This window comes from Microtus oregoni, unplaced genomic scaffold, assembly GCF_018167655.1.
Source record: "Microtus oregoni isolate MIOR12 unplaced genomic scaffold, Mior012 000052F_ref0000163, whole genome shotgun sequence".
Lineage (NCBI taxonomy): Eukaryota > Metazoa > Chordata > Mammalia > Rodentia > Cricetidae > Microtus > Microtus oregoni.
Window position 1 is genome coordinate 7,452,823 of NW_024543828.1, and position 144,179 is coordinate 7,597,001.

General features: G+C 38.7%; 2 protein-coding genes across 3 annotated transcripts; one reads left to right on the forward strand and one right to left on the reverse strand.

Annotated features, from left to right (window-relative positions):
• The first annotated feature begins 12,989 nt into the window (after positions 1–12,989).
• Positions 12,990–86,030, forward strand: LOC121437470 (proto-oncogene DBL-like). Its single transcript, XM_041637342.1, is given in 26 exon segments — positions 12,990–13,210; positions 26,332–26,451; positions 27,254–27,370; positions 28,722–28,871; positions 31,270–31,403; positions 32,027–32,141; positions 34,594–34,713; positions 37,146–37,337; positions 39,057–39,248; positions 41,092–41,263; positions 42,827–42,874; positions 46,162–46,214; positions 47,245–47,327; positions 50,377–50,443; positions 51,144–51,259; positions 51,533–51,602; positions 53,261–53,353; positions 66,495–66,587; positions 67,518–67,643; positions 69,653–69,874; positions 73,887–73,979; positions 75,986–76,064; positions 77,479–77,542; positions 79,498–79,628; positions 83,096–83,205; positions 85,998–86,030. Coding segments are annotated over 26 exon segments (2,844 nt in total). The 5' UTR covers positions 12,990–13,159.
• Positions 86,031–110,990: 24,960 nt separating this feature from the next.
• Positions 110,991–138,931, reverse strand: LOC121437531 (coagulation factor IX-like). Of its 2 annotated transcripts, XM_041637397.1 has the most exons (8): positions 138,844–138,931; positions 134,030–134,193; positions 133,575–133,599; positions 127,662–127,775; positions 123,173–123,301; positions 120,354–120,583; positions 113,656–113,770; positions 110,991–113,308 (listed from the first exon to the last, which is right to left on the reverse strand). In XM_041637397.1, exons 1-8 carry the CDS (start codon positions 138,929–138,931, stop codon positions 112,761–112,763), a joined length of 1,413 nt encoding a protein of 470 aa, XP_041493331.1. In that variant the 3' UTR covers positions 110,991–112,760. The 2 variants fall into 2 exon arrangements, with proteins under 2 accessions (XP_041493331.1, XP_041493332.1); XM_041637398.1 differs by lacking the exon at positions 123,173–123,301.
• Positions 138,932–144,179: the final 5,248 nt, after the last annotated feature.

Genomic DNA, 144,179 nt, shown 5'->3' on the forward strand with positions numbered 1-144,179 from the left:
GAGTAATAAATTTTATAGTTCTTCAAGATTCTGAATGGTATAGGAATAATCAGGCAGCATATGTATTATTTCCAGTTTGCCATCTGAGATGAAATTCATCAATTTATTTTAATAAATATTCTTGCTATTCAACTCAGAAGAGAAATCTGGGTTTCTTTTGTAGGGATGCTTCTATGTTCTAATGCTGTTTGTTGTGAGAGAAGGTCAGTCTCCTTATGTAGCATTGGCTGGCCTAGAACTCACTGTGTAGACCAGGTTGGCTTTGAACTCAGAGACTAGTCACCTGCCTATACCTCCCAGTGCAGGGATTATTGGCATGTGTCACCACACTTCTAGTGTTCTTTTATGCACGCCATTACTGCTTCAGAAGCATGTGAGGACAGAGGAAAATCTAGGCTATTCCAGAAGATATAGTTCTTCTACCATATCTCCATGTCTAAAGATGTCAATGTGTCACTGTTATAAACATTATTTTATTGGGGCCACCACAGTGTTGAAAGAATTATTTCATATGCTAATGTGTATGCTTTGGCTTGGGATATACCAGGAATCTAAAGCTATATAAATCTATAAGTATACACATAATATATTAATTACAAGACAATTTTAAGAATTAATTTTTATGTTCTGAAAAATCACATTTTTAAAGAAAGGTTAGCACATATTTATTTACTTCGCACAATGCATGTGTAGAGGTCAGAAGACAACTTGCAACTTACAGGAGCAGCTTCTCTCCTGCTACCATATGGGTCCCAGGGACCAAACTCAGGTTGTCAGGCTAGCTGTGTGGCCATTTTGTGGACCCTCAATCATATGTTTTTAATGAGTTGTATTTTATGAAAATAAATATACCAACTAATTGCTCTATGTTTCCAATTAGGTAGGTCATTCTGTAAGATAGGATGTTCTGCAGCTTTGTCAATTCTTTTGAGGAGTCTTGTTCTTGATAAAGTACATCTATATGCAATGATTTCAGGAGCACTAGGAAGGCTGTATCATCAGCCTGACACCACCAAGTGTGAGCACTTTGAAGGTCCTTTATATCAGAAAGTGAGTGGAAAATATGGCTTCAGTAAGAGATGTGAAACCACAGGCATTAAATCAGCAGTCCAAAATACCCTAGTTCAATGACCTATTTTCTTTTAAAAAGTTATCCTTGTTCATGGACTGTAGGCAGATAATGGACTTTTAGTTTTGATCCCTGTAGTGTTTGGTAGATTTGGACATTGTGAGCTAGCATTTAAGATCTAGGGCAACTAAAATGACTATATGAAATAATGCAGGGAAAAATGGAATGAAACAATGCCACTGTTAATTAGGAGCCTACTGTTATGTGAGCTGTCTCAAGTTACAGTTCACTACCCCTTGTTAGGTAGGTATTATGATGCCCAGGTTACAGTGGAGGAAACTGCGCCTCAATGACCTGCCTGTCTAAGTTTTATATAGCTACTACGTGCAGTAAATGGGATTTGAATCCAGGTCTTTCTCATTCAGGAACACTGTACTATTAATCTTCCTAAATTAGGGTTAATAATACCTACCTTGGGATATATTAAGGATCCAAATGATTTTTATTTTTTTGAAGATTTTTTTTATTATGTATACAACATTCTGCCTCCATGTATGCCTGCAAGCCAGAGGAAGGTGCCAGATCTCATTACAGATGGTTGTGAGCCACCATGTGGTTGCTGGGAATTGAACTCCGGGCCTCTGGAAGAGCAGCCAGTGCTCTTAACCACTGAGTCATCTCTCAAGCCACCTTCCAAATGATTTATATAAGAACCCCAAGTATGTGTTGTAATTACAAAGTTCTATGGAATGGAACCTCACCATATGGAAGGCAGTCTGCTGCAGCGTGTGCATGGCTCCTCTTTAAAGAAGCCGGGCTGTTTTTACCTTGTTCTTAGTTTGCTGATGAGTGAGAGTAGTTTTTGTTCCATGCTTAGATCCTGAAAAGTGGGCCGTTGGTTCTATATACTCTGTGATGGCATAAAGAGCATGATTCTCTTTCCCTGTAGCTGAGCGAGGAAAGAGGAGACAACTGCTGATCCGTCTGGACACACACATCTCTAAGGGCCTCAGTGTTCTTTTGGGCACAATGAGGATTTCTGTTATGCTTCTAGCTACATTTTAACAGTGGTGTTGTTTGATCTCTTGTTTGTCATAGAAACTGGGCTCCTCCTCCAGTTAAAGGACATCAATCATTTCTTAATGCAAGACATTGCCTTCCTGTCTGGTAAGCAAGCTATCATTTATTTAAGGGCAGATAAATGTATGAACTGGTCAACAGAGTTCATTTGAGACTTATATAAATAACTTGTTATCCATATCTATATATACATATATACAAATGTACATACGCAATTGAAAGTGTTTTAATAATCATATGTTGGGCATCTAGTTACTAAACAAGTGGACACTCAGATTAATTAAGGACTTTTCAACAGTTTTAAATATGTCATTAAGATCAATCTTCCTTGGGGGCTGGAGAGATGGCTCAGAGGTTAAGAGCATTGCCTGCTCTTCCAAAGGTCCTGAGTTCAATTCCCAGCAACCACATGGTGGCTCACAATCATCTGTAATGGGGTCTGGTGCCCTCTTCTGGCCATACACACAGACAGAATGTTGTATACATAATAAATAAATACATATTTAAAAAATAGATCAATCTTACCAGTCTTGTACTTTTAACTTTTAAACTAAGTCTTTAGATACCCATAATGGGAGAATGCATGTGTCTTAGAAGGGTGTGATCTAGATCTAGCTAGCTAGCTACCTACCTACCTAGAGGCGGAGTCTCATTATCTAGTGTTGGCTGGCCTGGAACTCGCTCTGTAAATGAGGCTGGCCTTAAGCTCATAGAGAATAATCTGCCTCTGCTTCTTAGTTTCTGGGATTAAAAGTTCATGCCAGCACACTTATCCCTTTATCATTTTCTACTTACTATTTTTGTGTGTTTGGGTGTTTTTTCTATATGGATGTCTGTGTACCACATACATGAGGTGCCTGCAGAAGAAGGCATCAGATCTTCTGGAACTGGACCTACAGATAGTTTTGAGCTGCCACATGGGTTCTGAGTAGCAGCCCAGGGTCCTCTGGAAGAGCTGCCAGTGCTCCTAACTACTGAACCATAATCTTTCTAGACCCTAATTCTTTTTCTTAGTAATGGTGCCCAAACCTAAAACATAAGGCATTGGGTGATGCAGAGAATGAGACTGGATTCAGTCCTTACAAATGTAAGAGTAATGCAATTTAGGTTTCAAAACATAAAACAGGGGAAGACAAAGTAACTTGGTTACTGTGTGCAGTCCTGGAGTGCCCTGGGAGGGACACACACAGACACACACAGACACACACACAGACACACAGACACACACACACACACACACACGCACACACACAAACACACACACACACATATTTGATTTAGCAGTTTAGTAGTTTCTGGCTGGATATAGGAAACTGCTACTCTATCATAGTAAATTTAGCTGTGTGTTAGGTTTGCTATTATGATTGTCAGTGTTTCCCAGACAGTGGCAGAATTCTCACGCCTCAGGTACTTTTGCTTTACTCAAGTGTTCTACCATTGAGCCACACTTCCAGTCCTCTGTGTTGCCTAAATTATGTTCTACATGGAACCATCCTTGGTGCTTGCTGCCCCCATCCACACCCATCTCACTTTTCCTGCATGCTCAGCATTTTTGTGATTGTTTAAAGAAATGCTTCTGCTTACACTTTCTTTTGAAGGAAATGCTTCCAATGGACAAACATGATTAATACCCTCCAATTTAGAATCTAAAATTCTTTTTTTAATTACAGATGTACTCTCGTATAGTACATGAAGTTGCTCAATGGTAATAAGTTTAATAGATTAAAATTTAGTAGATTAGTAAGTTAGTGATAATTGATCCTTAGAGGACCCATGTATTATTTCCATTGATAAGTGATGTTTGCTTAAATCGTACGAGTGCCCCACCCCCTCAAGCTTGTTGAGAAAGAGAGAAGGGAAGAGAGGTGAGGGAAGGGAATATAGGGGATGTCCTAGTTTGCTTTCCTTTTTTTGTGGTTTATTCGAGACAAGGTTTCTCTGTGGCTTTGGAGTCTATCCTGGAACTAGCTCTTGTAGACCAGGCTGGCCTCGAACTCACAGAGATCTGTCTCCCTCTGCCTCCCAAGTGCTGGGATTAAAGGTGTGTACCACCACTGCATGGCTCCTAGTTTGCTTTCTATTGCTGTGATAAACACCATGACTAAAAGCAACTGGGGAGATGTGATGACTATTCTTGGTTCAGTTCTTTTCCTATAGAGAACCCTGACTGGTACATGAGATTTATTTGGTTTATAAGACTTAATCTCAGGTTCATCATTAAGAGAAGTCACGGCAGTCATTCAAGCAGGAGAAGAGCCAGTAACCATAGGGGAAACTGCTTACTAGCTTGCTCTCCAAGACTTGCTCATATTGCTTTCTTTAACAACCTGAACCACCTGGCTAGGGTGGCACTGCCCACATTAGGGCTGGAATCTCCTACATCAATCAATCACTAATCAAAAAATGTCCCACATATGTGCCCACAGGCCAATCTCATGGAGGCAGTTTCTTAACTAAGAGTCCCTCTTTCCAGGTATCTCTTGTTTGTGTCAAGTGGAAAAAGAGTAACTGGCACAGAGGGAGAGGGAGAGAGGGAAGGAGGGAGAGAGAGAGAGATGCTTTTAACTGCTGAGCCATTTCTCCAGCCCATAAGCCCCTGTAGTCAAGCCAAGCCAATCTTCCTTCCTTCCTTCCTTCCTTCCTTCCTTCCTTTTTCTTCTTTCTTTCTTTCTTTTTTTTTTTTGGTCTTTTTCAAGGCAGGGTCTCACTGTATAGCTCTGGCTGTCCTGGAATTCACTTTGTAGAACAGGCTGGCCTCGAATTCACAGTGGTTCGCTTGGCTCTGCCTCCAGAGTGCTGTGATTAAAGGCGTGTGCCACTATGCCCAGCTCTCCTGAACGTTTTATGTCTAGTGATATTCCTGGTTCTGGAATCTAGTTTGCCTAATATTAGATGGTATAACAGGATAGATTTCTGCCTCTTTCCACTTTACCAGCTATAGTAAGAAGCACGTGTTACCATATTTATTTTGATTCTGGATGATCTACCACCACACCTCAAGCTTGGATGGACAGCACTTGGCCAACCAGGCTATCAATTCCACTCCTGATTTTTGAACTTCAACTATAACACTTAAATCATTTTCCTTCCTGCTTGCCATGACTCATTTTGCTCAGTTTTATGAAGTTTTCCATTGTCAATTTCTCATTTGGAATTTCGGATCACAAATCTAGTGTACACTGTGGTTTCATAAATTTTGGTTGTTCAACTTAGCAGATCATCTGTTTCTTCAGCCATATTTATTATGCATACCACATGAAATTTTCTTCTTACTTGTTTATTCATTTTGTCCTCTTTGTTTTTCTTTCTTGTTTTGCTTTTATTTTAGGAACCACTTTGCTAGCTTTTTCTTATTGTTGTTTTGGTTTATATGGAAATTGTGATTCTCATAAAACTCTTGATTACTCCAGTCTCCTAATCATCCTTTTTATTTACTATGAACATGATTGTTATTTGATTTTTTTCAAGACAGGTTTCTGATGGGGGAAGAGTCTTCTGTTTTGTGTTAATTTCATTGGTTAAATAAAGAGACTGCCTTGGCCCTTTAATAGGACATAAAATTAGGTAGACGGAGTAAACAGAATAGAATGCTGGGAGAAAGAAGCTGAGTCAAGGAGTCGCCATGATTCTCCTACCGGACACAGACACAGGTTAAGATCTTCCTTGGTGAGAGACCTCGTGGTGTTACAGGGATATTAGAAATGGGTTAGATCGATATGTAAGAGCTAGCCAGTAAGAGGCTGAAACTAATGGGCCAGGCAGTTTCTTTATTTAACCAATGAAACAACAGATAGAAAGATGACCCTCCTCCAATAGGTTTCTTCTTGTAGCCCTGACTGTCCTGGAACTTGCTCTGTAGACCAGGCTAGCCTCAAACTCATAGAGATCCACTGGCCACTACCTCTAAGTGCTGAGACTAAAGGTGTGCACCACATTCACCCAGCCTAATCATCCTCTTTAAATCTGAAAATCCTTATTTTTGTTTTGTCATATAAATTGATAATTTGTTTAATTTGTTTTATGTTAGGTGGCCGGGGAAGGGACAATGCTTGGATCATTACATTTCCAGAAAACTGTAACTTCAGATGCATTCCAGAGGATGTAATCTCAAAAGTGCTCAACTACTTGACATCTATCGCAAGGTATGGTATTTCATTACATTCAAAAACTCTTGTTTTATATCAAATACATACTTGAAGGGTATAAGAGGAAGGTTGCTTGTTAGTATAGTTCTTATTGTTATTGTGAATAGTAAATAAACGTCACCTAATGTATATAAATATAACAAAAGAGGAGGCTGACAGCTACTTAAATTCTTCAATTCTCTTTTGTTTGTTCATTTGTTTTATTTTTTGAGACACGGTTTCTTCCTTTTTTGGTTTTTCAAGATATGGTTCCTCTGTAGCTTTGGAGCCTGTCCTGTAACTAGCTCTGTAGACCAGGATGGCCTTAAACTCACAGAGATTCGCCTGTCTCTGCATCCTGAGTGCCAGGATTAAAAGTGTGCACCACCAATGCCCAGCCAAGACAGGGCTTGTCTGTGTAGCTCTGGCTGTCCTGGATCTCACTCTGTAGACCAGTCTTGCCTCAAACTCACAGGTATCTGCCCGCCTCTGCCTCCAGAGTGCTGGGATTGAAAACCTGTGCCACCACCACCTGCCTAAATTCTAAATATATTTAAAAATATACTGTAAAATATAGGCTGAAGATGCAAAATACATCCTGAGGAGAAAATATATAAATATGCCGAGGAACTATGTAAGTAGATTAATACTCTAGAAGTTTTGGCACTCACAAAGTATGGCAGTCATCTATAAAAGAATACTTTACTGGCCAAGAGTGAAGAAAGCCATTTTTCTCTTTGTCCAAGGATTACATACAGCAGTGGTGTTGGGGGAACTACTAGGCAGGATAATATGATAATAAAATCAGTTGGCACTAGTGTATGTTAAAATGAAAAAAGCAAAAGCTTCCTTAGGGGGTATGGAGAGATTTCTCATCAGTAAGAGCACTTGTTGCACAATCGTTAGGGCCATTTATCAGATCCCAGCCTCCACATAACAATCCAGGTGTCTCACACAGCAGCTATGAGCAGGTAGAACAGGAGAATCACTGGGGCTTTTTGGGTCTCCAGCTTAGTCAAGAAAATGTGAGCCCCACATTTAGGGAAAGGACCTCACCTCAAAAGAATAGGTGGAGAGGGAAAGAGGAAGATACCTAATTCTCTCTCTCTCTCTCTCTCTCTTTCTCTCTCTCTCTCTCTTTCTTTCTCTCTCCACACACATACACACTCCCTTTGAGATTATATTTATGTTGAATATTATCTATCTATCTATCTATCTATCTATCTATCTATCTATCTATCTATATTCTATGATCTATCTATCTGACAGGACCATACTTTGTAGACCCGGATGGCTGGCTGGCCCGTCTAGACTTCCCTATGTACTTCCTTTTGTAGACCAGACTGGCCTCACATTGACAGAGATCTGCCTACTTCTTTTTCCAGAGTGCTGGCATTAAAGGCCTGTGCCACCATACCCAGCCAAGATAAAATTTTAAAGGAGGCAGTTTTCATTTAGAATAAATGAAATATATTCATTTCTCTAAAGAATAGAAACATAATTTACTGGAAGAGTCTTATGAACAAAAATTGAGCTCTAAAAGAGTAAAATTTTTATTGTATCCATTGAGGATTAAAAGTATTGTTAGGGCAAATCAAAGTTATATTATCCATTAAACTGCCTTCCCTCAAACTCAAACAGCAGGCTGTAGTGGAAAACAATATATTTAACCATATATATTTTCAAGTGAACAAAAAGATCATTGATAGATTACTGTGTGAAGTTAAGCTTGATGTAATGAAAGGCAGAGGGTGTTCAGTTTTCTTCCCACCAATATTTCAAGATTCTAAATTAATTTTCCTAATCCATTTTTATGATATAACCTTTTCCTATTTCATTTTCATATGTATGCATGTGTTTTTGTGTGAGTGAACGCCATGTCTGTGTGTGTGCCTGTGGAAGCCAGGAAAGGACAATGGGTTCCTTGGACTCAGAGTTACAGGGTATTGGGAGTCACCATGTAGGTACTGGAAGTCAAACTCAGGACCTCTGTAAGAGGAGCAAGTACTCTTAACCTCTGAGCCACCTCTCCAGCCACCTCATTTTCCTATTTAAAAGACTGAAGTTAGTACTGAAAAAGAAAGTTTAAATATAGGGGAATATAGATTTAAATTAATTTTTAAAGAGTGCTTTTTGGGGTTTAATTTGAAATCTAGCTCTCCTGGAATTCACTCTGTAGACCAAGCTGACCTCAAATTCACAGATTCACCTGACTCAGCCTCCCTGAGTGCTGGGATTAAAGGCATATAACACTACTTCTTGGCTAAGATAGCACTTCCAAAGCTAAACTTTTCTTCAAGTAAACATTAACTGAAAAATAGTCATAAATAAAGACACATATAATAAATAAGAGTTCTTACTGACAAAAATTATTATTTCTTATCTTGTAGACAAAATGGATCTGACTCCCGATTTACTATTATTCTGGATCGCAGACTGGATACATGGTCTTCCCTCAAAATTTCCCTCCAGAAAATCTCAGTAAGTACTCTACAAAAATTTCTTCTTTAGTTATACATTGCCTTTTGAAAATATGGATTATTTTGATATTGATGGAGACAATAAATGTTGATATTGATATAGTGAGAAGGGAAAGTAGGAAGGCTTTGTGGTCTGAAGTAAAGAACTTGACAGGTCTCAGTGAAGAACTTGAGACCCCACTATAAGTCCTAGTGGGAAGAATGAGGAATTGATGGTTCAAATTATAAGTGAGCAAAGACTTGTGGTTCTGTATGACTTCCAGAGGAAGGCATATATTTTATGGGACCTTTTGGAAAATGGAGGTATCTATGTTGTATACCTATGACACATAGAAAATTGTGAAGAAAAAATTTCAAGCAGTAGTTCAGTTGGTATTCTAAGCACCCAGAGATAAGCCCTTCCATTTTTTTTTCTTCTCAAATATTTATTGTTTATTTCTGGCAAAAATCTAGTATATTAGTATATTATTAGTAGTATATTTGTTATCTCTTGTCAGCTCCTGTGGCCTGAAGTTCTCTGTCTCCTGACTGACTCAGAGGCTACTTCCACCAGAAGAAGTCTATTTACTTACAAAGGCATGACAAATATTGAGGTTGTTGAAGTTCTGAGTCATTACTGTTTTGCTATGTTGTTTGTTGACAAACATAAAAGCATACTAACACTTAGAGCCAGATATAGTAGCAAAGTGAATAAGATCATCCATTTCATATCCATCATGAGTTATTCCTTATTTGGGGGCCATTTAGTAGGGGTTTTCTTTTATTTGTTTATAACAGGTATTTAATCATAAATAGTACATCCTAATTTCTTTTACTTTTACTTTTGCTAATATAAAACTTTCTGAAAGCAGAAGGGCTCATGACTCTGGGCGGTAGTCTACCAGAGCAGAGAAGTAATAGTGGCAGGAACATGAAGCAGCTGATCACAATATATTCTTAGCCAGAAGAACAGAGAAATGAGTGTGTACATGCTAGTGCACAGCTCACTTTCTCCACTGTCACATAATCCAGGATGTCGTGCCTTGCGAATGGTGCCACCCATAGTGGGCAGGTCTTCCTGCCTCAGTGAACACAATTAAGATAATCCCCCACAGACATCTTCCAGAGGCCCATCTCCCAGGTGATTTTAGAATTTTGTCAAGTTAACACTTAGCACTAACCATCACACAGTGAAGAGAGCCTAAAAGTCAAACAAAGTACTAAAATAAAATAACAATACTGACTGTAGCTCTGTCGGTAGAGTGTTTGCCTACAAAGCACTGGGTTCCATCCCCAGCACTACATGAATCGGGTATGGTGGTACATGCTTGTAATCCTTCTACTCAGGAGGCAGAGGCAGGAGGATAGACAGTTCAAGGTCATATTCAGTTACATAGTGAATTTAAAACCAGTCTGGGCTATATGAGACCATGTCTCAAACAGTAACTACAGAAAGGCCTTCATGAGTGCATTTTTCTGCTCTAAAGCATTCATAGTTCTAAGTATGATTGATACTCCTTTTTCTTGATTAAGAGACCCATGTAAAAAGTTGTGGAAACAGGACAATCAGTGAGACTTGCTGGCGGGTAGCCTAGTTCCAGGCCCTGTGACAGAATCTGTCTTGATGGAGAAAGGCAAGAGTGACAGAACAGGAGACTGAACAGCTTTTGGTTTCTGTGCATGCACATGGGTATACGAACACACACACACACACACACACACACACACACACACACACTTATACTCACTGTATTAGTTATTTTTGTTGTTGTTGCTGTAATAAGACACTTCAACCATAGCAACTTGTAAAACAAAGTTTATTTGGGTTTATGGTTTCAGAAGGATAAGAGTATGACAGGGAATCCTGACAGCACGTGGCAGGCATGGTGGCAGGAAGCAGATGCTGAGAACTCGCATCCTGAGCTGCAAGCATGGAGAGGAGAGAGCAGTTGGAAATGAGTCTTTAAACTCTTGCTGGGTGGTGGTGGTGCACACCTTTAATAACCAGCACTTGGGAGGCAAGAGGCAGAGGCTGACGGATCTCTGTGAGTTCGAGGCCAGCCTGGTCTACAGAGCTAGTTCCAGGACAGCTAGGGATGTTATACAGAGAAATCCTGTCTCAACCTCCCCCACCCAAAAAAAGCAAAAAGAAAAGGAGAAAGCAGTTGGAAATGATGAGTCTTTAAACTCTCAAAGTCCACCTCCAGTGACATTCTTCCTCCAAGAAGGCCATACCTATTAAATATCCCTATACAATGCCACCAACGGAGGATCAAGTGTCCAAATAAAGAGCCTATGAGTCTATGGGGGGGCATTCTCATTCAAATCACCACACACAAAACAAAATTGCTCTGGAGATGCAGTTTGGTAGATGTTTATTTTTAATATTTTATCTTCTTTCTTTCTAAAGATATATTTCATTTTTAATTATGTATGTATGTATGTGAATATGTGAGTATTGGTGCCCAAGTAGTCCAAAAGATGTTGGATCCCTTGGAACTGGAGTTATAAGTAGTTGTGGATCACCGGACATGGGTGCTGGTAATCATATACATGGGTCCTCAGGAGAGAAGTTAGTGTTTTTTGTGGTCTATTACGCTAACATTTGCCATTTTTCTTCTGGTCCTGGGGAGAGAACCTAGGGCCGCATGTGTATTACCACTGCCTTATATCCCCATGTGGTCTATTACTTTCAGTGAGATAACTGTCTGTGTACATGTATGCCTGCAGGCCAGAGGAGGGCGCCAGACCCCATTACAGATGGTTGTGAGCCACCATGTGGTTGCTGGGAATTGAACTCAGGACCTTTGGAAGAGCAGGCAATGCTCTTAACTGCTGAGCCATCTCTCCAGCCCCCTCAGTGAGATAACTGTAAAGTTCAGTGTGAAGACCTTAACTTACAGCTTCCAATGCCTGAAATATAATCTCATTTTTCTCATATCACTAATCATAATTGTCTATGTGTTAACATATTGTCTACCCATGATAGTGTGCTAAGTATATAGGAGAAATGTAAGATTTTCTGTTTGGGAATGGTGTATTTTAGATGAGACAATGTTCAATACTAAGCCAGATCGCTTAGTTCATTGATTTTTTTTACTCCTTTTATTACTAAAAATAAAATAGTAGATATAGAAAATAAAATAGAAAAACATACAGCTTCCAAAATAAATGAAAGAAGGTGGGTTAGGCTTCATAATTAATGAGAGAAGAATTTGAAATTATTGCTGGTTGACCTATGATAATTGTACATATGGGACTGGAGAGATGGCTCAACAATTACGAGCACTTGCTGCTCTTGCAGAGAGGACCCAGGTTCACTTCTCAGCATCTGCATGGTGGTTCACAACCATCAGAAACTCCAGTTCCAGGGGATTTGACCTCTCTCCTAACCTCTGTGGGCTCTTGCCTGCATTGGCACATAGACATATACTCAGGCTCACACATATATGCCTAGGATAAAAGAAATATTAGAATAATTGTGGCCAGACCTGGTGGTTCAAGCCTTTACACCCAGAATTTGGGAGACAGAGGCAGGCAGATCTCTGAGTTCGTGGCCAGTCTAGTTTATAGAATGAGTTCCAGGACAGACAGGGCTACACACATAAACCTTGTCTTAAAAAACAAAAGGAAAACTTGTATATATTAATGGGGTAAAACGTGATGCTTTCACACACACACACACACACACACACACACATAGTGTAGTGACATGTCTATCACATCAAACATTTATCATTTCTTTGTGGTAAAAACATTCAAAATGCTCTCTTTAGTTATTTGTGGGAAGGTTAATTTTCAGGGAGAATCTTCTCCATCTTAAAAAGTTTGCGTGCATATTCTCTTCTTTCAAGATTATCAGGATACAGCTTCATAAACTGTAACACTTCTCAACCCTTAAGCCCAGAATAGAATGTAGTAATACAATATAGAATTGAAGTTTAAGTCTCAGAGCAGTGCAGGACAAGAGGACAAGGTATCAGTGAGTACTACCTTCACAAAGAATCTTAGCATTCCACCTTAAAAAATCTAACTACGCAGAGGCAAGCCAGTCCCATCCGGACTGTTCCTGAGGAGGAGAGTGTTTTTTTTTTTCTCTCTCTCCCTCCACTATTAGGACCTGTCTGATCTTCTTGAATAGTCCAGCACAAGCTAATCCACAAGGCTCAATCAGGCTAAGTAGTTGGGGGGACTGTGTCAACTCTGAATCACAATGAGCAGCAGGGAAGGACCTGTCAGCTGACTAATCAGGGCTAGTGGATTTTTTTTTTTTTGCAGCTCTGCCGCGGTGGTAATGGAAGCAGCCGTAGCTTTGTTTGATAGAGATTTTTGGCTGCTGCTTTTAAATACCACCCAAGAAGCAGCTCGTATTTCATCAATGTTGCATTGACAATCGGAAAAGAAGAGTGTAATTGTGTATAGGCGAGATGGCAGAAGCAAATCCCCCGAGAGGCAAGATGAGGTTCAGAAGGAATGCGGTAAGGGCTCTGCCTGCAGTCCTGGAAAGCCTATTCCCAAGTTCAAGTGCAGGGATGCTGCAGCATGGTGCTACAGCACAAACTGCTGAGTGGGGCTTTTAAGGACAGATGGGGAGAATGGACTCTTGTATTTTCGTGAATTGCATTGATGTGATTACTGTGAGACCGGCCTAGGGTAATTTAAGGAAAAGAGGTAGAATATCGCTTCAAAATCTCAGTGTCATCAAGTTTATCAGAGAGCATTGCTGGTCATGTTATTTGTTTAAGAGTGGATTAGCAATTTAGAATGGTTTGCCTGCTTAGCTTTAAATAACCAGTTAAAAGAATACCTAACAAAAGGGTTTATGGTGTTTTTTTTTTTTTGTTTGTTTTTTTGTTTTTGTTTTTTTTTTTTTTTTTTTTGTTTTTGGACACTGGTAAATAGAGTGTGATATCCTGGATGGGTCTGGAGGCAATTTCACCACGACTTAAAAAGGCAGCCGCTTAGCTGTGACTTTAAAAGTGGAAGCATTTAAGCATCTGTAATGATAGGAAATTTTTGTAGTTTCAGGTCTTTTATAAATGTGCACTTTCAAGGGGCAAAATTCTACCCATTACCAACTGTTAGAAGGGACAGGAAAGTGGCTTGTTTTCCAGCATACGCTACAATTTTCAAGTTCCTCCTTTGCTTACTTTCCATAAACTTTCCTATCTACTCATTCATTCATTCATTCATTCATATATTCATATTCTAAATTACTCAGAAAATTTCTTCCATAATCTTCAGATTTGTTTTAGAGGAATGTTGAAATAACTCAGGCTAATTTATTATCAAATCACTCATCCACAGGTCATTAAGTGTCACCTTAAAAAAAAAACACCCAACAGATTGTTATTCTTATTGTTGACTTAAGATAGAAACTTGCCTGTTCAAGTATTGAGGTAACATACACAAAAGTAAACAGCTAAATATTACCTATAAAAAATAAATTAAAATCCAATCGAGGACAAGGAAAGAAAAGAATTGCATTGTTGCTGAGTGACAGCAAATGCTAATAGTTGAGAGAAAGATTTTTCTAATAAGCATTTTAGCTTAGAATGTTCTTTAACAATTACGTTTATTTTGATAAAGTTATGTATTCAGTCCTACACCTGATTTTACATTATGAGAATACATACTTGTGTCAAACTTTAACAACCAATTTATAATACATGTAAAATGTGTGTGTGTATTTGCAATATTGTATGGAACTGACATTCACGGTTTTAGTAGCAAAGGTGCCTTGACTTCACCTTTTGGAACGTTCCTAATTCCTTTCTGTGCATACATATTTTCTCAACACTAAACTTTTATGTACACACACTTTAATACACACACAGATACAGCACCCAGGTAGTAACTGAATAGATGTATCTTCACTGTGCTCCCTGTGACTCCAGTCTCAATGGTAAATATATAATAGCTCTTGACTAAAGACACTCTCAGTCCAGGAGAGAGGAAAAGTGTATCTGTAAATATTTGTTTCAAAAGAACTTCAGGGTAGACATGGGGAAGGCCTGCCATGGCAGATGTCATTTGTTTGCACCTTAAGTCACGACATGTGTTTCTCTTACCTTTCTCTGAATTTTTCCCATGATTTTTATTTCCCTCAAATGAATTACTTTAAGTGGCCCACTAGGAGCAGGTATCTAAAAATGCAATTGATTGGATTGATTCTGAAGCCTAGAGCTCGAGTGGTAGGAAAATTTGTTTTGTTTGACTAGAGTGAAGGATTTGGGCCCTTAGTTAGTGACAAAATGGCTTAATTGGGAAGGACTTTTGGATTTGGACTGATCTGGAGGCTGTGGTAGGCCTAACAAGAAGGCCTGGTAGAATGCAAAGTCTCAAGAGAGGATTAAACTGATTACCTGGTGGAAATTGAAAGATTCACTGAGCAGTAAGGAGGGGATTAGAAGAGATACATGTGATAAAAGGGAAAAACCACAAGGAATTGGTATTGCTTAGGACTATCCTCTTCCCCAGGGCTCTTGGCAAGTTGCCGGGCAACACTCGAGGGCACTCATACGATCTGTACAATTGAGAGTGCGGATAGGGTTAGGATAGGGGAGATAATTAAAGCAGCTCTTGCCATAGGAAACTCCTCCCTATAGCTCCGGGTCATGGGGTTTTCCCATGCCATCATATACTGTCATGATATTAGCTTTCTCTTACCTTTGCTCCAAGCCTTCTCTCTGTGCCTCCTGTTCCCCCACCCAACTCCTGCTAGCTATGAAGTCAGAACAGGGTGAATCTATTCCCTTTGATCCTGCTAATGAGCCTCCCTGCTATTGAAAAAAGCCCACAGCTCACTCTCATTTGGTCCTTTCAGCTTCCCTTTCTCCCTCCTCAGTGACAGGTCATGCAGGTCAACTCTTCCTGGCATCCACATTTCTCATTTCATGGGCTACAGGATGCTCAATTGTTTTCCATAACTTCAAAAATTGTTAACTGGTCCCATTTTGTAGAGTCAAATGAATTCATTTCTAAATTGCAAAGAGTACATCTGCATGTATATGAAAGGTTAAGTGTAGATAAAAAGCTATTTATGACCCAGAAAGGCCTAGTACCGCTGTTTCCCCACTGCGCTTCATTTCTCACGCTGTAAGAAGGGATAATACCTACTGTGATACCATAGTAGGAAAGCTGAATCGAGCAGTGTGTGTAACAAGTCGGTCATGTAGGTAATCCCTTTCCGTCAAAGGTCCTTAATAATATTGTCTTTCTTTGGCTGAAAGGTTAAGAGAGAAATGCTGTAGGAATAGAAACAGCACAGTTTGAACATTTCTAACGAAATACCTAGAGAGCTAGAGCGATGGCTCAGTGGTGACGAGCACCTGCTGCTCTTCCTTAGTACGCCTGGCTTTGCTTTCCAGCACCTACAGAGCGCCTCGCAACCATTTGTACTTTCAGTCCTGAGGAATCTTTTTTTTTTTTTTTTGGTTTTTTTGAGACAGGGTTTCTCTGTGGCTTTGGAGCCTGTCCTGGAACTAGCTCTGTAGACCAGGCTGGTCTCGAACTCACAGAGATCAGCCTGCCTCTGCCTCCCAAGTGCTGGGATTAAAGGCGTGCGCCACCATCGCCTGGCTAGTCCTGAGGAATCTTATGCCTTCTTCTAGCCTTTGGAGACAATAGGCATGCACACGGTACATAGACATACATGAAGGCAAAATGCCCGCATGACTTTTTTTTTTTAAGAAGAAGAAATAGCTAGCCATCCCAAAGGATGAGTGAATTGCCTCCCTGAAAGTATCACACAAAAGAATATTAAATAACTTTACTTTCAGGGCATATAACTTAATAGTTAAGTGGCATATCAGGTTTTTGTCTTGGTGAAGACCATGTACCTGGGCAGTCCTGGGACTGGTATATGAGTCGAGGACAAGACCATCTGTTCTTTAGGAGGGGAAGATAATAGAGAATACGTTTTGGGTCTGTTCTCTTTAACAACCAGGAAGAGCTGCTGCAGAAGGCAGGTTTGGGGCTGTGAGCAGTGAGTGGTTGGGCACACGAGTCGAAGTTCCGTGACAGTGGGCAGCTTGTTCTAGTTACAGGTATGTGCCTTTAGGTAGCTGCTTGTTGGAATATCAAAGGATAGAGAAAAAATGTCTGCAAGATACTCAAAAGTAGTGCTGAGTCTTCTCAAGCAGTCTTTCTTTGGTTTTTATTTTTTTAAAAGAAGAAACAAAAAGACTGACCTATGTTATGACTACTTCTCTTTGCTGTTCTGACAAGTTCTTGAAAATGATTCATGGATTTAGAATGTAGAGCTTAATTTTGGAGAAAATAGAAATTGTGCCTTTTCATGTTTATAATAACCATAGAGATTAGATATTCTTAAAGCATTTAGAAATGCTGTATTACTAAACTTAAACATCACAGCTCAGTGGTCATGTTCTGTGATTGCTGTGCTCTGCATATCTGTTATGATATGCTGTTTGATTTTTTATTAAATTGCTCATTTAACATGTATTATCTGGAAATTCTTAGATATAAACTTTTTTTGTATAGAGAATAAAATACTTTGGCTACCTTCATACATACATACATACACACACACATATCCACATAAACATGGACAAATTAATCTTTTTTGGACAACATACTCTTAATCTGCATGGTTTGTCAATTTAAATTTTCTACAGATGTCCCTATTCCATATAGATTCTCATGTGAAGCAAAGAAAGGAGAGTGAATATATATTATTCATATTGACCCATGTTCAGATATATGAATGTTTTCTTTTAGTGATTGTAGCCCACAGATGTGTTTTGTTTATACTCTACAATGTTTTCACAAAATTATAGTCTGTTCCCCCCTCTTTAAAAATAGGGATTTTGCCAGGCATGGTGGTGCACACCTTGAATTCCAGCACTAAGAAGGCAGAGACAGCCAGATCTCTGAATTTGAGGCCATCTTGATCTAGTTAGGTTAGCTAGAAGTGACCTTGTCTCAAAAAAAAAAAAAAACAACAAAACAAAACAACCCCCTCCCCAAAAAAAACCCAAAAAAGCAACAACTAATCAACCAACCTACTAACCAACCAATCAACAGAAACCATAGCAAAACCTAGAGTCTTGGAGCAATGATAATCACAACTAGTTGTTTTTGACACAGTATTCTAGTAAGCAGCTCAAGCTGACCTAGAATGTTAGCCCAGGATGGACTCCTGAGTGCTCGCATTATAGGCATGAACCACTGTACCTAGCACAACTGGGGAGCTTTAACTTTCCATCTGAGATACTTGTGAAAGTCCACAAATATTTAAGTGATAATGAATATTACACTGAACTGAATTTGATAGTCATGGGTAGGTAAATGAAGAATACAATATTAAATTAATGCATTAAATAATGATTGTAAATAGTCATAAATTTGGGGCTGGAGAAATGGCTCAGTACTTAAGGGCACTTGCTGTTCTTCTAAAGGGTCTGAGTTCAGTTCATAGCAAGCATGTCAGATGGTTCACAGCCTGCTGGAAACTCCAGTTCCAGAGGATCTGATAACCTCTTTCGGTCTCTTTGGGCTCCTACACATGTATTAACACACACACACACACACACACACACTCACTCACTCAAACACATACTTAAATACAATATAAAATAAATAGACTTAAATTGGATGGCTATCCAACTCTCAATTCTCCCAAGGGGCCATTTTTCAGTTAACCCTCCCATCATTTGAGAAGCCATTCTCTCTGCTATTATTCTACATGCTGGTTCCAAATGCATTTCTAGTATCCACTAATTCCTGAGGATTAGAAAAGTGAAGTTCTGCTTAGGATTTTTTCAGTATAGTGCTGATGTAGAGGAACTTCCTAAACATCATTTTAAAGGGAAATGTACATTCAAAATATGAGTAGTTCCTTTACTGCTTATAGAGTTACACTTGTGGTGTTTTTCACTACAGAATGATTCTGAAATGATGCTAAGCAATAGCTAATCTCATTTATGCAGCTACTCAACAAATGAGTTGCATTAAGTAGTTCATCTGATTTACCAGTTATTTGTTTTATGAAATGGAAGCATAACAGTTCAGACGAGGCATTTTAGTTATATCTTCCATGTTCACAGGCAAGTCAAATGCAGTGAGTTTTTAATCCTAGATTGTCCTAATCAGCCATGAACAGGTGCTTGCAAATTGTCCCGTACAAAGTGAATTTACAACCTTATGCAAATACTTTTCACAGCCCCTCTATTTTCAGCTTATGTTTCTGTTGTTACATGCTGGTCAATGAACCCGTGACCTCATGCCTGCTAGCAGAGCACCATACATTCCCAGCACATACACTCTTTAAGAAACAAGCAACCAAGCAAAAATTACATATAAAGCAGGTATATTTTAATAGACTTTTCTTTCAGGACTTCTCTAAGCTTCAAGGGTGCAAGGGTAGGACTATTAATATTTATTAAAGGCTTATCCTGAGACTCATACTCACAGTGAACATTATTAAAACACTCTGCTAAGTTCTTAATGTGAAGAGGTGCTATTTCCATCTTCATTTAACAGCTGGAGAAACTGAGTACAATGAACAGAATAATCAATTTCTATATGTCTATGACCCAATTCCCCAAACCTATGAATAGGCTATGGTAAAAGGATGGACGTGATGTGATGAAGAATCTTGAGGAGGCTAGGATTGTAGCCCAGTTGGTAGACTGCCTGTTTTGCATGCACAACATCCTGGTTACACTCAGACCTGCAACTTGAAATAGATGTGGTAGCACATGCCTTTATTAGGGAGTTAGAGGCAGGAGGATCAGAAGTTTGAGGCACAAAATTCAAAGCGAATTTGAGATACACGAGACTCTGTCATTGATAATAAAAGTAGTGTTGAGATTAGGAGATTATCCCAAATTTTCAAGGTAGGACTTGTATAATCACAAGGATCTTTATTATCAAAAGAGAGAGGAATTGTGGTTTAACTCAGTAGTAGAGATCTTATCTTGCATGTGTGAGGCCTTGGGTTCTATCCTGAGTATCATAAAAAAAAAAAAAGAAAGGAGGTGAAGAAAGCTTCAGAGAAGAGGGAATGACAGAAGCTGAGGTCAAAACAATTGCAAGGCCATAAACCAAAGAGGTGATGGGCAGTCCCTAGAAACTGAAAATGTCAAGGTAATAGATTCTTATCTAGAGCATGGAGAAGGAAAGCAGCCTGGAATGAATGCCTTGCTTTTAGTCCAGTGATGCTAATCTTGGTCTTCTGACCCCCAGAAGCACAGCAGTGAAGTGTTGCCTTATAGCAGCAGTGAGAAACTTGTACTCAGAGATTTTATCAAGTATCCAACAGAATTAAAACCCTAGTTGACCTGGAAAACTAGACTCTATCAACAAGAAAAATTTGGAGAATCATAAAGGGGATGGTACAAGAATCAGTTTACATACAGTTCAGTCCATAAACCGTGCATGAGGAAGAAGTGAGGATTTGGTAACAACTAGCCTAAATGGTAGCAAATGCCTACCAGCATACTTCCTTTATGTTGAGGAGGAACAGGAAGTGGAAGTGGTGAGCACTGTAGTGAACAAAAGAATGTCCAAAAATGGGGTACTAAGCAGTCAGCCTCAGGCAAGTGTTGTCAGGTTGGGAAAATGGTCCCAAGTACTGTCCAGTCTTTGATTTTTCAAGAGAAACAAGAAATCAAGTCTCTACCCAATACATGTGTTTTTATTTTATTTCATTTTTAAATATTTTATATATTTTAATTGTGTGTGTGCGTGCATGCATATATGTGTGTGTATGTGTGCATGCATACACAGACCAGAGTCCCTGGAACTTGAGTTATAGACACCTGTAAGATGTTTGATATGGATGGTGAGGACTGAATTTAGGTCCTTTGGGAGAACAGCCAGTGCTCTTAATCACTGAGCCATTTTTTTTTCTCTCCTCTTCTCTTCCCTCTCCTCTCCTCTCCCCTCCCTCTCTTCCCTCTCCTCTCCTCTCCTCTCCCCTCCCTTTCTTCCCTCTCCTTTCCTCTCCTCCCCTCTCCTCTCCCCCCCTTTCTCCCCCTTTGTTCCATCCTCCTCTCATCTCTCTCTCCCTTCCCCCTCTCTTTTTAGACAGGGTCTCACTATATAGCTCTGAGTGGTCTGGAGCTTCCTAAGTAGATCAAGCTGGCCTTAAAGTTTTTTGAAGATTTTGTTTTTATGTTTATGAGTGTCAGAAACTACTTCTGTGCACCACGTGCATGCAGTACTGCAGGACCTTAGGAGGACAGAAGAAGATGACAGATCCCTTGGGACTGGACTTACAGATGGTTGTGAGCCATCTGACTTAAGTGCTGGAAACCAGATTTTGGTCCTCTGGAAATGTAACCAGTGCTTTTTCCCACTGACTTATTTGCCAGTCCTGAGATCTAGGTTTTGTATCAATAATGTTATTATTTTCTTTTTTTTATAGACTTTATAGTTTAGAGTACCTTTAACTGCAGAACTAAATTGAACAGGGGTACAAGAAGTTCTCATAAACTCATTGTTCATTTTGTTTTTGTAGCTTTGTTCAATCGCAGGTACTGTATTATTCTTAAAATGAGTATACTTGAAACATTTCTGTATAGTTTGCTTTGTTTTACTTTAATGTTCCCTCTTGATGTTGATGACTGCACTCCCAAATGAGACCTTTTCTCTCTCCTTCCCTACGGAGAGCTATCTTTTTTTTATTAATTTTTTTTATTCATTTTACATACCAACCACATTTCCCTCTTCCTCCCCTCCTCCCTCTCTCCCTTCCACTCCTCCTCCTACTCCACCCCCATCCACTCCTCAGAAAAGGTAAGGCCTCCCACAGGGAGTCAACAAAGCCTGGCAAGTTGTTAAGTTGAGCAGGACCAATCCCCTCCCCCCTGCATCAAGGCTGAGAAAGGCCTTCTAAAATGCCTAGCAATAATGGAGAGAGTATCTGACTGGCCTTCTCCTGAGATCAGATTGGTGACTACCCTAGTTGTCACCCTAGAACCTTCATTTAGTAACTGATGGAAGCAGATGCAGAGAACTGTCTTATAGAAATCATGAGAATGTCTTGCTGGCTCTTCCAAACACAGCATCTATAGAAAAAAAAAAACAGAATTTTGCTTTCCTTCATAAAGCATGCTTATTTTTTTGTTCCCATCTGGGTTACTCAAATCTCAAACCTTGGAACGGATTTCACTGAGTCCCTCTATCTCATCAAGTACGCTTAATCATTATGATTTAATGATGCTACTTCCTGGATTTTGCCATGACTCTTGCTACTTTTGCTCTGGTTGAGGATCTGACTGTTGGATTACTGTATCTTTCTACAAGGTCGCCGCAAATCTGGTTCTCCTTGTGTCTGAATTCAGTTCTTTATCAAGGCTCATGAGACATAAGAGGACGTGGCTAGGATTGTAGTGCCATGGTAGGGCACTTGTATTTAGCGTTGGGTTTAATTCCTAGAACCACATCAAATTTTAAAATAAAATAAAATAAAATATGTGTCTGACCATGGTGCTCTAGTACTCAAAAGATTGATTTTCTTAACTTCTAAGGGGGAAATCATCAGACTAGCTCCTGTTATGGTTCTTGTCTGCCTCTCCAACATCTTGTCCCTTCGTAGTCCTTTTCCTCTACCTTTCTTGATAGGGCATCTTCAAGAGGTGGGGTAGTTCAATGACTAAGGCCAGTATAAGACAAGGCTTAGTATAAGACTAGGCTTCATAGGTTATGCTTAAGCACACTCTGAGCTTCACCTTATTTGTAAAAAGGGCAACTTAACTCATTCACTGAACTATGGTAAAGTAGACCTATAAGGACTGGCTAAATATTTGACATAGAGTACACATTTACTATGTGGTGATATAATATTGGGCCATGCTGTTTCTTTTTATAGCCAATCTTGCATTGTAGTCCCTGTTCTTTTGTTTTGGAATTTCTTTCCGTAGCAAGTATTTTTCACTGCTGTGATGGTTGGTGTTATTATTTATGAAGAGATGATGGGGTACCGGTCCCACAAGGGGCAGCAGGGGTCACCCAAGTCCTTGGTGGGTCTCATGGCTGGTGGCCTGAGGCCTTGGTGGAAGAGAAACAGATAGATATGCCATGAAGAGAGCTGAACTATAAAGTTTATTTTATATGGAGGGAAAAAGGGAGAGAAGGGGAGAAGGAGAAGGAGAAGAGAGAGAGTCTGAAGCTACCTCTCTAGAAGGAGAGAGAGAAAGAGGGGGGGGGGAGGTATTTGCTTTGGTGGAAGTGGGCGGGGCTTGTCTTTTAAAGGGACAGGGTACCCAGGTGACAGACCAGACCAAGAGATTACAGTTGGCCTTGTCAATTTGACACAATCTGTAATCCTCTGGGAAGAGGGTCTCAATGAGGAATTATAAAGATCCTGTTGACGTATGGAAGACTGTTTTGATCATCAATGAGGGAAAACCATGCTCACTTTAGACACCACTATCCCCTTGGCAGCTGATTCTGAACTGTTTAAGAGAGGAGAAGGTGAGCTGAGTACCAAGCCCTTAGGTGCATCCATTTCCTCTCTGTCCTTGACTGTGAATGTGAGCAGTTCCCGCATATTCTTTTGGCTTTGAGTTCTCCACATGATGGACTGTATAACCTGGCGTTATAAACTGAACTCTAACCCCACATCACTTTTAGTCCGAATACTTATCACAGCTACAGAACTAAAAGCTAGAACTGCCCTACTATGTGCCAGACTTTTTTTTTCTAGAAGCTGGGGAAATACTGAAAAAATTTGGATGGCATTTTCATTCAATTAATTTCTCTTTTTTCTTTTTTTCTTTTTTTTCCCAATTTTTTATTGAGAAAAGGAGAAAAAAAAACAAGTTTCCACCTCCTCCCAGCCTCCCATTTCCCTCCCCCTCCTCCCACCCTTCTCCCCCTCCTCCCACCCTTCTCCCCCTCCCCCCACTCCTCTCCCCATTGGCTTTGTGGGAGCCTAGCCAGTTTGGATGTTCACCTTCCTAGAAATGGATGGAGAGGGGAGGACCTAGGACTTATCACAGGGCAGGGAACCCTGACTGCTCTTTGGAATTTCTCTTTTTTCTTAAAGGCTATTTGGTCCTCTCATGTTTCATAACTTTCGTGATATTGTTTCCTGTGTATATTATTCTAATTCTTTTATTTTTTGGCTTACCATGCTGTGTTGATTACTAATAAGCTCAGTTATTAAACTGTCATTTTCTTGGAAGGGACAGCATTTAATTAATTTGTGTATTCTCAATGCCTGTATGTGCTTGATAATCTTTCATTTAAATGCATGGAGTGTTCACATAGCAATGAAAATAGGACTTCCTTGGATAAAAACAAGAACGTGATTTTATGATACAGTTTTCATGAGTTGTTTAGTATAGATAGATAATATTTTAGCTCCCTTTGGTTTTTTTTCGGTTATCCCAAGGACTTGCCTCCTTATTCTGTTTTTAAATTTTCTTATAAAATTTATTATTATTATGGTGTGTATGTGCATAATATGTGTTTGTATGTGAGGCACTGGCAACTCTGTGGAGTCAGTTCTCTCCTTCCAACTTCGTGTGGGTTCTGGGGATGGAACTCAGGTCACCAGGCTTGCATAGCAAATGCCTTTACCTACTGAGCCATTTGGCTGCTCCATTATCTGTTTTCATTTTTACAGGAAATAAATACAATTTGACTTCAAATTCAGCAATTTTGTGACATAAAGGCAGGAACATAAACCAATGGAGTGGAACAGAACCCAGAAATTTATTTTCAACCAGTTTTCATCAAAAAGAACCAAGGGCATATATAATAAATGGTAGTGGAGATGTACATATATGAACAAAACTAGCTTCCTATCTTTCAACATTAAAAAATAAATCAAATTGGATCAAACACCTAAATACAAAATCTCAAAACTATGAAACTATTAACACTCGCAAAAAATATAGGAAGCATTCTTAAATGGTATCACTGAAATATATATGTATATATATAGTTTTAGGGGGTTCGAGTCCTTCCTTTCTTATTTTACTTTAACGAAAGTGGGTTCTTCAGATGTGTGCTGTATTTATAAATATGGGCCCCAAAGCATAAGATAAATAGGCAAACAGGATTAAATTAATGAAAAGAACTTCTGTATAAAAAAGAAACAATAAACACAATGCAGGGATAGTCTACAGAACAGAAATAATATTTTTAAACTGTTTGTTCATTAAAGGGTTAATACCTAGAGTATTTAAAAAAAAAACCTCAATAGCCAAACAAAACAAAAAACTCCTCAAAAACCCTGTCTAATTAAAAATTGGTAAATGGTATGAGTAACATTTCTTAAAAGAAGTTCTACAAATATCAAACAGGTGTATACACATGATGAGCATCACAAATCACAATAAGGCTAGAATGGCTAACATGCAAAAGACCAAAAGTAGCATGCTGACAAAGATGAAGACAGGAGAGCTGCCTTGCACATGATAGGAATGAGAATCAGTATCATTATTGGAGAACAGTTTCTTCACAAAAATTGGGAATGCAATTAGCATATAATCCAACAATCTCACTGATGTCCAAAGAAATTAAAATGAGTATCGTAAAGGAATACCTGCATATCCATGTTGATTGCAACATTATCAATAATAGGCAGTGTGTGGAACCATGCAACATATCCATGCATGGATTAAAAGATAAACTGTTGGGGGCTGGAGAGATGGCTGAGAGGTTGAGAGCACTGGCTGCTCTTCCAGAGGTCCTGAGTTCAATTCCCAGCACCCACATGGTGGCTTACAATCACCTATATTGAGATCTGGTGTCTTCTTCTGGCATGCAGGCATACATGTAGGCAGACTACTGTATGCATAATAAATAAATCTTTAAAAATGTATACATGCTGTAAAACTATGACATAGCATCCATTGTTTTTGATAACATGGATGGAACTGGAGATGGAAATGTTATTGAGTAAAATGAGCCAGGCACAGAAAAACAGCCAGTTTCATATTTTCCCTCATTGGTAGAAGCTACAAAAGCTGATCACTTGGAAATGGAACATAGACTAGGAGTCTCTTTGTATAGGGAGGGGAAGGGAGAGACAAAGAGACATATAATGAGGCTGGATATTAGGTGCACAGTTAAAGAGGAGGAAGTAGTTCTGGTGTCCTATGAGGCAGGGTTAATTTCACTCTGTAATTATGAGATAACTATAAGAGTTTGAAAGTTCCTGATACAGAAATGCTAATGTTTGGCGTGAACGATATGCTAATTAATGATGTGATCATCACATATTATATGTATGTATCAAATTATAGTCGTTTCTGACAAGAATAAGCCTAATATTAATATATCAATTAAAAAGAAAGAAAACATCAGAAACAGTAAACTAATTTCAAGATACAGCTTTAGAGCCTAATTCTTTGCAGGTTAGGATCTGCTTGTGTCCTGTTAGAAAATTCCACACTGGCAACATTATAAGGATAGCCCAATAGCCCTATGTAATTCTTATGTCTATTTCCATGTTTTCAGATATTATCATCAGTCACTTAAACAGGTTGGCCTTTTATTGACTTCTGTAACTTTGAAGTTTGCTTCCTCCAATGACATGTCTTCTGATTTGTGCTCAGTTGGGAGTTTGTTGTGTCAATTGTGTCCCAGCTCACTCTTTTGTTCTTTCTTGCTATAGGCCTCTTTCCCCGGGAGCTTACACTTAGTCCTGGTTTTACGCCCTACCAGTTTTCTTCAGAGGACTTTCACGGACATTGGATTTCGATTTAGCCAGGAGGATTTTATGGTGAAACTACCAGTAAGATTATTGCTTGACTCTCTGGTCCTCCTAATGCTTATGTGTTCTGTATCTTATACTGTTTGTTTTGCATGTGTCCATGTAACACTTAAAATAAAATTTGTCTCTCAAAAATTCAATTCTGAAATGTCTTTCAGCCATCTGCTTCTACTGTTAAAAAGGACTAGTTCAGGCAACTTATAACAAGGCAATGCCTTTTGAAAAATATGTGTTATATGTTATAGATGTATGTATATATCTGTGTGTACACTTAGGAATTTTTATTTTCTGTGAACATTATATGGTTTATATATCTGAAATACCATGATCATTAGCTAGCCCAGAGTACCATGGTTTTTATTTTGAAAATAAGTCTTTGCTAGTTTTTATTGTTTTAAATAGAGTGCTCATAAAATTTGATACCTGAATCGTAACTTACTACGTAAAGTCCTTTTGCTGTGTTCTGAGCACAGAAATTCTGTGTGTGTGTGTGTGTGTGTGCATGTGCGCATGTGCACACATTTGCATGTATATGTGTGTTCAAGATTGCTCATTAATAATGAAACCTTTTAGACAAAGAAGAATTAGGGTGTTTGGGTTTCTGTAGAAGCTAATATTGGTTGATAGAAATGTTCTGTAAATAAAAACTGTTGTTATCTGAAGATGGTTAATGCATCCAGGGGAGGGGCATGCACAGGAAAGAACTGTTTGAAGTTTTTAAACTGGATGATTCTCTGCTAAGTTTACTGAAATTCCTTTTGCAGTCTGATGGAGGGCTGTCATGAAGGGCAGTTAACAGTGTCTTTCTTGCTTATTTACATAGGTTGTTATGCTGAGCTCAGTTAGTGATTTGCTGACATACATTGATGACAAGCAATTAACCCCTGAGTTAGGCGGCACCTTGCAGTACTGCCACAGTGAATGGATCATCTTCAGAAATGTATGTTGCTTCTGCCCTTACTGTAGAGCCTATCCTTCATTCTATCTAGAAATTTTCCTACTTGGGAAAAGCAATATTGGGTCTCCTACTTTTCAAATACATATATCATTCAACATTTTTGGTTTTCTTCTCAAAGATATTTCTAGAAATGATGAAGAGTCACTAAGGATGGCAACTGAAGGAGAGACCTAGGGAAAAAGCAGAGGAATCTCTGCCTACCCCTTCCTGTGATCATGTAGAAAAAAAGAAACAAAGGCTTTGGGTTCAAATCCTAGCACTTAGATCTTGGACAATATATATCACCTCTCCAAGTCTTTTTTCTATCTACAAAATGAGATTGATAATATGTTACCTAATAGGGATCTTGGGAGATAATGAATACAAAATGACTCGCTGCTTGGTATATGGAGATCCTCAGAAAGTGCAAGTATATTCATTGCAGCCTAGTGGCACTCCCAAAGTTATTAGATTTGTCAGAGGTAAGGGCTGTGGCCTCCCACATAGAATAAAGCCTGTGATTTAAGTGTCTTGACTTACAATCTCACGATATGAGAACTCTTCTGAAGAAAATAATGATAACCACTAAACCAGGGTCACATTTCCTAGTCTTCATTCAAACCGTGTGTTTGGTAGGTTCATTCAGCAATTCAGGTGTTCACGTGAAGTTGAACCATTAAGAGTGAGCAGTGCCTTGCCTTAAATGAAAGAGCAAATCTCTTGGAGATACCTGCCAAACAGGTGGTTTATATTGTGTCTGCATTGCCTCTGTGTTCCCGTGAGGCACTGATTTTGGAAACAAAATAGTGTAGCCTTCTTTGCCATTTTAGGGCAACAGCACCTTTGGAATAACAACTTCAGATCTTTGGCAGTACCTGCAATGAACTATTGTGACCACTTGCTCTCCGGCTCCTTAGATCATCATGTTTTGTGGCATGCTGATCACAAACACTAATAAATGTCGATTGACATTGCTGGTCTTATGTCTCTTTAGAAGTGAACTTATTAGAAAGCAGTTTTGTTAAGTGCTGAGTTTGCTAAGGGAAGAAAGACACTGATGTTCAAGGCCATACAGCAAAGTACTCAGCACATGGCATCTTTTAGAAAGAGTTTCTGTGACTGAGTCCAGATATGTAGAAATACACATTCAAGGATTTCAAGTCTGCTTTTTAGTCTCTTGGGGGTTTAGATGCAGAGTTAGCAGCATTAATTGTCAGGGGTAGTGCCAATGTTTCCTAGAAAAGTTTGTAGCATACATGTCTGTTGTCTATTCCCATATATAGAGCAATACACATTACTGATCAAATTTTGATATGTTAAGAGTTTCCATCAAAGATCCTCTGGCTTTTTACAGGCTATAGAAAATTTCGCTCTTACAGTGAAGGAAGTGGCTCAGATGTTGCAATCCTTTGGAACAGAGCTTGCTGAGACAGAGCTACCAGATGATATTCCTGCAATACAGGAGATTCTGGCAGTTCGTGCTGAGAGGTATCAGATGTTGAAGGTATGTCTGTTTAGAACACACAGATTTTACCCTATCATCCTGCTCCTTGAAGTCTTTTTGTGTTGAATTAAGAATGGAATCCAGGGCCTCCTGAGTGTTAGGCAAAAGCTGTCACTAAATTGCAATCCTATGTCCTTGGTGGTTTGTGAGCTAGGTTCTCACTATGTAGCCCAGGGTGACCTGGAAATCACTATTTAGCGCAAGGTGACCTCAATCTTGGAATCCTTTTCTCTCAACCTCCTGAGTTCTGGGGTTACAGGTATGCACCATCACATCCTGCCACGTGGTATTTATTGTTCCAGGAAGGAGTTTAATGTGTTCATTTTACATAGGGAAGAGGGAAGGTACATTCAAAATATTTTTTCTTTTCTTTTGACTTTATATGTTTCGGTATGTTGCTTCTATGTATGTGAGTACCCCACATGTGTGCCTAGTGCCTATAGAAGGCATCGGATCCTCTGAAACTGGAGTTTAGGTGATTGCCTGCTACCATGTGGGTGCTAAGAGCTGAACCTGGGTCCTCCACAAGAGACGCTTGTGCATCTCTTGAGACATCTTTCCAATCCCCCCCCTCCCCAGGGGGGAATTGACTTTGTTTTACTCAGTTCTGCCTGGAGTAGAAGAGGAGCAGTTCTGGCAGTTTGACTTTTAGAGGCACTTTCCTCAAAATGCAGGAAAATTTGGTCAAGGGAAATCAGACAGCTGAGTGTAGTATTTGTCTCCCTCTCCCGTAAAATGCATGTTGGGTTCCTTGTCAGTTTTAAGTTCTATATCAGATGCAATGTTTAAATGAAGATGTGAGAAACCAAATGTTTGCATCACAATCTAGAAGCAAAACCCGGTATGCAATAAGGTGACGACGGTGATGATGATGATGATGATGCTAACGATGATTCATGATTATTTTGTAGTTGTTCTTTGAGACAGACTTTCTTGTAGCCTAGACTAATTTTAAGCACACTGCTGTAGGTGTCCTTGAACTACTGATTCTCATGCTTTCACCAGGTATAAGCATGTGATACCACTCATGGCTTGGCTTGCACGACTAATTTTTGTGCAGCTGTAGGGATGATGTAATGAGATAATTATGTAGTATACATGCAATAGATTTTTAACACATAGTTTGTGGTTTATTAATATTAGTGTGATTTTTATTTATTTATTATTTCTTTTGGTGCTGGGAATTAAACTTAGAGCCTCATATCTTTTCCTTTCTACCACACTACCTATTCTTTATGCCAAATATCTGCTCATAACTTTGTAAGTTGTTTGGACCTTTCGAAGGAAATCTTGGCTCATTCAGATATCTGATGAACATCTGTGTTTATAGATGTCCCAAGCATGTGCTTACTTAAACTCACATGTGAACTAAAATAAGATTTAAGGCACAAAGTGATTGGTAATAATGATTATTAAGAAACGTATGTGATTTTTTCTGAATATGCATTAAATATGCTTTGTAACTTTACGATTTCTGATATTGTAGTTGTTATTGTGTTAATATGGTTTGATCTGAGCACATTAAAAATATTATCAGAATAGAACAAGATTGGTTAGAACTTTCTAACCAATACTGTCTGTAGCAAGAAGCTCAAAACAGCATGATTGGTGCTTCTGTCTGTAATGTCTAATTCGCCAGCTGGGGACTCCAGTCTGTTTGTAAGATAGTAGCTTCTTTGAAGCTGACATTTGCATGAGTGTTTATGCCCTGTGTTTGCCAGTGCATGTGTGTGGAGGCCGGAAGATGTTATTCTTTCTCATTTGACATCCACTTTGCCTTTGTTTGTTATTTTGTTTCATAATGTATATGGATGGTTTGCTTGCCTGTTGTCTGTGCACCATACTTATGCAATGCCCATGGAGGCGAGAAGAGTGTGTCAGATCCCCTGGAACTAGAGTTGTAGACAGTTGTGAACCCCCATATGGGTGCTAGGAGTTGAACCCAGGTCCTTTGGAAGAGTAGTCAGTGCTCTTAACCACTGAACCATCTTCCCAGCTTCCTACCTTGTTTCTGGGACAGGGTCTCTTAGTAGCCTGGAACTATGTAGGCTCTGTTGGCTGACCAGTGAGCCTCAGGGATCTACTTAGATCTACCTCCCTGGCACACATATTCTAAATGAACACCATCACACCTGTTTTTTTTAAATATGTGTTTTGGATATTGAACTCAGGCCTTCGTGCTTCAGAGGTAAGCATTTTAAGCAACTGAGTCATCTCCCTGGCCACAGAGCCTCACACTTGCAGATTCTGTGGTCCTGAAATACTGTGAAAGCAAAGGCTGTGCTAGAATTGCTTGTATCTCCTGTGCTATATACATCCTCTCTATCTGTATATTCCCTTCAAATCCGTCATCTTGGGTTACTAACTGGTTGACATATCCTGTTGTTCCTTTATATAGAATGACTTAACAGCTGTAACCAAAGAAGGAAAAATTCTGCTCATGAACCTGAAAGTGCCTAACACTGGAGAAACTGTCAGTTCAAGTCTTGAAAGTCCTCAGCACATCAGCGGTGACTGGCAAACTATTAATAAGTACACGCTCCCTTCTTTGAAAATGTGCTTATATTTTCAAACTAGGAATTTTACATTGTTTGTTGCTGTTAGGTATGAAAGTATTTCTGGATCTCTGGAAGTCTGGGAACTTCTTCTCGGGTTGGTCTGCAGACATTAGTTTGCTTGCAGAGTACGTTCCCCAGACATTGATTTTTCTCTGCCTGAGCCAAGTGTCATAATGTCATAGACTATTTTTGCCTATAATTATTTTTTTTTGAGAAAAGATCTCACTATGTAGCTCTGGCTGGCCTGAAATTCCATATAAACTGGACTGGACTTAAACTTCCAGAGCTCTGCATTCCGTTGCTTCCTAAGTATTAGATTAAAGGTGTGTGCCACTAGGCTTGGCCTTTGCCTATAATTCATTCATTCATTCATTCACTAACTCTTTATTGTTTTTATGGAGAAAGTATTTATTTTGGCTTACAGTTTCAGAGATTTCAATCTCTGCTCACTTGACCCTGTTACTTTGGGCCCATGGCAGAACAGTGTATCATGTTGGTGGGAAGTGTTTAAAATCTTAAGGAGCTGACCAGGTTTAGCTGCATACCTGGCCCACAAATGGTTATTTTTAAATAATTCTTTGCCTTTTGTTTGTTAAGGTTACTGACTCAAGTGCACGATATGGAAACTGCTTTTGATGGATTTTGGGAGAAACATCAGCTAAAAATGGAGCAGTATCTGCAACTGTGGAATTTTGAGCAAGACTTTCAAGAGGTCAGTTGAAACAGTTCTTTCCTTGTGATGGAGGACCTTATTCATGAGTGTTAGAAGGCCAGGCTTTCAGCATGCCAGTTTCCATCCTGGGGAGAATAAAGGAGACGAGTTCCTTGGCTTGGAACAAAGGAAAGCTCTGCTAGCATCCAAGCCTTCATTTCTTCCACTGGGACAAAGCACTGATGTGTCGAGTGTGACAGGGTCAGAGTCTTTCTCTACTTTCATGTTCATCCTTCAAACATTTTCAATACAAAGTGCTTTCAGGCTATAAGATATTTTTCCAAGGAAACAATGCCCATTGATCTTTAGATACCACATGCCATAGGGATGGTTATTTTCTACTAAATGCTTTATTCTTTTCTTATAGTAAGAATACTGTTTTACAGAATTGTAGTTATCAGAATCACTACATTCAATGACAGTACAAGGCCTTTATATTATCTAATTCCGTCAGTACGACTGAGCATCCTTTGGGTATATACCCAAAAGTGGTATTACTGGGTCTTGAGGAAGGTTGTTTCCTAATTTTATGAGAAATCGCCACACTGACATCCAAAGGAGCTGTACCAGCTTGCATTCCCACCAGCAATGCAGAAGTGTTCCCTTTTTCCACAATGTCTCCAGCATAAGTTGTCATCAGTGTTTTTGATCCTGGCCATCCTGACAGGTGTAAGATGGAATCTCAGTGTTGTTTTGATTTGCATTTCTCTAAAGACTAAAGATGTTGAGCATTTCCTTAAGTGTCTTTCATCTATTTTAGATTCCTCTGTTGAGAGTTCTCTGTTTAGGTCTGTACTCCATTTTTATTGATTATTTTTTCTTTTGATGACCAATATCTTGAGGTCTTTGTATATTTTGGAGATCAGACCTCTGTCTGATGTGGGGTTGGTGAAGATCTTTTCCCATTCTGTAGGCTTCCGTTTGGTCTGGTTGCTTTACAGAAGCTTCTAAGTTTTAGGAGGTCACAAGTATTAATTGTTTCCCAGTGTCTGTGCTACTGGGGTTATATTAAGAAGTAGTCGTTTGTGCCAATACTTCCCACTATCTCTTCTATAAGGTTCATTGTGGATGGCTTTATGTTGAGGTCTTTGATCCATTTGGACTTGAGTTTTGTGCATGGTGATAGATATGGGTCTATTTTCATTTTTCTACATGTTGAAATCCAGTTATGCCAGCACCACTTGTTAAATATGCTTTCTTTTTCCCATTTGATATTTTTTACTTAATTTTCAAAAATCAGGTGTTCATAGGTGTGTGGATTAATATCCGATTCTTCTATTCGATACCATTGGTCATCTTGTTTGTTTTTATGCCAATACCAGGCTGTTTTCAGTACTGTAGCTCTGATATAGAACATTTTTAGATTTTAAAAAATTTTTACATTGCTAATATTTTGAAAAATATAGTCCAATTTAGAAGTAGAATTTGTTCATCTTGAGTTTGTTTAATGTGTTTTCGCAATGAGATTGTCTACCTGTAGACAACTAGAATAGTGCAGAAGTGCTCTTTTCAAGATGGCACATCTAGAGGTCAGAAATATCCACTTATCCCGCTTTGTTGGTGCGGATTTGGATTAGCCAGTGCGAGCACTGTTGGGTTTCTTCACTGCTTCACAGCTCTTTCTCTCCTTGTAGCCAGTAGTAAGTATGTGGGGAGAAGATGGAAAGTCTCTGCTTTCCTTTTCGGATTTGTCCATAGAGTGCACAGCGTTGTCCGTAGAGCATCTGGTGATTCTTTTCTGACTCAGTCTTTGCTCTGGCAGCCTTCAGTGATAATCTTTCCATATTTATTTATCTACCATAGGAACTTCGATAAAGCAAGCTTTCCCTTCTCATTCATTTATTTGACGCATATATTTCTAGAATTTTCATGGCTTATGATTTTTGCTATTGTCTCTGTGTTGTATTCTCTCTCTCTCTCTCTCTCTCTCTCTCTCTCTCTCTTTCTTTCTTGTGCATAGTTTTGAGGCCAGAGGTCACAAAGAAGTATGTCTGCTATATATGTCTGCACATGTACACAGTGATCTTATATATAATTAAGTATGCATGGATATCTAAGAGGCTATAACTTAACAGATTACATTTATTTCTGTGAGCAAAATAGCTGAACATATTTCCTATATGTATAATTTTCTCCTATTGGCATTCTTGTTTAATAGCATTTCTTATGTAACTGATCATTGCTAAAGGTGAATTCTTTTTTCTCCTTTTTAAATTTATCTATTAATTTTATATCCCACCTGCAGCCTCTCTCCCCATCCTCCCCTTCCAGTCCCTCTCTCCCAGTGCCCCGTTTTGCCCCCAAACCACTCCTCTTCCATCTTCATACAGCAAAGGGAAGGCTTCTAATGAGTATCAATAAAACATGGCATATCAAGTTGCAGTAAGATTAATCATAAAGGTGAATTCTTAATAATTCACATGCTTTTAAAACCTTTATATCTTCCTTGTAGGTTATGACTAAAATTGAATTTGTATTAAATCAACAAAGAGAACTCAGTGATGCAACAGGGAACTTAACTCAGATAAAACAAAGACTTAAAAAAATAGAGAACTTGGATGAAAAATCTCAGGTAAGATTACATTTTAGTATTTTCTCTGTTTATGTTTTATTGGGGCATAATATACATGCTTATTATACTTAACCTGTCATAAGTATATAGTTGACACAGTGATACTAGCCTAAATCCATTTTTATTTTATTATTTTTTAAAAATATTTATTTATTTATTGTTTATACAATATTCTGTCTGTGTGTATGGCCAGAAGAGGGCACCAGACCCCATTACAGATGGTTGTGAGCCACCATGTGGTTGCTGGGAATTGAACTCAGGGCCTTTGGAAGAGCAGGCAATGCTCTTAACCTCTGAGCCATCTCTCCAGCCTAAATCCATTTTTAAGTGTGGCCCTAGGATAACATTGCAGATGCATCATGTAGTTGTATACAACTATGTAAGTTGTAGGCTCTACAATGAGATTAAATTGTCTTGGAGACGTTAGGAAAAGATGTCTGTCAAGAATGATACATAATGGGGCCGCAGATACATAGCGAGTTTTAGGCCAGCCTATTCTACATGAGACCCTGCCTCAAAAAAGAGTTATTTTGTATATGGAACTTATGGAATGATATAAGACTACGGATTGTCTAATGTTCATTATACATAGTTGAATCAATCCCAGATCCACACAGACAGCTCTTCTCAGTCTGAGTAGCTGTTGGACCTTGGGTGAATTGATCTATAGGCTTCAATGCCCTTTTCTAGAACTTGGAAGTAAAATGACCTTCTTTGGAGAGTGATGGGTGAGTATTTCTCTAGATGTATCCATAGTGCATAGTATATCCCCTGAATATTATTATGTACTCAACGGAAAAGCAGTTGCCAGCATTCTTGTTAATTCTAGAGCTTAGATTCGTGACTTTAATACTTAGTAAACTACCTTTGCTCTTCTGCCTTGTATGTGACAGCAAAGCAATGCTTAGAAAACGAACTCATGATTGAACCACAAGCGTGTGCAAGTGGTAGCCGAGGTCGGGAAGTTGCAGTAACCAGTAAAGGAGTTAGGCATGTGGCCCTCTGTGCTGTGTTGCCCTTGACACCTCCCCACGACAGACAGAGTGGACAGAGAGGGCAACCTGACTTTGAAGCCAGGGGCTTTATTTGTTTTGAATACTTTTTTCCAATGTGATTTAAACGGATGGCCCAGAACCTGCCATTTTTAAGCCCCCAGTTCAGTAGTGGTTCTGGTTTCCTTCCCATTACGGTGATAAAACACGCTGAGCAAAAGCATATTTGAGGAAGAAAAGGTTTGTTCGGCTTAAAGTTCCAGGTCATAGTCTGTCTTTAAGGGAGGCCAGGACAGAAACCGGAAGAAAACCCCACGGAGGAATGTTGCTTGCTCCCTTCCTCCCCAGCTCACCCTCAGCTAGTTTAGATAGCTCAGGCCCACCTGCCTAGGGAGGATACTGACCACAGTGGGCGGGGCCTCCTCCATCAATTGGTAATCAAGACAGTCTTTCACAAGCATGCCCAGACAATCTGATATGGGAAAGTCCTCAGCTGAGGCTTTCAGCTCATTCTAGTTCGGTGGTTCTCAATCTTCCTAATGCTGCGACCTTTAATACAGTTCTTCACGTTCTGGTGACCCCCAACCATAAAATTATTTTTATTGCTACTTCATAATGGTTATGAATAACAATGTAAATACCCATGTTTTCTGTTTGTCTTCAGTGAATCCCGCGAAAGGCTTCTTTGGCACCCCTAGGGGTTGTGATACACAGGTTGAGAACCACTGCTCTAGGCTGTGTCAAGTTGGCAATTAAACCTAACTAGGACGGTGGTATTTTCATATGTAAGATTGAATGTCTGGCGCATTTTAAAAAAGCAACTCTGTTTTAATTGTGGGTTTCCCAATAGCTAGGAAGGCCAGTCACTGCCTCATCTGGGCTTCAGTTTGCCTTATTTTGCTTCGGGAAACATTATGTCGCTACCATGTTTCAGTCACTGTGCTATGGGAGTCAGTAGTTGACAGAATGGAAGTGAAGTCATGAGAGTCCCTTCTGCTATTCACTTTAGGTACAGCCAGAGCGCTTAGGTGAGGAACAACTTGAATTAAGATCGAAATGGATTAGCTTTCATTCGGCTGGTGTTTACTTTATGCTGGGTGCTGTATGTGCTTCTGTTTTATGTCTATGCACTCTAGAAGGCGATCTATATCCTGAGTGGAATGGTGTAGTTGACTTTCATTTTATATCCAGAAATGCTTGCACTTCTGATGCTTAATGCCAGTTGAAGTTAATCGTTATCAGTGTGAGGTTTTTATTTTGTTTGTTTGTGTGTGTGTCCTATTTTACTGAATGCAGAAAAATGACATGACATCATGTTTTATGGCGATTTATTTTCCCTGCCAAATGTAATCTTTAATGATGTTTTTCTTTGCCCCCCCCCCCAATGCTCTAAGAGCAGAGATCATCCAGTCCTGACTTTTCTCCCCTCTTTCCAATCAGGAGCTGTTAGCCAAGGCCCGGCTTGTGATAATACATGGCCACAAGCTTGCCTCAAATCACCACTATGCACTTGATTTAATCTGCCAGAGATGCAATGAGCTTCGCTACCTTTCTGATATTTTGGTTAATGAGATCAGAGCAAAGTGGGTACAGCTGAGCAGGACTTTCAAAATGCACAAGCTCCTGCAGCAGGTAATAGCATGGAAAATGACTCATTTCCGAAAAAGATCATTTTTTTTCTTCTTGGGTTCTCTAATTTTCACATTCTTGCCCTTATGCCTTACTCTACACCTTTCCTATTCCCATATACTTGGCCATACATTTTATTGTATATTTTCTTCAAAGGTTAAGGGGTCAGGGGCCATAGCTTTGGATTTAGATTTGCCAGAGGTCTTAAGGACGGAGCCTGCTTATAGATTTCAGTCTATCTCCCTATGTACTATTTGTGGCAGATTCCATGGAGTACTAATTTTGTCTTGTTCTCAATGTGGAGACCATGGCAGTGATGGCTTCCTTTCTATTTTAAGTCTATCTCCGAAACTTGGTGCTATTCTGCAGTTAGAGTACTTAAAAGCCTAGGGGACGTTTTGCAGAAGCCTGAAATTCCTTCCACATTTCATAGTTCGGCACTAAAAATTAACTGGTGACTGAAAAGTTCTTCTGCCATGCCTGTGTGTCAGAACTCTTTTGTGATTAAGCAGTGAATGAAAAGACCTGGTCATGGCAATGCAGAATGTAAACAGCAGTCCCATTTGTCAGCATCGCATCTGCACTAAGCGTGCTAATCTGCACATCTCTTCTGGTTCAGAAAAACCCCACCCTTTATTCTTGTTCTTGGCAATCATTAAGCATTGCTATTACACTTCATATTTTACTAGGAGTTTCATATTTCAGTTATTGATTTGTAGAAAATAACATGCAACTGAGAAAATGGTCAGACACCTGCTGCAGAAGAAATTACTAGTTACGAAATAAATGCAGTGCTTCTCAACCTTGGCTGTGCATCAGTAATCAGTGGAGTGCTTTAATAATATGAATGGCTGCCTAGCAGCCCAGCGCTACTGAATCAGAGCTTCTGGGGGCAACCCTAGATACCATTTATTAACAGCTCTGAAAGCCTTCCTTCCTTCCTTCCTTTCTTCCTTCCTTCCTTTCTTTCTTTCTCTTCCTCCTCCCCCTCCTTCTCTCTCTTTTCCCCTTCCTCCCCCTCTGTCTGTCTTTCTTTTCTTTCTAATGGCAACAGAGTGTCACTATGTAGCTCTGGCTGGCTAGGAACTCACTCTATAGACCAAGCTGGCTTCAAGCTCATAGAGATCCACCTGCGTCTGCCTTCTGAGCGTTGGGATTCAAATTGTGTGCCATCAAGGCTGGCTTCTGAAAGCAATTCTTATTGACAGATAAGCTCCAGCACACAGGTGGTTCAGTGAGTAAAGGCACTTGCTGACGGGCATTATAACCAGAGTCGAATCCAAGAATGCATCTGCTGGAAGGAGAGATCTGTCTCCCACCAAATTGTCCTCCAACTTCTACATGTGTGTTGTGGCCTGCGTGTGCTTTGCACAGCCATTTACATTCCCCTCCCCTCCACTAAGTTGTGATAATAAAAAAGATAGACAGCTTCTTTTTTTCAACATTTTAAATGATTTAATTATCTTTATTTTATGTGCATTGGAGTTTTCCCTGCATGTATATATGTGTAAGGGTGTTGGGTCCCTGGAACTGGTATTACAGACAGTTGTGAGGCACCATATGGGTGCTGGGAATTGAACTTGGGTCCTCTGGAAGAGCAGCCAGTGCTCTTAACCACTGAGCTGTCTCTCCAGCCCAAGACAGCTCTTTTACTGGCAAACCCACATCCCCTTTATCCATTCTTACATTTGCTGCTCTGATTTTCATGATTTTCCTCATCAGGCATGTCAGTGCTGTGATCAAGGAGAATGCCTCCTGGCTAATCAGGGAATGGATCAGTTTCAGACTAAAGAAGATGCTCAGAAAGCCCTTCAGGATGTGCAAAATTTCCTTCAAATGGCTGTGCCCTTCATCAATTATGATATTGAGAATTTGCAATATGAATTTGATGTGCACCTTTCTTCTGAATTAAAGGTGAGAAACATTTTATTCAAAGACACACAAACTAATTACCATGGGGTAAGGGTTTACTACCCCACAGCTGACTTTATATCAGTATCCTGATATAAAGTCAGCTGTGGGGATATATCCACAGTCCTCTCTCAAGAGGATTGAGGGATGATAGTAGTGCCACTGTCAAGTATCAAAAATCCAAAGGCATGCATGGGCTGTATATGTAAGACTAACTTTCACCACGAGCTCTGAGTCTATTATTGTATATCATTTGTTTGTTTGCTTGAGACAGGGTTTCATGTATAGCCTTGGTTGGCCTGGAACTTTGACCTCCTGAGTGCTGACTCTTATAGTCTGACTCTATTATTTTTAAGTTTTTCAAATGTGCTATGAGTTTTCAAGTACATTTTGTTCTATATCCTCAGAGGCCCTTAAGTGGAGTAGAGTGTTATGTCCAGTTTTATGATTGATACATTTTTCCCTCAGTTTGTTTATATTGGGACTTTGGTTTTATATTTACATAGAGAATACAGTAATTTGTTCTGTTTCTTTCCTAATTTTGTCCTAGTTATATTTTAAGTTCAAAATAAGTTGTTTCTGTGTTTGTGTTATATGTTTGCATTTGTATGTGTGCATGTACGTGTGAGCACATGACATACAGAGACCAGAGATTCACATGCTATGCCCCACTTTGTGTATGTGTTCTTTGGATTCTTGTGTAGAAATCTTTTTGCCCAATGAACCATCTCCCTAGTCCTTAAACAGCAATTAAAACAATTATTCTTCTAGACTATAATCTAAAGATATATCGCTTCGATACCTACATATTAATTTATTTGGTATGCAGTACCTCTACATGTTTGTGTGGTTGTGTACATGTGTGCATGTTCATGCTTGGGTGGTTGTGTACATGTGTGCATGTTCATGCTTGTGTGGTTGTGTACATGTGTGCATGTTCATGCTTGTGTGGTTGTGTACATGTGTGCATGTTCATGCTTGTGTGGATATGTACATGTATTCATCTAAATGCTTGTGGGTATGTATACCCATGTGCATCTACATGCTTGTGTGAGCATGCACACATGTGCACACTGGTGGGAGCCCAAAGTTGACCCTCAAGATGGTTTTTAGTCGCTCTCCTTATGCTGAGACATTCTCCAGTGAACTTGGAGCTCTTGCTGATTCAGTTAGCGTGGCTGGCCAGTGAGCTCCAGGGACACTCCTGTCTCTGCTATCCCAGCCTTGAGGTGATAGAAGTTCCTGCCTTGCCTGGATTTTATATGACTGCTCGGGTTCTGAACTCAGGTTTCCATGATTACGTAGCAGGCGCTTTACCGACTAAGCCATCTCCCCAGTCCTGGAATTCAAATTTGAAATTGTATCTGAAGAATTTAATAGTAGTCTTTATGACTTATTTCATTTTAGTTCATTTCATGTTTTTTGAGACAAGCCTGGCTATGCAGCCTTGGCTGACTTGGAACTAGCTATGTAAACTAGGCCAGCCTTGAGCTCACAGAGATTCACCTACCTCTGTCTCCTTAGTGCCTTAATTAAAAATGTGCTTTACTATGCCTAGCAGTTCATATAATTTTACATTTTATTATATATATATATATGTGTGTGTGTGTGTGTGTGTGTGTGTTTAACTGCATGTGTGTATAGATGTATACAATGTACAATGCTTGGTGTATACAGAAGCTAGAAGAAGATGCTGGATAATTCAAAAACTAGAATTGCACATGGCTCTGAGTGGTCACGTGGGTGCTGGGACTTGAACCCAGATCCTCTTCAAGAGCAGCCAGTGTTCTTGACTGCTGACCCATGTTTCCAGCCCCAGCTTATAGAATTCTTATGTAATCCATAGGCTCAAATGCAGACTGTACAACTCAAGCTTGAAAGTATTCGAAGTATATTTGAGAACCAACAGGCTGATTCCAAGAATTCAAAAGGTAGATCTGAAAGTCCAGTTCAGTTTGTCATACCTGCACCTGAAAATTTGATGAGGTCCAGAGCAATGTTTTTTTCACCTAAACATGGTAAAGTAGCTTGTTTTCACATTTTATTTCTTTTTTGGTCTTGCTATTGTTTCTTTTGATATAGTTCATATATCTACTAAATTCTTTTTCAATACTGATAAATTTAAAATCTTTTAGCCTCTTTGTGCATGTTTAAATGCTGTTGTACAAGACAGAGGTCAGAATGAGATTCCTTTATGTTCATAAGACATAGTAGTAACACTGAATTGCGTCAGATGATGAACACCTCAGCATGGAATATTGTAGCTTGAGAAATGAGTATGACAAGTTTTCAGCATCAGACTTCAATTTTTGTTTTCCTCGGCAGTTAGAGAAAAGGACATGAAACTTATATTTGCATACATGTAGTTATAAGCATAATACTTATTGGTACTCCAGTAAGCTATTATTATGTAATCTGTAGGCTCAAATGCAGACTGTACAACTCAAGCTTGAAAGTATTCCAAGTATAGTTGAGAACCAACAGGCTGATTCCAAGGACGCAAAAGATAGACCCGAAAGTCCAGTTCAGTTTGTGATACCTGCACCTTATGTGATCCTTGCATACGAGTGTTTTATATAATAGGTTGGTGCCGGTAAATGCCACTTGTGTTAGTAATTTCTTGTTACAGATTCCATTTTTATGTTTTACTCCTTGAAGTCTATTTTATTGTGTACTCTCCCATTCCTTTCCAAGTTCTATAGGAAAAATAATAATTCTTATAAAGGTGTTGAATTAGTGCGAAAATAAGAATTAATTCCCCAAGGGTTTCTTGGAGCTATCTCTGCAGCTTTTGGGGAGAAGCAGTTTTGATCTTTTGCACAAGTTAGGTTAGTAGGAGAGGTGAACATATGGCTAAATTCACTCTCTTTGACCTAAATTGAATCAGTCATTTTACTAGTGTATGAAACTACGTTGAAATGCAGAGAAGCTTGAACCAGAGGTAATGAATAAATACAACTCATCTCCAGCATGGGTCAAATTACAAATGCAATGGAAGTTATATGGTTAGTAATTCCAAAATGCATACATATACTCAAAATAAGACTGTGTGAGCAATGGTGTAAATGAATAATGTTGACTATAGTAAAAAACATACCAAGATACTGGAAATATCAAAGGTAATGAAAAAAGTAAAAGAATAACAGTAGCACAATGAGCTGATGAAACACAATAGTTGATATTTCTAAGCACAAAGTAGATATCAGTTCAATTTCAGGATACTTTAGCTGTGTGACCTTGGGCGGCTACCCACTGTTAACTCAGTGTCTTTGTCTGTAAAGTAGGGACAAATACCTTCTGATTTCAGAGGTGATTATAATGAGAAAGTGAAACAGAATACAGAAAATGACAATTACTCAATAAATTGGATTCTCTCTTCCTCCTGATTAAATCTCCTTTCTTAGCAGACCCCCCCCCCCCAAAGCTTAAGTCTTCCTGAAGCAGAGAACTTTGGTTCGTGACCAGGCTGTCCAAGACCCATTCATGTCATTAGTCATTCAAAGAAAATTTTGTTTTGTATTATTTCATTTTTCTTTCTTTCTCATATTCTTATTTAATGGCATTACACTTTCTTTCTGCAGTGGGAGTTGGATATTCTTTCTTTCAAGCATGTAAACTTTTTTCAAAAGGTACCCATCTTTATTATATTACTTATCATCAATAGAGTTTATGAGTTTGTACACATGAAAAACCAGTTTGGCACATAAAAACAGCAGCAGTTCATTCATGAATTCTACCTTCAAATAACTTTATTTATTTTTTCATACCAACTATCCATTATTCTCTTTTGACATTGAATTTTCCTTAAAAAATGACTATGTAAAGAATAAAATATGCTTCTAAAGTCAATTTTCTTTCATAAAACTACCACTTAACCAAAAGAGAGAGGAGGCAGGAGAGATGGCTCAGTGGTTAAGAGTACTCCCTGCTCCTCCAGAGAACCCCGGTTCACTTCCCAGCATCCACATGGCAGCTCACAACAACCTGTAATTCCAGGGGATCTAATGCCCTCTTTTGGCCTCTGTGGGTACCAATAGACTCACTCACATAGATATAATTCAAAGTAAATAAAAATACATCTTAAAAAGAGTTTAGTGAAATTAATGTGAATCAGGGTTTTCTTCACTTTAAAGACTCACACCACTCATATCTAGATATTTGTTGGGAATAGCTTGGATTTGCTTCAGCTTAAGACTACTTGGTGTATTTATGAGGGAGAAGACACCTTAATGAATAAATGGCTGGGAGAGGCGATTTTTCCCATCATCCTTCATGGTTTGTAAATGAAACCAAATCACCATTTATGCTGTGAATCTTCTGAACATTTACCCTATTGATTATCTGTGGGTAATGCAGGATATAATAACATATTTCAGACAAGTTTTCAAAACTTGGAATTGGTAAACCAAGTAATTGACCAAATCAAAGTGTGTGCTAATTTTTTCATGAAAATGAGTCAAACTGGTTTTTTATTCTGTTTTTGCTTCCCCCCCTTTTCATCAAACTGAATCTTCCACCTGGCATCGTGCCTGGAAACGAGCAGGATGGCATAAGATGTTTGATGAATTCGCATTGAGAACGGAGGGAAGTTGTGGAAGGGCAGTGCCATTGAGGAATAAAGTGGAAGCTATGCTTGGGCTCCAAAAGCTCTGTTTATAGTCTAGGTTTGTCACCTATGCTTCAGACTGGTATTTGTCATATGGAATTTCCCATAGGAAACAGTCTCACCATTCCTACAAGAACATATCTCTTCTGTAAATCTTTTCTTCCTCATCTTGTTGATAGGTACTATGATGGCCCCATTTGTCCTAATTTAGTTCTTCCTGCTCACTCCTATACCATTGTTTTTGTCACTAAATATGCCCTTTATGCGTCTATTTATTCCCACCATTACTTCCTTTATTGACACTTTCTGAGTCTAAGGTAGCATCACCCGTGGCCTTGGCAATAGTCTTTTTGGCTCCCATTGCCACACTTTCCTTGTTACCTTTTCTTTTACCTTGTGGAATTTGCATAGATTGCTGATTCTCTGGACTGCTTTTGCCTGATTGCTCCATTGCCTCGTTGCTAGTTCCTATCTCTAGGCTGCCTCCTCTAGACATGCTTTTCTCTATTCTGTGCTGGTCCCCTGTAGCTTGGCTCAAGCAGGCGTCCATCTCATGTAACAACAAGCTTCCTTATTTCTTCTCAGCTGCAGCCAACTTCTCTGTTTCCTGTTGCACTTGCTAGACAGGACACTCTCTGCAAGGACAGGATCTGTGTGCAAGTCACCTTTGCATATCCCCAAACACAGAAAGTAGCTTGTCACATCACACAGGTGCTTAGCCATTTCGTATGTCTCTACATTGTTAAAAGAATGAGTATAGTTACCTCGCTTTTGAGAAAAAGGTGTGTTATGGAGGTATACACACATACCCTTTTCTACCTCTGTGTGTTTGCAAACAACCCATAATTTACCTTTAGGAATAAATTTGGATCTTTGTATGTTAGATATCTTTAAAGTGAGGCACATCAGTACTTATCAAGAAATGATTTTATATGGTAACTCACACTAAGTCTAATATGTAGTTATATATAGCTTGCATATGTCAATACTTTTTAATGAATGGCAGTGAAGTACACATTTTATAGACTATGAAAGACTATCCACTTCCTCAATGTGTCTGCCATTAGCTTTTGCCAAGGAGAGGAGGATAAAGGGTATATATCTTCCATGCTGAGGCCAGTACTCAGGTAACAGCTTTCAGGATTTGGAACTTTATATATTCTTTGATTTGTCCATGCCCTTTACTTGCTTGTTTCTGTGAAAACATCTTTTGTCAGTGCTGGGAACTGAACACATGCTAGGCAAGTGCTCTTTCATTGAGCTATATTCCCAGTTCACCCTACACCCTGTTTTTTTCCCAGTGCTGGAAATTTACTGTTTAAAAATAAAGAGTAAAACTTTGCATTTTGGTGAAGGGGTTTTTATGAGCATTTTATCAATTATTTTGGAAATCCTTTATGTAGTATTTAGAAACATGTATGGGTTTAAATACCACCTTTACTTCCTGAACAAGGTATTAGTCTTAGTGCTACCTGTAAGATGAGATAGATACTGTTCTCCATCGCTTAGTGTAGACTTGAGAATGAAAAAAGAAAACAAACCATTGGGCTTAGTTCGGGGCCTGCTTGGGGTAAGTGCCAAATAAATGCTGAATGCTATATTTACTAGGTTCAACTTGGATTTTTTGTTATTAATTTTTAAGTTAATATATAAAGCAATGAATTTCATTATGGCTTTTCATACATAATTTATTTGCATTTGTGTGTGTGTGTGTGTGTGTGTGTGTGTGTGTAACGGTAAACATATGGAGGTCAGAGGACAGTTTACTGGGGTTGCTGCTCACCTGCTATCATATGGGTCTTGGGGAGCAAACTTAGCTCATTAGGGTTAGCAGTAACACTTTTACTTGATCAACTATCTTGCCAGCCCCATAATTTGTTCTTTTCACTACCCTCCCCAAGTACCCTTCCCTGGTCTTCCCTGGTCTCATACATGTAGGGCTATGTATGATTCAAAGAAGTCTTTGATCCAGTTAGCAAGTGAAGTACAATCTGATGGAATGTTTGTGTGGCAGATTGCATACTAAGTATAAACATAATTGCATAATTGGGACTACTTAACACCCCTTTCTTTTGGCAAGTAGGTGATTGTGTGGTTAATGAGGAAATGGGTAGTATATAGAAAAATGATATTCCATAAAAAGTTGGATTTATATAGACATCTAACCAATTGCTGTCTTCTGTAGAGTGATTTAAAATACTAACAAATATATTGAAGCATTCGCTTTCTTTTCAATGAACACACACCATGTTGTCACTAAAACGGTTGACTTTAATTCTGGTCTAACGTTATTTTACATTTCCCTACTAGTAAAGAAGTCTTGGAGACAGACTCAAGCTCAGAGCAACATGCAATTAAGTAAAGTAAGTACAATTAATTAATGAATTCAAAGTTGGCTGTGCTGCTATAATTGCGGAATTAGTATGGGGATTTTAGGCATGTTTTCCATTCATTACACAGACCTTGTACATTTGAAAACCTACACGTACAAGAAAAATCTGCTGCCTTGTGTTTAATTGAAGTATTGGCATAGTCCCAGTGTGTGAGCAGTATTTCTTAAAGTCCTGGTTTAAGTTCAGAATCATCTCTGCAGAGCTCTGTGTATCAGTTCCAGTTCTTGTTCATACTGCCCACCTCCACCCTCCTAAGCAATGCTTTATCTTTCTACAGATAGTGGTTTCTTTCATGAATGAGTGTGGCACTGTAAGTATGAAGGATAGAGTCCAGTTTATCATGGACAGTGCAGAGACTGACTCAGGATGCAGGAAACACATCTATTTGTTTCCTTTTAATTTTTCTCTTTCTCTTCTCCCTCCCTCCCTCCCTCCCTCCCTCCCTCTTTTCCTCCCTCCCTCCCTTATTTTGAACTGTCCTGGAGCTCAACTTGTAGACTAGGCTGGCTTCAAACTCATAGAGATCTACCTGCTCTGCTTTCAGAGTGCTGAGGTTAAAGACATGCACCGCTATGCCCAGCTTCTATTGGTTTCTTGATGTTTTCACACGCTTAGCTACCTGTGGTCAATGGTGGTTCAAAATATTAACTGGAAAATTCTAGAGAAAAAAAGATATAGAATTATATAATTTTTATTATAAGATATTTTATTATGCATTATTATTTTTAATCTTACTGTGCTTAATTTAAAAATTATATTTCTTTATCATGCATATGTATCTATGGAAAAGTGCAGTACATAGAGGATTCAGTACCGTCCACAGTTTCAGGCATCCTCGAGGGTCTTGGCATGTATCCTTGGGGAATAAGTTTTAAAAAAATACAGTGTTTTCTATCAGTTTACCTTCAAGGTTAGGATTGAAGTTAATTTGGTATTAGATATATTTGAGAAAGTACTGTACCTACATAGACATGATTGAACTTTTTTTTCATTATTTCAGATTGAAGTCGTTAAGGATAGCCAAGAGAAGAGGAATTCTGATCACTCTCCCAGATTGGACAATAACTTGGATATTTTAAAGAAGTATTATTTCTTTTTTTACCTACATTCATATGTACACCTCTTTACAGGAGACTCTGGTTCGGTGTCCAAGGCTCATGTGTTTAGAATTATGTTTTCAAAATAGGGTCCTAATGAGGACATTAATAGAGTACTAGCAAGGTGTCACACATCTTGGATTTAGGTTTGAGGAGCTGATGATTTTTATTTGGTAGTACTAGGGATTGTAAGGCAAGTGCTCTGCCCTAAACTACATCCTAGTCCGCTTTTAGGACTTTTGTATCTTTCATCTCCAGATTGAAAAGGAAAATGAAAGTGTTTGATTTGTTTTTGTTTTTATCAGTTCAGATCATGTGTTTATTTATTTTTCATTAATTCATCCATCCATCTATCTATCTATCTATCTATCTATCTATCTATCTAATTTGTATTTTATGTGTATGAATGTTTGGTCTACATATTTGTGTACCATGTGTGTGCTTGGTGACCAGGGAGGCAGAAGAGGGAGTCAGAGCTCCTGGACCTGCAGTTACAAATGGTTATAAGCCTCTATGTGGATCCTGGGAACCATACCTGTGTCCTCTGCTAGAGCAGCATGCATTCTTTCCAAAGCCTGTGTTTCCTAGTATTATTGAAATATAATTGGAAAAAAGTGTATACATTTAGGATATACAATATGAGATATCTATATCTATATAACGTATGTCTGTATGTGTGTATGTGGGGGATAAGATGATTACTATAGCAAGTTAGTTAACACTGATTGTTGCTTTTTAGGGTAAAACATAGTGTGTAAATTCTACTTTTTAAGTGTATTTCTTCTGTATAAGATACCTCATTGATGATAGTAGCCATGGTGTACATTAGATTCCCAGAATGATTGCACTAATAAATGAAATGTTGTACCCTTGGGATTGGGATGTACCATCTGTTCTAGTTTGGTTTCTGTTGCAGTGATAAAGATCAAAAGCAATTTGGGGAGGAAATGGTTTATTTGGTTTATATTTCTAGATCACTGTTCACTATGAGACGAAGTCAGGGCAGGCTTCTTGACATAGGAACTAAAGCAGAGGCCATGGAGGGATGCTGCTTACTGGCTTGTTCCCCATAGCTTGCTAAGTTTTTGTATGTATGTATGTATGTATGTATGTATGTATGTATGTATGTATTTATTAGACAGTCCAGGACTACCTGCCCAGGGGTAGCACCACCCAGCCTGGGCTGAGTCCTCATACATCAATTGAAAGAATGCCCCCACTGACTTATGTACACAAGTCAGACTGCGCAATTATTCAGTTTTTGTTTGCTTTTCTTAGGCTATTGTCGTTTTGTGACAAGTTGACAGTTAAAGCCATGACAGTTTCTTTCAGTTTAAAATAAATGAAAATCAATGAAGTGGTTTGTGAAAAGCCATACAGGATTCTAGATACTACCTCATAGATATTAGCAACGCCCCTTTACATGCTTTTATATTCTTATGTTAATATTCTAAACTTGAAAATATTTACCTCTAAGTTTCATATAATGATCTGGGCCTAGAGGTGCATTCCTTTAATCCCAGACCTTGGGGGTGGAGGAAGAGGCAGGTGAATCTTTCAAGTTTGAAGCTAGCCTGGTCTACATAATTCAAGGACAGCCAGAGGTACATGGTGGAACCTGCCTCAGAAAACCAAAGGGAATAAAGTTTCATATCTTGGTGTTGGAAATAGCCAGCAGGTTGCAGCAAATTGCATGGAGATATATATGTATCCCAAGATTATTAAAGATAATTGAAAGAGACTCATTATAAAACTACAGGGTCTAAATTCTTTAAAGTATAAGAAAGAAAAGAAGAAATATACAAAGGTAGAGGTTAAGTAGGTGGCTTATATTACAGAGGGGAGTAAAATTTAAATATGCCAGTTGAAAATAAAATGTATTTTATTTGATAGAGATGGCAGGCAGTAGTGCTGTAGAGTCTTAAGTTTTCCTCCTATCCAATGTGAGGAAAAGGGTAATGATTTTACCATGTGTCTAGGAATTGGGGATAGCGTGGAACGTACTCGGCATGTATTGGTTTTTAAAAAGGAAATTAAGCTGTCTAGAAAGATCAAAACTTGCCTTTCATTCCCAAATAGGTTTTGTGAGATTTTAGTGTTGTTGGTTGTTTTTATTATTTGTTTTTTTGAGGGGCCCGCTAACCAGTTCCCAAATAAATCACATATAGAGGCTTATTTTTACTTACAAAAGCCGGCCTTAGCTTGGCTTGTTTCTTGCCATCTATTCTTAACTTTAAATTAGCTCATCTTTTCTCTTTCTCTATTTCTGCCTATCTTTCTTTTTATTCCACGTCTGGCTGTGTGGCTGGCCCATGATGTTGTCTTGTTCCTTGATCTCCTTTCTTCCCAGATTTTTCCTCCTATTTATTCTTTCGGCCTGGCAGCCCTGTCTATCCTTTCTCCTGCCTTGCTATTGGCCATTCAGCTCTTCATTAGACCAATCAGGTGTTTTAGACAGGCAAAGTAACATAACTTCGCAGAGTTAAACAAATGCAATATAAAAGAATGCAACATACCTTTGCATCATTAAACAAATGTTCCACAGCAAAAATGAATGTAATACATCTTAAAATAAAATAATACTCCACAACATTTTAATAAATTTATTCTTAATCTAAGTGAATTAGAAATCACTTTTGTGTTAGCACATAGCCTTAAACATGTTTCTTCCTTGAACCCCCCCCCCCCATGAGACAGAGTCTTGGTATGTAGCCCTGGCAAGCCTAGAATAAATGTTAACTTTGAACTCAGAGATTCTTCTGCCTCTGCCTCTGCTTCTTGAGTGCTGGCATTAAAAGTGTGTGCCACCACACCCAGACTTCTTTCTTTTAAATCTGTTTAAGAGCCTTCTGGGTGGTACTGATTCCAAAACCCATAAAATAAGCTTCATATTTTGATGCTGGAACAAAATCCTCAGGTAGTTCCACAAGATTAGCTTATTTTCCCTTAGATTATGTCTAAAGATAATAGCTGAACCATTGTACCGTGATTTGTGAGTAGGACATTAACTGGTAATTATGTTCTGTTCGTTGTAGCCATGTCCTGAATGAGCTGATACAGACAGAAAAGGCATATGTTGGAGAACTGTTTACTGTTTTGTTGGTAAGTGTAGCAAATTGTCGTCCCCCCCGCCGCATTTTCTTGACTTGTCCCTGGCTACTTCCATTAGAAAGTATTCTAAGCAGTCTTGTGTTTCTCTCTCCGTCATTGGTAGCAGTGTATGTTTGCTGTTATTTGAGAATACATGTTGTTTTAATGACGGCATTTATATTCCTTCTCAGTAGTGGGGATACGTGATTTAGAATTTCTTATAGAAAAGAGAAGCTGTTCTCTTAGGGACATGGGGCATTGTTATAATTATTCCCAGGCTGCTACTTAGAGGTTGAGATGGAAAAAACTGAGGGTGGGATAAAAATACTCATTTGACACAAATGCCATGATACTAATTTGGTCTGAACAGAAATCTAAGCACTTACTTTCAATTTACGGAGACCTTTATATTCTGTACTATAATTTTTCATAGTTGGTTTCTGTTTGGTTTCCAACACTACAATAAAAGCCTTGAAGGCCAAAGTACTACCTTTTTATTCTAACCATGTAGTCGAAGCTTTGATTTTCTTATCCTGCATACTAAAAGAAAAAAAATGCCACAGATAATTCTGGTAACTAAGGGATTTAAATGTTAAAATTCAAAAGCTGTACCCACAAGTCTTTTATTCACTTTGATGTACTGATATCATCAGTGACTCAACAAAACTTTAATATAAATACTTAAAATGCAAAAATTATTTATTTTTAATAGGGCTACAGATCTGAGATGGACAATCCACAGATGTTTGATCTTATTCCACCTCTACTGAGAAATAAAAAGGATGTTCTCTTTGGAAATATGGCAGAAATATATGAATTCCATAACAAGTACGTAATTGCTAAACTGAAGTTTTTGGTGATTTTGTTTTTTCAAAAAGAGTTACTGCTAGGTGTCATTGGTACACATCTTTAATCCCAGCATTAGTGAGGCAGAAATAGATGGGTCTCTCTGTGAATTCGAGGCCAACCTGATCTATGTAGTGAGTTCCAGGACATCCAGGGCTACATAAGGAGACCCAGTTTCAAAAGATGGAAAAAAAAAGAGCTACTTACTGTTTTATTATATGTCAAAAATAACTTTTTTCTCTGCAAATTTCACAGCATTTTTATGAGCAGCCTGGAAGATTGCTCTAATGCTCCAGAAAGAGTTGGACCTTGTTTCCTGGAAAGGGTTAGTCTGATTATTTGTTTTGAAATTATGTAAATTTTGGAAACCCAAAAGTACCTCTTGTATAAATCAGGCTTAAAGATAAGATATCCCCTTTCCTTTAATGTCTTTATGTTTTTGGAGAAGACACAACAATTTTAGCAAGTTCTTAATGTAAAACTATTTTATTTGAAGAAAATGATGTGTAGGGCGATCAAGGTACACTTTTATTCTTTGGTATTAAATGTTTCAATTACTCAGGTAGTAGCAATGGTAATCTCAGGAATCCAGTGACCACCCTAGCTAGGAAGATGTGAAAGATGGGAGCATATTAATTGAATAACTATGAACTTGGTTAAAGTTAGAATAAAAGATGCAATTTTAAAAAATAAAACTTAAATGATAGAGAGTCTCATTATGTAACCATAGAATTTAAAAAATCTTTATCTAGTTATCTAGTTTTTCTTCTTCCTGAAAAATCAAACCTCTTCTGATTGGGAATCACTTAGATTAAAGAGATTGTTGAAAATTTAGAATAACTGTCTTACCTTGGAAATTGTTGAAGAGAATAAGCCTGAGAAAAAATGAGAAATGAGAACAGGACTAAGAAAGAAGGTATGATACTACCTTTTCTCAACGTGTTCTAAACATAAAAATGTCTGAACTACGGATAAATTCATCATCGTTTTTAAACAGCCATTGGTCCAACATCCTTAGTTCTTAACACTGCTACTTTGAAAGACGTGACGGTGCTTGCACTTAGGAGGTAGAGTCAAGAGAATTTTGAGTCTCAGGCCATCCTGGAGTACTTAGTGAGAGCCCATCCTTAAAAATACCGAACACTATGCTACTTACAGGACATTTTATATTTACTGTGTACCTTTACATATATATGTAAATTATTTCCCAGCCTGATGAGGTCTCATATCCTATATGTCTTTGTCCCTGTCAAAGTTGGCAGAGTTCTTGTCTAGTAGTAGTAGTGGTGGTTTAATAAATGTTTCTTGATGATATGTCAATTCAATAGCCATCTATTTAATATTTACTGTCTACCAAGCACTATGCTGGGCGACATGGATACCAAGCTAAAGAGCATTTCGGTAGAGAAATAGAAACCCTAATGCATGTACAGAATGAGTTATCCTCCATTAGAGATATACAAAGGGTCCTATGGCACACCAAAGAAGGACATTGTTCATAGCCTGAGGATATAAACAGAGGCTGTATAGAAGAAACTCATGAGATGAAAGTGTGAGTAGGAGACGGATGAAGATTAGGGAAAATGATTCAAGGGAGAACAAACTGTGCAACCATGTGCTTAGATGTGATAATGTCCCAGTGATGAATTATGAACTACTTGTAACTTGGAAGTTAGCTGCAAGCTCTTTATTTAGACAGCCAGCAGACTAGTAGCACAGAAAACTCATTTTGGGGCCCTTATTAGATCATGGTAATAAATAGTTCAAAAAGATAAGACTTTTCTTACTCTGGCAAATCTGGTAGGCAGGAGTTCTGAAATTGCTTGTAGAATTATATATCCTGTTGTCCGTGGAACACAAAGCAGGCCATTTTATGTCACATTCACTACAATGGTTGGCTACCCACTCTGTTGTTCAGCTTTTTTGAAATAAAAATTCATATTTATAAATTAGTAATATATTTGCTTTTGTTTTTTATTACAGAAAGATGATTTTCAGATGTATGCCAAGTACTGTCAGAATAAACCCAGGTCAGAGTTAATTTGGAGAAAGTATTCAGAATGTGCCTTTTTCCAGGTATTAATCATTTAAGTATTGAACATATTCTTTTTGAAATATATTGGAATATTTCTCATTAACAGTTTCATTTTCTGCTTTGACTAAATTATATATGTATATATATATATATGTTATATATAAAACAGCAACTCTTCTCTCAAGCAAAGTACATACGTACATTTATACATATAAATATATTTTGGTGTTCCCCAGAGGCAACCACTTTTAGCTTCTTCTGGTATTTGCCTCCCTATCTCTAAATAACATGCTTGTCTTTCTCCTTTCTGCTTTAGAAAATGAAGATTTAGGTCTCTTTCACTGTTTTTTGTCCCACGACCATATCCGCATGAAATTCTTTTTCTCCAAAGCTTCCAGTATATTTTTGTTAGATCAATTGGCTATATTTAACTCAATTATTAAGACTGGAATTTCTTTGGGCAGATGACTCATATAGTAAAATATGGTTGCTTTTCCTTCTCTCTCTTGTGTGTATGAGTGTGTGTGTGTGTGTGTGTTTTACCATTTTCTTTTCTCATTTAATTTTCTATATGCTTTGCTTTCTTCCTACTCCAACCTCTTTCAATTTTAGGAATCATAGAGATTTGTCCTCCTCATATTTTCATACACTATCTTTAATTTTTTTTTAAATATTTATTTTTTGATTTGTTATGTATACAATAGTCTATCTGTGTATATGCCTGCAGGCCAGAAGAGGGCACCAGACCTTATTACAGATGGTTGTGAGCCACCATGTGGTTGCAAGGAATTGAACTCAGGACCTTTGGAAGAGCAGGCAATGCTCTTAACCACTGAGCCATCTCTCTAGCCCCACTATCTTTAAATTTTATCTTAAAGAAATACCTTCTAGAGATTTCTGACCTGCTTTCATCTCAGAATCTTGGTGCATATCAGTTGGAGGTACTTCTTACTGGTCTCTTGAGTAGCCTGACCTACTGTCTACATGCCAATTCTTTTTATAAAAAGATTTATTTAATTTTATGTGTATGCATGTGTTGCCTGTATTTTTGCATGGGCGCCATTTATAGGTGGAAGTTTTTGTTTCTCAGCTGTTCAGTCCCAAAGAAACACAGAGAGACTTGTATTAATTATAAGCTATTTGGCCTTTTAGCTCAAGCTCATTACTAACTAGATTTCACAACTTAAATTGACCATTAATTTTTTTGTATGTTTAGCCACGTGGCTTGGTACCCTTTCTCAGTAAGGCATTCTCATCTTGCTTGCTCTGTGTCTGGTGACTGACTCTCTGATTTTCCTCTTCCCAGAATTTTCCTAGTCTGGTTGCCCTGCCTAGATGTCATGCCTGGCTACTGGCATTTTATTAAACCAATATGAGTGACAAATCTTTACGGTGTACAAAAGAATTATCCCTCAGTAGTACCTGATACCTATGGGAGTCAGAATAAGCTAAGGGATCCCTTGGAACTGGTGTTTGGATGGTTGGAGGCACTTCACGGATTCTGGGAATAGAACCTGTGTCCTATGCAAAATCAACAAGTGATATAAACTGCTGAGTCATCTCTCTAGCCTCATGTAATTTTCATTGTTTTACCCCCTATTTGGTAGAATAAATCTAATAGTTTATTTAGAAAGTATACGTGTTAGGTAATATATTTGCATGTTTTTGAGAACTTGTACGAACAAGTGTATTTATTGTTCCTTAATGCTTTATAGGATTCTAAGAAAGGATTATTCTCAGAAATTTGAAGATGGTTTTCTGACTTCTAGAAAAATAATGACTCCACTTTGTTACTTTTCAAGAGACACAGTTCTCTTTCTCAGAATGATATGGAACTAATACTTAGAATTTCTTTATTGGCATTATTTTCTTAATTATCTTTGTATTTGGGGCATAATTTCTTTTTATTTTTGTGGTAAACGTGTGGAATCTAGGGCCTTTTATGTACTAGGCAAGATTCAAAAACTGAGCTGTCCCCTGTCCCTTGCTGATCTCTCTGAAACTGGAATCTCCAGTCTAAATTAACTCATTTTTTCCTTCCACATAATTTTCCTTATTTTCTTTCCTTGAACTATTGTACTGATATTGGAGTCCTGGCCTATTTCTATAATTATCCTTTCTCTGTTTCCCAAGATTTTTGTCTTTCTGCTTTGTATTCTGGAAATTATCTGCTACTCTTTCTGAGAGGTTTATTTCTGTTATCATATTTTTAAATTTTACTGGCACATACTCTTTGTACAAGGTCATGGATTTTATCACATTGATTTAAGTATATCATGTGTATTGACGATAGTTACCTCCATTCCTTTTTTCCTACAAATGACATAATTTCATTCTTCATTATTACTCAACAAGACTGTACTCAACACCACCATATTGTCCATTCCCCTGTTGAAGACAATGCAGGTTGGTTGCCTATCTTGCCTGCTGCAAATAGTGTTGCAGACATAGATGTGCAAGCATCTCTCTAGTATGTATCCAGTCTTTCTCTGTCCCAACTGCAAGCTCCAAAATAACCACATGGAAACTTCTTATTAATTATGAAAGCTCATTCAATAGCTTAGACTTGTTTCTAACTAGCTCTTATAACTTACATTAGGCCATTTTTATTAATTTACTTTCTGCCCCATGACTTTATTACCTCATCTCTGTAGTGCCCATCCTGCTTGACCTGTGTCTGTCAGGCAACTTCACTCTTCTTACCACCATGCTCTCTGCCCTGAAAATTCTGCCTAACTATTGGCCATTTAATATATTATTAAACTAATTAGAGTAACACATCTTTATAGTTTACAAAAAGATTATTTCACAACATTCCCCCTTTTGTCTAAATATGAGTGGAAGGTTTTAACTTTAACATAGTAAAGTTATATGCAATAAGAAGAGTTATCAGGTATTATCAAAATAGAAGGAAAAGGTATTAACTTTAACTAATAAAACTATATGTAATAAGACTAATTAAGTAAGAATTATATTTACAATGTCCAGTCCATTTGTATTTGGAATATTTGGAGAAAATTCTCTATTATCTCTTATTTTAATGTATTTAAAGTTTTATACTTAAACAATTTTCTCTTATAACTTGTATTACCATCTTAAAACTATCTTTTCCGACCTCAAAAACATTTTTAGATAAACAAATTAAGCTTTTATGTTTCTCAACCTTATAAACTTATATCTCTTATATAAGTTTTTTTTCTATAATTTTATTACAAGGAAAACTGTAAAACTATAACTATCTAGTCTTCAATCTCCATCAGAAACCCAAGAAAGATTAAAATATTACTTGAATAAACAGGAAGTACAGAGCAAACAACTTCCAATCCTATAGAAATTATACAAGCAGCTAGCTGGCTGGACAGTCACCCAAGATTTCTCTCCAACTTTGGAACATCCATCTTTGGCCTATAGACCCAGGAGATGTGACAGGCTTTTTTGTGAAGTAGGAATTTTGAAGGGCTGTCCTACCTTGTCTTGACAAAATTTGGCAGATATTTTCTTTTGTGTCCTGCTTGTTCAATCTGGATATTATACTGTCAGCAATTGAGGAAAGGGCAGCCCTGCCGCCCCTATTTACTGGATATTATACTGTCAGCAATTGAGGAAAGGGCCGTTTATTTGCCTAGTAGCTAAATTTTACCATATAGAAAGCTAACTACATATGAAGGTTCTTTGATTGGTGCTGCCAGGAGCAGATGTATCATATTGTAGTAATAAGGGCGGCGGGGCTGCGTCCCCAGCACCAGGCTGCCCCCACGGCTAGCTTTACACAAAATAATTACACGGAAACTGTATTCTTTTAATCACTGCTTGGCCCATTTCGATCTAGCCTCTTCTAGGCTAATTCTCACATATTAATTTAGCCCATTTCTAATCATCTGTGTTGCGCCCCTAGGTGCGCTTACCGGGAAGATTCTGTGCGTCTGCCCAGGAGCCAGGAGCATGGCGTCTCTCTGAGGCGTCTGCTCCCGAGAGGAGAGCTGTCGAGTCTGAGCTTACTTCCTCTTCCTCCCAACGTTCTGTTCTGTTTACTCCTCCCACCTATCTTCTAACCAATAAAATGGGCCAAGGCAGTTCCTTTATTAGCCAATGACCTTCCTCCTTCATTTCCCCTTTTTCAGTTTAAACAAACAAACAAACAAAAAAAAGGCTTTAACTTTAACATAGCAAAATTACATATAACGAAACAGTTATCAAGTAAAAGTTACAATAATCTTTATCATAACTAAGGAAAACTATAACTAACTATTCTTAACTCCATCAAAGACTCCAGAAAGATACAATACTACCTAAGCAAACAAGAAAAAAGCAACTTTTAAAACTCTAGAAATGACAGAGACATCTCGCTGCCCGGACAGTCACCCAAAATTCCTCTGTACCGTTGGGGTTAGTGAAGATCATTTCCCATTCTCTAGGCTGTCATTTTGTCTTCTTGACCATGTCCTTTATTTTACAGAAGCGTTTCAGTTTCAGGAAGTCCCATGTATTAATTGTTTCTCTCAGTGTCTGTGCTACTGGGGTTATTTTTAGGAAGAGGTCTCCTGTGCCAATGGGTTCAAGTGTACTTCCCACTTTTTCTTATCCTATCATTTCTGCATCCCATTTTTCTTTTCAGAATGAAATTCCTGAATCTAATTTTCTTTGCTTAGTATCCTCCCTGACCATAACCAATAATGACTTGTGCCTAACCCCCCTAGGTGATAACAAAGATTTATTGAACAACCAAAAACCTCCCACCCCACTTCTTGGGAAAGAGGGCATTATGCTTTTAAATTGCTTCCTGTTTCTTGGGGCACTGACATCTTTTGGGGACCCTGAGAAAATTAGGATAATGATAAATTCCTGGCTAGAATAGTTTGTGAGGCTGGGCCATCTCAGCCTGCAGCCTTGAAGCTATTCTGAATGTAGAACTCTGAGGAAATTGCAACAGAGGCACTCTGAGAGGCTGGATCACCAGGGCCACCTGTTTTCATTGGTGTCTGGTCCTGTGCTCTGAAAACACATAAACTTTCAAAGGTAACATACATATCTGCACATAGCTATGCATAATACAACTATGGACTGTGCACTGTATACAAGCTAGCCAGAGATGATGTTTTGTTTCCTGTTTGAGCAGGCAAAATATACAGCACCTGTCTTGTATTTTTCTAGGTTTATTTCTTTATGTCTGATGCCAGGATTTTCAGGGGACTACCCCAATCAAACCTGATCTCTATCAGCCTTGAATGAATCCACAGCCTTTCCTTTTCTGTGGAAACAAAAGCACAATCTCTTCTCCAATGTAACTTATTTTTTTACTTCCATTTTGATGTTAAGACATTTTGAAATAGATAGGTTGGTTTAAATTAGTAGTTTGTATGTTCCAATGTCTCTCCTCAGCCATCATTTGATTATCAGCAATCACAAGATTTAAAGTCAATACAACACCATACAGGACCCAGATTCCCCATGTAGTTCCTATCTCTATGTGACTTATCCTTTTTATATTACTATGTTTCCTCTTTAAAGACTTTATCTTATTAGTTTTTTCATTTATTTTTATTTTTTTAAATTTTGTGTGCATTGGTGTTTTGCCTGCATGTGTGTCTGTTTGAGGATGTTGGATCCTGGAGTTACTGTTGTGAGCTGCCATGTGGGTGCTCTGTATTGAACCCGGGTCCTCTGGAAGAACAATCAGTGCTCTTAACTGCAGAGCCACCTCTCCAGCCCCAATCTTATTACTTACAAACTATTTTTTCTATGACTGCCTATACTCATTTTTTAAAAAGCCTACACACATTTCTTTTAAACACTCTGTAACCTGTTTAGGTCCCCCCCCCATCTGGACCTGTTTTACTGTGTATCTGTAACCATTTCTGTCTGCATGACAAAACGGAAACCTCTTCCCAGCTTAGCTCAAGGTGTGCTGGTGGCTGAAGCCCACAGCCAGCGGCTCAGAGATGTGTCTCTGTACCATAGATGACATGAGAGACTATGGGACTAGGAAGCCTCATTCGCCTCCATTTTTTTGTGTTTGGAACCTTCTTGAAATCTTTCTCGGGTTTTATGTGGAAATATGTGTTCTCACATTTGATACCATTTTTAGTTGGAGTTTTTGGTCAGGACTGTTGACACCCCAAAAATGACACAGAGATTCTATCAATTATGAAAGCTTGGCTGACAACTTAGGCTTGTTTCTTACTATCTCTTATAACTTAACACATATCTTTTAGTTTATTTTCTGCCTTGTGGCTTTATTACGTCATCTCCATCGTGACCATCCTCCTTGCTCTGTGTTGTGCTTTCCTGTCGCTTTAAGGGACAAGCCACGCCCACTTTCATTACCTCTGACTTGGCCACCGCCATCTTGGGCCCTTCCTTTTCTGCTTCCTTGATGTGCCTGCTTTTTATTATAAGGAAAAACCGAGGCACTGAAAGCCCGCGGTTGGAGGTCCCCCCATCCCTAAAAACCATGAAGGGTTGCCGGGAGCTCAAAGGTCAATCCCTTGGGTTAAAAGAGATGGTTAAGCTAGCCGAGATGGGTACACTCACGATTAGTCGATTTGTTGTTTGGAGGAGCTGCGTCCAGGCAGATGGAACACGTGGTCGTTGTAGAGAAGGTCCTCGAGTCCTGATTCTGCCCCAGGAGGGAGCTCAGAGTCCCGGATGGCGCCTACAGCTGGAACTCTGGCCCCAGGTGAAAGTCTGGGGCGGGCGAATCATCCGAGTCACGGCACCAAAATGTTGTTCTTTTTTAAAAAATGCTGCAAGATCCCCGCAGCAGTAGGCAGCAGAAATGCTGTAAGTCCCAAATGGTGGCAGCGGGCCATGTGGTGGCAGGCAGCGGGCCCTGGGAGCAGCCAGTCCCAGGCAGAAATGGCTGCCAGTCCCAGAGCCTGTGGCCTGAGCAGTGGTGGCAGGCCATGAGGCAGCAGGCAGTGGGCCCCAGGCAGAGTAGGCTGCTGGTCCCCAAGCAATGGCAGGTTCCAGGCAGGGAGACACATGGTGGGCGGGCAGAAGACAGAAACATGGATAGACATGCAGGGTGAGGTTGAATGTTTATTCAGGGGGTTATGGAGGAGGAAGGGTGAAGGGGGGGACAGAGAGAGAGGGAGAGAGAGAGAGAGAGAGAGAGAGAGAGAAAGAGAGAGAGAGAAGAGAAGAGAAGAAAGAGACAGAGAAGGGGGAAGAGAGAAGTGGGGAGAGAGGCAGAAGCAAAGCTGCCTCTCTGAGAGGAAGATGGAAAAGAGAGCGAGCTCAGGCCGGAAGCTGAAGATCAGCCTGCCTCAGCGGATGGGGAGGGGAATGGGTGTGGCATGTCTCTTAAAGGGACCAAAACCATAACATTCCCAGGTCTTCCTTTTTTTTTTTTAGTTGGGTGCTGTCCAATTTTTTTTATTATTATTTTCACTTTATGTTGTCCAAGAAAAGAGGGGGGTTGGGAGGTGGGGACAGAACCAGTGTGAAGAACTTCATCCCAGTATTTTCTGTCACAAGCTTTGTGATTCAAAAGTTTAACTAATAATCTTTAATCCATTTCAAACTAATTTTTATGATTTATTTTATTTTATGTGGATGAGCATTTTTCCTGAATGTATATATGTGTCTGGTGCCCTGAGAGATCAGAAAAAGGTATCAGATTCCCTGGAACTGGAGTTACAGACAGTTGTTAGGTACCATGTGCATAGTGGGAACTGAACCTGTTCCTCTGCAAAAGCAGCAAGTGGTATTCTTGACCAGAGAGTTAATTTTTATGATGGTGTACAAGTCTACATTTACTTTCTTGCACATGTATGTCTAGTTTTCCTAGCACTTATGGGAAGGGACTGTCCTTCCCTATTGTGTATTGAAGATATGGTAGTTCCTGTGCTACGTTATGGAGCTATAGTTGTGTCTTCATTTACAGTAGTATTCATTTTATATGTGGGTTTTTTTGTATGTATTTTCTTTTTTTAATTCATTTATTTATTAAAGATTTCTGTCTCTTCCCTGCCACCGCCTCCCATTTCCCTCCCCCTCCCCCAATCAAGCCCCCCCCCAGCCCGAAAAGTAATCAGGGTTCCCTGTCCTGTGGGAAGTCCAAGGAACCCCCACCTCCATCCAGGTCTAGTAAGTTGAGCATCCAAACTGCCTAGGCTCCCACAAAGCCAGTGTGTGCAGTAGGGTCAGAAACCCATTGCCATTGTTCTTGAGTTCTCAGTAGTCCTCATTGTCTGCTATGTTCAGAGAGTCCGGTTTTATCCCAGCAAGCGATGAAAGGAGATAGAGACAGAGACCCACATTGGAGCACAGGACTGAAATCTCAAGGTCCAAATCAGGAGCAGAAGGAGAGAGAGCACGAGCAAGGAACTCAGGACCGTGAGGGGTGCACCCACACACTTAGACAATGGGGATGTTCTATTGGGAACTCACCAAGACCAGCTGGCCTGGGTCTGGAAAAGCCAGGTCTTCCTTATAATAAAAAGCACGCACGTAAGTCAAGGAAGCAGAAAAGGAAGGGCCCAAGATGGCGGCAGGCAGGTCAGAGGTAATGAAAGTGGGCGTGGCTTGTCCCTTAAAGCGACAGGAAAGCACAACACTGCATCTGGCTGGTGACTCTGTCCTTCTTCTTCCCAGCATTCTCTCTGCCCTGAAAATCCTGTCTAGCTATTGATCATTTAGCTTTTTTTATTAAACCAATCTGAGTGACACATCTTCACAGTGTACAAAAGATTATTCCATAGAACTAGTATGCTGAGTTGGAGTCCTAGGGGTGACATAGCTGGGTCATATAGTAGTTTTGGTTTCAATTTTTAAAAATATGTGTATGTGTGTATGTTCATGTGTTTGCAGATGCACGTATGCCTGTGTGTGCACATGCATGCGTACATACACATACGCATATGTGCCTTGGGTGAGATTTATCCTTGGTTTTTTGAGACAGAGTCTCTGATTGGTTTGGAACAAGCTAAGTACGGTGGGCTAACTGGCCACCAAACATCAGAGATGTGCCTATCTCCTCTTTAGTGTTGTGATTATAAGTACATAAATGCTGCAAGTCACTAAGCACATCTTTGTTTTTAAATTTTTTAAATGCAGGTGGTGGGGCATCTAATTCAGTTCTTCATGCTTGCAGGTATATTAGCAACTGAGCTATCATCCTGGCCATCGTTTTAGTTATTTCAGGAACTTCCATATCAGTTTTCACACTGGTATGTCTGTCAGTTAACAGTTTTCTGTACTCTCTGAGTTACTTTTAATGGAATCCTGATTTTTGTTCCAGAACTTCTTTTCAATTATCTTTAGGAACATAATAATAGATTTTCCTTTTAAAGTAGTTTTAGTCTCTCTGCATGGTTCCAACTGCATTTAAATCGCTTTTCTGTTCTTTTTCTTTATTAGCACTTGCTACTCACCTTGGATGCTTTCCTGAAATGTCTGTTAATTGTTTATTTACATTAGGGACAAGTACATGAAATCTGATTCAGAGTTTCTTGTGTGTTTCTGAGTTTACTGAGAATGGTTCTCAGTCTTGGATTGCTTGTCTCTGGTTGTTTCCTTTGGTGTGCTCGTGAGAGATGGGGGATTTTGCTAATACATCTATCTTTAGGTACTTTCTCTTCTGCTGCTTAGATCTTCGAGACTGCTGCTCAATAGAAACATAATTGGCTGCAATTGTGCTTGAGGAAAAGGACGTGAGTTTCAAAGTTGTTAGATGTTTAAGATATCCGGCCCTTTTCCTTGTTTTCAATATAGTATTCTCAAATTAGTTTAACCTTATATACCTTGGTCCAGAGGCCCTCTGGTTTACTTTTATAGAGAATCATTCTTCTGCTGTGTGTGTGTGTGTGTGTGTACACGTGAGTGTGTGTGACTCAGTTGTGCTTAGTGCAGCGTTTACATTTTTTGTTTTAGATTTTAATGTGCATTCAATATTGGTTTTGGTAACAGATTTATTATTATGCAAATAAGATACTATAAAATCTATTCCTTTAAAGCAGTGGTTCTTAACCTTTCTAATGCTGAGACCCATTAATACAATTCCTCATGTTGTGGTGATTCCCAACCAAATTTTTGTTGCTATTTCCTAAGTATAATTTTGCTACTATTATGAAATATAATGTAAATGTTTGTGTTTTCCAATGGTCATGAGAACCACTGCTCTAAAGTATATAATTCAGTAGTTTAACTATATTCATTAGATTGTAAAATGGTTATCAACCCAATCAATTTCAGAACATTTTTACTATTAAAAGTTCCCTCCCTAAAGTCAGTTGTGGTAGCATACACTTGTTATTCTAGCACTGACAGGTCTGAGGAAGAAGGATCTTGAGTTAGAGTCATGCCTGGGCTACATAGTGATCCTACCTTTGAAAACAAACAAATATTAGCAACCAACTAATGGACAAAGACTCCCCCCAACAAAAAAGAAAAGAAAAAAAGGATTTATGCAACCTTTTACCTTTTTATCATTTCCTCTTATTCACTGACTTACTGAATTCTCCTAATCCATTCAACTAACATTTAGCTATTAATCAGATTTCTGTTTTAGTGGGTTAACCTATTCTGAGAATTTTATATAAGCAAAAGCATCCACTTTATGGTGTTTTTAATGTGGCTTCTTAACACAGTGGTTCTCATGCTTCCCAGTATTGTGATCCTTTATACAGTTCCTCTTGTTGTGATGACCTCCAACCATAAAATTATTTTTGTTGCTACTTTATAACTGTAATTTTGCTACTATTATGAGTTGTAATGTAAAATATCTGATATTCAAGTTACAACAGGGTCGTGACCCACAGGTTGGGAATCACTTATTTTACGTAATATTTTTGAGCTTAATACTATTGTTTATAGTAATACTTTATTCTTTTTCTGCTTGAATATTTTGCTGAATAGATAGATCACAGTTGATTCATATGGTCATTAGTTGATGGGCATTTGACTTATTTCTATCTTTTGTTTAACATAGCTATTATGTAATATTTTACAAATTTTATTATTTTATAATGTATGTGTTTTTTCTGGATGCATGTTTGTATACCAGGTGTATGTAGTTCCCTCAAAGGCCAGAAGAGGGTTTCATATTCTTTAGGACTGGAATTAGAAGTGGTTGTGATCCACCATATCTATATATCTAACAACTTTGAAACGCATGTCCTTTTCCTCAAGCATAGTATCAGCCAGTTATGTTGCTATTGAACAGCAGTCTGGAAGATCTAAGCTGCGGAAGAGAGAGTATAATGATAGATGTATTAGCAAACTTCCCCCATCTCTCACGAGCACACCAAAGGAAAACAACCAGAGACAAGCAATCTAAGACTGAGGACCATTCTCAATAAATCCAGAAACACACAAGAAACTTTGAATCAGAATTTCACATACTTGTCTCTAATGTAACCAAACAGACAACACAAAAAAATTTAAACAATTTCTTTTTCTTTTGGCTATACACCTAGGAATAAAATGGGTCATATTTTATATATTTAATGTAGAACAGGATCTTACCATATATCCTTAACTAGCCTGGAATGCATTATATAGACCAGCTCAGCCTTGAACTCACAAAGATCCATCTGCTCCATCATGCTTGCTTATGTTTAATGGCTAGCTGTTGGACTGTTTTCTATAGTGACTGCAGTTTTCCATTACTACTAGAGTGAATGAGTTCTAATTGGCCCATATCCTCATCAACAGTTGTTGGTATTGATTTCATAAATATTTTGAACTTTTCTCTTTCTGAGTTACGGGTATTTCTTTGAGAAAGGCGTGGGGCATTCTCTAACATAAAATCTGAACTGTTTTTAGCAAACAGTTCTCTCAACTTGTAATCATATACCATGTGTGAATTGACTTTTAGTTTTTAAGTTTTGCAAATATTTTCTTCCTCCTCAATTATATTTTTGTCTTGAGAAAAATGTATTTTATTTTTCTAATTGGGTTTTATGAAGGAGAACAAAATGGCTTGTATCAGACTATCAAATTTAATTGTTGATTGTTTATTTTTATTTGAATTAAATTATGTGCAGAATTTTTTTCACATTTAGTGGAAGGCCCTGTATCTTATTCAGGTATATCCTCTTTCCAGTCATTTTGTGTTATGCATTTTCCATATGCACATTCATCCTAACTACCCCCATCTTCTATTAACTATGGTCCCTACACTGTTCCCAGGACCCAATGTCATAGCCCCTATATTTATAGTGGCAGCAAGCCAGTTACTGAATGAAATACAGCACCAGTTGATGAAGTCTGTATTTTTCTTGTGATCTTAAAAAATATTCTGTTCTCATACTCAGTCAGATTTATATTTAGCACAACCTATTTCTTTTCTGGGCCTTTGCCTGTAGAGTGGTCTTTTGTTAATTTTCCTGGACAGATTGAAGAATGTTTTAATCACTCTAACCTATTGTCATTTCCTGCTTTCTCAAATTTGATGCAGTTTATACCAATGTGAATTTATACGTGGCAATCTTTTAGACTTTGAAATGCTGTAAATTTCTACCTTCCAAATCCATCCATTCATCCATCCATCCATCCATCCATCCTTCCTTCCTTCCATTCCTCTTCCCCTTACCCCCCTCCCTCCTTTGTGATTTTCCTGATACATGTTCCTTAAGAGGTAAGAAAGATTCAGGTCTGGGGTCTAATCAATGAGCACTTGACATTTGACATTTTTCAGGAACATGTATTTTTATTCATTAAAATTATTTAAAGATTTTATGTATGAGTATTTTGCCAGCACACACACACACACACACACACACACACACACAAACACACACACCATGTATTGGATTCCTTAGAACTAGTGTTATGAATGATTGTGAATCACTGTGTGGGCACAGGTGCAGGGAACTGAACCTTGGTCTTCCGGAAGAGCAGCAAGTGCTTTTACTTCTGACCCATCTCTCCAGCCTTGGTATATGTCTTTTAAAAATAAATTACTTTAAAAATAAGCTTACAAAGTAAGCATTCTATATGGAATTTTCATACATATTTTGCTTGTCACTTGTACCCCTGTACATTTCTTAATTTAACATTTATTGATTATCTTTTTTTGAGACAGGGTCTCTCTATTGTGCAGTTTTGGCTGACTTGGAGCTTGCTATGTAGACCAGGCTAGCGTCAAACTCACAGAAATCTGCCTGCCTTTGGCTCTGGAGTGCTGGGATTAAAGGTGTCTAATACTGTACCCAGCTGATCATTATCTTTTAATGACAGGAATGTCAAAGAAAATTAAAACATCGACTTGGTCTGGATTCCTATTTGCTCAAACCAGTGCAACGAATCACTAAGTATCAGCTGCTTTTAAAGGTAATTACACGAAGCATTTTCTTGTTTCTTTACTTTAAAAATTATTTTATGTGTATGAGTACTTTGCATGTCTATATGTGTAGCATGTGTCTGCCTGGTACCCATGGAGGTCAGAAGATGGCATCAGAGTTATAGAACCCAGGTCTTCTGCAAGAGCAACCAGTGCTTTTAATCAGTGAGCTATCTTTTTAGACCCTCCTTAACGTTATTTTTGGAATCAAATCTAGTAGTCATCTGTGAGGAAGTGATTGACTAGGAAGCATTAGCAATAGGTTGAAGAAGATGAACTTTAGGTTTAAGTTTTTTTGCATTGTGCTTTTTCATGGTGATATACAAATGACAATCACAAGGTGATTAAGTTATGAGTATAAGGAGATCTTCATCCTCCATATAAGTTCTATTCATTTTTAAGCATAATATTTTTTAAAGAATTTTTATATTAAGGTCGAAATATATACTTATTAATTTTAAGATTATGTTTCCTATTGGCCCTTTCAATGAAAAATGCAAATGACACTCCCCTAGTTTAATGGAAAAGGATTAGTAGAATCTACGTTATGTACAAATCCAACATAGATTCTTTTAAAATGTGTTTCATGATGCTATATGCATTATGAGTGACAAATCATTGTATGTAGAAGAAGAATCTTCTGTGTAATCTCTGATGTGTTTTTATAACTATTGTTTTTTAGCTATAAAAGCATTGAATGGATGCTCTTTGTTTTATACTCTAGAATTATTATTCTACTTCTCCAATTTTGACATTGTTATTAAATATGTTAATGTGACAGACAATATGAAAGAAATTACTCTAAAAATGACATTATCTTTGGATTACTGCTCAAACGCATATTAGCTTCAAATAATTAATTTTTCCAGAAGTTTTTAATATGTGACTAATATTGTTTAATTCTTGACTTCTACTCATAGGAGCTCTTAAAGTACAGCAAAGAAGGAGAAGGAACAACTCAGTTAAAGGAGGCACTTGATACAATGCTGGACTTATTGAAGTCAGTAAATGACTCCATGCATCAGATTGCAATCAATGGCTATATTGTAAGTAAACTTTAATGATTGTTGGAGTTTTAGAGGGTAGACTTACCAGAATCCCTTTTCATCTTTTGGATTCAATTGGAAAATAACATAGGAGGCAGACAAATGAAAATAAAAGTATAAGCATTATTATTGGTAAGCTAAGTAGAGGATTGGGTGCAGATGAGCAGCCAAATGGAATCCGATGACATTTTCCTGGTCTGTAGCAGCCTGCCTTCAAGTCTGAACCTTGAGTCAGTTAAGCAGACTCTCTGTCCCAGAACTGATACTTTCCCTAGTCTGGAGTAGATATGAATAAAAAGGCTCAACTCTTCAGGGCTTGCCACCTTTCCCCAGAACTGCTCCATCCAGAAGGTGGTAATTTATCATGAGTGAGGTAATTAATCAAGAGTGAGGAAGAGATATGAGCATTGCTCCAGCTGAAATAAGTCCACATGGCAAATGCCAAGAAGCCAACAAAAAGGAAGGTTCTTTTATGTGGCACCTTCATAGCAATTTTAAATGTATGCGAGACATTGTGTGTTTCAAAGTAAAAAGTTATGGTTACAGTGAACAGTTTCAAAACTTTAAAAAGATTTTACTTCTCTTGATTCTTTGTGGATTTCACATCATTCTGATCCAACTTCTCTCCCTGTCCCCTTGAGTCCTCCCTCTGCCCTTGTAGTCTCCCCCCCAAACAAAACCAAATTTAAAAGAAAAACCAAACAAATAAAAAAACAAAAATAAAAATAGCAACAACAAGAGAAGCTGAGTGTGGCCCGTTGAGTCACACAGTGTGCCCTTTAGTCTGTTCATCTTTACTTGCAAGTGTTCATTGCTGTGAGCATTGGTCTGGCTAGAGGCCTCTGGCTTCTGCTACACCACTGATAATGGCTTTCACGAGGGCTCTTCTTGGGTATCTTCTTGTTGTCCTGTGTGTAGGGATCCTGCTGTTTTGGATCTGTAGGTTCATCCCTTTCACATGCTCCAACAGTTCATAGATTTGGTGGTTGCTGGGATGGGCCAACTCATAGACCTGGTTCTGGGCCTGCCTGGGTGATGGCTGGAGTGGTCAGTCTGCTAGCTTTCCCTCATCATCGCTACCAGAGCAAGCCCTCCAGCTCTGCCTTGGTTAGCTTACCTAATACAGCTTACAATAAGGAACCAGGTCAGTTCTTGCTATGAGGCCTTCAGATCCAGGTCCTCACACTCACAGCATCAGGCCAGCTCTAATGTTTTGCCCTGGGGAGGTACAGAGTTCTCTTTCCTGATTGCCATAGGGGGCAGATGGAGGTTCTTTGTCCCGTAATGTTTTGTCAAGACATTTTAAAAAAATTTTACAAGTTCTTTGTGTATGTATTATGGCTCCTGGTTTTGTATTTTTATGGGATTCCTGTGTGTACAAACATGTATGTCTCTGCATCTCCATGTGTTTCTTGTGTTTTTTCTTTGGTTCTTTTTCTCCTGTTTGGTTCATCCTATTCCAGTTTGTTTATTGTAATTTAGTTCATTTTATTTTATTATTGGTTTGTTTTCTAAGGAGTAACAGCGAGGGTGTGAATCTGGCTGAGAGGGAAGGTGGGGGAGGACCTAAGAGGAATTTGGGGAGTGGTAACTGTAATCAGAATATATTGTATGAAAAATTCTATTTTCAATAAAAGAAAATAAAGGACAAAAAAGAAATTCATTCCACTATTCTGCCATCTTGGCCATTATTGTGTCTCACCTGGTTCACTGCTGGTGAATGATAACTGACTACCCACCTAGCAGCCTGCATAGTACCTTTTAGTACTATGAAAGTTAGCCTGTAAGGGGTAAACCATGCAGGGCAGTATGAGATTGATTTATTCATTTCCTGTGACCAAATGTGACAAGTCCTCAGCAATAAAGTCTTATGTAATGATCTGAAAGAAATAAAGTAGGCAAAACATGCTTCAGAGTAGTAGGAGGTCAAACTAAAAACTACGATGTCAATGTCTGACACATGGATATAGCTCTGTTTTCTCTGAATTGGTTTTGATTTTTCATTCTAGGGGAATCTGAATGAGCTGGGCAAGATGATTCTGCAAGGTGCATTCAGTGTTTGGCTAGGACACCGGAAAGGTGCTACAAAAATGAAGGATTTTGCAAGATTCAAGCCCATGCAGCGACACCTTTTCTTGTATGAAAAAGCTGTTATGTTTTGTAAGAGGCGTGTTGAATCTGGAGAAGGCGCTGATAGATATCCATCATACAGTTTTAAGCACTGCCTAAAAGTAAGAAAGCTCACATTGTGTGATACAATATTATCTTATATGTATTCTACCTTGAATACTTTTTTTTAACTTAAGTAGGTTTTATACTTTAGTTACTCATCCCTCTGGTTAAAAGAATCAACAAAACAAAACAATGCATGTGTGTTCATGTGTGAGCTCAGACACGTATATACTACAGGTCAACTTTGGAGGTCATAGGACATTTCAGGTGTTGGTCCTCCCCTTCTACCTTGTTTGAAGCAAGGTGTCCTGTTGATCATTGCTATGCACACCAGTCTTGTTATCCCAAGAGCTTCCAGGGGGTCTCCTGTCTCCACCTCCTTTCTTGCCATGGGAACACTAGGATCACAAGCATGTACTACCACATCTAGCTGAACATGGGTTTTGGGAGTCTGAAATCAGGACAAGCGGTTGGGTCCAGGTTTACAGCTTTGATTCAACTCCCCATCACTGTCGTCTCAGATGTTCTCCAAGGTGCCCTTTCTGCCCCAGCTCACCTGTGAGCACTCTTCCAATCGTCCCGGATAAAATTCTTGGTCTCATTACCAAGAAGCTTTTGTTATAAGAGAAACAAGAAGCAAAGGGTTTCCTCCTCCTCCTCACTGCGGTTTAAAAAATGGAGAACTCTTGTGCTTAGCGTACTCCTACCCTCCTGTCTTTGTTCCTCCTCCATTCCTTAGCCCCATGCTTTCTGATTACCCTACCTATAGTTGGACCTTCCTAATATATGTATTCTGTGCTATTCTTTGAAACTATTTTATTCTGTCTAGAACCCAAGCTACTACTGTATATTAGTCTTGTGTTAAAATTAAGAGACGGTTGTTTGTGAAAGTCATTAGCGGCCCAGGAGTACTTCTAATCAACCTGAGGCACTAGCTGGCAAATTTGGTTATTTCAAACCTAATGAATTTTATCTTTCAAGTTTAAATTCTAAAAGCAACACATTTTTTTATGGAATGATTGGAAGATGGAACATTCTTACCTTCAATTCTCTAGTCACGGTCCTTTGAATCATTTTTTCTGAGTTTTCTTTCTCAGCTAGCTTTCCCAGTATAGTTGAGGGCTGATGGAAATTTAGCAATGATTATGTGGCTGGACCTGTCACGGGCTTGAGGACATAGTTTAAGGAGGCCACCTGATAAGCAGGCCCTACCTACTTTTGTTTTTCCTCAGACTGGCCAGCTGCCTCTAGCTGTATCTCGCAAAATTCCTACCTAGAATCACCTCCCTGAATGGTTCCCATTGTCCGTTTTGTATTCAATTTTGAATCCATAGTAGCTCCACAGATTCTTCAAAACTCCAGTCATTTTTATCACAAGTACTCAATTACTCTTTTAATATAGTCCACCTCTAAGTCTACATATCTGATGTACTTATGACTTTAATAAACATCAATTGAGAACCAAGACATTGTGATATCTTTGTGACAGGTTTTAGATCTTGCCATCTGTATGTGTACTCCTTGAAAAGGTACTTCTCCTTTGTAGGCATGTTTTACATAAACCAATTTGATTCACATTCTGTTTGTGAGGTCATCTAGTAACTACTTACTGTAGAATTTCTTATTTGCATTGATTTCCTATTTTATTTGAAATTTGATACAATGATAGACATGTCAACAACAGAGTGTTTCTGAAGATAATTAAAGTAGAGAAGGACTAATGAGGTAATGAAGCCAGAAGGGTTACAATAGTTGCCATGGAAACAGAAGGAGGAATTGATGCAAGAACCATTTCAATGGAAGGCAGACATAAGGGCTTAGTGACTTACCAGATATAGAAAATAAATAGTACTTGACATTTAAAAGAAGAAAATCTGTCCGGTTTTTCTTTTGTTTTTTGATATAATTGTATCTTTAATTGAAAAGAACTAGACAGTGGTGCTTGCAAAATTTTAGATAAAGATTCCTGGGAAAAGGGTGATGCTGTAGACTAAGAAAGACAGAAGTTAGACTGTTTCTTAGGTCTCATTATGCTTGCTTCTTCCAGCTGTTTCTCATGAGAGTCCATCATTACTGGTCAGTGTGCTGCTAAGCATAGCTGAACAACTTCTCTCCCCTGAAATGTATTTTTTGACTGCATAACAGCAAGCTGGAACCACACAGCCTGCTCATGTCTTTCTAATGACTATGTACTCTAATGCAAGCACTTAACATCCACAGAAAAGCCATATGTCAGGTCACAGGTAACCAGCTAGAGACATCGCTTCCTCAGATCCATCAGATTGTGTACTTGCTTATTATCATCAACTGTTGTTTACACTGACCACACAACAGTGCTAACTTTGTGTCAGATAAAAATGGTTTGATTTCCTAGGAAATACCCACATGTATTAAATAATGATGTGTTATATATTTTAGCAATGGGAAATAGTAAAACAGTTGCCATTCAAATACAGAAAAGGACGGGAGGCAAAGCCATACATTCAAAGCTCATTATGAACTGGAGGGAAGGGTAAAGAGCTTGTCATTCAAGTATAAGGACTGGAGTTCAGATCACTAGTGGGTGTGGCTGCCCCTTGTAATCTCAGCTCTAGGGGATCTTCAAAGCAAGCTGGCTAGTTAGATTAGCTGGATCAGATGAACTCTGGGTTCAACAGGAGACCCTGCATCAATAAATAAGGTGAAGACCTATTGTGGAAGATGCCTGACATGAACCTCTGACCTTCACATATGTATATATGTACCCATGTATATGTGAACATGCATACCCACATGCACATACCTCCACAAAAACTTATATGATCTGAACATACCGTTTACTACTTATATCTCTGTATCAACTCTATGAAATACACGATTTACCAAATTTATGGTTGAAATAAGGGAATTTGGGGAAAATTCATCACCTTACATTAAGACACATAGCTGATGAATGTTAGTGATGGATGGAGGTCCAGTCTGTTTTCTTTGACTTGGAAGTCTGTTTGTCTGCTACCTATCATCCCATTGAGACAGTTATGTGATGAAACATAATTACTTTTGGAAAACAGTAGGATCCAAGTAGTCTTATATTGAAATATTCAAGCAGAGATAGAGTGGCGCAGGAAGGCTATATTTGGGAGCATTTGAAAGTCACTTCAGACTGTATTCAAGGTGGATGTCAGAGGCTCTTAAACTAACATAGCTAAGTTTCATTTCTAAGTATAATTATTTTTCTTTACCTTAATGCAGGAATCTTATGAGCACTACCCTTAATGTTTATTAGTTTTAATTTGGGTCATTTCGGGGGTTCGTAAGTGTAATGGAGTGTGATATTCCTGTAGACAATTAGGAAGGAGTTGAAAGAAAAGAGGAAAGGCAGAGAACAGCTTAAAGAAAAGTTACACAAGGGACTGAAGTTGTCCCCCATGGAATTAGGCAAGGTTAGCAGCAAATGGTGAAAGACAATTTTGCAAAGCAGAAACCACGGTGAGAAGAGAGTGGTGGGAAGAAATACTTCATACAACACAAGTTTTACTGCCCTGAGAAGGTTCTCATTAAAGTTAGGTATTTTCTTTGCTCTAGAGGCTGAGGGATTGGGGGGAATTGAAAAACTTCTGGGAACTCTTCCCTAACCCATAAATTTACTACTTATAAGTCATAGGGGATAAACTTGTCAGATCAAATTGATCTGGTCAATAATTACTTCAAAAAACATTGAAATTAATCAAGTTCAAGTGGCTTTTCCCATTGATGTTTAAGAACTTATACATTTGACAAAATTCTGTTTTACTACCGTATAGTTAATTTCCAGCAGAATTCAACCTTTGATAGGCAACCTGGATATTCAGATGTATGCCATTTATATCATCCACTGGAATGGAACGTGGTATCTGAACTCTGAGTGCATATTTCCACAAAAACTCTTAAGTCATCATGCCTATGGCTATACTTCCCTTTTTCTGCTCATTGAAAATAAAATGTGTATTTTGCTTACGTGAGACATTCTGTTCCCAGAGATTATGACAGAGCATGATGAATGTAATTTCATATTTGTAATCCAATGATCAAGAACAATTTGGTTTGTTGTAGATGGAAGAAGTTGGAATCACAGAACACGTGAAAGGCGATAACCGCAAATTTGAAATATGGTATGGTGAGAAGGAAGAAATTTACATTGTTCAGGTTGGTTATTCTTCTGAAAACCATAATCATCATTAAAATGACAAATTTTTATTTAATTTATTAACCCATCATCTTCAATTTGTATTATCTATATATTTCTGGGTGTAGAAGAATCCACTGGAGAATGTTAAACCTACCAGGAGTCTCACTATTAAAGAAAACTGATTCTCTTTACCCCAGAAGCCAGGAATCATCTATTACTCTTTACTTAGTAGTGGGAACTCTGAATCCCTTCCTTCCCAGCACTTTGCATTGGAATGTTGATTGACTTGGTCTTTTGAGGTCCTGGGCATCCATAGCTGCCATCATTTCCTGAATGCAGTGGTCCCATCACATCCAGAAGATACTGGTTTGCTTTCATCCTCCCAAACCTCGGGATCTTAAATTTTTTTTCTGTCCCTTCTCCTGTGGTGGTTTCTGAGCCTCGTGTGTGTGGGGTGTGATATAGAAGAGGCCATTTATGAATGAACACGCCATACTCAGTCTCTACACTTTAAACAGTTCTAAGCTTCTTTGTTAACCTTCAAACACTGCACAAATCAACTTGTCTGATGAGCTCGGAGAGTTTTGCTCAGGTAGATGTTAATTTAGAGGGCAGTTTGATATTATACCTATTTAACAAAATAATATTAGTAGGTTCACATGTGGAGCTTATGAGCTCACCAACCAAGGTTCTTAACCAACTTTGCAATACTAGGCCTGTGTTTTCTCTAGTGGAGCAGACCTTAAATCTAACTGGAAGCAGTTGGTTACCTTCATAACATTCATGCTAAGGATTTTAGGTGTGTGTGTATGTCTCTCTGTCTGTCTGTGTCTCTGGGAATTTGTGCAGTGCTTTATGAAGCCAGTAGAGAGCAATGGATCCGCTGGAGCTGGAGTTCATTGTTTGCTCTCCCGAATGGGTGCTGGGTATCAAGGTCTGGTCCTCTGCAATAACAGTGCATGTTATTAACCACAGAGCCATCATCTCTCCAGCACCAACATTAAGAAAAAAAAAGACTCTGTTTGATTTCCAACACTCATGATAGGTGGCTTACAACAATCTATGGGAATTTGACTCCTTCTGGTTTCCATGCGCGTTGAAAGCATGTGGTGTGCTTAACATACATGTAGGCAAGCCATCCATACATACTGAATAAAAGTAAATAAATAGATAGTTTAAAAATGATTTAAAAATCTGAGTTGGTAAAAAAATGTTGGTTACCTTTTATAAAATCTCATTCCTTTCAAGTTTGGCTGCTACTTTTTTTGCATCTATGAAGTTTCTACAGTTAGCCTTGAGTTTCCTTTGTCTTCAGCATTTAAAGACTTAAAGATATGACTGTTTGGATGTATTCCTTCTTTTGACAGAACATAGTCAAGATCCTGGGCAGGTGTGCTCTGAGGCCCACCCTGTTTCAGGGAGGGGAGTAGATTCAAGACGTTTCAAGATAGTGCTGTGTTATTTTCACTAAGTCTCTGTGTCACGACTTGTGGCTGACCCATATGTTATTAGCTGTTACAGATGTTCAGTTTTTTTTTATTTTGTATTGATAGCAGTACATAAACCCTTCTTGGTTTACTTTAAGTTATGAGTTGGTACCATATAACAGACTTACCTTATAAGCAATGGAAAGCATTTAGGAAATCCATCATGTAAGTATAAGTTTTTAAGATGATTATGTAATTAATTTTAACTGTGGAAATACTAGAGCTTGCTTTGTTTTTACTAAAATTGAAACAAAGTGGTGTGTGTGTGTGTGATCCTCCAGTGAAGCAACAGTAGCTAAAAGGATCTCTGTATTTCTTCCAGTTGTTATACTCTTTACGGCAATTTTAAAATGATTTTGATTATAATATCTAATCAGATTGCTAGTGATTAGCCTCTTAAATGCTTTAAGAATTAAAAGGCTAGAATTTGAACCTGGTATTTCATAGAGTGACTCATGTTTGATTACATTTTTCATTATTATAAAAACATTCTTTTCAAAAGGAAACATACTTTTTCCTTCTGCTTTAATTTTTAGGCTCCAAATATTGATGTGAAGATGCTATGGTTAAAAGAAATAAGGAACATTTTGTTGAAGCAGCAAGAATGTTTGACTGGTAATTTCATTTTTTTAATTGAAAATAGAATTTTTTTCTCAAATAATATATCTTGATTATAATTTTGCCTCCCTCTACTCCTCCCAGTTCCTCTCTACCTCCTTTTCCATCTGTATCATTCCCTTTGACTGGTAATTTCAGGCATCCATGCTTTATATGGAGAAGCACAATGACAACCCACTAGTTGGGTTTTATGAAAAGGCTTCCTGGGAATGGGGCTGATTATTTGATAATAATGAAGGGATTTATTAAACTACAATAAAAATGTGACATTGAGATTCAGAAAGCTTTTTTAAAAAAAAACCAACTGCTAATTTAAATTCTAAGGTGAGCCTCGGTGCTTCAGAACCAGTTGAGATCAACAAAGTATCAAATTCTAGTCCTTCCTGGGGGGCGAACCTCACAGAACCAGTATTCAGAAAGTTTGGGATGAAGAATTGTTTACACTTTTGAACTTGTACTTACAAAAAAGAGTCTCTGCTTGTGTGTATGATGTAGATGTACATACTTGTGTATGTGACTATAGATGTGTGTGTGTGTGTGTGTGCATGCATGCTCATATGTGCTTGTGCCACAGCGAGCATGTGGAGATCAGAAGACCAGTTGCATTATACCTTCTTTGAGGCAGGCCCTTTTTTCATTCTTCACTGCTGCATAAGACAGGCTAACTAGCCCTGGAGCTTCTGGGAATTCTGACTTTACCTCCTGTGAGTGCTGGGAGTAAAGATTGTAAGTAGAGGTTTCTCGTCTGTCTGCCAGTTCCCAAATTACCACTGAGACTTAATATTAATTACAAACTGTTTGGCCTATTATCTCAGGCTTATTATTAACTAGCTCTTACAACTTAAATTAACCCCATTTCTATTATTCTATATTTTACAACAAAGCTTGTGGCTTGTTACCTCACATCTTGCTTCCCGGGTGTCAGCTGGCTACTCCCTGACTCTGCCCTTCATCTCTCTTTATGTTTGCTTGGATTTCCTGCCTGGCTCTATTTTGCCTGGCTGTTGGCCAAATGAACTTCTTTATTAACCAATAGTAATAAAATATATTCACAGCATACAAAAAGGCATCCCACATCAACAGACATGTGCTATTGAGCCCTGGTTTTTTTTGTCAGTTTTAGATTCAAATGCAGGCCCTCATTCTTGTGTAGAAACTGCGTGTCACCCCAACCCTTAGTTTGTATCCAAATACACAGTTTGGACTCTACAGATAACTTTAGATGGGTCTTCTTGTTTGTTGGTCATTTCAAATACCTGAAAATGGGGTGTGTGTGTGTGTGTGTGTGTGTGTTTCCATCTCTCTCTCTATCTCACTCTCTCTTTTCTCCACCCTCTGCGGTGTATGTGAAAGTCATCCTTCAAAGAAGTAAGAAACATGACTTATAAATGACAGATGTTTTATTGTTCAGCTATGAAACAGCTGGATCAGCCAAGAGAACCGGATGAACTTTCTCTTCAGCAGCAGAAAGCTGAGTAAGTGATCATTTCACTCAGAAACATAATTCTTTAAATTTATTTAGATTTATTTATTTCTCTTTATGTGTATGAATATTTTGCCTACATGTACAAACGTGTACTACATGTTTGCCTGGTTCAGGGAGGTTCAAAGAGGTGTTGGACACTGAAGTTACAGACAGTTCCTAACCACTGTGTAGATGCTGGGAACTGAACCTGGGTCCTCTGCAAAGGTCTCAGTTGTTCCCAATCACTGAGCAATCTCTTCAGCTCCCAGACATACCAAACAATGTAATTATAACAACCAGCCTTCTGTGTTAGCAATAACTCATCAGATAATGAAACCACACTGTTTTCTCATATCTAAGCCATGTATTGGGGTCACACAGTGACCAACAGTCCCTATAAATTGCAAAGCTGTTTTTAAAATACTTAAGTACTTTGCAATTGATCTTGCAAAGAATTGCATTCAGACTGACGGTCAATGTAGTGGTTCTCATTCATGACTTTCTCTTTGGGGTACTTTTACTTACTTTCAGTCTTTGGGGGAAACAGTATGAGAACAACAATAAAGGACGGGTTCACATTGTGTAGACCCTTAATGAAGAACCCTTGGTGGTGATTTAGATATGTTTTGTACATAGTTAAGGCATAGATCTAGGTAATGAAGTTAGCCTGAAGTTCTTCAGGATGGTAGCAGTCGTACATGGCAGCTCAGCACTGCTGCTTTAAAACTCTATCTTGACATTCTGCCTTTAACAATCTTAAAAGATGCACTCTTTGCATCTGAGTGTACACAGAGATTTTTCCATGCCATTTTCAAAGCCCCAATAGAGTTCACTGAGCTACACTAGTTGCATGGTACTGGAAACACTGAATGACTTATGACATATACTGTTTTTTTTTTCCTTTGTCACACTTATCTCCCAGAGGTCTCTAAAATCTAAGACAGCACATGATTTTCATCGGGATCAACTCTGAAGGTCTTTTTCTGGCAGGGTTTGTAACATTCAAACAAAGAAGTGAAGACTTTGTTGTATGAAGTAGTTGCTGTAACAGTAGCTGGTGAAAACTTAACAGTGTGAATCAGGATAAAATTTCTTCTACACATTTATATGTACCTTCCCTGACACATTCTAACTGGAAGTTTCTCACCCATCCACCACTTCCTGAATAACCACTCAGAGGCTTAATGTTAATTACAAACTGTTTGGCCTTTTAGCTTACACTTATTATTAACTAGCTTTTACAATTTAAATGAACCCATTTCTATTATTCTATATTTTAACACAAGGCTTGTGGTTTATTGCATCACATCTTGCTTTCCTGGCAGCTGATGGCATCTCCCTGACTCCACCTTCTGTCTTCCCATATCTGTTTGCATTTACCGCTTAGCTATATTCTGCTCTGCCATAGGTCAAAGTGGTTTCTTTATTAACCAATGGTAATAAAACATATTTATAGCATGCAGAAGGGCATTCTACATCAACACATTAAGGTGAAAAGTCTTCAGAGCAATACAGGTTGTACACATACATGTCTTGGGTCTAGAAGGGAGCAATATTAAGTTTGCATAAAAGGGGTGTGCTGGCTTGAATCCTCGGACTTAAGCTCTTGAAACTGTTTCATATTAACTATTTTTTTAAATAATTATTTATTATTTATTATGTATACAATATTCTGTCTGTGTGTATGCCTGCAGGCCAGAAGAGGGCACCAGACCTCATAACAGATGATTGTGAGCCACCATGTGGTTGCTGGGAATTGAACTCAGGACCTTTGGAAGAGCAGGCAATGCTCTTAACCTCTGAGTCATCTCTCCAGTCCCTTTATATTAACTATTATACATATTTAAATAAGGGCACATCAGCTATTGGAATGGATTTTCAGCTTATTGTTAGCACAATATCAAAGATAGAACATTTTAAGTTTTGCTATTCTTAGACTATGCAAAAGCTCACCTATTTTTATAGTGGCTGTTTCAGAAAGCAAGAGGAAGCTCTTCTAAATGCTGTGGAAGTGGAAAAATAGGTAGAACAAGCCAGTGGCATGGTGGAGGTCAGGAAGGCAGTTGTGCCAGTTCAAGCACAAGTAAATTGCACAGGTATGTGTCTTGGTTATCTGAAGAAAAGATTCAATAACTATGTGAGTTTTAACTTCTGCTGCTAATGTGCAAAGAATCTAGTCATGTGTTATTTTTGTATAAAGAAAAGAGAGTTAGCCTGTTTTTTTAAATATTTTTTAAATATTTTTTTATTGATTATGTGTACAGCATTCCTTCCATGTGTGCCCCACAAGCCAGAAGGGGGCTCCAGGTCTCATTATAGATGACTGTGAGCCACCATGTGCTTGCTGGGAATTGAACTCAGGACCTCTGGAAGAGCAGTCAGTGCTCTTAACCACTGAGCCATCTCTCCAGCCCCGAGTTAGTCTGTTTTAGAAGACTTTCATTTCTTACACACAAAAAAACACTCTTATGGAAACTGCAGAGCACTGTTTGTCAAATTGTGATCCTTGGCCCAGTAACATTAATATCACCTGGGAAACTTGTTTTATAGAGGAAGGTTTTATTGGCTCTTTCTACTTCAGATCTTCTGAAGCAGAAACTTTGGGTGTGAAGCCCAGCTACCTGAATTTTGACCAACTTTCTATATAATGCTCATCTGTGTTCAAGTTTTAGAACTCTTGCAATAGAGGACAGGAATGAATGCAACACAGATATTGCCTTCAGTGGATATACTGTTTATTTACCATTGGCTTTGTGACTAGAGCTGGAAAATTTGTTTTCTTATGAGAATTATGATATTTGAAATGATGGTACATAATGCATTTGATTCATCTAATCAGTGCATCAGGAATTTTGTAGAGTTGCATTTGAAGTCTAATTAAAACACACATATCTGCCATCTTTACAATGTTAGGAAGGGAGATTATTCAGTAAGCGATTAAAATGGAATGTGGTAAGTATCATAATAGGGAGGTATAAGGTACTATACAAGCATACGAGATTCCCTAAATAGCTTTGGAAACAGTAGCATGGACTCCCTGAGAAATGCCAAATACTCAGGACTTAATATAGTAGTCTTTAATCCCACTAGTTGAGGAGGAAAAAGTAATGATGACCATGTTCAGTTTTTAGTTATCCATTTAGAGGTTGTTTCCCTCAGATCATTATGTTGTGACTCCCAGCCCCAGAAACAAAGAGAGAACCTAGTATCCAATACCTTCATTTGACAGATATGGAAACCACATCAGAGAAGGTCACATAATATTTCCAAGGTGACATGAATAGTTGACTGTGGCTGAGATGGGAGTCTGTAAATGTGTGACTTAGATTTTGTCTTAGTTTTTTTTTCTGGTGCTGTAGGAGCATACCCTGACAAAACCAGTTGAGGGAGCTTGTCTATTACAGGTTACAGTCTATCAGAGCAGGGAAGTCACAGCTGTAGGAGCCTGAAGCAGCTTCACGTTCACAGTCATGAAGCAAAGAGAAATAAATGTATTCATGCTGTTTGCTTGCATTAATAGTTTCCTTAGATAGTTTTCTTTATGCTTATAAAGAAATGATGCTGTCCACTTTCAGGCTAGGTCTTACTATATCAATTAAAGTCACCCCCACAGGCTTGTCTGTGGACAGAGACTTCTCTCCCACCAAGTCCCACACCTGTTTAATCCAAAATAAACACATAGAGGCCTACATTAATCTTAAACTGATTGGTCTATTAGCTCAGGCTCCTTATAACTCTTATAACTTATATTAGCCCATAATTCTTGTCTGTATTAGCCATGTGGATTGGTACTTTTCATCAGTGAGACATTTTCATCTTGCTTCCTCTGTGTCTGGGTGACAACTGCAGACTGACTATTTCCTCTTCCCAGAATTCTCTTTTTCTCATTGTCCTAGCTCTACTTCCTGCCTGGCTACTGGCCAATCAGTGTTTATTTAAAATACAAGTGCCAGGGTACAGACAATTGTCCCACAGCACTTCTCACAGTCTCACAGAATTTTCCAGTCAGGACTTGGCCATAATCTTAAATTTTCTTTAGGTCCCCATAAGATTATCAGTGCTTCCAATCAGCAGGAAGTATCCCCAAAAATTACACCCACATTCCCACAAAATGGATTATAGATATTTATCTTTGTTTAGAGTGTTGGTTACAAGATATGATGAATAATGGTCTGGACAAAAAGATAAAAAAATGATATTTGATTCAGAGTTCTTGTTTAAAAAAAAGTGGGGGGACATGCTGTGGGACAATGGTCTGTACCCTGTCACTTGTATTTTAAGTAAATGCTGATTGGTCAGTAGCCAGGCAGGAAGTAGAGGCAGGGGAATGAGAACAGGAGAATTCTGGGAAGAGGAAAGATTCAGTCTACAGTCATCACTCAGACAGAGAGGAAACAAGATGAGAATCCCTCGCTGACAAAAGTACCAAGCCATGTGGCTAACACAGACAAAAATAATGGGTTAATAATATAAGATGTAAGAATTAGTTAATAAGAGCCTGAGATACGAGGCCAATTAGTTTATGATTAATGTAGACCTCTGTATGTTTTCTTTGGGACTGAATGGCTGGAAGATTGGGTAGGACAGAAACCTCAGTCAACACTTGTTCACAGGCCAACATCATCTAGCCAATCCCTCACTGAGATTGTCTTCTCATGTGATTCCAGGTTGTGTCAAATTGACAGTTTAAACTATCACAAATTACTTCATCTCAAGCAGTTCAAGTCTAAAGAAAAAAAAAGGAAGGAAGAAAGAAATAAAGGTAGGAAGAAATAAACCTCATATCTCCTGCCTGTCATCTCATTGTTTTGGCAAGGGGATACATGGTCTTAGTATGTAGTACAGGCTGGCCTGGAACCTACCATGCTAGCCTTGGACTTGTAGAGATCTACCTGCCTCTGCTTTCTGCATGCTGGGATCAAAGGTGTGCACACCTGGCTACATGCAGGCTCTTATAAGGCATAGAATATGTAATGTATGATCTCTGCTTACTAAGAGAGGATCCAAGACAAAATAATAGCAACACCAGGTGGAACCTAACAAGTACTATTTGAATGGGATAAATATAAATATTATAGAAAGAACATTTAGAATCATTTTTTTCGTGTGTGTGGAGGTAAGAAAAACAATATATTTTGAAAATGTTTAGCATTACTTTTTTTTTCACAGGGTATCTCTGTGTGTAGCTCTGACTATCCTGGAACTCACTTCTAGACCAGGCTGGTCTTGAACTAACAAAGATCCACTTACCTCTGCCTCCCAAGTTGGGATTAAAGGCATGTGTTACCACCACCTGGCTTAACATTACTTTTAATAATGTCCATCATCCTCAACTTCCTACCATTCTGAAATTTTGAAGAAGTATAATGTAGTCCAAATCTTTTCTGAAATGTCAAATTAAAAACTAGTACAACCTATGTGCAGTTTTGTTTTGTAGAGCAAGACTGTGTGTACTATTGGCCTGTTGAAGACCACAGCTTTAACTATAACAGTGAGCTTGCTTCTCCTGTGGTGGAGAACCAGATCTTTTAAGTAACTGATATACCTGTCATTTTTCTTGTAGCTTGGACTCAGGTGTCACCATCTGCAGAAGGTCTTGGAGCATCTGCGGAATGTTCAGCCAACTATTTCTACCCTAGTTACAATGACAATGAAGAAGATCGGCCACAAATGGTTAGTATAACATACTACATCAAAATTACAGAGGCAGTTTTACTGATGAAACAGATAGGACACATAAAGAACAACTTTTGTCAGAATCCTTGAGGATTATTGAGTATATTCTATATCTAAATGAAATGATTTGAGGTGAGTCCTATAAAGATTCACTAGTCACTTCTCTTTATGTAGAATACATCGCAATTACACACAGGACATTACTGATGTTAAATAATCAGTTTTCCAATTGTTATTTTTAATTTTTTTTCCACTCTGGAGCTCTCTGTGGTAGCCCAGGCTGGCCTCCTGCCTTAGGCTGTCAAGTATGTGATTTCATGATCCTCTCAATTTTAGATTTTTTAAAAAGTAAGATGTTTATTTCATTACACCTTTCTGTGCATATGGAATTTTCTTTTAAGCTTAATATTTGAAATTATAAATTCAGAAGAAGCTAACAAAAAACTACTGAAATGTCTGTGTTCCCTCCACCTAGTTATCTTCTATAATTAGAGGATGATACCAAATCTTAGGAATTGACATTAGTGCTAACTTTACTCAGATGTCACCAGTTTTCCATGTACTTTTGTATGTTTGTATATGTATTTCCGTGTAATTTTGTTCAGAGCTGTGTTTTCTACTTAAGTATGAGGTATAAACACAGATGTAATGAAGTTTTAAATATACTTTAGAAATTACTTTACACAATAATTTCTCAATATTAACAGTATTAGTGTGAGAAAGACTAAACTTTTTAAGTTATAATTTACAGAGGAAGAAATTAAGGGCTAGAAGGAAATTTGTCAAAATTGTATTTGCAGTGCTCATATTTTGAATGATCGAATGCTTTATGTTCTTAAAATATTGAGATTGAGAACTTCAATCTTTAAGTGACTGGAGAGATGGCTTAGCAGCTGAGAACAGTGGCTTCTCTTATGGAGGACGTGGGTTTAATGTCCAACACTCATGTGGCAGCTCACAACCATCTGTAACTCCAATTCTAGAGGATTGTATGCCCTCTTCTGGCTTTCAAGGGCCATAGGTATATATAATACACATGCATCTTTTAAAGAAGGACTTTTATTTTCTTATGCAAGCTTTATCTGTTGAAAATATATTTTATTATATATTAAAATGAGAAATAACAAAGATTTAAATTAAGAAATCTATTAGAATTTTGAGTAAATATCATTTTTATTATAAAGTGACTTTCTCTTTTTTCTTTTTGAAATGGTTTCTGTGTGACACCCCATGGCTGTCCTAGAACTCATTCTGTAGACCACACTGAGCTGGAATTCACAGAGATCCACCTGCCTTTGACCCCTGAGTTCTGGGATTAAAGGCATGCACCACCACCACTTGGCCTACTTTTTTGTTTTTTCTAGACAGGGTTTCTCTGTAGCTTTGGTGGCTGTCCTGGAACTAGCTCTTGTAGACCAGGCTGGTCTCGAACTCCCAGAGATCCGCCTGCCTCTGCCTCCTGAGTGCTGGGATTAAAGGCGTGTGCCACCACCGCCTGGCTGGCTGATTTTTTTTTAAGTTAGAAAATAGTGAGAAATAAAGCACTCTTTTAAATATCTTTAACATCTGGTTTATTTAAAGTTATCCTGAGCTGGGCCTGGTGGCACATACTTTTAATCCCAGAACTCTTTGAGTTCAGAACCTGCCTGCTCTACAAAGTTGAGTTCCAGGATAGCTAGGGCTACACAGAGAGACCCTGTGTCAACAAAACAAAACACTAAAAAAGATGTCCTGATTCTCATGTAATTTTGAATCCAATTTTTTTCTACTATCATAGATCAGATAAACTGTACAAAACTCCTGCATACATTTGAGAATGAGAGTACAAGAGGCAAGTAATATCCGTATGTAAACCTGACTTTCCAGACCTATTGAATGGCTCTCAGAAACAAACCCTAAATGGTTTACTTCCTGTAATTTGAAACCTACAGGTTTATATCAGTTATAGTAATAAGTGAAACTTCCTTAGTTTATATCATTGCTAGATGAATTCGATTGGATTAGTTGGTCAGATATGAGCAATCAGAGGAAACCGTTTGGTATTTGAACACTGCCTGTGTGTGTCTAGAAGGCTTGTCAGAACCAGGCCTTCTAGCATTATTTATCTAGTTTTGGAGTCAGAAAATAAAGTGAGTCTGCAAAATTGACTAATGCTTTCATCACAGGTGTTGGGAATTCAGGAAAACCTATTAGAGTTCCTCTTTGAATACCTTCCTGAGTCATGCTACCCAGGAAACCCTACACAAGAGCAATGCAGTGCAGTCCACAACACCTGCACCTTAAAGTTTAAAAGAAGTTATGAGAGACTGTGTCTCATAGAGGGTGGATGATGTTCTTTTTTATTTTTATTTTATTTTTTTTTGTGGATGATGTTCTTAAGGATGATACCCGATGTCCTCTAGCCTCTGCATGCATGGGCACACATATACATGCTGGCCTATATCCATACACTTGCAATCCACCCACACGGACATGCACACAATATGAACACACATACAGAAACTGAAAGGAGCTGTTCATTTGACTTCACTTTACAAACACGGGAATCGAGATGCAAGCCCCTTTTACTGGTGTGTGCCCATAATCCCAGCACTGAGAAGGCTAAAGCGAGAGGTTTGGGAGCTTGAGGCTAATCTGGGCTATATAGTTAGTTCCAAGCCAGCCTGAGCTACATAGTAGGACCCTGCTTCAGAAAGACACACGCACGCACGCATGCATGCACACACATGCACATACACACACAGAGAAACAAACACCCTGAGAAATAATGGGTTCCACTTCTATTACAGAGAGCCGTGTCGGAGGTGACTCTGCTGATGTAAAGAAGCTACTATGTCAACTGGCAAGTAGATCTTGCAGCCTGCTTCTCAGCCCATGTGGAAACACCACCCAAAAGACTTTCAGCCCAAATGATGGGGATTTTTTTTTTCAGGTTTATTTGTTTGAACATGCAAAGAAGCAACAGCATATACTTCTTTCTTTTCTTTTACTTTAAAAACATTTTCCTTGTAGTATTCTTTATTCCTCAAATTCTGCAGTCAGTGGATAACACATTGTGCTGGATAAAATGTCATCTCAGAATACTTTTGACTTGAAAATTGTTTCTTCTCTGTCTACTTTGTAACCAAATGCAATCAGCGTGCCTTCGATTATTTAGCTTATTATGAATTAAGTTAAATGTAGGGCTGTAGAGTAGTTAAGGCCAAGGGAAGCACAACTTATGATTTAATTCGCTTTTTAGACCTAGCGCTCCTTTTAACCGCACAAGATAATGCAGAGTCAGAAGTCCTGGGGCGGATGAGGGGCATTAGTAAATTCTCTTCAGGGCTATTGCCTTTTCTATGTGCCAAGATGAACTTTTCCTGATAGTAGTTTACAAAGAATTGCATTTAAAATGTAATATTTTCATGCTTGTTTCTTTTTCTCAATTTATGCTTATAATTCATGTAGCAAATTAGTTGTGCTCTATTCTGTACATTTCATGCTGTAATTTTTCTTTTTCAAATAAAAATGAAACCTTTGGGTTCCACAAATTCATCCTTTGGTTTTCGTTTGCTTGTTTTTCCCGTCACAGATTGATCCCCTTTATTGGTCTTTCAGAGAAGACTTGCTGAAGCTTTCACATTTGTCACTGAAGCAGGGAGTGAATTCTTTTCGTGGCCATCAACAGGCAGTTAGGAAAGTTGTCAAGCTTGTAACATGTGGGTTTTCTTTACAACTTCACAGTCTGAGTGAAATAAGGCCCTAGCCGACTGAAAGCAGAGTGCTTCAGAAGACTTCTGAGGGAGAAACTTTCCCGTGAGGATTCTTAGGGTCAATGGTAGGAGTGTTTGCAATCAATGGCTACCGTGTCCTCAGGCTGGTGCACGTGGGTAGCGAGTCCACGTGTCTGTTACGTCTGTGTCTTCCTTACAGTCTTCAGCAGCCAAGATCACAGGAATGCCTTTCATCTTCTTTGCTTCAGCCATGCTTACAGAGCCTGCCGAAAAGCTGGCTAACTGTTGTTGAGTGGAACAGGCTGTGAGACACTCGGAGGCTATGCAGATGTGTTATTTGCTTAGGGCTCAGGTGATTTAGTTGGTCACTGGGCTTTCGTAATGTGTCAGACCACATTCCATTTGGTTGTTTAAGTCATTTATTAATCACATATCTAATGCACACCAAGTGTCAGGGTCTTTGCTTTGACATTTTACAAGAGAACCATAATTCTCTTTATCAGTTTAAATATTGACATTTGAGCTTATCACCCAGTTCTTATACATTTGACCTTATGTAGCAACAAGGGCAGCCATGGTTCTTCCCACATGTTGTTTAATTGGGAGAGTACCAACCAACAGTGGGAAGACATTGCTTGAAAGACCGAACTAGGCCCCCATACTTATTCCAAAATATATTAAATGAAACAATTGTGTTTTCATAATGTCACTAACTTGAACTAAAAGCCACCCTGAAGGAAGGTGAGCGTGTGTGTCAAGCTTGGAGCTGGAGATGTGGTTCAGTAAGTGAGAGTCATTATTGTTCTTGCAGAAGATCCAGGTTCACTCTTAGGACCAACATGGTGGCTCACAGTTATCTCTAACTCCAGTTCCGGGATTCAATGCCCTCTTTGGACTTCTCTGGACACCAGTAACACATGTGAAACATGCACTTACATACTTGCAGACAAAACGCTCATGCACATTAAATAAAATGAATAAGTCTAAAAAAAAGTGAATCTTTAAAGTAATAACCTGTTTGTCCCCAAAGTCCTTTGTAGGTTATTTGAAGGGCTCAAGCATATGCCATGCGAGTGTCTGAACACATGCAAGGGCGCAGTGAAAACTCGCTGCAGTGTAACCCGTGTGCCCTTGATGCTAATCCAATGTTTATTTAGGTGGTGAAAAATCTAAAGAGAAGAAAAGAAGGTCTGATTTGAGGAGATAGTTTACAGATTTTAATTGGGTACCCATAGGTTTCAGAATGCCCAAATTTACAGATATAATTATGATTAAACTGTCCAATATTTGAAAGCCAAAATTCCCTGATATTTGTCTAGTATTACACTGGTGTGTGAAAAATCTTTCTGCAATTAGAAATAAAGCTGCAAATAAATTATGCTTGCTAGCGTTTAATGTTCTCTTCAATAAAATGGTGTTTGCGAATCAAAAATTTTAGACGTGTTAACCTTCTTACAAGGTTGCTAGCTTGGAGAGATTTCATATACTGTGGTATCTAGTTAACCAGTCCTTCTAAATGTAATACTGGGGATGTGCTTTTATGATGTTAGTCCAACTGTCCAAGATTGCTTCACCAATGTATGTTTTTATTCCATTTGAGGAACATGTTATTTCTGTGTGGATGGCTTCCCCTCCATGCACATATACATATATTCACACACACACTCATGTACACTAGTGTCTGCACCCAGATGTCAGTGTGAATACTTCATGAAGCAATGAGATGTAACTTAGTGTTTCTGTTAATCCTGTCCTTAGAAGGGAAAGAAAAAATTTCTTTATATATCAATATTCTCACAGATTTTTTATCCTTAGTGACATTTACCTAACTATAAAAACATAGGACACAGATAACAAGATTGATATGCATGTAATTCATATGCAATGCTGGATTTTGCCTTGTATTGAATTCCATGTGATGGTACACAGTTCTTTCCACACATATAACAGACTAGGAATAATTTACTTGGTACCAAGTTTCATGTATCAAGCGAAACCAAGACTGATGACGGTAGTGCTCAGTGGAAATACTGGGTCACATTAAATGCTAGCAAGCATAATTTATTTGCAGCTTTATTTCTAATTGCAGAAAGATTTTTCACACACCAGTGTAATACTAGGCAAATATCGGGAAATTTGGCTTTCAAATATTGGACAGTTTAATCATAATTATATCTGTAAATTTGGGCATTCTGAAACCTATGGAAAGCCAAAGTTCTCCAAGCTCTGCCCCTCTGAAAGGCTTGCTGCACTAATAGTTGAATTATTTAGATCATTATTGAATTCTTTAGATGACTAGTAATCAAAACAATTTGTTAAATCAACAGTCGGAACTGATAATTAGGTATTTAAAATCTACTCTCAACAATTGTACCACACACAATTATTTTTAAGACTTTAAAGAACATTCACTAGGTAGAACATGTGCTATTTTATGAAACAAATATTTTTTAATTAATTTTTTTAAAAAACTATCTTTTCTCATTTTACATATAAATTCCAGTTCCTACTCCCTCCCCTTCTCCTGCTCCCTTCACCTCCCCCCATCCCACTCGCCATCCACTCCTCAGAGAGGGTAAGGCTTCCCATGGGGAGTCAACAAAGTCTAACACATTGCTTTGGGGCAGGACCAAGGCCCTTCCCACTATGTCTAGACTGAGTAAGGTATCCCTCCTAAGAGAATGGGTTCCAAAAAGCCAGTTCAAGCAGCAGGAATAAGTCCTAGTCTCACTGCCAGTGGTCCCACATACTGCCCCAGTGCTGTGCCCCAGCCACACAACTGTCACCGATATTCAGAGGGCCTAGATTGGTTCTATGCTAGTTCCCTCGCTGTCAGGCCAGAGTTGGTGAGCTCCCATTAGCTCAGGTAAGCTATGAAATAAATCTTGATTAAAGGTATTGGAATCATTTAGTGTGTCTTAGGGTTTCCATTGCTGCGATAAAACACCATGACCCAAAGCAGCTCAGGGAGGAAAGAGTTTATTTCATCTTACACTTTGTAGTCCATCATTCATGGAAGTCAGGGCAGGAGCTGATGCAGAGGCCAGGAGGAATGCTGTTTCCTGGCTTAGTCCTCCTCACTTGCTCAGCCTTCTTTCATATAGTACCCAAAACCACCAGCTCAAAGAAGGTACCACCCACAGTGATCTGGGCCCTCCCACATCAATCACTAATTAAGAAACTGCCCTACAGGCCAGTCTGATGAGGACATTTTCTCAACTGAGGTTCCCTATAACACATGATACAAGTTTGTGTCAAGTTGATATCAAAACTAGCCAGCATATAGTTTCAAGGTATTATGTTAGCATCTAATATCTCCAAATATTTAAATTTTAAACAGTATATGTGTAAACAACATATAGGCTCAAGATGAAAACACAGAAGAAATTAAGTTGATTTCAAGTTGTATGAATAAGAAAATGTAGCACCAAAATTCACTGATTTGCTAACGAAGGAGGGAAATGTGCAGTTTTTAAGAGCTTGCCTTATGTGCTTAAAATCAGTGTGACTCATCATATTAACACAATGAAGGAGAAAATTATATGTAATCAGTTGAATAGACACAGAAAAGCTAGTGACAAAAAACTCTATAGTCATTTGCAATAAAACACTGGAAAGAAAAGGACCTTTTTCTTTTCTTTATAAAAATAATTTAGTTGGATGGAGATAGAGACAGAGACACACATCGGATCACTGGACTGAGCTCCCAAGGTTCAGTTGAAGAGCAGAAGGAGGGAGAAGATGAGCAAGGAAGTCAGGACCGCGAGGGGTGCACCCATCCACTGAGTCAGTGTGCCTGTTCTAATGGGAGCTCACCAAGGACTGGGACTGAATGAACATGTGATCAAACCATACTCTCTGAAAGTGACTGACAATGGGGCCCGACTGAGAAGCTAATGATAATGGCACTGGGATTTGTCTCTACTGCATGTACTGGCTTTTTGAGACCCTAGTCTATTTGGATGCACACTTTCGTAGGCCTGGATGAAGGGGGAAGGGCCTTGGACTTCCCACAGGGCCTCTCTTAAGACTAGGGGGGAGGGAGGAGGGTGAGTGGGGGAGTGGGAGGGAAATGGGAGGAGGGGAGGAAGTGGAAATTTTGAATGGTATTATTTATAAGGCAATAAAAATTGAAAAAAATTGGTTTTATTTGCTGTGCATTGGTGTCAATGTATGTCTATGTGAAGGTATCAGATCTTGGAGTTACAAACAGTTGTGAGCTGCCATGTGGGTGCTGGGAATTGAACCTGGGTCCTCTTGGAGAACAGCCAGTTCTCCCAGCCGCTGAGCCATCTCTCCAGGCCCCCAAGAGAATCTTTTTCAATCTGGTAAAACTCACTGATGAAAAGCCACCAGCTAACATACATAATGGGGAAATACTAGTCGCTTTCCCTCCAAGACTAGAAACAAATCACAGATATCTCGTCTGACAATTTCCGTTAAGCATCTTACCAGAATTCTTAGCCAGCACTGTAACTTCAGGAAGAGATTAAGGAGCAGTATCGTGATTAGTAGATTATACATGGGCACAAAACTCTGAGAATTCATGAATTAGAACTACTGGCTATAGTGCACAAAATTATTGTACAAGAATAAATTAATTGTAATTCTGTCTTTTAGCAACAAAGATTTTTTTAAAAACCCTAAAATTAGAAACAGCAATATTTCTAAGACCCTAAAGTGTTAAATAGGAAAGCATATAATGAGACGTGCAAAGCTTACACACTGGTAAAATATACACAACTTTGCTCACATACATTTAAGATGGCATAAAAAGTGATATACCATGTTTGTAGATAGGAATTATCAATGTCAAAAAATCTGTAATTTACCTTATTATACATGAACCTGAACAAACTTACATGTCGGTTCAAACCTTATTAGGCATTTTTTGAAAAAAGAAATTGTATTCTAAAATGTCCATGAAAAGATAAAACTTTAAAATAGAAGAATTGTACAAAATTTGGAAGACCTGACTCAAATACAGGGTATAAATTACAGTAGTCACCAAACTATAGCATAAATATAGAGATGTACCTATATCTCTGCACATACAGAGATTTCAGACATCCTCCACAAAGAAATTTAAAACATCTTTTTATTTATTTATTTATTTTTTATTTTTTATTTTTTTGAGACAGGGTTTTTCCATAGCTTTTTGGTTCCTGTCCTGGAACTAGCTCTTGTAGACCAGGCTGGCCTCGAACTTACAGAAATCCGCCTGCCTCTGCCTCCCGAGTGCTGGGATTAAAGGCGTGCGCCACCACCTCCCGGCATATCATTTGATTTTTAAATGGACATAAAAGTACATTAAATAGAACAAAATTTGCAGTTTGTAGAACGACTACCTAATTAGCAAAAGCATTATAGTATTGTCTTTTTTTTGATGAGAGCATTTAGCATACACTTGCTTTTTGTGTTTAGTTTAATTTTATTGAAAATTGTTTCATACAATATATTCTGATCTCTAAGATCCTTCTCACCTCTCTATCCACTCAACTTCATTTCTTCTTTCTCTCTCTTTAATGGGCAAATAAAAACAAACAAAATAAAACAATACAAACAGAAAAAACCAAAAATGTATGAGAAACATATTCAGACATACACATACACAGAATCCATAAGAACACAAAATTAGAAACCATAGCATATAAGCAAAACGACTTGTAAGATAGGAAATGCCCAAAGCACTATGAGACCAACAACAATAACAACAAAACAAACAAACAAAACCAAAAAAACTCCCAAACCAGCATTGAGTTCATTTTCTGTTGGCCATCTACTGTCAAACCTACAGTTAAGAGTAGTTTGTTTTTGCAGTGAGACTCCTTTACAAGCAGTTGTCAAATGGAGATAGCTTCTTGGTTAGGTATAGTGGCTTGTGTCAACTTCCCACTTTCAGCATTAGGATCCTATCTGTCTTGAACCTGTGCAGGTCCTGTGCATACTGCCATAGTGTATATATATATATATATATATATATATATATATATATATATATATCACTCCTGTTGTGTCTGGAAGGCACTAACATATACTTTCTCAACATTTTACTGAATATACTCAGTTTCTATTAAAAATAGTTTCATATGGTCCAGTAGCCTCTTGAACTTATTCCAACATCATCTCAACCCAAAGTGCTCCAGATATTGGTGCTTAAGGCACAGAAACACGTGCCATATTATATCACTCATACGTGGAATCTGCAAAAAAAAAATTTAGTCATGGTGTTATGTTAATGGATTGGTGAAAGGGAGCTTGTTTTGACGAATGGCTTTGAGCAACTATGTATTTACATGGAAAAAAATGAGCCTCCGTCTTTTGCCTAATTTCATACAGGTTTAATTGGAATTGAACCATAGATCTAAACATAAAAGCCAGAATTCTGAAGCTTCTTAAAAGCAAACACAGGGCACTGTGTTCTTGGCATTATGTATTTAATAATTTTGTATATAAGGTAAGAAGTACCGTGAAAAAATATCAGACAACAATATTACACACGTAAAACTGAGTACTATAGAATAGACTTCAATTGTTTTTAAATTTCTTTTATATTTTTAAAAAGAAAAACTATCTTTTTTCATTATGCATACCAATCCCAGGTCCCACTCCCTCCTCTCCTCCCACTCCCTCCACCTTTTTCCCACCCCACCCCCATCCACTCCTCAGAGAGGGTAAGGCACAATGCTTTGGGAAAGGTCCAAGGCCCTTCCTACTATATATAGGCTGAGCAAGGTATCGTCCAAAGAGAATAGGTTTCAAAAAGCCAGTACAAGCAGTAGGTATGAATCCTGGTGCCACTGTCAGTGGTCCTGCATAGACTTCAATTTTAAACACTCCAATAGGATAAATTCAAGGCAATGTTATTCTAAACACTATCAAAAGTTAATTGGTTCTATTCAATCATATTTCCTCCAACATAGCTGATTTCATGTTAGCCTAACTGAAGACTTATTTTGAAAATGCAAGTCAGACATGACAGGGCACTGCGGTAATCCTAGTGGTCAGAATGAGACAGGGGCTAGTTGGGGCTACATAATGGCACACTGTCTCAAAAGAGGAAAAAAAGAAGCAACAAGATATTTGATTAACAAGTTGTGATCTACTTTTGTTTGTTTATATAGTTAATGATAAAAAATTGAGTCCCTTAAAAAGTTGTTTAACACATCTTTTAAAATATATAAATCAGGTTTTTCAGTCTTAAACACATATAGACATGAGCAATATTAAATGGACTCAGTGGGTTGTATTTATGGCTCAGAGAGAGAGAGAAAGAGAGACAGAGATGCAGACAGGTCGACCATAGTTAAGAAGAGTCATGAATTTGGGAGGAAGTGTAGGGGCATGGGAGGAGTTGAGGGGAAGAAGTTGAGATTTCAGAAATGTAAGTACAGTGTTTGTGAATGAAATTCTCCAAAAATGTAAGAAAAAATCAGATTTTTTAAAAATATTTATTTATTATGTATACAATATTCTGTCTGTATGTCTGCAGGCCAGAAGAGGACACCAGACCTCATTACAGATGGTTGTGAGCCACCATGTGGTTGCCGGGAATTGAACTCAGGACCTTTGGAAGAACAGGGAGTGCTCTTAACCACTGAGCCATCTCTCCAGCCCAAAAAATCAGATTTTTAGAAGCAATTTAGAAAAGCCAGTGCAGTCAAGAAATAGCAATGCAATGTTTTTGCTAGAAAAGAGCAACATTTCCATGCTCCTGCCATCAAAACTCAGAAGTAAAATCTCAAAGTTTTTCTGCTTGACTTCTATTTATTGTTGACATTTGCATTCAGCATTAAGAAGACTTATTAAAGTTTTTATATAACTTATAGCCATCATTTTAAATATAGATGTCCTCTTACTTAATTCAGGACAAAATTAATTACTTTAATTTTTAGCTAACTAATGAAGGACATATAAAATTACATATTTGATTAGCTTTAATTGGAAATGACTCCATTACTGTAACCCCAGTGGACTCGGGACTTATTAAAACACTTTGACAAGTAGATGGTAAAACAACAACTTGAATTGCTCTGACTCTGTGTCTATTTTTGAAGCATGTAGAGTTAACTATCTATGTTCATATGAAAATTCTAGGAAGAAATAATGTTGTTTTCTAGTTACTTTTCTTTTTCTTTTTCCAAGAAAAATGGCGAGTTTTTTCATCACATAGGGCTTTGCATTGCTCTTGAAAGAGTCATAGAATAATTGATTTACATGTCATCAACGATCAAAGCATTTATTTTACCCTGGTGCTGCGTGCTTAGATAAGGTGATAAGGTCTCATCAGTTTTCATTCCTCGGAAAATTTCAACTTCAGTCATAACTTAAATATCCATGACTTGGGACTAGAGAGAGAGCTCAGTGGTTGAGAGACCCAGATGTTCTTGCCTGGACCCCAGGTTTGGTTTCCAGCACCCACAGGAAGCTCACGACTTTCTGCAACTCCAGTCCCAAGAGATGGAAGCTCTCTAGTGTTCTCCATGGGCACCAGGCACACATATGGTGCACATACATACATCTAGGTAAAACTCTCATATGTATAAAATAAAAAAACCAAGTCTTCAAAATATTGAAATAATGTGCCCCTATGTACAAAATGTCATACAGTGGTATTAGAGTCAAGATTTTAATAATTTAAGACACTATCAAGTTCTTTAGATTCAAATGTAGTTATGATTTTGAATGTTGTAATCACTGTAAAAAATGCTGTATTTGAGTTTGCTCGTAAACTTAACAGCAGTATATTAATTTTATTAGGCCATGAATGTGTGTTACTATAAAACATAGCAGCAATTTCCCTTGAAGTCTTCAAAATTTAATTACATTGTAAATGTACTTACAATGCAAATGTAGTTGCATTAACTACACTACAATATCTAGCCTTAATTCCTTAGTGAATTTTTTCAGGTTAGTATGATATCATTTATAGTTGAAAATCCCTTTTTTTTTCTCTCTGAGGGAAACTGTCCTGTCTATTTTATGTCGACTTGGAAGAAGCTATAGTTGTTTGGAAAGGGGGACTCTCAACTGAGACAATGCCTCCATAAGCTCGGCTTGTAGGCAAGTCTGTGGTGCATTTTCTTAATTAGTGATTGATATGGGAGGCGGAGCCCATTGTGGATGCTGCTACTTGGGAACAGGTGGTCCTCAGGACTATAAGAAAGCATTCTGAGCAATACGGAAGGGAACAAACCAGTAAGCAGCAGTCTTCCATGGCCTCTGCATCAGTTCCTGCCTACATGTTCCTGCCTTGAGTTCCTTCCCTGACTTTCTTTAGTGGTGGAATGTGATCTGGAAGTGTTAAAATGCAAGAAACTCTTTTCTCTCCAAGTTATTTTATGGTTTTGGTGGTCTATCACAGCAGTAGAAACCCCAAGACAGTACTGTAAGTACTTTCACTTAATTTGTTTATCTTCAGTTTTATTGTTTTATTTTGTTTTGTTTTCTGAGACAAGATTTATCTGTGTCCTGACTGTTCTGGAACTCACCAGGTTGGTCTTGAACTCAGAGATCTGCCTGCCTCTGCCTCCTGAGTGCTGGGACTAAAGGTGTGTGCCTCCACCACCTAGCTTTATCTTAAGTTTTGCTTCATGGTTGTATGTGTGTGACAGACAAGATGGGGATCAGTCTGACCAGAACCAAATTTTGGAAAATGTTGGTAAAGTAATGCTTTGTTCAAAAGTTTCTTTGCTTCACCATTAAAGCAGTTTCAGGCCTTAGATAGCCAGGAAAATGTCCACTTCCATAATCCCTCCTGGAAAGTACCTAGCTATGTACATTTGTCTGAATTGTCACTTGCTTTTGCAAAAGTCTCTTAGTTGGGAGTGCTTGACCCAGCAATCTCTTTATATTCTACGTCGAAGCTAGAATTTGCATCTTAAGGTGGGGGGCCTGGCAATCTATAACATTGTCTTGATTGAATTTTCCACTTTTGGAACATTGAGTTTGTTTTGGATAACTTAATGTGCATCCTTCACATGGTAAGTAGTACCTTTTTGTGCGTTTATTTTGAGTTCTTGAGGAATTACCATCAGTGAATTATTAGTTAATCAATATTTAATTCATATCAAGATAATTACCTGAGAAATAAAATGTGTATTCAAGTTATTTCTGTGTTGGCTGAGGAGTAAATATTATTGTTGAGATTTCCAAAATGATGTATTGTTCTTGCAGTATGGAATACATAGATGTTAAAAAAGGCCTTATGTGGGTGATAATATTCTGTTAAGAGAAGACATTAAGAGTGTATTTTGGAAAAGGGGAGGCAGAAGAAATACTCCACTTGAAGCAAAATTAGGTCTGTGATTTTGGTCAGGGTTTAGGAAGAAATCAATCTCGTATCAGTCACGGACCTCTGAGAAAGTGCCTATTACTATTAAGTACAAAAATACAGAAACCTCCTTTCTGCAGGCAGTGGACTCTACAGTCAAGTGAGCAATCACACAGCAAACAAGTCACTTTTATTATATGCCAGTTACTTCTCCCTTCTGCACAATGTTTTGGGATAGTCATCTTGGAAGGGTCTTATGGGATAAAATATGTAGAAAACAAAGAGTATTAAGGATAAAGCTTAACTTATTTGTATTGCTCAAAAGGAAATTGCTAGAACAGACAGATAATCAGATGTTTTATTTTTCATTTAAAATGTGAATATATTTTAGGTCTCAGAATGTAGCTCAGTAGTACAACATACAGTTTGCATGTACAACAACCTACATTTAATCTCTAGTACCAAAAGGGGAAAATAAAAACAATTTATTCCTTTGTAATTGAAACTTCATTTTGTCTATCAAATTTCATGGACTACTCAAAGCTACTGTTCCCTTGGTATTTTGTGAGGGTTTACCTGCTGCTATTTGAGCACTTGATTTTCCACAGTATAAATAAACTCATTTAATTCTGAGGAGATATTTTTAGCTTGTTTACCACTGAATAAGACTAGGATGCATATTAAGAACAGTCAGTGGGTGGATTTTGTAAAGATAAGCTCCTTAAGTTAAATGAAATATGCCTGAAACCCAGAACAAAGCAAAATTGAAAGCATTTCATTGAAAAATTTTATCTAAATATTTGAGAGGAACATACTAATTTGATTATTGCCCCAATAAGCCAATGTAGTCAATCTGCAGAGCAGGCAGCAGCATCCAAGTGGGGTGGAATCCCAATGAAGAGAACGATTTTGAGCATGAGAAGAACATGGTGGGGTCCCTTGGCTAATAGCTTGAGGAAACTTTAAATACACCTTTTCGGATGGCAAGTTATGATCTATCACATGATAAACGGGCAAGAAACTTAGTGGGCTGTGCTTTTACAAACATAATAAATGGAAAAAAAAGGAAAAGTCCTAATGCTATTTTAGAATTTAATGTTAGAAGCTAAAATAATTTTCTTCCTGAACATAGAAAAGATACGAATACATCTGTACATTTTAAGCTACAGTGCTTTTAAGATAATACCAGCGTCTGATACAAAATAGGCATTCTATGAGATTTACTAGCTTAAAAGTCTTTAAAACAATACCAAGTGTTGGGAAAGACTCAATAAAACAGCTGTGTCAGACATTTGATGGTCTCATAGCAGCAAATTCCAAAGAAGGGAAAAACGCACAAATTAACATCACCAACAACGAAAACTAAATTAACAGGACATAACAATCCCTTAATATAAATGGACTCAATTTACCTATAAAAAGGCACAGGCTAACAGATTGGATATGAAAACAGAATCTATCCTTCTTCTGCATACAAGAAACACACCTCAACCTCAAATACAGACATCGCCTCAGAATAAAGAGTTGGGAAAAATTTCCAATCAAATGGACCTAAAATACAAGCTGGTGGCCGGACGGCGGTGGTGGTGCACCTCTTTAATCCCAGCACTTGGGAGGCAGAGGCAGGCGAATCTCTGTGAGTTTGAGGCCAGCCTGGTCTACAAGAGCTAGTTCCAGTATAGGCTCCAAAGCTACAGAGAAATCCTGTCTCGAAAAAAAAAACCAACCCAAAACAAACAAACAAACAAACAAAAACAAGCTGGTGTAGTTATCCTAATATCTAACAAAATAGACTTCAAGATAAAGTCAGTCAAAAGAGACAAAGAAGGACATTTCATATTACTCGCAGGAAAAATCCATCAAGAGGAAATCTCAATACTGAACATGTATGCCCCAAATACAAGGGCACCTTCATATGTAAAAGAAATACTTCTAAAGCTTAAATCATACATTAAACCCCACACACTAATAGTGGGAGACTATATTAGTCTCACCACTGGACAGGTCACTCAGACAAAAAAATGAACAGAGAATTAAGAGAACTAACAGATGTTATGACTCAAATGGACTTAACAGACATCTATAGAATATTCCACCCAAACAGAAAAGAATATACCTTCTTCTCAGCACCTCATGGAACCTTCTCAAAAATTGACCACATACTCAGTAACAAAACAAACCTCAACAAATACAAAAATATTGGAATAACCCAATGTACCTTATCAGATCACTATGGTTTAAAACTAGAAGTCAACAGCAATACTAGTTCCAGAAAGCCCACAAACACATGAAACAATGCTCACCTGAATCATCAATGGGTCAAGGAAGAAATAAAGGGAAAAATTAAAGACTTCCTAAAATTCAATGAAAATGAACATACAACATACCCAAATTTATGGGACACAACGAAAGCAGTATTAAGAGGAAAGTTCACAGCACTAACTGCCTACATAAAGAGCTGGAAAAACTCCACACTAGTGAATTAACAGAACATTTGAAAGCTTTAGAACAAAAAAAAGCAAACTCACCCAAGAGAACCAGATAAAAGAAAATAATCAAATTGACAGCTGAAATCAACAAAATAAAAACAAAGAAAACAATACAAAGAATCAATGAGACAAAGAATTGGTTCTTCGAGAAAATCAACAAATTGGACAAACCTTTATACAAATTAAGCAAAAGACAGAGAAAGAGAGTATCCAAATTAACAAAATCAGAAATGAAAAGAAGGACATAACAACAGACACGAAGGAAATCCAGAGAATCATCAGGTCATATTTCAAAAATCTGTATTCCACAAAAATGGAAAACTTAAAAAAAATGGACAACTTTCTGAATAAATATCACTTAACAAAATTAAATCAAGACCAGATAAGCAAATTAAACAGATCTATAACTGCTAAAGAAATAGAAACAGTCATCAAAAGTCTTCCAACCAAAAAAAGTCCAGGACCAGATGGTTTCAGTTCAGAATTCTATGAGACTTTCAAAGAAGAACCAATACCAATACTCCTCAAATTATTCCACACAATAGAAACAGAAGGAACATTGCCAAACTCTTTTTATGAGACTACAATCATCTTGATACTCAAACCACAGAAAGACATTACTAAGAAAGAGAATTACAGACCAATCCCACTCATGAATATTGATGTAAAAATACTAAATAAAATACTGGCAAATCAAATCCAAGAACACATCAACCACCATGATCAAGTCGGCTTCATTCCAGAGATGCAGGGATGATTCAACATACCAAAATCTGTCAACATAATACACCATATAAACAAACTGAAAAATAAAAACCACATGATTATCTCATTAGATGCCAAAAAAGCTTTCCACAAAATACAACATTCCTTCATGATAAAGGTCTTGGAGAGAGCAGGGATACAAGGAACATACATAAACATAAAAAAGGAAATATACAGCAAGCCAACAGCCAACATCAAACTAAACGGAGAGAAACTCCCAGCGATCCCACTGAAATCAGGAACAAGACAAAGTTGTCTACTCTCTCCATATTTATTCAATTTAGTTATTGAGTTCCTAGATAGAGCAATAAGACAACAAAAGAAAATCAAGGGGATACAAATTGGAAAAGAAGTCATACTCTCACTATTGGCTGATGATATGATAGTTTACATAAGCAACCCCAAAAATTCCACCAAGAAACTTCTACAATTCATAAATACTTTCAATAATGTATCAGGATACAAGATTAACTAAAAAAAATCAGTAGCCCTCCTGTACACAGATGATAAGTGGGCTGAGAAAAAAATCAGAGAAACATCACCCTTCACAATAGCCACAAATAGCATAAAATATCCTGGAGTAACTCTAACCAAACAAGTGACAGACTTGTATGACAAGAACTTTAATCTTTGAAGAAAGAAATTGAAGAAGACACCAGAAAGTGGAAAGATCGCCCATGCTCTTGGGTAGGTAGAATTAACATAGTAAAAATGGCAGTTTTACCAAAAACAATCTACAGATTCAATGCAATGAATCAAAATCCCAGCAAAATTCTTCACAGACTTCGAAAGAACAGTACTCAACTTCATATGGAAAGGCAAAAAATCCAGGATAGCCAAAACAATAAAAGAACTTCAGGAGGCATTGAAGACAATCTCTGACTTCAAACTCTATTACAGAGCTACAGTACTGAAAACAGCATAAAAACAAACAGGAGGACCAATGAAACCGAATTGAAACCCGGATATTAATCCACACACCCTTGAACAACTGATTTTTGAAAAAGAAGCAAAATAAAAACCAAATAAAAAAGGAAGCATATTTAAGAAATGGTGCTGGCATAACTGGATATCAACATGTAGAAAAATAAAAATAGATCCATGTCTAACACCATGCACAAAATTCAAGTTCAAATGGATCAAAGACCTCAACATAAAGCCTGAACCTTATAGAAGAGAAAGTGGGAAGTATACTTGAAGACATTGGCACGGGAGACCACTTCCTAAATATAACGCCAGCAGCACAGACACTGAGAGAAACAATTAATAAATGGGATCTCCTGAAACTGAAAAGCTTCTGTAAAGCAAAGGACATGGTCAACAAGACAAAACAACAGCCTACAGAATGGGAAAGATCTTCACTAACCCCACATCAGACAGAGGTCTGATCTCCAAAATATACAAAGAACTCAAGAAATTGGTCATCAAAACAAGAAATAATCCAATAAAAAATGGAGTATAGGCCCAAACAGAGAACTCTCAACAGAGGAATCTAAAATGACTGAAAGTCACTTAAGGAAATGTTCAGCATCCTTAGTCATCAGAGACATGCAAATCAAAACAACTCTGAGATTCCATCTTACACCTGTAAGAATGACCAAGATCAAAAACACTGATGACAACTTATGCTGGAGAGGTTGTGTGGTAAAGGGAACACTCCTGCATGTTGTAAGGAGAGGCTGCTTATTTGTCCCGGCTGTCTGAATAGCTTACACCTGAAATAATCACACAGAAACTATATTCATTAAAACACTGCTTGGCCCATTAGCTTTAGTTTCTTATTCTCTAATTCTCATATCTTAATTTAACCCATTTTTATTAATCTCTGTATCACCATGTGGCAGTGGCCTACCAGAAAAGATTTGGCATGTCTGTCTCTGGTGGCTGCATGGTGGCTCTCCCTCTGCTCTTCTTTCCAGCATTCAGTTCTGTCTTCTCTCCCTACCTAAGTTTTCCCTGTCAGGCCCAAAGCAGTTTCTTTATTCATTAACCAATGAAAGTAACACACGAACAGAAAAACCTCCTACATCAAAACCAGCCCACAAATTACAATCCCAGAGAACCTAGACAACAATGAGGACCCTAAGAGAGGTATACATAAATCTAATCTACATGGGAAGTAGAAAAAGCTGAGGTCTCCTGAGTAAACTGGGAGCATGTGTACCTTGGGAGAGGGTTGAAGGGGAGAGGAGAGGCAGGGAATGGAGCAGAGAAAAATGTAGAGCTCAATAAAAATCAATAAAAAAAGACAAAAAAGTAAGGACAAAAGAGCTGTGTCATACCCTGCTACTGAGAGCATAAGTTGGTATGAGTTTTTAATGAGTTGTTTGCTAATATCAAGTGTAGTTAAAGTATGTGCATGAAGGCTTACTAATTTCTCTAGTGGACATCTACCCACATAACTGCCAAGATACTTTTACTAGCATTTCTTGGCAGAAGGAAAAAATTGGAGAGAACATAAACAACAAGCTGATAATCAGATAACTATATTCTGGAAGGTGATACAATACAATCTGTACAGAAATAAAAACAGATGTCCTAGAACCAAATATAGTATCACCAATAAGTATAATCTCATCTGAAAATATAGCATAAAAACAACAGGATAGCATTTACATGAAATTATGAAATATAAGCTGTGCAAATGATGTTTTAATGTATGACTTGGAGTAAACAAATGTGATTCAGGATAATGAAAGTAAATCAATGTTGATAGGGAGAGGGGGGGCAGTACCCAAGAGTTCATGTTATTCTCCATACAATTTTATGGCAGTAATATCTTCATATGAAAATATTTGGCCTTCTTTTAGTACTAGGATAGTAGAATTAAATGTCCTCTCTAGTGATGATTGAAATTTTTCAATCTTACCTTCCATGTGTCCCTGTGGGTTTTATTTTGTTGTTGTTGTTGTTGTCTTACATATGACTGAGAATCAGGCGACACCTCTTTCTCACCATTTTTACAAAGAGCTACAAATTCCTATGAACATATATGTTTGCACAATGGAAAGTCACCATACGATAAATCTTCGTGGATTTATAAAGACTGTTATGTTGAAGAAATACTTTCACTTAGGAATATGTGAGCAGTTGTCATCGGAGAACCTCTTTAAGGTCAAGTTAACTCAATATTTTTACCTCACGAACAGTCTCCTTTTTTAAAAATTTTGAGGCATGATTTCACTGAACAGGCTCGGCTGACCTGGAACTCACTCCATAGACCAGGCTGGCTTCAGACTCTCAGAAACCTCCCTGCCTCTGCTTCCTGAGTACTGGGATTAAAGGGATGTTCTACTGTGCCTGATTCATTCCACTTCTTTTTAAATATTTTTATTTATGTGGATGTGTGTGCAGCCCCTGCTGAGGCCAGAAAAGGGAAGAAAATCCCCCGAAAACTGGACTTAGAGTTGGTCGTGAACTGCCTTTTGCGTGCTGGGTACCAAAGCTGCTCCTCAAGAACAGCAAACGGCCCCACATTTTCCTTCTTAAAGTTTTTTTTAAATTATAATTTGCAGCATGCATTTGGTACTCATTCACAGCGATAACTGAGTTTCTTGGCCCAGTAGTACTTCTGAAGATGGTGGCTGTTTGGCTCAGGGCCTGGTCCTGTACACAATTAAAACAGCTCTAAAGGTAAGAGTCCGAACTCCAAGAAACTCAGCGCACACTTGCTCGATAAATAAGTCATTGTTAGATATAAAATGGAAGGGAGAACAGAGATTGCTAACCATACTCTTGTGCAAAATTCCCAAGTATCTAAAGTAGGTGTGAAATATTTATCTTGAACACAAAAGACAATAAATATGCCAGGGACTGGAGGGATGGTTAAGAATGCTGGCTGCCGATGGGGCCCCAGTGCTGGGAGGGAGAAGTGGACACTGGCTTCCAGCCATAACCCAGAAGCTAGCTCCAGCTGCCAAGCACTCGCAAAGGCAAAGTTAGTTCTCTCCGATGGAGTCAGTCTTACTGGGTGTATAAACCACACTTGAGGATAGGCCTCATGCCTAGCAGTAGACAGCCAGCACAAAGTGAACCAAATGGTATTTCTGTAGACTTTTTGCCTCCTATTGCTTTGTTTGGACTTTTTAAAAAACCTTACCAGTCTTTTGTTTGTATATCATGGCTTCTGATGTTATGTTTTCATGGTTTTTTGCTGTTTATGTGTGTGTGTATGAGTGTGTGTGTTGTATTTGCCTGTTTGTTTTCTAAAGAAGGCAGGGAGGCATGGAGTTTGGTGGGTGTGGAGGATTTGGGAAGAGATGAGGGAGAAACAGTTGTGATCAGACTATACTGTATCAAAGTATTTATTTTCACTTAAAAAAAAATGAACACCGGTTGCTATTTCAGAGGACCTGGGCTTGGTTCCCAGTGCCCACATGGCAGTTTACAATGGGGCGTAACTCCAATTATAGGGGGTCTGTGTCCACTTCTCGCTTCCATGGCACAGATTAAACATACCATACACATACATGAAGGCAGAACACTCATATGCCTAAAATAAAATAAGCAAATCTTTAAAAGACAATACACCTATATGCAGATGTCTTCAGAAAATAAATGTAAAAAAATAAAAGTAACCATTGTGCTGTCAGAAGGGAGACTGATACAGAACCCTACTTTCTTCGTCCCTCCCGTTACAGCTCCGAAGGCTTTCTCCTGATGCTTAGGAAATGGGAAACAAATCAGCACAGAGGACTGACTGCCTAGAGCGAGGGCCTCTTTCTTGGTCCTTACCTTACATTGCTTTCCTGATCTGCAAGCTACAGGGACCTCTCTCAGCAACACTTTCTCTCTTCGCTGAGCAGCTTTGTTGTTGTTATACCTTATGCTTATGGGTTCAGAGCTTAATTTTCTTTGCAACCTTGTTCATCCTAGAATTCGTACCTAAATGAGCTAATATTGAAATTTAAAATCTCAGACAAGCTTTTGTTCTGGACACAAGGATTTCATTTCAGCCAGTGGTTCTCCTAGATGTTTTCACGTCTATGCTCTCTTCTGCATGCGCTCTTCTCAGTCCTAGATGATAAAGATTAGGAGTAGAACCCTTGGTGCTGGAAATGATGGCCCAGTGGTTAAGAACACATGGTGCCTCACCTTTCAGCCACATGTAACTCTAGATCCAGAGGATTTGATGCCTCCTTCTGGCCTTCAAAGGAATCTATTATGTACTGTATACACATGTTACATAAACATACATGCAATTAAAGCACCTATAAACATAAAATACAAATTAAAAAATTCTTACCCGGGCTGGCCTCGAACTCATGATTCTCCTGTCTCTGCCTCCTTCAGCAAATCTTACTGGCGTGTGCCACCACAACTGGCTTCTTTAAACCTTTAATAAACAATTAAATCTTTAGAAGTATGCTTCCTTTGTTTATAAAATATAAAATTTGAGGGACAGCTAATGCTATATAGTATGGGGGATCTGATGCCCTCTTCTTTCCTCCACAGGCACCAGGCATACACGTGACATACATACACAATGCAGGCAAAACACTCACACAGAGAAATCAAAATAAATAAAAACTTTCAAAAAGGAACACTTTAGACAGAAATCAATTTAACACTATTTATTTGAGCAAAGAACAACTGCAGAATGGGGTCATGCTCAGACCCAGCGTGATTTATTTGAGAGCTCTGAAGCAGTGTGAGCAGTGAGCCCTGATAACAGAAACAAAAGAACGTGGCAAGACTCCTTCCTTAGTTAAATGGCAGTGGATGGTTCTGATTAGTAATCTCTCCAGTTCCCTCCCCCGCCCCTTCACACTGGGCTTTAGTATACAAAGGAAGAAACCCTACTCTCATAGATAGACTTCCAAATAGTTTTTTTAATTTATTTTATTCATTTATTTTTAAACTTATTTTTATTTTATGTGCATTGGTGTTCTGCCTGCATGTATGTTTGTGTGAGGGTGTTGGGTCCCTGGAACTGGTGTTACAGGCAGTTTTGAGCTGCTATGTGGTTGCTGGGAATTGAACCTGGGAAGAGCAGTCAGTGTTCTTAACCACTGAGCCATATCTCCAGCCCCCCAAATGTTCTTTAAACAAAATTTTTATTAATTCCTTGAGAATTTCATGCAAGGTATTTTGATCATACTTATTCACCTTGCCAATCTCCTCCCAAATCCATCTCTACCTCTCTACTTTTGATGATACTTATTCAACCTTGCCAATCTCCTCCCAAATCCATCTCTACCTCTCTACTCATCCAACTTCACAAGTTCTCCTTTGTTAACCCATTGAGTGCAATTTGTACTGCAGAAATACTGCTGCCTGTTGAGCCTGCCCTGCCATGGGGTGCTCATATCCTTGAAGAAAACCTACTTTCTGTCTGCTAGAAGCCATCAGTTGCCAGTAGGTCCTCAGCTAGGGGTGGGCTTCATGCCCTCCACCCCCTCTTAATGCTGGTTTTTTTTGTCTGCCTTTGATGGAGGAGGGTCATCTTTCTATTTGTTGTTTCATTGGTTAAGTAATAAAGAAACTGCCTAGACCCATTTGATAGGCCAACCCTTAGGTAGGCGGAGTAAACAGAACAGAATGCTGGGAGAAAGAAGCTGAGTCAGGAATCGCCATGATTCTCCCACTCCAGACAGACGCAGGTTAAGATCTTTCCTGGTAAGCCAGCTCGTGGAGCTACACAGATTAATAGAAATGGGTTAGCTCGATATGTAAGAGCTAGCCAATAAGAAACTGAAACTAATGGGTCAGGCAGTGTTTAAAAGAATACAGTTTCCGTGTAATTATTTCTGGTAAAGCTAGCCGTGCGTGTGGCCGGGTGCCTGGGACGCAGCCCGCCGCTCTTATTTCAACATGCCTTGAGCTTGTGTAGGTCTTTTGTGTGCTGTCATGGTCTCTGTGCGTTCCTATGAGCACTGCCTTGTTCTGTTGTGCCTGCCCTCCAATGATCAAGACCTTGGGAGGGGCTGTAGACATTACTTCTCTCTCTCCCAGGGAGGAATTTTAGTAGCAAACCTCATAAACAAGCATGCTTATTTTTGTAATAGAGTTCAAGGAGAAAATATTTTTTATGTACAGAGGGATACTTATTAAAGCTTGTATTACATATGGGTCTTTGTTTAAATTTTAATGAGCTCAGCAGCAAACCATGCCATAGGTACAGATCTGTAATCATTCTGTAAGTTTAAGGTTGGCAGTGAGTTGGTAAGATTTCTAGACTGGGAACTCCAACTGTCCCATTGCACTGAAGTTGCTTTAATGTTTTAAAAGTACATTTATTTGTGTACTTTCATCTTCATGCCATGGTGTGTGTGTGTGTGTGTAGGTCAAAATTGTGGGGATTGCTTCTTTCTTTCTATAATCTTGGTTCTGGGGATAGAATTAAGGTGGGCAGGCTGGGTAGCAGTTGCCTTTATCCACTGAGCCATCTTACCAGCCCCGAAGCAGCTTTTTGACTGCAAGTCTGTGGAATCAGGAATTTCCCTATTTCTGTCACTTACCTCTCACCCCAAAGGGTCGCTCTTGGATTACAGGGAGATGCTCTGGCCTGATCCAAAGAGCTCTGCCGTGTTCTGTGACATGTGGAAAAAGTGCCTTGACTCGATTTCAGTAACTGGTGTTTCTTTGTAGATTTTTGAATGAAAGCCTCTGCTACCCTTACCTTTATTAGAAGTTGTGATTAATGAAAAAAAAACCTGATGGACAGGATGAAAAAGGTCTGCTTGAAACTGTGGGAGGGAAGGAGGAGACAGATCTGTGGATGTGGAATGGTTGTAAAGAATGTGTTCCCTGTGTTCCCACAGTCTTTTTTTTTCCTGCTACAAATCCTTCAACAGCCTCTATGGTTGACAGAACAGTCTAGATGTTTGTGGTCATAACTGAGATTTCTAGATGGCATAAGTCTCGGACTGAAAAAAAGCACTCTGATTGCTGTCCACAGACAGGCCTGTCAGCAGCTGTAATGTTTGCCTGGTTTGCATAGCTGTACAACATTGGTAGATGTCCACCTCCAGTGGGCCTTTGAAGGCCTCTTGGAGCTCCCAGATGGCTTCTGCAGTAGCCTGTAGTCTCCTAGTGCAGCCCTTGTCTACTTCCCCAGCATGATCTCAAAGTCTAAAGTACTACCGTGCTGGAGTTGTATGCCAGATGCCACCGAAAAACATACTCTACAAGTCAAATGGCACATCTGGAAGACCCAGTGCTCACAGCTGGAATAAAAGCCAGACGCCAGTCCTGAAGGTTCATATCCATGTCGTTACTTAGTTCCTGCTATGAGCCAGGGGCTGCAGCTTCAGTTTATCTGACTGCTGCTCTGCCTCCCAGGCTACCTGTTGTTCTTGATTTTATCACTTGCTTCCCACTCAGAATATCATTAATAAGAATGCCAGGCAGTTTTCACTCCCAGACATTCTGAATAGATTTCCATCAAGCAGATAGCCCTGGCTGCTGTAGGAGAACAGACAGCAGAGTGAGTGTCCTCTAGCTGCAAGCCCCGTGTTTCACAGTGTAGGAGAGGCACTCTGAACTCCCTTCTAGACTCTGCCATTGCATTACTTGGGCCCAGCCTTCTCTTGACCTCAGTATCCTCATCTGTAAAAGTGCAGTGTATTGGATGGCACTTACTATGCCTTGCATTTTTGACATTCTTATGTTGAAAATATATAGAACTTATAAGGAAGCAGTTTGTAAAGGTTTTTGTTCAGGAGAGTACCCTTTCTTTTTCCCCTGGCAGAGAAAATCAGACCATATTTGTTCTTGACATTATAAAATGACCAATATTTCAAAGAACTAAAAGCAATCAGATTTAAACATCAAGGTAAAATGTGTGCTTGATATTAACACACTTTTCTTCACTCAGCGAGAGTTCTATTTTAATCTGTCACTTTCAATATCATATCAGCCTGTTTCAGCCCATTTAGGTTAAGTAGCTACAACAATTTGGAATGTACTAATGACTCTTATATAGTAACTGCATGTGTCCTAGGCAGAATCCATTGAGGCCTTGGCTCTAAGACTGCTGGCTCCTAGGTTCGCTTAAAGGCCCACATGTTTAAAATTGACAACATGTCACATATGGCTCAGAATGAATTCAATCATTTTGAACACATGGGAGAAAGGGTAATTATGGCTCAGAGGTTCAGAGGCCTAGAAGCTCCTCCCTGTACCACATGGAGAGGCAATGGCTTGAGGTATGAGGCTAGTTCACCACTGCTTCTTTTGTAAAGGATGGTCTCCATGACAACATGACTCTCTTTTTCCAACCGAGCACTGGGGTCATAGAGCCTTAGTTATTCAAATTTGAAGTAGCATGCTTCATGCACAAGCTAGCATTCTCCTCAAATGTAAAATTGACACTTATAGTGACTCATCTCTCTTCCTCTCCTTTAGTCAATGATAACAGAACTGATTTCTGTAATCTAGGTTTGGTCCCTTTTTAGGGTGCTCAGTGCATGGCTAATTGCTATCACTCCAATCCATCTAACATTTAAAAATCATTTATTTTTATTCATGTGTATCTGCATGTGCCTGCTTGTCTGTAGTGCACCACACATGTGCAGTGCCCATGGAGGCCAGAAGGGAGCATCACATCTCCTGGAGCTGGAGTTACAAATGGCTGTGAGCCTCTTGATGTGGAGGTGGTAATTGAACCTGGGTCACTGACAAAAAGCAAGTGCTATAGCAAATGCTCTTAACCACTGAGCCATCTCTGGAGCTCCAGCTAACATTTTTTGGGCAACTGCTATATCCTAGTGCAGTAGGCACTAGTGGTAATTCACATACTTTTAAGAAACTTTTCAAATGCAAATATACCTATTTCAAAATGTAATTAGCATTATTGGTAATGCTGCACAGGGAATGCCTACTTGAATATTTGTTGAAGGAATGGAGAAGAAAAAACTACACATTCTTAACATCTCAAAGGCCTTTGAACAGGGTCCTCTCAAATTCCCTCATACAGATGGAGATATTAATTCCTCAAAGGGTATTGTTGTGGAATTCCCCTCTGTATGCTGTGAATACCATTGGCTAATAAAGAATCTGCTTTGGGCCTATTGCAGTGAAAAATAGGGCAAGGTGGAAATTCCAAGCAGATAGAGGAGAAGAGAGTAGGCAGAGTCAGAGAGAAACCATGTAGTAACAGACAAGACAGACACCGGACACTGCACGGAACCCTTACCTGTAGGACACAACCACACGACGATACACAGATTAATAGAAATGGGTTAATTTAAGATGTAAGAGATAGCTAAAAATATGCACAAGCTAATAGACCAAGCAGTGTTTTAATTAATACAGTTTCTGTGTGATTATTTTGGGTCTGTGCGGCTGGGAAATGAATGAGCAGCTTCCACCTACAGGGTATATGACTTATCCAAGGACATACACATAGTTCATTAGACCTGCAAGTGGATTCAGGGCATTGTTCTCTTCAGATGTAGTGCAAATCTCATGAAGTTGGGAAACATTGAAGCATAAAGACAGTATTACATATTTCATCAGATGCATTCTTTTCAGGGTTTTGCTGATTGTGTTCTTTGGGCTATGCCTCTAAATGATTTAACAAGAAATGGAGAAATTTGGAATGATGTTTATTGATACTTCTTGCAAGACAAAAAAGAAGCAGTAAGTAATAGAACTTAAGTAAAATCGGCAGTAGTGAGTACGGTTTGTTTGGTGGGAGCAGGCGATAGTGCCAAAGGGTTCAAATCATGCTTTTGACATTTGTTCCATTTATACATCATTAAGTAGTCAATATCAAATACGTTTATACAGAGATCTAGATAAGAGTTAAAATACAAGTTCATTAAGTCACAGGTGAGAAACATGTTGGGCTGTCAGCAATCCTCTAAAAATTCAATATAACAAGATTAGTTATAGTAACAAAGCTCACAGGTGAGCTGAAAACCAGAAATGGGCCATTTGGTTGACCATTTGCAATGACTCCCATCCTTGAGCCTGCTGCGGGTGGCATGACACTTAATGCTGGTTGTTTCGCTTAGGCAAGTTGTCTTGTCTAAGACACTGGAGAATGCTGGAGACACACTGTTAAACTAGTCCTTGAACACTCAGCTAGTTCTAGGCTAAATATGGACTAAATCACTGTTTTAAGATCAATTTTGCATGTTTTCTCAAATTCCTTGTTCAATAACTTCATGCTAATAGCTTGAAGTCTACCAAGGTAAGGGGATTTCTACAATAGAAATGAGCGATTGTTACAAATAAGGTTCTTAGGTATTTTTAAGAGATCTTCTTGCTCAGATATTTACCAGTATGCTACTATACACAGTGTAATTATATGGCTAAATTTATCATTCACTTTTTCTTTCTTGTTTGTTTTCTTCAAGATAGGGTTTCTCTGTATAGTCCTGGCTGTCCTGGAATTCACTCTGTAGACCAGGCTGGCCTCGAACTCAGAAATCTACTTGCCTCTGCCTCCTGAGTGCTGAGATTAAAGGCATGCACCACTCTGTCTGGTTCATCATTAACTTTCTATTACCATGAATTTTTTTATCAGATGGGGCCAATATATTTTGATCAATGTCATTGCTTTTTATACTTGCAATGCCATGTAAATTTGCCTTCTCAGAACCATCCCTGGTCAGGCCTCCATGATCACCAATTACACATTCTTGGGGAACTATCCTGGATAGGGTATTAAAGGGAAAGTTCCTCTTATGATTTTAGGCAGTGTACCTCATCCCCATATTATTCAAAGGAAGTTTGAGACCAATCTGGAAGTAAGTATGGGGTTGGTGGTCGTGTATATATGTGTACAGCATTAAAAAAGACTGCCTTCTTTCTCCAAAGGCGTGGGAGTGGGGGAGGGGAACATTGATTTGGGGGTTGGGAGTTTGAAAAGATGCAGTATCCAGGGGGGAAAAAAGGAGAGGAAGTAGCGCATTTGATGAGTTTTGACCTATTAGCTGCTCCTGTGTGCTGCTGGCCTTAAATGGGCTAAAGATTCTGGATTCACAATCAATAAATTTGAGAGAGGCAAGGGATCTCTAAAACATAGATTGCCGCTAAGAAGGAGAATGGGATAAGTCATCACAGTTGAGGACTAGGGTTCCTGCTGGGCACCATGGAAAACATCACTTTTTCATTTTACCAAGGGCTGGACTTAGGGAGACAGTAAAATCTCTTACCAAACTATTTCTTTAGTGATTACATTTGATAACCTACTCGATCTAGTACAATATAGATTCTAGATGGGTTCTTCCTCTGCACAGAGAAACCAGTGTTTATCGAACTTATATATTTAACAAGAGTTGGAAAAAATGACTAGTTTAGTAAAGGGCTTGGTCTATTTTCAATCCCAGTGAATTTCCTTTGTAAATAGGTTTTTCATTAAGTTAGCTTTGTTTTTTCCTTAATCCAGTTGACATACCGGGAAACTTTAGTATATATTCCATATTTTCCTTTTATAGCACACTCTTCACCCCAGCTAATAATGCCAGTTAAGAAACTGGTCCCTTCCACTTCAGTAACATGAGGTCCCCCGCTATCCCCTTCACAAGAATCTTTGCCTCCCTCACGGTAACCAGCACAGAACATGTTGTTATAGATGCTGAATGTTGTGGACCGAAGGCATGTGGCTCGGTCGACCAGTGGAACTCTCAGGTATTGAAGAATGGAAGCCTGTCTCCCTTTGTTGAAGACTTTCCCCCAGCCACTTACATAGCCAGAACCAAATTTAAGGAAGATGTTGGTATATTCCCTATTGGCAACACAGATAGGTGTTACATAGCTGTTTAGAAGTAAAGGCTGATCCAGCTCCAGCAAGGCAATGTCATGGCTGTACCTATTAACAGCTGCATTGTAGTGGTAATGAGGAATAGTTTGAATCACATTTCGCCTTTGCTCCGTGTCTTCCTTTTCATCAATGTTATAATCACCTGTTGAAAACAAATCTCATAGTTTATTGTCTTTTGTATAGACACATTTCCCGTGGGTCTACATTTGGCTTGGGGTCAGTGAACACTAGCAACCAAGTCTCAATGATCTAATACAGTGGGTGGGAAAATTCATGCACCAATAAATAATTGTACTATGCCGAGGGTGCCTTATGGGTTCACAAAAAGAAATATGGGGCTAGGAAGATGGAATAAGTTAGAATTTGAAATTATGACCCCGCTACCATTAGCCCAATTTATTCAGTAGCAATCCTATTGGACCTTTGTACAATAGGATATGTCCATCATAATGCTGATGTTGCCAATTATTATCTATTTTGTTTCCTTACCTGCAACAACCTCAATTTTATCACCAGGTTTAAGGCAGTGGGCAGCAGTTACCACCCATTTTTCATTAATGATGGCACCTCCACAGAATGCCTTAACCTCACCATTTAAAATGACCTGTGGAAATAAAATTAAGAATCTCACTGCAGATGGTATCTGATCCAGAGAAAAATGAATACATATGCTGTTTTCAGGAGTGAGGAAAAGTTGGCTGTTTGGTGCTGGCAGAAGCAGAGGATTTCTGGAAAGTGTCGGCTCTGCAGATGAGTTAGTGTTTCTGGAGCACAGACCAAAATACTGTTTCTCTATTGATCTCGAAGTGAATACAGAATGAGAACTAGTGTGGCAGGGATAGTGCTCCGGGTGAGGCAAATCTGACGAGTGGCTACTTTCTGTGATGTGGGGCCCTTGAGCTCCTTTTACCATGCTATTTAGAGCCTCCTGGCACACGTTTCAAGGAGCTACAGTGGATATGGGAGAAAATACTAACTCCCCAGGATGAATAATCAGTATTGAGTCTCTTGCCTTCTATGAGGACCTATGAGGACATCTCTTTGCTACAGGTCACTTGAAAGAAAAAAAAAACTGACCAGTTTCTCAGGAGTTGTTTCAAACCTCCAAATGAGAATGTTATAAAATGAGACCTAAGGACTCCACAGGGGCTGCGTTTCCTAGTCACCTAGGTGCTGACCACCAGCAGGACTCACACGTTCCTTCCAGCTCCCTTAATCACAGCCAGCGTCCTCTGGCTACAGATGGAGGCTGTCCTTGTTCTAAAAAGTCTGCTTTGCTGTGCTTGACTTTGAGACAATGTGAACAAAATTATCTGGAGTGTGACCTTAAACATGTACGTTATTGGATAAGAGGCTAATCCATTCTTTCTTGTCCACATTCACAGCATAAAGAGGACCATCAATTTCTCTCTCTCTCTCTCTCTCTCTCTCTCTCTCTCTCTCCCTTTTCTTTTTCTTTTCTTTTTTTGCCACATCAATGTCTAAATCAACTTAGAGAATTTCAGTTCCATTGTAAACAAAGGCATTTTTTGATCCACACTTTCAGAGGTAAAGCTGAGAAGTGTGGACACTAGAGGGCACACTCAGCATTCAGTAAACTCTTTTCAGAAGCCCATTAGCCTCTGTGAACTGATGCCCTTAGCCTAAGTCTTAAGTAGCCCTTCAGCGAAACCTGTCCCTAAACACGACAAAGGGGTGGGGGTTTTGGTTCTTTTGTATATGGGGCACAGATGGTCCTTTTGAAGGACTTGTTCTGGGCCCAAATTCAACTTCCTTAATGGCCACTTTGTCCTGGACTCTGAAGCACGAGCTTTGTAGCTAAAGTCCTGAGAGGGTCACCCAACTGTCACAACCCTCTGACCCCTTTCCCACTCTCAGGCTCTCTGGCTCTTTTTAGCTATTGCTTTACATTTTGAAAAATTGCAAAAATGCAAAAAAAACAATAATGATATAATAAACACCAGCATTTCTACCACCCAGATTTAACAATCTTCCTAATTTTATGCATTTATTGAATGATTATTTGAGGCTAATGATTGTATTACTTATACACATTTGTAACCCCAAACACAATCATTGTGAAATATTACTCTGTACATGCTCAGTGAGCAAACTGAGGTTTAAAAATACATAAGCACTCATGCTACTGAGATGACACAGTGGGTAAAAGTGCTTGCCACCAAGCCTAGTGACCTTAGTTCAGTCCCTGGGACCCGATTCCTGCAAGCTGTCCTTTGACCTCCACATGTGTGCTGTGGCCTATGTGTGTTACATACACTTGCCTGGCCCCAGTGTTTATGTTCCTGAACATTCAGAATATCTTAGATGTGGTCTAAGAACCAAATGTCAGAGAAAATCTCAGTTTCTTATAAAAACAGATTGGGGGGTCATAGAGATTTAATGAGAATATTTTGTGGGTAGCACTGGAGAAAGTGGAACTCCATTCCTCGAGTGCTTACATTTGAGAAGTGTTACATAGCTAGTGAATCCAGATTCTCATAGCTTGGTAATCTTTATGGGTTAAAAATGTTCACTCAGGCTGGGAACATGCTTTGTAGGGTAAATGGGAAGCAAACATCTGATAAAAGCCTGGATAAAATCACTGTTGAAGATATTGAAATAGAAAGTGTTCCTTTTGCTTCTAGGGTAGCTTTTCTAACCCATTATTTAAAGCTTATTTAGTGCTATATTCCTTCCAGCATGGGAACATTGGATGGCTGACTCCAAGCCTTCACATGTGGTCTTGATATCCCACTGTCTACTAGCTCCAGATGATCCACACAGTCCTCACGCCACTCCCAACAAGGATGAGGAGGCCAGTCTTCCCTTGATAGACTACCACAACCATCAAGGGAAGTGATTCCCGAATAAATGCACTTTCATGTCAGAATGTGGATGGGCCCTGGAAGCTCCTGCTCCCTCTCCGAATGTGCTGGGAGAGGCATATTCTGGGTCTGGAGATGTGAATGGATTATGCATCTTTCCACAAATGATATAGAGTATGTGCACTTGACCTCAATTTTCCCTCTGCTTGTGCCAACGGTGTTAGGAAGGGAGCACTGCCTTGACATTTGGGTTGAAACACTGAGAAGTTTTCATGAGTACCATAGGTTGGGGATTGGCAATGGTCCTGGGCAACTAGGCTCTATGAGGCACCATGGGTAGGAGAATGGGAGGTGAAAAAAGATGTGACTGCAACAAGCCAGGGGTCCAGGCCCTCACCACATGTTCTATTGTCTCCTTAGACTTCTGTTATGGAGCACAAATACAAGCCACTTAAACCTTTGATATGAGACTATTCTCATTATAGACACTGGACAAGTTCAAAAGATGAAGTGGCCGATTCTGATTCCAAATAATTTTACCATCAAGGAAATTTGGGTAACATGGTTCTATCCTGAATATTACAATCCAGCATGTCTTTCTCTGGAAGTAGAATTAGCATGACAAAACGGAATGTTTTTAGGTACTAATGTAGGATTACTGAACACTTCCCAGTTAGTGGGTTAGGGTAGGTCAACGTGAAGGATAGCCAGCCCCTGGGCACATAGACAATAACATATTTTATATGACTTTCCCAAAGGGATGCTGCCTGGAGATTCTGCTGTTTTCCAGTGCCTGACTGAGAAATATGGTTGTGTCCTTTTAAGCCTGAAGAGCGTTCTTTGCCAATCCCTAATTGGTATTAGAAATTTTAGCGAACACCTTTGCCAAGAAAAAGGAACTAAGATATATTTACAATTAAAATATTACAAATGTGTGGTTTGGAATGCTTGCTTGGCCACCTAAAGACCATAGCTATCTCAATATTAGCTACTTGGAAGATCAGCTATTTGCTTAGCCAAAGAAAAGTTCTTGCAACACTTCAGAGAATGATGGGGAAAAAATAGGAAAGCATATATTCTGAGCAAAACATCTGAGTTCTGATCTGTCAATTATTTTCATGGCCACGGTCTAGAGCCTTCTTCTGTGCATCACCGCCCCCTCTCCAACACACCTATATACAATGACAAAATACAAAAGTTTGTACTTCTGTTCTCCATGGCAATGGCAGCCCACAATAGCAGCTGTCTCATTGTTTGTTCTCTTTTGCACCTTTAATTCCAGCCTAGCCTTTCCCTGAGTTCACTAAAACCCTTATTCTCTTTTGTCATCTGTTCTAGCTTTTTAATAACACCATTTATTCTAATTTTCTATTATACAAAGTAAAATACATGATGTACTGTTTGTTAGGCTATGGCTGTTACTCACCAAATTCATGGCAATAGGTTATTTTGTTGGGTACATAAGGGATACTCATTTTGGTTTATAATGGTTAACTATAATCATTAAATACAATGGCCATTGATGTGTACTTCATAAAACAATACTGCAGGTTAATAGCTCAAATGGTCTGTTAAAACTAGCTTTGTAGATGCAGGCGAGATTACACGTGTTATTTTCTTTCTTCCCCGAATTGGAATTTTATCATCTGAGCTAGGAACAATACAAGATTGTCTTTTCCAGGTAAGACATTTCTTTTAGTTCTTCCTGCTTTTCTTTTCTTTCTTTTTCTTTTTTGAGACAGAGATTCTTTGATAGCCTGGTTGTCCTGGAACTAGCTTTGTAGACCAGGATGCCCTCAAACTCACAGAGATCTGCCTGCCTCTGCCTCCTGCGTGCTGAGATTAAAGGTGTGAGCTACCACTACCTGCTCTTGTTTTGTTTTTGAGACAGAGTCTCTCTATGTGGCCCTGGATGTCCTGGAACTTAGTATACAAATTAGGCTGGCCTCGGACTCACAGATACCCATGTACTTCTGCCTCTGAAATGCTGGGACTAAAGGTGTGCATAACCACACATAGAGAAGTAAACCATTTCTGTAGAACTATGATCGTCATGTAAAAGAAAACATCTCTGGCTTATTCATATTTTAAGTTTGCTGTTTGTCATGGGGTTGAAGGAGTAGATCTGTGCAGGTCACTTCAGTGATAGCTTGAGCACTCATCTGGGGAAAGCTGAGAATGGGGAAATGAAGGTATTTAAGGAGAACATTTATGCCAAGACTACAAAATCAAGATAAAAATCCATCTTTTAAAAAGGCAGCTATTTCTTAGGTGGAGCTACACAGGCCTTAGCAGAAAGCCGAAGAGATTTGCGCGTGCTCAGAGCTGTCCGCCTAGCCATGATTGTGGGAGAAAAACAATTCAATTAAAGCTTTAGACGGGCACCTTTTTGTTTTCTCAAACCTCTGCTTTAGAGTTGTTGATGAAAGTGATCTAGTAATATAGGCGTTACAGTTTGCCTTTCCTGCCCCCTAATGTTCCAAAGCTTTTATTTTTTCCTATATAGCTGTTTTAGTTTCTCAGTCGGCTAGATACGGTCTCTAAGAAAAATGTGTTTCTGTTACCGTGTGGTGCACTTAACTCTCTAGCTTCCCCTCTTACGCCCTGAAGTGTTCCTTCCAAGTCCCTGCTTCTTTTCCAAGGAGCTCTGATCCCCCTGCACAAGAACAAAAAGGAAAGAGCTCTTCTGCTTGGTTTGCACCTTTGGCCTGGGTGGAGAGGAGGGGAGGATTCTGAGACTGAACTGGGTAGCTGCGCAGCCTAGGACCCCTAGAGTTCCAAGGGAGTAATCCTGTCAACCTGTCCTGATAGGTCCCTTAGGCTCTTGCTGTAGGCCAGGCAAATGAAGTGGAAGCCTGGGAATAAGGTGAGAAATGAGAGAGACATGGTTACCAGGCTCCCCGAGTCCCCTAGCCTGTGCCCACGGATTTTCATCTGGACTGCTGCTCCTGCCGTCAGAAGGGCTCAGCCACTCAACAGTTCCAAAGCATTTGCTCAAACAAGTCTCATGTGAAACCTGCCCAGCTAATTTGAAGATTGCAGTGCCAGCCAAGCTATTGGTTTCTGACAATCAAAGTCCATACTTCAGTAGAGATAATATTTTGGTGTGAAGGATCATTAAAATCATTGAAATCAGTACCAAATTTTGATCATGGCCTAAGGGGTTTTAAACTAGACAAAACCACGCATGACCTTTTCTATCCACCAGAGATACATGCAACTATGGAAATATTCTCTTTATACCTACCTAGGCCAGTGGAATAGTCACCAGACACTTGTGGCCACTATTCCCTGGAAGTGTGGCAGAAGTGACAGAGGAACCAAATCTTTTTAGCCAGTAAATTTAAGTGACCACATGTGCTAATTACTTATGGACCAGTCCAGTTTCATGTAACTAGCTCCTTATGTTGAGGTGGGAGGAGCTGGCCTGTCTCTCCTCACAGATGGAATCACTTAAGCTTTGGCTAAATGTATAGTTAAGTCCTTGGTTTGCTACTAATCTAACTCTTGGTTATATATAGAAAAAATACAGGCAGCAAATACTGTATATGCGGTTTGTGTGCAGAACACACTTGGAGGGCTGAGTAGATTGAGTCGATTGGCATTTGGGCGGCTGGTTTCTGTATGCTTCCTTTAGAAACATGGTTTTTCAAGCTAAAGTATACACCAGAATGACCTGGAGTGCTTCTTTGACCCCAGCAGCTTGCTGAGCCCCTCCCTCTAGCGGTTCAAATCCTGTGAGAACTGGATGAGGTGTGAGAGCGCATGCCTAACAAATTCTTGGGGATCTGGACATACTGTCTGTCTTTGAGAAACGTGGCAGTAGATCAGGCCTCATATGTTCATTCCAGGAAACTAGGTTTTGCTTTCACCCTTTCAATGTGAGTCCTTTTCTCTATTCCCATCAGGTTGTCTGGGCCTAGGGACTTCTTTACTACTTTCCTCCCCACAGGGGCTGAAGGTGTTTGTTGAGTCCCAGTCCCAGTGTGTGTGTGTGTGTCTCTGTGTGTGTATGTGTGTGTGTGTGTGTGTGTGTGTGTGAGAGAGAGAGAGAGAGAGAGAGAGAGAGAGAGAGAGAGAGCTCATTTGTAAGCATTGCTATTGCTGAGCAGTTTTCAGAATCCTACTGTACTATTTGTTTGGTACTGAATTCCTTTTTGACCCTGTCTGGTAGCCATCCCCGGACATGCCTTCCACCAGATGCTTACCTATAGGGGTTTTTCTTTTGCTGAGTGGTGAAATCTGCCTAAATACATCTTACAATCCCCACAGGTCTTTCTAATGTCCTAGCACCATTCCTCATCTGGCCTCTCTCTTGCCATCTGAGCTCGAGCTTTTAAACGCACTGTCAATAAAGAGTACCTGCCAAGGGATTTGACCTGGTTTGGTGTTTTCTCCACCAACAACTCGACGGAAGTCATCATATGGTTCACTATTTTCAGTGACATTATCCAGAATGGTACTGTTAGTGAAGTCATCCAGAAAGAAGTCAGCTTCAGTAGAGTTTTCATAGCTCATATCAGAAAAAGTAGTCTCTACACGGGTGAGCTTAGAACCGTATGAAACAGAAACTCTTCCACATGGAAATGGAACTACAGAAATAGAAAAAAAGAACATTATTCTGATATTTCACAGTAGGAAATGGAACTGCATTACAAACATTGAGAAGGAAGCTCATTCGTTGCTGTCACTTTGGAGAAGTAGGCCCATCAACGCTGAAAGAAACTAAAAGGCTGACCGTATTATTTTTATGCAAAGTTTTTAAAACTTCCATGGGTGAGAGCATTTGGCTCTGGAATCCACCATCTTTATGGAAATAAAATAGGTGTTCTGAAATCAAATCTTACTACTGTCTCCCGAGCTTCTTAAAGTCTTACTGTCCTCTAATGGAAATCCGGAAGGAATTCTGTGTAACTTTCCTTTTAGGATAAGGTAAAAGGGGCTTCTACTGATTGTTATTAACAGGCTTTCTTTTGTAGACCATTAATGCAGCAGAGGTTCCAACATGGAATTTTTGAAGAAAGCTCATTGTGATTCAATTGTGTTTGTCGAAAATTTACCAAATGGGTATAGGTTACAAATATGATAACCAAAGCTACATTTACTTGGATCTGACTATCTTTTCCCCCTCCCCCTGCTTTCATTTATTTCCCAACAAATCAGCTGCTGATACACTGGGAATGGCAATTTTTTAGTCAAACAAAGTCACCTCACACTTCATTTTCATGTTTTCCTCTCATTCCAGTTACATCTCTTATACCAGCTATTTCTATAGCAATTAGCTATGGTTAAGTATCATGAAGACAGTTTGTGGTTGAAAAAATAGAAAATTAGTTTAAAATACGTATGCATAAGTATACAGGATCAACAATGTCTTGAGAAAAAGGACTGTTATCTTTGAAAAGGCAGAGCGGCTTATTTTAGGGTTGGCCTACTTATGCTGCCAAAGTAAGGCTACATTCAAATGGAACTCTTAATAGTTGGAGGTGCTTTTCAATCTTAGTTTTCCTCTCTTAGAACATAGAAAGGCTTCTAAGGGCTAAGCTTCAGTGCCAGCTGCCTTCATTGGAAGTTAGCCTTTTTAATGTTAATTGCACGTGCACATACACACACACACACACACACACACACACACACACACACACACAGTCTCCTAAGGCAAGCTGTGCATAAGGCAATGTATGTGAAGAAGCAGGCAGAAGGTGAAGCATCTGAGACTCTCCCCTTTGCTTGCAGCAGACACACTCTTGTATGCTGGGCCTGTCTTTAATTTCCTCTGCCTGGTACATTGCTGAGATAGGTATCAAGCCCACAGCTATAGAGGAATGGTTCATAATTTAATGTACCAATTTAATAAAAGATCTTGCCCTGGAAATGCAAGAGAAACTGTACCTGGCTTGCTTCAAAATTGTTCTTCTTTTTTTCATTTGTGGGTGTGGTGGATGTGTGTGGGTATGAGTGCCCAAGCCTTCAGGTGTTGAAGTCAGAGGTGGACATAAAGTGTCCTCATTTATTTCTCTGCTTTATAAACTACTTTTGGAGACCGGGCCTCTCACCAAACCTGGAGCTCGCTATTTCTGACTGGTCCTATCTTTCCCTTCAGTGCTGGGGCCATGGATTTACACTGCCTGGCTTTTCTGCACTGGGAATCTGAACCCAGGTCCTCATGTGTGCACACCAAGCATTTTACTTTCCTTCTTTTAGTCTTGTAAAGCTTGTCTCCCTCCTCCCCAAATCAAAATTATGGCTTCAGAGGTGACCAGTGAATGTGGAGCTATTTGAAACACAACAATTATCTGTCAACATGGTGGCATGCTCACACAACTATGAAACATTACTTTGCCCTTTACTGTAAAGGCTTGTGTGGCTCGGGCTAGGAGAGCATAAACTATTGCTGGATCCAGTCTGACAGAAAGTATAGAACCCCAGTTGATGACGCAAGTCAGGAAGTAATTTTAATAGATGGAACTAACTAGGCCTCCAACAGACTTAGACTTAACATCTTTTCATTAGAAATTTACTAATCAGCCAAGTATTTATATGACTTTTATGCTATGGTAGTATATTATTAGTTAGATCTGCCGAATCTCAAATATTGCACATAGATGTCACACATGTCAATTTCTTTGTGATACAGAAATCAGAGAAAAAAACATGGTCTCAGAAAAGAATTCAGGCTGTACATAATTATTGAACTTAAGTGATGGTGCCATTTGGAAAATCAATTTGTTCATTTCAAGCTACTAATCTTTTGTTCAGTTTCAAAAAGGAGTAGATACAAGTAAGTATTGAAATAAGGTATTAGGGGGGCTGAAGAGATTTTTTTCGGTGGTTAGGAGCACTGCTTCTGCAGAGGACCTGAATCTGGGTTATAACTAGAGTTATAGAGGGTTAGTGAAGCACCTACGTGTTAACCCACTCAGCCTCCATAACTCCACTTCAGGGGATCTGATGCCCTCTTCTTACTTCCATGGGAATTGCACACTTGTATAATGCATACATGCACACAAGACACTCATATATATATATATATATATATATATATATATATATATATATATACAAGACATACATATATATAATAAAAATAAATAAATCCTTTTACAAGTCTAAAATAAAGTAGTTTAAGTGTTAAAGATTCAAACACAGATTTTTGTTAAACAACTTATTTAGGTTTTGACCTGATGGTTCACAAGACTTCTGGTCTTCTGCAAGTTGGTATCTCTCAGTGCAGGAACAAATTACCTTGTTATCAGCACCATTTTTACAAAACTGCGTGCACCTGCCATTTTTAATGTTACATGTTGCATCTAAAAGAAAAGAAAAAAAAACTAATGTCTTGTCTGACATATATTTCAAAATTAAACAGAACTATTGGCTCATGTGTATGTTAAACATTAGTTGAAACAATCTGGAAGCCTTGAGCTAAGAGTAGAAAATGAGGTAAAATAACACTCTCAGTAATTCATGAAGATGGTGATGGCAATATTTTGATTCTGCATATGATCAAATAACTCGATATTGTACTTTGGCTAAATCATGAGCTCCGACTAGACGCTTATTTATTTATGTATAACACTGGTTCAAATGCCGCACAGGTTCATGCATACGGTGTTATCAACCCACACAAGTCCCTTAATGTTCCCTCCCAATCATACTACCCTTCCTCTTTTACAGACTCTGTCACTGCCTGGTCTTCAAACATGGTAAATAGCTTTGGTAGTTCATGAACTTCATGTAAACAACATATATATTCTTCGCTTTTAGCAATGTATTTGTGTGATTCATCTATAAGCTTTTGTATAGCAATACTTCCTTTATATTTCTGTGTAGTAGGCCATTGTATTAATACAATTTTATCTATCTATTCTATTATTTTTTAAAACTACTAATGTGCGTGTGTGTGTGTGTGTGTGTGTGTGTGTGTGGTATCTACAGAAGCCAGAGTGTGTTTAGAGTATTTGTACATCTTTCTTTTATTACTAAGCACTTAATTTTCACTCTGTTCCACAACTTATTTTCTGTTTATTCTGGTATAAACACAGCTGGTATTTACATATTGTTTTCATATTCAGCACCATTTCCATATGTTTATTTATTTTACTTGTTTAAAGTTCATCTGATAAATAGCTCATAGTGCTTACTGGTAGCCCAGTAAATCAGGAGAGGAAGATAAACTGTTATTGGGGAAGGGAATAGAGGAACCAACCTGAGATTTCGTTTTTGCTACCAATAATCCACTAAGTGCATGATAAAAAAAAATGGCATCTGGTCTTTTGCATTTAGTTAGTTTTTAGGACCTTTTCCCTCATGAATGTTGATAGCATCTCTGGCTCTTTTCCTGTTCCTAGCTATCATATCATTGCTACAAAGCAATACTAAAGTGTTCAGCCAAAATCAAATACCACTTGTAGAGAATGTTCCATCAATAGGAGATGGTGATAAGGTAACAGAGGTGGGCGGTGAGAACAGACTAGTTGTGTCCAGGGCAAGTGTGACAGTAATGAGTAAACTTGGTGGGATTTCTCCATTCTGCTTCCGTGTCCTTGGTTAAGCAACCAGACCTCTCAATCATTTCCTTAATTTGCCATTGCCCTTTCTGGCTCAGCGTGTTGCTCTTGATCCCTGGCCTGGTTGGTGCACATAGGGGGATGTGTTGCTGAAGCATCAACGATCTTTTGCCTGCGGCCAAAGGCTCAGGATTCTAGAAATAGAATTATAGCACAAGACATTCCAGGGAAGAGGTCAATAGAGCGAGACCTGGGAAAGAGCACGGAGCTCATTCGTCAGCTACTGAGCACTTAGACGGCAAACACTAGGTTGGGTATTGGATTTTCCTTGGTTTTGACAGCATCAGGTTGCCCGCCAGAGCCTTAACAAAATTTTGTTCTGTCGAATAGGTTTTCCAGAAAACATGATGCTATTCAGCTAAACAAAACATTTTTCCTATTAAAAAAAACCATAGTAAATGAGAAAGTTGGGTCTGTGGTGTCCTGCAAAAATAAGAACAAAGCCAAAAACAAACAAACCCCCAAACCATAAAAACAACCTCAGAGAATATTCTTTTGTTTGTAATTTTTTCTTCCCACTCTGTTTTTCTGTCTGGAAATGTTTCTCATATTCTTTAGGAGGAAAGGGTGGCTAGAGTCTCAAAGACCTTGATCTTCCTGATAATGGGTATTTGGATTTCTTCTGCAGCAGAGGAAATCCGGAGATCTTTATTCTAGCCAAAGAGAGCCAGTAGCCAATTAATTCTTGTTTTTTTTTTTCTGACTAGAAGGCATGCCCCAAATGTTTGCTCCCCACTCCCCTGACTAAGAGCTCTGATAAACGGAGGGTGTGGTGGGGGAGAAATCAAAAAGCCACACTAGTGGAAATCCAGGCATTTCCTAGGCAGGGTGAGGCATGGACCCACACACCTGGCTGCTGTGCTGCCTCATGACTTCTCAGGGGCGCGTTCAGTCAGCTTGAGGCGAGAAGCTTAAGCGGGAGTTTGGATATACTTTGTTGCTGCTCTCCTCTAGTGTCTGTGATGAAGAGCATTCTGACAGAATTCCCATTTTGTTTCTGAATCAGATGAGCTAATATTTTTTTAAAAAACCCTTTATCGAATTGGTTGAATCTGATCAATATACCCCAGAGGCTAAGTGTGGCGGTGGCTGTAGTACAGCTACAGAGCCCTGGCCAAACAGAAACGTGGGAACCAAGGGGCATTGAGATGTTGCCAGCACTTTTTCTCTATGGACTGTAACCTCTTTCGTATTGTTAGAACATTTTTGAACTTATGTTCGTATTCCTCGAGGCTGTTCTCGTCCTCCTTTTAAACTGTCTGTTTTAAAACGAGGTAGAGAACCGGAGAGCTGGCTCACTGGTTAAGAGCATTTGCTGCTTTCCCCGGGGAACCAAGTTAGGTTTCTAAAATCCACGTGGAGGCTCACAGCCACTTTTAACTCCTGTTCCAGAGGATCCCCTGCCACCTTCTGGCTTCTTTGGGCATTGCATGGACATGGTACCCACTTATTCATGCTGAAAAAACATCCTTAAGCATAAAATAAAAATAAATATATCAAAGTAGATAGACATGGTTTTACAATTATTTCATCACTATATTTTTATATGCATGGGTAAGTTTTATATGCATATAAATTTATGTACCCCGTGCATATCTGAGCCTGCGGATGCTGAAGAAGTACAGCTAGTTGTGAGACACCATGTAGGCTCTGGGAACTGAACAGGTCCTCTAGAAGAGCAGCCAATGCTCTTAACTGTTGAATCATCTCTCCATCCCAACCTTTATGCTTGCAACGATCATCTACTACACTGTGTCCTTCAATTATAACAGACTGAGTTATCTATTCCCTTCACTCCAATAGTTTCATCATTTGAGGCAATAATGAGTAACTACTCAAAGTATTCCCGTATATACCTGGCATAGGAGGACTAAATTTCACTAAGTAAGTCTGAGTTTGAAATTATAATCTTTCAGAACAAATGGCACTTTAGAGATCTTGAGCCAATTAACACAGCCCCAGGAGGGGAAACCCAAGCTGTGGTTTATTGCTACACCAGGGATGCTAAACAAATGGAAGTCCAGCCTGAGCATTTTAGTTCCCCCGCGTGCATTCATTCTTTCTTTTTAAATTCCTTTGCCCTTTCAACTTTTCTTTTCATTCTGAGATCTTTCAGATCTCAAAGGAAGATGATCAATGAACTTTCCCGTGGTCCTGAACAATCTTCCAGGGACTTTTATCCCCTTTCTCAATAGGACAAGTGCAGCTGCCGCCTTTCATTTCATCTCCTGCCTTGTTCATCTGTCAGAGAGATGGCTATATAGCCTTAAGAGTGTCCTGATACTTTTCTACCCTTTATCCTTAGCCATGAAACCTGTGCTGTTAAATTCCTTCCCTCAGATTGCACATCTATTCTCCTAGAGTTTCAGAGAACAAAGTCTTTTCTTGGTACCACGTGCTTTTCTCAGTCACAATGTCTGAAATACTGCATCCAGAGTAATCAGCAGGTAAAGGACTTTGGGGTTTACTGCTCAAATTACAAATATCTCAAGAAAAAAAAAAGATTCTAGGCAATGAAAAGGTAAACAAAACCTTACATTTGCAAGTTACTTTTCCCCTGTTACTCTTTGATATAATCAATAATGATGAATTGAGGAACAATTTCTGATTTTTATAACAAATTTAACATATAAAATGTTTTATCTATCTGGAAAAATTCCTATTACATTGGGACCTGTCATGCCGAGATCTATATAGACTATCTACTTCCACAGCCTAGATCAAAAGCGACTCAGCCACAAGTTCAAATTATTTTATAGATGCAGTTTTGTGCACAGTTCAGCTGAAGTTCACTTCCTGGCTCAACCATTTATACCTCTTCTGTTTGTGATGTCGTCTTCTAATGTTCCTCAAACGGGGATAATAATGGTACTGAGCACATATGACTGTATTAAGGATTAATAAGTAAAGGGAATGTAACATTACCACTCAATACTAGACTGAATTCATACCCTGAAAACTGACTACAGAGAACATGAATGCTTATAAGCTTTGAAAGTTTGTTTTAGGAGAAATGATAGGTACATAAATATTTCAATTTCCTGTTTCATCTGGTTTAAGAAGGAAACTTTGAACCATGAATAATAAAAATGTTACTTACCTAATTCACAGTTCCTTCCTTCAAATCCAGCTTGGCACCAACATTCATAGGAATTAATATCATCCTTGCATTTTCCACCATTTAAACAAGGATTTGACTCACACTGATCTCCATCTTTAAGACAGGTTAGAAAATGGAATTATTAGATAAATTGTTTAGTCCTCCCCTGAATAGATGTCTGATTTTAGGATCAGAGAAGAACCACTGTGCTGCAAGCTAACTGCATATGGGCAAGTGATGCACTTGTTTTTCTGAGCTTCTAAAATCCACTGAAGCAAAGGCCAATGCTATCCTGAAAGTTGCACATAGGGAGACACACACAGTTTATTCAATCCAAAGGAAGAGGGGAGATATGTTTGCATGGAAATTACTATATGAGCAGACAACAAGGGAGGTTGTTCATGTTTCTTTATGGAATGGAAACAGGTTAACCGCAAGTCAATCAAACTCATCCACTTCAATAATTACTATTTATACTTCATATGAGGACATTTTAATGCAGGTATTGCAGAGCAAGCTGTGTTAGACAATAAAGATGTTTTCACACAAGGAACTGGCAGCGCAGGTACAGGGCAAATGTATCAACTTACCTATCATATGAAGCAAGAGTCTGTGAGAACAGGGAAGGTGCCAGAAGCTTAAAGATAGTTGTCTGCCTACCAGTTAGGTTCTGAGTGGACAACCATGGTCAGCGCATCATCAGAAACTTAAAAGTACTGTTGGGTGTGCTTTATGAATGGATTTGCTGTCTCCATTCTGTTTTCTGAAGTTGCTACATTTATGGTCTTTGAAGACAATGACAGCAAAACAAACAAAAAACAGGAAGAAGGAATAGGCAATAGGGGAGCAGAAGGAAACCTTTAAGTCTTCTTCCTTAGTGTTTGGCCTCCGTTCATACTATTAAGAAAGCTTCACAGGGAGAGGGTGAATCCAACCAGAAGGAGAGAGTTATGCATTTTGAGCTATAGAAAAATTGCGAACTAGGCCTGTAGGACTCCACATATGAGAAGGAAACAATGAAATAAAATGGTATCAAAATCAAAGAGAGAAAAAAAGGAGGAATCAAAGAGAAATTTCCAGTTATTAGTCATTCTTATATATAGCCAAACTCCTGGGTACATAATTGTGTAGGTTCTCATATTCTTTCCCTACTGTCTGATAGCAGCATGTGTCTATTGTCTATGTTCTGTTGACTAAGGGAATAGAATCCTTTTCAGAAATAAACTCTCTGGAAAATTGGATTGCTGTAAAAATTAGACCTTGCCCTCTCTGCCCCTTGATCCAATGTGCTTTTGCACAGATACTGCAATTTGTTCCAATTCTATGAAAACAAAATACATTATCTCTGGTTTATTATTATTGATGTTCAGAACTGGTCTAAAAACGAGCTACATTTGCACTTTATATTATAGACCAATGAATCTGAATTATTTAGGGTGTTTCAGGGGAAGGGTCTGGGCTTGCAGCCAGCCACACAGGAAACTCATTTGCTGAGACATATCTTCAAAATGAGTGTCATTATATTTTGCATTTAGTCCTCCTTTGGGTTCCTATCTTTGTGTACTATAGACCAGGAAAAAATCATAGTTAGTAGGGGTCAAAGACAACAGGAGACAAGACAAGACAAGACATGTGAGATTCTCTTTTAATTCTGCTGGGTTTTGGAGCTGGAGAGGTTGCTCAGTGGTTAAGGACACTTGCTGCTTCTTCAGAGGACCTGGGTTCAGTTCCCACCACACACATGGTTGTTTATTTCAGTTTATAACTCCAGTTCCAGGGGATCTGATGCCACTTTTCTTGCCTCTGTGGTTACCAGGCACACACATGGTACAATACATACATATAAACAAAATACTTATGTACATCAAATGAAAAGAAATAAACCCACAACAACAGCAGCAGCAGCAACAACAACAGAAGCAACAGCAACAAAAGACTATTGGGCTTCTATTTAATGAATAAGAACATTCAGATTCCAATGTCATGAGGTGTTGTACTGAAAGAAAGGGGTTGGGAAGAGAACTTGGATTTTCTTCCAGGTCTTGTGACTCTCCAGCTGGGTAACCCAAGGCAAATCCCTTACCCCTTCTATGCCTGTTTCCTTCTCTGTGAAGCGAAATTCACAGTGCTTCATACGTGGGAATGTGTGAGGGTTAAATGTGCTAGGCATTCTGTAGACTGCTTCTGTGAGCTGTACTCTACAAGGTGCCTGACAGACGCTAGTTTCCTCAGGCTCTTTGTCTGATGAGGCCATGTTAGAGAATGACACAGCAATAAGGAGCCCGGGCCCAGGCTATTTCTGAGTAGCACAGGCTAGTTTTATCGAATCTTAACTACATGTGAAAACAGGCATGTTTTTTTTTTTCCTTTTCTGTGCTTGTTTGTGTTGTTTAGGTTTTGGTAGTGAAAATAGTAGAGACAGAAGTATGCCTTGATGTTTCATGGGTATTTGTGATCAAGGTATAGCAAACATTGCATCTAGCTCACCGAGAAAGCCATTGCCCAACTTAAAAATATTTTGCAGGGACAGGGACAGGGGCAGAGGTTGGCTCTGGGTCAGGGGCTGGGACTGGGGCAGGAGCTAGGGCAGGGACAGGGGCTGGAACTAGAGCAGGGACTGGGACTAGGGCAGGAGCTGGGACTGGGACTGGCTTGTATGCTAATTGGCAGTGTGAAGGAATCATAAAAGTTCAAGTGTAGCTAAAGTAAAGGCTGATATGAGTTTTGCTTCTTTGGTGTGTGTGTGTGTGTATGTATGTATGTATGTATATATGTATGTATGTAGAAGTCAATCCTGGGTGATTGGTAATCTTTTTTTGATTATTACTGCTAAAATACATACATACATACATACATACATACATACATGCATGCATATCCAAGAAAAAATATTTAACTACAACCTACTAGGGCCTTTTGTAATGGCGTAAACGAATGCAGACAGATTGTAAAAATATATATAGCTTTAATGGCGAAATAGACTTACAGAACCACCGTTCCAGCGGAGACCAGGAAAGCAGAAAGAGACACTTGCCAAATTTATAGGCCAACATTAGCCCGAGGCGAACACGCCCCCTAAGGGGGGGGACTTATCCCTACAGCCTTTTCTTTTCTTTGTATGTACGATTTCAGGTTTATTAAACTAATAGATCTTAGAAGAGAATCTACTATTGCCACTTTGCTGGACGAGAATAATTTCTAACTTTATCCTAAATCCTTTCTTTAGTGTAGTTACCTGGCAAGTGTGGCTACCACCCTTCATCAAAGAAGACTCTCTGTACAGCAAATGGGGACAATCACAGAAAACACCACTGGACACAATGCAGAGATCAATGGATCACGGGGAGGGCAGACCCAGTAAATACATTTGTATCACAGCCTCAGTGAGCATCACAGAAGAGGGAAAGATTGTAAGAGCCAGAATACCAGAAAGTCTGCTGTGAAATAGTCTCTCCTAGAAATGGCTACATACACAAGATCTAGACAATGGCAGTATTAATGGACATGTTAATGTGGGAGGGGGAAAAAGTCTCCATCCTAGACAAAGACTTACAGGCAACTGCAGAGAGAGAGAGAGAGAGAGAGAGAGAGAGAGAGAGAGAGAGAGAGCTCTCTAAGAATCGTCCTTCTTTATTGGTTATCTAGTACAAAATGGTCAGTCCTGAAACTATACCAAATACATACAAATAACTAAACTGGTTGGTGATGAGGATTAAACTCAGGTTTTCATCTATGCTGGCTGAACAATTTGTTGTTTGTTTGTTTGTTTGTTTGTTAACTTGACAAAAGCCAGTGCCATCTTAGAAAAAAGAATCTCAATTGAGAAAATGCCTCCATCAAACTGGCTTGTGGGCAGGTGTGTGGGGCATCTTTATGATTAATGATTGATGTGGGAGGGTCCAGCTCCATGCGGGTTGTGTAAGAAACATAGTTGAGCAAGCCAGTAAGCAGTTCTTTTCATTGCTCCATCTTCAGTTCCTTCCCGGACTTCCCTCAATCTGACCAGTAAGTGAAAGTCCAATAACCAGCCCACAAATCACAAGCCCAGAGAACCTAGACAGCAACGAGGACCCTAAGAGAGACATCCATAGATCTAATCTACATGGGAAGTAGAAAAAGGCAAGATCTCCTGAGGAAATTGGGAGCATAGGGATCTTGGGAGAGGGTTGAAGAGGAGGGGAGAAGCAGGGAGAGGAGCAGAGAAAAATGTAGAGCTCAATAAAAATCAATAAAAAGTGAGGGAAAAAAGAAAGTCAAATAACTGATTTCTTCCCCGAGTGGCATTTTGGTTATGTGTTTATTAAAGCAACAAAACGTACTTTGCTTCCCCAAGCCCATGGTTTGCTTTAAAAAACAAAATAAAAGAAAAACAGAAAAACAATCCATAAACTTCAAAGTTTTAACTTCAGTGTAAATAGAGTTTGGATGAAGTTTTAGGGGCCACTCAGAAGAAAAGAGCATGGCAGCTTTCATCCTTGAGAAGGAGGAAAGACAGAGTGAACCTCTTTCCTTCCATGACTTCAAACGGGGCATGGAGAAACAAGAAGGAGTTCTGAGGGTATGGAACTGTCTATTTTCCTCCACAAAAGGAACTGTAGAAAAATCAAATTGGACCTTAAGTTGGTGGAGCTCAATGAATAGGCATCCCTGTTCATTTGTTTCTGTCTAAGCAGATAGCATAAAGGAGGTGAACCTGTGAAAGTTCCCTCAAAATTCTACATCTGGATTTAAATTCTTTAAAATTTGTATTTGCAGGCAAAATTTAAAAATGTACAAAGATATAATGTAAGAAGTTGGTTGTTGTGAAAGCGTTACATTTCTTCCTTTGGGTCAGTTCGTGGGGCAGATATTAACTGCCTGCCTCCATTGCAGATACTGCTGTAGGTGTCAAGACCCATCGTAAGTGAGGTTAGTTCTTAACAAAACTAAGCTTGCATTCTATAGAGTGGGAAAATGGACAATAAATTGGTGTTGAAAATGCTGCAGGTTGAGTAGCCTCAATTTCAAAGCTCAAATTCAAAACCACGCCAAAATCTAAAACTTTTGGGGTACCAACATGAGTGGAAAATCCCATGCTGTGAAATTACTTCATAAACAAAATTATTAAAATTATTGTATGATATGATCTTCACACTACATATTTAAAGACCTTTTGCTTGCAAGTATATTAGATAAGGGGTACCAAACCTGTAGTTAAAAAAAAAAACAGGGCTGGAGAGATGGCTCAGAGGTTAAGAGCATTGCCTGCTCTTCCAAAGGTCCTGAGTTCAATTCCCAGCAACCACATGGTGGCTCACAACCATCTGTAATGAGGTCTAGTGCCCTCTTCTGGCCTGCAAACATACATGTAGACAAAATATTGTATACATAATAAGTAAATATTTAAAAAAATCCAAAAACCAGGACACAAGTGTCTAAAATGGCAGAGCTGCCAGGGAACAGGTTGAAGTATTAATATATGATAAAGGGAGAACTCATTGAGTTGGAGGAATTTGGGCAAGGTAAGGAAGTGAACCTAGCAGAAGCTGGGGAGAGTCAGCTAACAGGGATAGCAGATAACTAAGTCTTGTAACATGGGAACACTGCTAGGATGTGCAGGGGCTGGGCTGTGGAGTGAGAGTAGGAGTAGAGGTGGGCAGAAGGGCAACAGGAAGGGCTGGACAGTCAAGCCATGGAGGGCATTGAAGACCATCCCAATGATTAGGATTTAACATAGAAAGCATTGGTAGTCAGCAACTTTAACTCCACTAATGACAGCGAACTTTCATTCAGCTCTGAGATGTAATTGTTTTGCTTTCTTTCTATGTTTATAGTTTGTTACTGAGATTTTACAACCTCTACTTATATAAAGAAAAAAAAGCACAATTCTCAAATGTCTCAGATAGCAGCTAGGAAATAAAATGAATTGCTTACCAACGTACTGCTTCCAAAACTCAGTCTGTAAGAAAAAAAAAAAGAGGACAACTTAATGATAGTGTTTAAAGAATTTTTGATGTGGATTCATTTTCTTTTATAACATTTGTGATTTAATATGTACTGATATTTTAAGATTTCAAATACAATTTTCTTTCTTTTAAAATCGGTTTAAAATAGTTTTCATTTTATTTTATGTGTATGGGTGTTTTGGCTTCCTGCATACAGGCACTATGTGCATGCAATACTCACAGAGGCCAGAAGAGGGTGTTGGAGCTCCCAGAGCTGTAGTTAGAGATGTTTGTCTGCTTCCATGTGGACACTTGAAATCTCACCTATGTCCTCTGGAATAGGACATGAAGCCATCTTTCAAGTTCCCCACTCCCTTTTTAAAATGAAGGTTTCCATATTTTGCTTGGGGACATATTGCTCTGGTATGATGTGGGTATACTCACAGTTTTTTCAGTGTTTTCAAAAACTTCTCGCGCTTCTTCAAAGCTACACCTTTCTTCTACACATTCTCTCTCAAGGTTTCCTTGAACAAACTCTTCCAGTTTCCCTGAATTATATCTTTTTGGACGGATAAGAATTTTGGTAGCATTTTCACGATCAAGGAAAACTGAAATTTAAAAGAGCCTTTCTTTAGTTTTAAGGGAGAGAGAAAGACAGAGAGAGAGAGAGAGAGAGAGAGAGAGAGAGAGAGAGAGAGCACTCTGAAAATGATATATGTCTTTTAAGAAAATGTTTATTTTCAATCCAAGTAATTCTATAGCCAATTTCTCTTTGGGGAATGGAGCCAAAATCTTCAATGTTCTCACAGTACTATATACACATTGAGATTTAGGAATTAAAATTCAATTTTACTTTTAGTCAGTAGAGCTTTAATAATCAAAGGTCACATTTTCAGCCATACTTGTATTTAACTTTGGATGAAAAAGAAAGTTCTCAAATAAGTAGTAACTTCACACTTCGTCATCACTTGCAAATAGCTCAGTGCAGGATCCTTGCAAGGTGATCCATCATCACTATGACTGCGCTGCTTCCAGGACGTAGTCTCCCAGTGACTTTGCAACAAATATCTGGTGAAAAACAGAAGCCTGTCTTTATTTGCTTTGATTTTTGTTTTGTTTTGTTTTTGTTTTGGGAGATAGATAGGTGATAAATAGATAATAGGTAGGTAGGGGAGTAGATGAGAACATGAAGTTGGAAGTTGGGTAGGTAAAGAGATAGGGAGGATCTAGGAAGAGCTGGAGAGGGGAAAGATAATCAGAGTATTTTATACCAAAATATATTAAGCAACAACATCAACAAAATCCCAACTGTAGGCCAGCTGCAGATGGGACCCCAGTGCCTCTAATAGGCTATTGAGAAACAATCATGCAGTAATTGAGTTTATCTTCAGGAAGATGATGTCTTTAGTTGGTATATGAATTCCAGTGATGGAAACATTTCACTGAAATTTATGATGTGGTTTCTTTTAGGTATCGCTGCCTGCCTACTCTGTAGGACACTTCTGGTTTTTGTTTTTTGTTTTTTTTTTTTTTGAGTACTGAAGACTTTGAATTTTCTGCCTTCTTCCCTTTCCTTCTCCTTGCATCTTTGTATCTATTCCTATCTCTCTGTATCTCTCCCTCTGCATATATACATGTATATGTGTAGGCATATATGTGTATATGTTTACATATGTTGATGTATGTATATAATGTATATAATCAATAACAGGAACCCGAAAAGCTGCTTGGAGTTGCTCCTTTCCTTAGAAGCTATACTGGGGCTAGAGAGATTGTTCAGTGGCTAAAAACACTGATTTCATAGAGGATCTGGGTTTAATTCCCATCACATAATCCTCACATCACATAAGTATTTGTATCAGGTGGCTCACCACTACCTGTAACTCCATCCAGTACCAGGGGATCTGATGTCCTCTGGCCTCTATAGATAGGTACCAGCATGGATGTGATGTACATAAACATAATCTCATATGCAGGCACAAATAAAAATAATAAATAAATCTTAGAGACAGCATCAATGTAGCTGATAATATTTCAAACTGAACTCTCTAGGGCATTTAGTACTAGTTTTTCATTAACAAAAACAGGGAGAAATGGAACTTAATTTTATTACCTTATTTTTTTGTGGAAGTAATTTTCTTTATGGAACATTCTAGTCCATTGACATCCTTGATCTCTGAATCCATTTGGGAACATTTCCCCAATCCCTGAATTTACTTTAAGTATCTTCCCATCATTCTTCCCTTGCCAACTTCCCCAACTCATTCCATTCCTTGTTAGCACTTTTCTTGCCAGGCAGTCTCGAGGCGAGGCAGGTTTGTATTTCACCAAATTGCCTATGGGTACCTTTGTGTATTTATATCTAAGTTCCCACCGCAATTTATTTGCTTGGTTCAAGCCATTCATATAGAACATCTGTGATGGTAGTAATTTATAATGTGGACGAATGGAAAAACAAGGTTTGCAATTAGATAGAATAGGATTTGAATCATCATGTATCTGACTTTTTTTTTTTACTGTGTGAACATAGATAAGACTTATAATGCCTGGACCTTAACTTTCTCAAATATAAAATGGGCGTAGCAACAGTGTTAAGTGTGTATTCATCATCATGTTGACAGGATCTCTGAGATAAATTATAAGCCAGTGTATCCCTGGTTACTCTCTTCCCCCCATGTTTTGCATGCTGTTTTTCTTTTCCTCTGAGCTTTCCTCTTTTCTCCAGTTCTGCTACGCACTTTGTAGTACCTTTACTTCCTCCCTGCCCTCTGTGCAAGGAAATTATTATTGTCATTATTGGTAGCAATCTTGTAAAGAATCATTTTGACTTCATGTATTTCCTGACTACTTCCTGTCACACAACAGAGGATTAGCCCTGGATTTCAAGTCAAAAGCCAGACTCCAGACCCTGTGCTGTGTTGGTATCAACACACTGCACTCGATCCTTCAGATCCTCTATGTATGTCTCCTAACCCTTTCATGAGCATGTGGCTATTGAACCACTTCAGCTCTGTTTCATTATTACCACTTCCGTTGTCTGTCTTCTTTCTATGGCTACTGTCCAGATTCTGATCTTTTGATTCCTTTGGATAATTGCAAGAGACTTAAGGTTGGACCTGCTAGCCTGGAGCCTCATCAGTTCTAGAGTGTCACCACACTGAGCATTGTAACACAGGTAGGGGTGTGCTTCTTACACTTACATTTGTTACACCTCCACATTGCTCTCTACTGTTCAATCTCTTTAGATTAGGACCCTTTTTAAAAAGTATTATGATCTAGTTCATCTCATTTTCTTGCCTCACTTCTAACAGTTAATATTCAAACCAGACAGAACTTCTGGAATACTTACATTACTGTGGATGTGGCTCTTTCTGTGTGAGGATTACTATCTACATAAAATGCCAACATTAGTGATTATTTTTATTGCTCTCTCTATATGATTATATATATGATATTATACATATACATGTGTATGTGGAGTGTGTAGATGGGTGGATGTGTGTGTTCTGGCTAGTTTTATATTAACTTGACAAAAAGCTAGAGTCATTTTGGAAGAGGGAACCTCTTTTGAAATATGCCCCCATAAAATTGGCCTGTGAGCAAGCCTGTGGGGTGTTTTTTGATTGATAATTTATATAGGAAGGCCAGGCTCACTGTGGCCTATGCCACCCCTGCACTGGTAGTTCTGGGATGTGTAAGAAAGCGGGCGGAGCAGCCTTGAGGAGCAAGATCGTCATGGTACCAGGCACCTTAACAGTAATGAATGTCTTAACATACCTGAATGCATGAAAGACAGTTTTGATCTGTATACTTAGTAAAATCAAATTCATTTCACAGACTAATTTTGATTTCCAAATCTAAATTGGCACACTAAGGCACTAGTCATGAACATGCAGAAGCTCCATGACAGTTTAACAGAAGACAGTGCTGCAGGCTTCCTGATTGCAAGGATGCTAAAATCCTTAGTACATCTCTTTAGGATTATCTCTAGTCATCATTGCTGCAGCTCTGAAATCTTGACTCTTCTGTTATCTTACCATTATCCATGGTCTTCTGGTGGGCAGCAGGCCTCTGATGCACACCATCCCCTTAGCACTAATTTATAAAAAAGTGTTAGGTTCTTTTGTCCTCACTTAGTTGTGTTGAATGACCTGCCTTTATGATCCACGCAATGAGCTGTCCAACATGTATTTTTCATCTCTTACTCTACCCACTTTGCTAGAGCAGTTTAACCTTCACATTTTCCTGTCATCACTTCAGCCTTTCAGTCTGATTCCACAGTTGACATCATGTCTGGAGTGGAAACCAGAAGAGCAGCCTGTTTTCTGGGGATGTCCAGGGTTGGCACCCCTGATCCTGGCAATGTCATCTGCTGGAGTTGCTGTTACAAGTAAGCGTGATAAATGCATCCCGAGTGAGCAGGCTGTTTGTCTAAATGCAGTAAGTTTTTCCCTGTGCACCTCTCCCTGGGGAGGAAAGTCACTGTTGTTGCAAAAAGGAAACCAAACAAAAACCAACTGTGTTGTACTTTGTATGAACTAAGTTCCTACTCCTTCTAGCCATTTGTATACTTGACTTGCGTTGTCCCCTGGGGAGGTCGCTAAATAAGTACTAGGGTTCTCTAAACAACAGTTCTGAGACTTGTGAACTCACAGAGGAGCTTGTTTATTCCCATCCATGGAAAAGCTTAATAAACAGATAACTTAATAAAGAAAGGTTGATCTTCCAATTTTAATTGAAAAATTCAACAGGAAAGATATACTTTTATATATTCTAACAATGCCTTGCCATCTACCTCTAAAGCATTGAAACACATGTAGATCAAGAAATACTTTTTCTGTAAATAAGATCACTGTGGTTTTGATGTTTCCCCTTTTGATTTCAAGGTGGTGAGTCTAAAATCCCAAAATAACAGGGTTTTCTGTTTCTTCAGCAATTTCTTTGTTAAGAGATTTTTCCACTTTCATTTTTTTTAAAACCAAGGACAAAGAAATTTTAAGAGAAATTGTATTGTCAAATAATCAGAATAACTGTATCTATTAAATACAAATGAATCACAAGCACTGTAAATGTAGCTCATTTTTAAAATGAAGGTGAAGTTACCAGACAGCCGATATTTGCCAGCTGACATGCTGCCTGCTAGAATCGAAACTATAGCGTCAAATCACGGAATCTTGATTAGTTGAAAGCAACGGTTCTAAATATTTCTGTATCTGAAAGAGAAGCAGATTCAATGTAGCTTTGAAAAGGAAACAAACCTGCACATTCAGCGCCGAGTAGATACCCCAAAAGGAAGACAGTGATGAGGCCCGGTGATTCTGCCATGATGGTGTTCAGGTGCTGCATGACCTTTGTTAGTGGATTGTGCAAGTGTCAGAGCTGATCAATCATTCCAAAGTCCAAGTTGAACTGGATTTACTTCTGGGAAATTCCTGTTCAGATCCCTCAGTGGGCCTTTGGGCTCTTTCCAGAGGTTTCTTAGGTCAAGTGAAGAGAATGAGCAGGATTCATCATTGAAGCGCACCTTGGGTTTCATGGGCTTTTGTCACTGGGGCAGGGCTACCGTTGGCTGACAGCAAGGTTTATCAGTTGGAAATGATTTTATCTTTGTCATAGAGCAATACTATAAAACTTAAACATTAAAAGGGAATCCTTTATTTGATCCTTTATATTAAAATATGTTAAGTATGTTTATAAACTGAATTTACAAATTATAATTCTGAAAGATATGCTATTCCCTTTATTGCAATAATTTACAATCTTTCTTGTGCCATGTGCCAGTATAGTAACACATATAGATCCTGTCTCTATATGTGTATGTATTTATGTAGAAATATACATGTATATCTATACAACATCCATGCGATCCCCATCAAAATTCCAACACAATTCTTCACACATAGGACAGTTTTCAGCTTCAAATGGAAACACACACATGCACACACACACACACACACACACACACACACGCACACAAACTCAGGTTAGCTAAAACAATTCTGAAAATAAAAAACTGCTAGTCTCTGACTCAGATTGTACTACAGAACTGTAAAAAAATAGTATGGTAAACATAGACATATTAATAAATGAAATTAAAGACCTAGACATAAATACATACACCTATGGATGCCTGGTTTTTGGTAAAGAAGCCAAAAATAGACACTGAAAAAAAAGACAGCCTCTTCAAAAATTGGTGCTGGTTAAACTGAATGGCTGCGTATAGAAGAATCCAAATAGATTTATACCACACAGTACTCAACTTTGTATGGATCAAAGGTCAGATACACTGGAGTTGATAGAAAAGAAAATGAGGAATAACCTTGAATACATTGTCACAGGAGATGACTTTCTGAACACTCAGATCAGCAGTTAATAAATGGGACCTCCAGAAACGGAAAAGCTTCTGTAAGGCAAAGGATACTGTCAATGGGACAAACCAACAGATTACAGAGTGGGAAAAGATTTTACCAACTCCACATCTGATAGAGGACTAATATCCAAAATATATAAAGACCTCAAAAAACTAGACATCAAGAAAACAACTCAATTAAAAATGGCATATAGATATAAAGAGAATTCTCAAAATAGCAAATTCAAATGGCCAAGAAACACTTAAGGAAATGTTCAATGTCCTTAGTCATCAGGGAAATGCAAATCAAAACTACTTTGAGATTTCATCTTACAATGTCAGAATGACTAAGTTTAATAAAACAGCTCATATGGAGTAAGAGGAACACTCATACATTACTGATGGGAGGGCACACTTGTACATTCACCATGAAAATCAGTGTGGTGGTTCCTCAGAAATATGGGAATCAATTTACAACAAGAGCCAGTTCTTGGGCATATACCCAAAGGCTACTTCTTTTTTTTTAACCACAGAGAAACTTGCTCAACCATATTCACTGCTGCTGTATTTCATAAGATCTAGAAATTGGAAAAAAAGCTATATGCCCGTCAGCAGAATGTATAAAGAAAATGTGGTTCATCTACACAATGGCAATCATTAAAAAAAGAAACCATGAATTTTACATATAAATGGATGGAACTAGAAAGAAATCATCCTGAGCAAGGTATCCCAGACCCAGAAAGGCATATATGGTATGTATTCACTTACATGTGGATATTAGCTATCATGCCGATGATAACAAAGCTACAATCCATAGAACCACAGAATTTAGTTATAGAATAAAGGACTAGGGAGGACAGATACTTCTCCTTAGGAAAGGAAATAGAATAGATAGTTATGAATAGATTTAGGGAGTGGCCAAAACAGGAGAATCAAGTTGGGGGGATGGGGTGAGGGAGGGGGAATGTGGAAAGATACAGCTAAAATTAAGAGCCATTTGAGGGGTGGTATGGAAACCTAATACAGTAAAATGAATACATATATGAGGGCAATATAAAGAAAATAGCCTAATAATGGGGGAGTCACACCTCCAACAGGACGTTTCTTATTACCAAAGGAAGCTTCAAGTACCAGACTACCTCTTAATGGGTTGTTGGCCAAAGAGGTCGCATGGGAAGCCCTGAACAACCAGGCTGTTGCCACTCTCCACAAGTGGATAGTATGCTCAGTTGCTGAAGAGAGTACGTACATAATTCTTGGACATATGTAAGTCGAGCCTAACTACGGCCTTCACCCCTATGTGCTAGTGTCTTTGGTACAGGAAAGTACTCTGAACCCTAACAAAGGAGAAAGAAACACCAACCCAGTCAGAAAACATTTGATCTACAATGGTGTTCTGTCTGCTAGATAAGCCAGTGCAATGGCAGCACAAAGGTTACGGACGTAACCGATCAATATCTGTTTTGATTTAAGGCCCCCTCCATGAGATGGAACCCATTCCTGACACTGCTCATGTGATCAAGAGCCTGAGACTAGATAGCCTGGAGACTCAGGGTGAAACCAAATGTTACTGTTTGATAAAAGACTGTAGCAACATGCGACATTCTGCTATTACTCACAGATCAGTGCCTTGCTCAGCCATCATCAGAGAAGCTTTCTCCTGCAGCAGATGGGAAAAAATGCAGAGACCCACAGCAAGAATTTACATAGACAATGAGAGACCTTAGAACACTCAGCCCTAAATGTCCCTTCCGTGACAGCTAAGGGAACACTGTGTAATAGTAGACAGAGTTTAAGAACTAGAGGTGATGACTCTTATTTCCAATAGAAAAATCTCAGAATATTATATTTCAAATTACCTGTATTTCTTTGTGGTATTTGTAGTGATATTTTATTTGTATTTTAATAAATAAAGCTTGCCTGAAGTTCAGGGAATAAAACAGCTGTACCGATCAGCCTTACAGTGGTGACACACGCCTTTAATCCCAGTAACCACACTAGTTTGCATAGAAACCAGGTGGTAGTGGTACATGCCTTTAATACCATCCCTAGAGAGGAATATAAGACAGGAGGAGGTAGGTGTCAGTCATGGTCTAATTCCGAGATTCCTGGAGGTAGGATAGCCATTTTCTGACTGAGGTAGAGGTAAGAGCCAGTGGCTGGCTGTTTTGTTTTGCTGACCTTCAGGTTGAACCCCAGTTTCTGTCTCTGGGGGCTACAGGTGTTTTTAGAAACTTATTTTTATTTTAAGTGTTTGTTTATTTGCTTGCATGTATGTCTGTGCTCCATGTGTGTGCACAGTGTCCAATGGAAGCCAGATGAGGGTGTCAGAGTCCCCTTAGAACTGGAGTTACGGACAGTTGTAGGTTGTTATCGAGGTGTTGGGAATTGAAGCCTGGTTCTCTATAGGAACAAGTGTTCTTAACTACAGAGCCCTTTCTCCAGCCTCATGTGATATTGTTCTGATATAGTTTACTTCTATATATCTTAGAAATCTTAAATTATATCATTTACACTTTTGCTGCTTGTAAACAGCTAACAGTCTTTCACAGAAATTACAAATGAAGGGAGATCTGTTACGTTTGAGCAGATATCTCCATTCTGGAGCTCTTTATGTATAGAAGCAAAATCCAATCAGCTGCGCTATTTCCATCACTCTGAAGAATTTTCATAGTGTAGGAGCCATGATACAGTTTTCTCAGTTTGTGCTTATTTGAAAATGTCTTTGTTTTACCTTCATTAAAATATTTGGATGGTTATAGAATAAGGTTGAGAAAGTTTCTCTCATTCAGAATATTAAATAAGTTATTGTTTTCCAGGGGGCATTATTTCTGATGAGAAGGTGATACTATTTTACTACATTTTTTTCAGAAAATGACTATAATAATATATGGTGTTCTTGAGATTCATTGAGATTTGTGGACCTGTGGTTTGGTATTTATTAAGATGTGGAAAAATTCTAGAAAATAATGAAGAATGGAGATCCATGTGACAGAAAAATGTTTCCTTTTATGAGACACGGATTCTGTGTGTATGTATGTGTGTGTGTGTTTGTGTGCTATCATCTGTGTATGCATGTGTGGAGGCCAGAAATTAAATTCAGATATCTTCTTCTATTACTTTTTTTAAAAAAAATATTTATTTTTACATATCTACCACAGTTTCCCCTTCCTTCTATCCTCCTGTTCCTTCCACCACCTGCTTTCCCCACCATCCATTCCTCAAAGGCGTAAATCCTTCAATGGGGAGTCAAAACATCCTGGCACATCAAGTTGAGGCAGGACCAAGCTTCTCCTCACTGCTTCAAGACTGAGCAAGGCATCCCACCATAGGGAATATGTTCCAAAACGCCAGCTCAGGTGCCAAGGACAGATCATGGTCCCACTTCCAGGGACCCCACAAACAGACCAAGCTACACAACTGTCATCCACATGCAGAGGGTCTAGGTCAGTTCCATGCAGGTTTCTCAGCTGTCAGTCTAGAGTTCTTGAGCAGAAGAATCTCCAGTGGCTCAAAGGTATTTAAGGAATCGCTCAACATTCTTAATCATTAGGGAAACGCAAATCAAAATGACTCTGAAATACCATCTTACACCTGTCAGAATGACCAAGATAGGTGCATGTCATCATGCCTGGCTTTTGTGTTTTTTTTTTTATTCTTTGAGAGATTTCCTATACACATTCAATGAAATAAGATGAAATAAGCCACCATTTACGTTTCCACACCCCATCACTAACACATTACCTTCTCAATTTTAGATCTCAAATTTAGATCTTCCAACTTTATCTTCTTTTCTTTTTAAAAATATCTTACGAAGTCCAACTACTTCTGTGCTTTTGTGTATGGAGTTGGGATCAATTACGTGTGTGAACTGTGGGAGCACTTCCAGGAGGACTGCTTTTTCATATGGGTGAGTACTGGGATCTGAAGTTGCATCTCCACAAACCCAATCTGTCTTTCTGCATTCCTCACAGCACTAAATGAGATTTCCTCTTGCACACTTCCTTCCAAATACTTGGTGTTGTCAGTATTCTGGATTTTGGCCATTCTAAGAGGTTTATGTAGTGATGCCATGTTGTTTCAATTTGAAATTCCTTAGTGACAAAATGCCCAACATTTTTTTTTGTCACCTGTATATCTTTGGAGAAATGTGTCTTAAGGTCCCTGTCCCATGTTTTAATGAGAATCTTTGTTTTCTTGTTATTGAAGTTTGAGTTCTTTATTTTGGACAAGGGCCTCTGTTCA

Excerpts from the sequence above, each read along its gene's own strand:
- LOC121437531 (XM_041637397.1), bottom strand. The coding sequence starts at position 138,931 with ATGCAGCACCTGAACACCATCATGGCAGAATCACCGGGCCTCATCACT. Across the intron at positions 134,194-138,843 it reads ACTCGGCGCTGAATGTGCAG|TTTTCCTTGATCGTGAAAAT; the intron begins GTTTGTTTCCTT and ends TTTAAATTTCAG. Across the intron at positions 127,776-133,574 it reads GTTTTGGAAGCAGTACGTTG|ATGGAGATCAGTGTGAGTCA; the intron begins GTAAGCAATTCA and ends CCTGTCTTAAAG.